Raw genomic sequence first — 128952 nt, forward strand, 5'->3', positions numbered from 1 at the left:
CTACCAGTGTTCAACGACTTTACCGCTCAACCACCAGTAGGCCCTCTTTGATGTCCTAGGCACGTGCTTATTGTATTTCCCTCTAACAAAATAAAACTGAGTTTAATTCTATATTATTACTATACGATTTGATTAGAATTCTCAAATACAAAATAAAATTCTTTTCTCGTAAAATTTTGAGCATTACAAAAAGCAATGTAAAAAAAAAAAAGTAATAAATAAAATATATATATATAGTGATACCAGAAACTGAATTTATTAGATGCAATTATATACAAAAAAAAAAAAAAAAAAATTTAGTGATACCAGAAACTGAATACATTATATGCAACAAGGGTTTCATATTCTAATTTCGTTCCAGATTTATAGTTCTTTCTTTTTTATTTAAAAACCTGTCTTTTGATAACAATCGATATAACTCTTTGCTTTTACTGAGTCAGAGCAGACAAAGAATGCAGTACAGCCTTTAAACAAAAGCCTTTAAACAAAAGGCTCCTTTAACAAAATGCTTCCTTTAAACAAAAGGAATCTTTATTTATTTATTATTCTGATTATTTCGATCATACATTCTTCCCTATAAAAGTTAAGCAAAAAAAAAAAAAAAGCTTTCAGATTTTATATTACTTCCAAAGGGCGGTTTTTTTAACGTTTTGTGTGTTACCTTTAATTTTAAATCTCAATTAATTTCAACAACAATATCGCAATATATTTAAAAATAAAATATCATTAGAATTTGCGATGCTCAGTCTCGCGCGCTGGAGATAAAAATGTGTGTGTGCGTGTGTTTTTCCCGTACAGTGTTGCCATTGCTCGCTTTGAAATCACTGAGTTTGTTAATCAAAAGTTCGTTAAAGTTTTACAAAATATGAAATAGATAATAAAACAAATTTCAAATTTCGGCTTCGAGATACCCATATTGGAGTGGAGGATTACGTTATTCAAAATTTGATAGCTCTAGGTACCGTCGTTGAGAAACATATATACATTTAATGCAGATTCTTCTTTATTTAATTTCTTTAAATATAATACAGGGCGATAGTACTTGGTGGCAACAATCTGAAAAGTGAAATTTTCAGATGTTGGTTCAAACGCTTGTAGTGAACCAACGTAGAATGCCAGAACGAAATTAATAGCACTTCTGGGCAAATTTCTCCTTTGGACTAAAATTTAATAATGTAAAATTAATAAACAGGCAAGATAAGAATTTGAATTGCTGTGGTATAACTTTGGCCTACTGATGACATAATTTTTGCAGCTGGGTATTTCAATTCTGTTTGATCACAAGGATAAGAAATAGCTGAATAAATATTACACTCTAATTGCAATTTCCTTCTTAGGAAATGTCATTCTTTCGAGGAGGATTTTTACTCGTTAAAATAGTAATTAATAAACTGTCTTCATCAAAGTGTTATTTCGAATATAAAAAGACATTTTCCCCTACCGTATAATAGATTTTGAAAATAATACATATTAATCTCTCACTTTTCTAGAGTTTTTGCCATCCGTAAAATCTCTGCCTGTTAAAAATTCTGCTGCCCGCTTATCCAAAGTTTTGATGTCCTTAAATTCCGCTACCGCACGAACTCTGGCGCTGGTTTTGCATATCAAAACAATTTTACCTCAAGGTGTATTTAAAACATTTAGCTATGTTCCTTGCAAAACATTTTCAACATAAAAAATAAGCGAGGCTGTGTTATGTGGAAATCATTTCTTTTCTTTGTAAAAGGCCTTCAAAAATGGAAGCTCGTTCCATATGTAAGGTTATCTGATAATCATACTGATATGGTATTTCTCATTATGTTTTTTTTTAAAAAAAGTAAAAGATCTGAAAGCTTTCAGATTTTAAATGAAGTCCAAAGGGGCGTTTTTTTAACGTTTTGTGTGTTACCTTTATTTATTAAATATGATGTTCTTCGCACTTAAACCATAAAATTCAATTCAACAGCAAGATCGCCAAATAATTTTAAAATGAGCATATCTTTAGAATTTCCGATACAGAGTCTCATGGGCTGGAGATTTTTCTTTTCTTTTTTTTTTTTTTCTTTCTTTTTTCTTTTCTTTTTTTCCCCCCCGTAGAGTGTTGCCATTGCTCGCTTTGAAATCCTTGAATTTGGTCTTCCACATGCCCATATTCGTAGGAGGGTTACGTGATTCAAAATTCGATGGCTCTATGTACCGTTGTTTTATCATAGTGCAAGAAATATACAAACATTTATGTAGATTTTTAATTATTTAATTTCCTCAAATGTAATGCTGGACTCTAACATTTGGTTGCAACAGTTTGAAAAGTGAAACGGACATTTATAGTGATTCAATGCAAAATCGCAAAACGAAAACTATAGTCCTTCAGGGACAAAGCCCCTTTGGACTAAAAAAAATTGACGATAACTTTTTTAAATGAGCTTAATTAGTAGCAGTTACATGCTGCTTGAATTTTATTATTACATTAAAATTGCTAAACGTTAGTAACCGTTTCATAAGCACATAATCAGAATAAAGAACGAAGGCTAAAAACCTATTTAAAATCAAATCAAAAAGAATCTGCAACTATAATTTTGTAATTAACCTTGAGTCCTTGGACGAACGACGTGCTGGTCTGAATGTGGGTCATAATGGAGGAAATTTGCATTAATCATTGAAATCTGACGTCACAAGGCTAATAAAAATGGCATGAACTTGACTTGGTGAATGAGAGGTTTTGTTTTTTAAAAATCATTTTTACATTTCATTTTTCACAAAGCACTCGAAACGGCATTTTGCATCGAAGCACGTAAATGCTGGTACGACTTTTCAAATTGTTGCCACCAAATATTATCGCCCCGTATTATAATTAAAGAAATTAAATTGTGAAGCGTCTGTATGACTATATGCATGTTTCTCGCATTGTGAAGAAACAACTGTACCCAGAGCCTTCTAATTTTGAATAACGTACTCCTCCACACGAACATGGCCACCTGGGAGCCCGAATTTTTAATTTCTTATTTGGTTTATCATCTATTTCATATTTTGTAAAATTAAAAAAAATTTTTGATTAACAAACTGAGCAATTTCAAAGCGAGTAGTGGCGACACTGCACGGAGTAAAACATTTTTAGTTCCAGCGTACGAGGCTTTCCATCGAAAATTCTGAAGATATGCTGTTCTTAAATATTTTGTAATTTTGCTGTTAAATCGAATCTTATGAGGCGTAATCGCCAAAAACGTAATATTTAAAAAAGTAATCACACACAACTTTATTTATAAAAAGACAAAAAAAAAAAAAAAAAAAAAAAAAAAAACTGAAATGTTTCAGATTTTAAATTACGTCCAAAGGGGCGTTTTTTAACATTTTGTGTGTTACCTTTCTTTATTAAATATCATGTTCCTCGCACTTAAACCATAAGATCCAGTGCAACAGCAATATCGCAAAATAGTTTTAAAATGAGCATATCTTTAGAATTTCCGATACAGAGACTCACGCGCTGGAGATAAAAATGTTTTTTCTGCACAACGTTGCCATTGCTCGCTTTGAAATCCTTGAGTTTGTTAATCAAAAATTCGTCAAAGTTTTAAAAAATAGGAAATCGATCATAAAACAAATTTCAAATTTCAAATTTGGTCTTCCACATGCTCATATTCGTTGGAGGATTACGTTATTCAAAATTCGATGACTCTATGTACCGTTATTTTATGACAATGTGAGAAATATACATACATTTACGCAGATTTTCATTATTTAATTTCTTCAAATATAATGCAGGACTCTAACATTTTATGGCAACAGTTTGAAAAGTGAACCGACATTTATCCGTCCGACGCAAAATGCCAAAACGAAACTAATAGTCCTTCGGGATTCAAATCCCTTTGGACTAAAAAATTGTAAATCCATTGTGGTAAAAACTGAACATTGATATGATGAAGAGACACTGAAGAAAACACAAAAATTTATGACAACTTTTTTTTTTTTTTTTTTTTCCCTTAACGCTGCATCAGGAGTTCTAAATGTACACTATGCTCAGGGATAAATAGAGTCTTTTAAGTCGTGCACTATGCTGCTTTTAAATTTTTTTGTAATTTTTCTGTTGAATTGCATATGGCGTAAGTGCGAAGAAAATCATGCTTAAAAATAAGGCTGAAAAGACAAAAAAAAAAAAAGGGGGGGCGTTAGTAGGAGTGAGGGAAACAGCCAAATTGGTAGACTGCGAGCTCAACGAGAGCGGAATAAACCTTAACAAATCCATTTCGGCGATCGTTAAAAACTGAAACCCCCCCTTTTTTTTTAAATTTGTAGCTTTCCGCTTAGGATGCATCAACTATTTAAACGAGATAGATGTAAATGAGAAATGAATATATTTTTTATTAATGGCAATGGAGACACATTTTCAATCAACAGCTGTAAGCATATAATTAAATCTATAACGGAAAATATTTGAATGCTTTCAGACCTATTAGTGGAACAGTTGCTGACCCCATGGAATATTAATTGTTTGAACCTCAGGTTAACTGCACACTGTAGAAACAGGGTGTATAAGGTATTTCTTTCGCCTTCTTAGCGTGCCTTCGTAGTGTAGTAGTCTGCACACTCGGCGCGTATTCGAGAGGTCCGTGGTTCAATTCCCGGCGAGGGCATTGCTTGTTTTTCATCTCTCCTGCTTCGAAATAACATAATGTCAATAATAATTTATTCATTTATAACACCATTACGTATTATATGGCATTTTATCACAATGCGAGAAACATGCGCACATTTATGCAGATTCTTCTTTATTTAATTTTTTTTAAATATGTTACACTCATGATATTTGGTAGCAACAGTTTGAAAAAGGAACCGACATCTTCAATGCAAAATGCCAAAACGCAAAAGGTCATACATAATACATACATAAAACATGCGTATCACCATACATACGTAAAACATAAAATGTTTTCAATGCAAAATGCCGAAAAGACATTAATAACCCTTCTGGGTTAACGCCCTTTGGGCTTAAAAAAAAAAAAAAAAAAAAAAAAGATAATGTTTAGATCTTAGCGATTGTCCAAATGGCCTCTTTTAAAGTTTAATATGGTGTATGAGTAGTGATTACTGATAGAGATGCCCAAGTGGAATAGCAAAACATTTTACAGGATATTAGATGAATATGCACTTAGACTAACCTAAGAATGCTATATACCTTTTATATATTTAAAAAGTGAAACAAATATGGGACGTAATTCTGTAGAAATATCTAATGTTTTTAGTTAGACATATCAGGAATTAAATGTATTTTTATTTAAATCAATCAGATAAAAAAGTAAAAGAATCTATACTATTAAAATCTGTACGCGTATGTTTGTCTGTTTGCTTTTTTATAACATCATCTTATCCGGAATGGTGAGGAGTCGAGTTTCGAGAAAGCTACCCTAGGATTCCAAAAATTCGAGGAAAGTCATTTCGACCATTTTTATCTTCGTACAACTTTAATCAGCCGATGGATTAATTTAAAACTATGAAATCTCTCATTTTCGCACTCATTTCTCCGAGTGGCAACGGTCTCGCGCCCTGGAGATGAAAATGCTTTATTTCGAAAAGTGTTGCCACGGCTTGCTTTCAAATCGTAGAGCTTTGTTAATCAAAGTTAAGTTTTACAAAATTTAAGGGAAAGCGCCCATCCGGGATAGCGATTAGCGACGCTGACTGCCGTGCCGAAGGGTCTAGGTTCGAATCCCGGAAAAGACATAGATGTTTGTAAATGTATTGTGTCTGTCCGGCATGAGGGCACTCCAAATATGGGGCGAGTCGTAAGTCTTCTCGAGAGATTGCTGGTAGGGGCAGAAGGAAGGAAGACCCTCTGACCCGTCCCCTCTGTGGTGCTGTCCATCATAATTGGGGGGGGGACTGACGTAATGTCACCTATATGGTGCTCGACGACAGCAGGCTCAATCTTGAGCTCCTTGCCGAGATGAAATACGTGGATTTGTTTTGATGTTACTGTCAGAGAAGTGACATAAGTCGCAACAACAAACAAAACTTGAAATAAAAGAGAATTTCCATGGAAATAGAAATAGCGTTGCCAAACATTAACCATATTATTATTATTTAAGGTCATATTCTGACGTTGAAGAAAGCTCGCGATTGCATGTGACGTCATTGCATGTCGAAAAGTTTTCGTTAATCTCAGCATTTTAAATAAATAGCTATTGTTGGTACCTTTTTTTTGTTTCAGGTTAGGATAACTGACAGGTTTTTCAGGTTAGGATAATTGATATGTTACTGCCACGTTAATTGTTTTATTGATAGTGAGAAAAAGTTGTTATATTATCTTAAATTTAAATCATGACGTCAAACGCATAATTTAAGTGCCAAAAGATTTTGTTTCCTGGTTTGGCAACAAAAAAAGTTATTTACGAATGTTTGTTGCTTTGAAAGAATGAATAGATTTCATTCATACTGAAATGTTTTTATACATTTTCTTTTCAGGTGTGCATAGCACTCATAAATTTTGCTTTGGCCGTTGCTAGCTTATTTGTCGGGCTTATCCGTTAGTAATATTCTTAAAAAAAATCTGATGTGTACACCACATGACTTCTTTGTACGGAATATTAAATTATACGGACTATTAATTTTTTCTTGCATTTCATTTAAACTTATTGAAATGAATTAAATCTACTTCGCCGACAGCGCATAAAACCACAATAGAATAAATGCATTCTATAAAATTCACTCTAGTATTTGTTTACCATAGCGACACTCTGGCGCTAGATTCACTTAACACTATTATATTTCGTTCATATTATAACCCATAATGCACAAAATTTATATCATTTAAAGAATAGAATTATCTAATCGTTGCCACATGTTCTATTCAAATACTATAATAAAGCTAGAATGATGTACAAAAGAAATTAAGCAAACAAAACAAAAAAGAAACAGTTTTTCACAGACGATTGAATATTTTTCATTCAATTAATTCAGGCAAAAATACATAAAAAAATCAAAATATCTATATTAAAAATTACGAAGTAAATTTTAATATAGATATTTATAAATCTTAATATAGATATTCCAGAAAGAATTAAGCATGATTTAATTGGCAATAATAAATGAAGGCGTTATCTTTGTTGTTGCGAAGCTAAGTTTCTCTAGACTGGCAACAAATCCACTAGTTTGCTGTTTCAAATGTAAACAATCAATGGCCGCCGTCAGAAAAAGGCTTAGCGGCACTTAAACAAGTTTAAAATTGTTGATAATTCTAAAAATATTGCACACAGATTTATTAAAGGCATAAAAAACCTTAAACGGAAGATAAAACAACATAATTCAATCATTTTTAAAGCAAAAAATGTACAATTTACAAACATATAAGAGTAAAGAAACTGAAAAAGATCACTGAAAAGATCACTGGAAAGATCACTGAGCCGGGTAACAGAGTGGCTATATATATACATACGTTTGGTGCGGCCGATTGCAACCAAAATACGAGGTGCACATCTACATGTTATAGCAGTCCTATATACAAAATTTCAACGTTCTGAGGCTACTCGTTTTTGAGTTATGCGAGATACGTACGTACGGACCAGTGGCGTAGCGAAGGGGGGGCAAGGGGGTGTATGATGCCCCGGGCGCCGCTCGCAGAGGGGCGCCAAATGGTCTCCAAACAAGATTTTCCGGAAAATTTCAGTTTTTAGTTTGATTGATTTCTGGAAAATATATTTAAAATTAATAATTTTTAAATTACAATTAATTAGTAATATTATATTCTCAGTAGTATTATATTCTCTTTAGTAATATTATATTCTCATTGTATATAATATTATATTATTAATAAATATATCAACTTATCTATAATACATATAAAACTTTTAATTGTTTAAAATTGTACTTTTTTAAAAACAGTTATATGTAGAATAAATAATAACGTTTAATAATTCTAGATCATCGTATATCTGCTTTTTTCGCCGGCACAGATATATTTGTAGCGGTTTGCTACATCATTGACAAATAGTTGCCTCTCAAAAATACTCCAAAGTCAATAACGATTCATTAAAGACTCAAGTTGTTTAATAAAACACATTTATTAGACGTAAGCACATCGAAACTCAATACGTGCATCGTTAAATATCACAAAAAGATGCATTTTCTTCTTACAACTTAAGAACAGAGCATAAAAAAATTATTCTTAAAATTAAAAAATTGTGATGTGCACACCACATGACTTCCTTGTACGGAATATTAAATTATGCGCATTTTTTCTTGCATTTCATTTAAACTTATTGGATTGAATTAAATCTACTTCGCCTACAGCGCATAAACCGCAATAGAATAAATGCATTCTTTAAAATTCACTCTAGTATTTGTTTACCATAGCGACACTCTGGCGCTAGATTCACATAACAGTATTTTGTTTCATTCATATTTTAACTCATAATGCACAAAATTTATATCATTTAAAAAATTGAATTATCTAATCGTTGCCACATGCTCTATTCAAATACTATAATAAAGCTAGGATGATGTATAAAAGAAATTAAGCAAACAAAACAAAAATGTTTTTCACAGACGATTGAGTATTTCTCATTCAATTAATTCAGTTCTAGCTTCGCGAGAAGGCAAAAATAGATAAAAACTCAAAATATCTATATTAAAAATTACGAAGTAAATCTTAAACAACTATTTCCTCGAAAAAATTTCGGAAAGGATTAAGCAAGATTTAATTTGCAATAATAAATGAAGGCGATATCTTTGTTGTTGCGAAGCTAAGTTTCTATAGATGGGCAACAGTCTGCTGTTTCAAATGTAAATAATCAATGGCCGCTATAAAAAAAAAAAAAAAAAAAAAAAAAGGCTTAGCGGCACTTAAACAACTTTAAAATTGTTGATAATTCTAAAAATATTGCATACAGGTTTACTAAAGGCATAAAAACCTTAACCGGAAGATAAAAACAACATAATTCAATCATTTTTAAAGCAAAAAAAAAAAAAAAAAAAAAAAAAAAAAAGTACAATTTACAAACATATAAGAGTAAAGAAACTGAGATCACTGAGGCGGGTAACAAAGTGGATATATCTATATACGTTTGGTGCGGCCGATTGCAACCAAAATACGAGGTGCACATTTACATGTTATAGCAGTCCTATATACAAAATTTCAACCTTCTGGTGTATGTGTGATTATGGCAAAGCCTCGAGGGCTATCTGCCTAAGGGGAGGGATTCGTGGAGGACTTTCTAAGGGAAACTGCCTCGTATACACGTTACACATGGGGAAAACCACGAAAACGCCCATGCAGCCAGCCCCCGTTCGCGGGATTCGAACCTCGGACCGAACTACCAGTGTTCAGCGACTTTACCGCTCGGCCGCTGGTGGGCTCAACCTTCTGAGGCTACTCGTTTTTGAGTTATGCGAGATACATACGTACATACGTTCGTACAGACGCCACGAAAAATTCTCTTCAGAATTTATTTTAAAGCAGTTTTATAATTTTTTTTGGAGGAAAGGAGTCTTTTATTCTGTCCTTACTTACAGATATCACGCTAAAACATTGTTAAATTGCATTCAATAGCGGTCAAAATGGATATTTTCGTTGAAATATGCTGCCTGAAACTTTTCGCGATTACAATACTTCCTTTTTACTTCGTACAAGGAAGTAAAAAGAATAGGTACTTAGGTATTTTGTTGTTGCCAGAACCTAACTACTAAAAAATCGCGCAGTTACAAACAAGTCACAAAATGAAATTCAGCACGCATTATTCAAAGATAAAAATAAAATATAAACAAAATAATAACTTACGTGGGTAAATATTTGAATGATACAATTTTTCACAAACATAAACATTATTTTTCTGCTTTAAGAATTATTTTACACTACTAATTTTGAAAGAAATACAATTTATTATTCACCTTTTAAAAACGTTCTTTTTTAAACGACATCATTCTACGATTATTTTCGTTTCTTACAGTTGCCACTCACAGTCTGCATAAAGTTGTACGAAAAAACGATTATATATGGTTTGTAGAGGTTACACAATTCCCAATCCAATGCTAATGTAGTTAGGTAATAATTATTCTTAATATGTTTTTTTATCTCAGATTCAGCGTTTTATTTTTATTTGCATTATTTTCTTACTACGAAGATATTCTATACAATATATTACTGTAAGTGTTTTTTTTTTTTTTGAGGGGGCGCGAAAAAGGTATTTTGCCCCGGGCGCCAGTTATGCTCGCTACGCCACTGGTACGGACGTACGTTCGTACGCACGTACGTACATACGTTTGTACAGACGCCACGAAAAATTCTTTTCAGAATTAATTTTAAAGCAGTTTTATAATTTTTTTAGAGAGAGCGAGTCTTTTATTCTGTCCTTACGTACCGATATCACGCAAAAACATCGTTAAATTGCATTCGATAGCGGTCAAAATGGATATTTTCGTTGAAATATGTTGCCTGAAACTTTTCACGATTACAATACTTCCTTTTTACTTTGTAGAAGGAAGTAAAAATTGCATGTATTTCTTTTAAATAGTTTGTTTATTAATAACAACTTAAATATGGAAGAATAATATCTTACGTTTTTCCGAATGGGAATGAAATGTCAAACAACGCAAAATCGTGTTTTGAAACTGGCTTAAAAAAAAAAAAAAAAAAAAAAAAAAAAAAAAGATTAAATGGCAATCTCCTCTCCTCTAAGAGAATAAAAAAGGATCACCCATTGTCATTAGCTCGTCGCAAACTCAATTCCTTATTCAACGGTTATTCCAAGAGGGAAATTTTAATATTCCACTGCAACAATTTCCTAACAATGGCGGCTTTTTTATGCAAGTCGGTGACTACTCCTTAAAAAAAAAACACCTCTTTTTTCCCAAAATGGATTAAAAAATGGATTTAAAATGGATTCAGAAGTAATTTTTGTGATGTCTGTACGAACGTATGTACGTATGTATGTATCTCACATAACTCGAAAACGAGTAGCCTCAGAATGTTCAAATTTTGTATATGGGACTGCTATATCATTTAGTTGTGCACCTCCCTTTTTTGTTGCAATCGGCGGCATCAAGCATATATATAGTAGCGTCCTGTTGTAAATGGCAACTCCATCTAAGAGACGAAGTTCGAATTATACCTTACCTATGGAACGAACCTTAAATTCTGATGAAACCTTTCATTCTAGAGGAAAAAACTATTAGGAATATTTGCACTCATTTAATAAGGGAAAACATTTTTCAAAAGATAACTAACTCGATAACTATGTATTTTTTTTCATTGAAATCGATCGCCTGCACACGATGATTGCAACAAATATCTATTACATATAAAGTGGGCATAATTTCTTTTTCTTCAAAAAATAAAATTCATAGTGGAAGCAATAATATAATTTTTCAGGATAAAGAAAAATATCTCAAATTAATATTTTTTCTAAGTAAAATAATTACAGTTAAGTAAAATAATTAATTTAAAAATAAAATAATTAAAGTAAAATAATTACAGTTACATTAATTTTTTCTCCGTTTAGTGCTGTTCTTTCTTCTTAATTTAAATGAAATAGCATTTAATATGGAATATCAGAATAAAACCTACACACACAACCACACAGAAATAATAATAATAATAAAAATGTGTGTCTGATAAAATGTATTTAACTTTATCTAACTTAAACCCAACTAAATAAACTAAAATTATCTAATTATAAAAATTAAACTTTTTCCGGTGATCGTAGCATAAGCGGTGAACCTAGACTTCTTATATGAACGACATGTCTGATTTCGAATTGATAACTAATGTAAATTTTTTTAATTTAAAGTCGGGAAATATAGTACCAGTTAGTGAATCTGTCATACACAGATTAGATTTCTCCACCAACCATGAGATACTGTATATTGGGATGCATCCCCATTATTTAACGTGGGGGGATATCCAGAAGGCATACACCACGAAAAATGACCAACATAAAAGTAAGGTTTATATATATTTAACTGTTATCATAAGTTTCATGAAAATAAATATTATGTATTATTATCTTCGTTATCAAATTTTTTAATCAATTATACACCGACTACCAATAAGTATTTGGACACCTATGCAAATGACGATATCTGCGGTCCTAAGGTACGTCCCGGACTCCGCCGGTATATATCGTGTAAGAAACAGCATCGGCTTTAGTAACATGCAAGATACCTCGCAGTTCGGAGCTCTTTGATTTCGAGAAAGGTATAATTATTGGGTATCACAAATGTGGCCGATCCTTAAGGGTCATATCTAGCAATCTGAAGTACCCAAAATCGACAGTGGCCTATGTGATTAAGAAGTGGAAGGTGAGCGGTGATTGTCGGAATGTTTCCCGAGTCGGCAGACCAACGAAACTGGGAGATAGAGACCGACGTGTGCTGTCCAGAGAAATTCGGAAGAACCGCACCCAACCGATGGCCCTCATCCGCGAGGAGTTTCAACAGGCATCCGGGAGTATTGTTTCAATGAATACCATCCGTAAGGCAGCACATCTGCTTGGTTTTCATGGTCGTGTTGCTGCCCATAAGCCTTTGATCACAAAGTCCAACCGCGCTGCTCGGTTAATGTGGTGCAAAGCACATCGAAATTGGACCGTAGATCAGTGGAAACGAGTTCTTTGGAGTGACGAATCAAGGTTCACCCTTTACCGTTCGGATGGCAGGGTCTGGGTCTGGCGTCTACCTGGAGAACGTCTCCTGCGAGAATGCATTGTGCCAACAGTCAAGTTCGGCGGAGGTGGAATTATGGTCTGGGGGTGTTTCTCCTGGTATGAGCTGGGACCCTTGGTCCCCATTCATGGTAAGTTCAACTCCGATGCCTACTGCACTATTTTGGATGACAATGTGCTTCCTACATTGTGGCAGTTTTACGGGTTGGACCCCTGTTACTTTCAGGACGACAATGCCAGTTGTCATGTTTCGACGTTAACCAAGGCTTGGTATGGTGCTAATGGAGTTCATCGAATGGACTGGCCTGCCCAGAGTCCAGACCTGAACCCTATCGAGAACCTCCGGGACGAGTTGCATTGCCGAACTCAGGGGTTCACTACCCGTGCGAAATCGGTGAAGGAACTTCTATGTCTTCTCCAAGCCGAGTGGAAGAAAATACCACTAGTTGTCATACAAAGACTTGTGGAAAGTATGCCCCGGAGGGTCCACGCTATAATTACCTCTTGTGGAGGCTCTATCAACTATTGATTTTGAATAAAGTTAGTTTTTCTTTTCTATCACAGGTGTCCAAATACTTATTGGTAGTCAGTGTAATTATTTTTCGTTGATTTTTTAATGTATGGCAATTTTTATAAATAACAACAACATTTTTATTTTTCATCACAATAATTTATTTCTCTTAATAATAACATTTATTTTCATGAAACTTATAATAACAGTTAAATATAAATGTTATTAGACACCTTACCATTTAAATGTTGTTTGTATTCATTGGCTAGATACAAGTTATTTACCAATTTAATAATTTTAAAGGAAAATTCATTCATTGACAACATTGTATTTCATATCTAGTTTTGGCAACAATAAAAGAAAATTCTGCACTTGGATATGAAAACCAAATGTATGAGAAACTTCTATTGTATAACAAAAATACATTTTGGGCAGGATTTAATTAAAATCCGTTCTTAGTGCGCGTCTACATCGTGGAATGAGCAACTATGTAAAATTTCAAGTCAATCGGGTGTATAGTTTCGGAGATCTCGTGATGAGTCAGTGGTATTTCGCTTCTATATATATATAGATTTTAGTAGAATTATAATTAAAACAGTTGTATTTCCCGGTGCAATGTAGCGCGAGACAAATTTTAAGAGAAAGCTATGCCGGAAAAAGTAAGAATACAGGGGTACGTGCATTTAACATTGAGTAAATGGATATCTCGGTAATTTGTATTGAAGTTGAATATACGTAATTGACCACTGTGTTATCTGTAACCGTAATTGCATCCTCTTATTGCTATCCATAAATCTCGAGAATCAGAAATTACTAGGAAATATTTGGCGACTGGTTGAAAGCTATAAAAAGCCAGAGAGAGGGAGATCATCTCAGCTCAGCTGTTCAGTTAGCTGCTGTTGTTACTGTTGCGAGATCAGCGTGAGATAAGGTCAGTTTTCTCTTTGCACCGCATTCTATTTTAACACTTTAAGTAGTCTGAAGTATAACTACTGATTATATAACGTGTTATTGTGAACACTTTTACGAATATCTGTGAGGAAAATTCCAGAGTTCTGTTATATTTCTTTTGATAAGAATAAATTTTATTAATCTTTTCTCGGACTGGTGCATTCAATCTATTACGAAAACGTACGCAACAGTACGTAATATTAATTTATATGGGGTGTAACAAAGTGTCTGAATCTGAATATGGGGAGACGTACCTTCCCATATTCAGATGATTTTGATATACTTTGTGATAATTAAATTATACAACTGTCCTAATGTTCTGTGGGACTAGCTGCAAGAACGGTCTTTGTGGGTGTTAGTACCATGTTCAGTGTGACTGAAAGTAGAATTTAAATAAAGTGAGATATCTGATATCCCATTTTTATCACATTATTAGTCCAAAGGGGCTTTCTCCCTAAGGGACTATTGTTTTCGGTTTGCGAATCACTCTGAATGTCCGTTTCACTTTTCAAACTGTTGCCACCCACTACTATCGCCCTGTATTATAATTGAAGAAATTAAATAATGAAGAATCTGCATAAATGTATGTATGTTTCTCGGATTGTGATAAAACAACGGTACCTAGAGCCATCCAATTTTGAATGACGTAATCCCACTGCGAATATGGGCATCTGGAAGCCGAGATTTGAAATTTGGAATTTGTTTTATGATCGATTTAATATTTTGTAAAACTTTAGCGAATTTTTGATTAGTAACAAACTCAAGGATTTCAAAGCCAGCAATGACAACGTTGTGCAGAAAAAACATTTTTATCTCCAGCGCATGACGCTATGTATCGGAAATTCTAAAGATATGATCAATTTAAAATTATTTTGCGATACTGCTCTTAAACTGAATTTTATGGTCTCAGTGCGAAGAACATGATATTTAATAAATAAAGGTAACACAGAAAACCTTAAAAAAAAACGTCCCTTTGGACGTAATTTAAAATCTGAAATGTTTCAGAATTAAAAATTTTTTTTCAAAAATTTGTTTATTTAATATCTAAAACACCAACAGTAATATATGAAGGGTAGTAATATCCGAAATACGAAATATATTCTCGTGTTATCATATTAAAAATGTCATCAATATCCTATATCTAGAGTTTTAATCCGAGCCTGTTATCTTCTTTAATTAACAAACAAACAGGTTTCCCCCCCCCCCCCCAATTTGCTAAGATAAAATTAAACAGAAATTTTAAATAAAACGAATTTCTCTTTATTCCAATTAAAGTTACATTTGTAAATCCCAAGATATTTTATAAGCTATTTCTCCCGCCTTCTTAGTATGCCTTCGTGGTGTAGTGGTCAGCACACTTGATGCGTATTCGAGAGGTCCGTGGTTCGAGGCCCGGCGAGAGCATTGCTTATTTTTCATCACTCATGCTTTGAAATAACCTAATGTCTCTACAATATATGTTTGGTTTGGTTTATTCGATAATGGCAAAGCACATAAGAGCTATCTGCCTAAGGGAAGGGTTGCTTTAGTGGAGGACTTTTTAAGAGAAACTGGCTAATATCTGGGTTACACAAAGGGAAAACCAGAAAAACGCTCATGCAGTCAGCCCGTTCAGGTGAAATCGAACTACCAGTGTTCAGCAACTTTACCGCTCGGCCTGTGGCGGTAATCTTAAATTTTAGAAGCTTTTCTGAATGTGGTTAGTATGCAAAAGGAAAAATCGTTATATTGAAGATTTGCCGTGTTAAACAATGGTTACCCGAAAAGTTGTTTGAATTAATATTTTGGCCTTTTCCCGAAGTGATGTTTCTAATGGGAAAAAAACCTCCTTGTCGCATAGCGTACTTATATGGCCAGACGAGGGAGAGGCTGAAGCTTCTTTTCACTTCCACAAGTAGTGTTTGACTAAGCTTGCTTTTTCAGCAATAATTGCAATTATTCGTGCAAAGTGTTCAAATCTTCTATGATTCAATGGAATCACTTTAATGCAAAAGTTGCCCATTAAAAGCAATTGCTTCAATTTTTATCATAGTGCAAAAAGCATTTTTTGAGATCTAATTTTTTTTTAATAATCCATTATTTTAAAGAAAGTTATAGTATGTTAACAACGCCAGTAAATGTATCCATTCCATTTTGTCCATTCATCAACTCATTTCTACCTAAATAAAATCTGAAAAATTTAAACACAACCAAACAAGTTTATTCTAACAAAATAATAATGTTTTACAGCTGTTGCCACTCAAAGCAAAACTAAAAGGAAATTAATATTACACTGGTTGAATATAGATGAACAATGCTATACTTTACAGAGTGTTTCTACCAAAACAGAAAAATCAAAGTAAAATAGGTTTTGATGGAAAATATTAAAATTTTATTCAGTAGATCATTTCATTTTAAAAAACTTTTTTCCCTTACTCTCTCCACTGAATTTTAATATTTGGTTATTTTTAAACCGTTTTTTACCTTTTTCTTTCTTGAAAAAACTGATAATTTAATAATACTTAATTTATTGATTATCCCCCCCCCATATACACACGCACACGCATGCACTTTATTGTAAACTAGAAGTATAGTGGCCTGATATGTTTAAATATATAAACTTATACACAGGGTCTTAAATTCAGATGGAAACCACCGGAGGCCAGCTTTTGTACTTCTCAGATTTTGAGTGAAACCATAATACCAGCCACAGCCCTAGATCAGATGAGTTCATGTATTTAAATTTATTATTCAACTATTTATCATTAATTTAACTTAATTTTTAATTCAAAGAGGCAATTTCACCAGAAGAACTATTAATTTCGTTTTTGCATTTTGCGTTGATTCACTATAAACGTTCATTCACTTTTCAGATTGTTGCCAGCAAATGCCAGAGCCCTGTATTATATTTAAAGAAATTGAATAATGAAGAATCTGCATAAATGTATGTACGTTTCTCGTATATAGTGATAAAACAACGGCACCTAGAGCCATCCAGTTTTGAATAACGTACGTTTCCACCCGAATATAGGCATCTGGAAGCCCAAATTTGAAATTTGGAATTTGTTTTATTATCGATTTCATATTTTGTAACACTTTAACGAATTTTTGATTAACAAACTCAACGATTTCAAAGCGAGCAATGGCAACACATACGGGAAAAAAAAAAAAAAAAAAAAAAAAAAAAAAAAAAAGTCTCCTACTCGCGAGACTGTTTATCGAAAATTTTAAAGGTATGCTCATTTTAAAATTATTTTGCGATATTACTGTTCTGAATTTTATGGCTTAAGTGCGAAGAACATGATATTTAATAAAGGCAACACACAAAACGTTAAAAAACGCCCCCTTTGAGCGTAATGTAAAATCTTTCAGCTTTTGTTTATTTATTTATTTTATTTTTTCCTTTACATATTATTTAATTTAAATTTATTTATTTTTGTTAACATCCTTCCATGGCGCGTCTAATTTTGGACATGTTTAGTTAATTATTTGGATGTGTAGTGAGTATAGTTAATTTTCCAAACTTATGCTATCATTCTAAGGATCCTGGGGCTAAATTTAATTTCCGGGAAATGTTACAGAGGTCATGGGAAGAGATGCTCTTGAGAGTTTTGCAGTAATTAAATAAGCAACTTAATGGCGGAAACAAAAACTACGCAGCTGAAGAGCGGACCTGAGTTATCATGTTACAATTAACATCGTGTTATAGAATTTATATCCTTTTAAAGGTAATTTATGCATGATTAAGGAACAGATGAACAATATACTGAAATTTCAACGTGATAGTTCAAAACAGAATTAAGTAAATTAAAATGATTAATTCGTCGAGCTCTTAAAGTTGCCACGAGTTTTATTGTCAACGCGCCAAAGAGAGTGAGTAAATCTATCGGTATCTTGTTTTTCCCCCTCTTCGCGCGATTGGGTATTCCTTTAATTTTAACGCCTTCTAAGCGCATGCGCAAAGAGCATATCAACAGAGAAAAGCATCTGAAATTTTATGGCGACCTTCGATAAACTGGGCAAAGTGTGTGATTAAGTGAGAGATGAGCTTTATCCATGTGCTCGTAATCATTAAATGAGTTTTGTAGTGTTATCACGCATGCTGCTGAGTGTTTCCTCAAGGAAATCGGAATTTTGATATTGTGAAGAGAAAATTATTATTTTAGCCTGATGTTCTTAGCAAATGTACTCATGGGTTTATCAGCTGTAACCAAAACAGTTCTCCTTGCTACTGTGGGATTGCTGCTTGCACTGAGTGGACTGTGTTCTTACCTTTTGTTCCCGCGTATATTGCAGTGGCAAGTTGAGGAGGTAAGATGTCGAGGTTGCGTGTACATTTTAAAATCTGAGTTTATGTATTGAAATTTATCATGAATCATTTTATGTTTCTTTTTTAAGTGAACTGTCTCGTACATGGAACACACACGCATTGCAAATTTAACAAAAGAACAATGTTGCTTTTGCTACGTGAGTGAAAAATTTTACTACAGTAAATAAATATATTACTAAATAAGGCAAACTGTTGAAGGTTTAGGGTACACAGTAATACTTTAGAAGAATAAAAATCCGTGCAGCTTATGAGCTGAGGTTGTGTCAGTTTTAGAATTTTGTAGATTTGAGAATTGGTATAGAATATGTGGTCACAAATAATAATCAGACTAAAAGAAGGAAGCATAAATAATGAATTAAAGTAAAAAAAAGCACATTAAAGCTGTTGATGTCTTTTTGGGTATCTTACAAAGAAATAAATATTACAGAAAAAAAAACAAAAAACAACCAAAAAAAAAAAAAAAAAAAAAAAACTAAGTACTGGTAAAAGGCATATAGAAAATTATTTTTTACATTTTTTTTAAACTTCTATATACATTAAATTTGTTTTAAAACTCTGGAGTATTCTAGTTTGAGTTTTCCTCTCCTCATCTTGCACAAAATATTACTTGATCCATGACATGATTTTTTTCATTCAAGATTCATTTATTTACTATTACTTGCAAGAAATCATAAATTTATTTAGTATGTACCAATTTTGTATAACAAAAAGTCTTTTTTTATTTTAATTCTAAGCTTAGTGAAATTTTAAAAATTCAGTATTTTTCAATGAAGAGGCAGCAGTTGTTGTCATGTTAATGTGGCACAACATTTAGCTTGAAATAATAATTGCAACTCTAACCATACATTCAAGGTACATACCTATTTGAAAATGTAATTGCTGTTATTTGAACAGAGACTTTCATTTCTGACAGTTTTCCCCCCCTGTTATGAATTAAATGGCTGATTTTTCATCAATTAGCAATTGCTAGATCAAAATTTTCAGTACTCTTCTGTTATTAAGGCCGGATTCAGAAACATATGTATGCATGCATGCACAAGTGTTACCTATGCATATATATGTGTACATACATTTCTGAATCTGGTCCCGATAACAGAAGAGTACCAAATTTTCTTTGTCCAAATATTGTATGTGCCTATGTCTAGGTCAAAACATGTTTACAGTGTATGACTTAGTTTGTAGGTTGAAAAAGATTACTAAAAGATTACAGAAAATTGCCAAAATTACAATTACTGTGATCTTGCATTAGTAAAACAATACAGTGCAAGGTACACGTTTAACAACTTTTGGTTAGCAGCAGTTATAAAATTATGGTAGTCTGCTTAAATAATAAAAGAAGAAACCTATTGCTCTTAGATGTCGCCAAAAATTATCTGAATCATCCACGTTGACATTTGAAAGGCACTATGGATTTATGACCAGATTTTTGGTATTGAAGAAAAATGAAAGATTTTTCATTCTTCTTAGGTTCACTGTGTATGATTAGGACTGAGGGAGCAAAGGGAATTAGATGTCTCAAGTTCAAAAGTTAACGGAATAACAAGATGACCGAGACAAGATATTCATGAATTCATGACAGAGAGAACTTAGTTATATCTTTTTACTATCAAATACTATAAAAGTATCATCAAAGCAGAACCAATGTGGCAAATAATTTGAAGTGCTAATCATGATGCATGTAATGTAAATATCAGTAAGAATAGGACTGTGTGTGTATGAGGGGGGTTCCATAACTAATCATTCAGTCTGGCGCTAATAATGATTTTGGAAAATAAAACATATATTTATGAATTGAGTAATATGTCAGAATCTTAACCCTCAATGCAGTCTTGGTGACTCTGAGGCTTTTTTCCAATTTTATCTAATCTATCTGCATTAAAAGTTGTTGAAATAATGTTTTTGAGATATAAAAAAAATACCATGTATGTAGATTTATTTTTTGTGCTCACTATTTTTGGCAAGCATAGCTTGTTGGTAGTACTGGATTCCATTTTCATCTGCTAAGAGTTACTAAGTAACTAATTCAAATGACTTTAATATATCAATCAGTGAATCAAGATCAAATGGAGCACCAGAGACGACACACATGCATGAACTTTTTTCATCTCTTGTTTTAGCCACGGAAGGAAGATGTGACATGATAGACGAACTAAAAAAATGGATGGGGGAAACATAATCAGTGCATATCGGAATTTTCAAACCAAATGAGGTATATGAGCCTCATTCACTCACCGAGAAAGTTATTCAGGAAATGTTTCAAAAAACCAGAGAAGAGACGAAAATTGTGAAAAGTGGATTTGTTGAAAAAAAAAATTGGTACTCTTCTGTTATCAATGTAGCGTCCTCTATGTTTCCTCTTCATCTTATCTTTAATTTCTGTACATTTTAATTTTTGTAAAATGGCTCACAAGAAGACTGTTCGAAAGATAAACATTCATTGCAATTTTGTTTTAAAAAGGTCACTTAATATTTGGCCCAATCCTCTCTTCTTGTTAGTAAAATTGTTTAAAGAAGTTCGTTCTTTATAGTGTATAATAATAATACTTTAGATTTTATGCAATGCACTTCACTGGTGAGTACTGTACGTGTTAATCAAGAATTGAAAATGAAAAACGAAGGCAAGAGTTAAGTGAGTTAAAGAAGTGTTAAATATTTGGAGATATGAGAAATTAAGTAAATTATATGAACATTTTCAAAGTTATAGTACAGTCAAAAGTCGTTAATCCGGACTCGTCGGGACTTCGGCGATTCCGGATTATCGATTTTTCTGGATTATAGATCATCAGTTTAAATCTGGTAAAATGGCATGCAGAAATTATAAAATTAAAAATATAAAACCGTAATTTACGAAATAAAGAACAATTATGATCTAAAGGGTATCAAAATTTACAAAAAAAAGCTTAATATTTATTTGTTTACTTTATTAAACATTTCTTTCAAAGTAAGTTGTTTAAGTTGATTCGTTTTTTATGTGATAATACATTCTCTTTAATTCTATAAACAGACATAATTTCTTGTTCAGTTACAAAGTTCCGCTGTTCACGTCCTATAATTGCTGTGTCGAGAATACCGACTAATTTGTCAATCGAAATTTTTTCGTTTTCAATAACCTCTGTCACTTTCTTCGCTATCGGAAGCGAATTATAATGACGAGGCATTTGATTTAAATCATATCAAAGATGAGTACATCGAGATGAAATACTACATTGAGTAAGGAATTATAAGCCAAATAAAATGAAAACATCTGCCCTTAAGATAAGGATAGTGAATTCATTGCACGCTGCCGCGTTAAAGATAAACAAAGTTTAGATAAACAAGCGTTAAAGTTTAGATAAACAAAATATATGCCTTTATCCATTTTTTGCAGCAATTCCACTTTTTGTGTAATGGGCTCCGAAAGATACTTTCGCTTTGTATATCCTTTACATATTAGTAAATATATATCGAAAATTCTATTTGACATAATTGAAAGTTCAAGCTTACTTTTATAAAATTGCTCTAACAGTCTGCAAAAAATAATAATCCGGATCCAGTTCGAAGATTAAGGAACAACGCAATCTGCAACATTAACTGAAATAGATAATTAGATAATTTTAGCTTAGCTTATCCCGTCCATTATACATTAAATGCGCATTCATAAACGTATTTTGCGCACGCGCACACGCAAATTCGCAGCGGTAAAGGTCTTACGTCAGCGCGACGCATGCGCAGAAAGGTTGTAGCTTTGAGGTCCGGATTATAGATCATTCCGGATTATGGGTGTCTGAATTAACGACTTTTGACTGTAATTATTTCAAACTTAGATAATAATCTTCTTCTGGCATTGTTTAAAGAACAATATCTAACTCACTATGTCAAACAATTTGAGTCATAGACAGATGCTCGGAGTACGTGTGACACATTTTAAATCTAATCTAATGACCAGTGTGTTAATTTCTTCATTCTGATTAATTCCCTGCAATTTTTATAAGTTTGTACTGGTTCTTAAAAAAAAGAAATGAGATATAATATTCATGTTACAGCTATTTTGTTTGTGTTAAAGTAAAAATACTCTCCGAATGTGGCTTTCTTAATTAAAAAGAAAAAATGGCAAACAAAGGTAGAAACAAATGCAACACTTCAACATTGATCGCTAGAGTTAGCATTAAAATTCCAGCGTTTTGGAAACATGACCCAAAGATATGGTTTTCCCATTTGGAAACTCAATTTTGAAATGATGCAATTACGACCGATCAAACGAAACACGATTATGTTGCGAGTTCCATTGATGCTGAAATATAGTCAAAAGTTGTTAATTCGGACACCCATAATCCGGACCTCAAAGCTACAAACTTTCTGCGCATGCGTCGCATTGACGGCCTTTACGGCTGCGAATATGCGTGTGTGCATGCGCATAATATACGCATGCGCGTTTAATGTATAACGGACGGTATAAGCTAAGCTAAAATTATCTAACTAACTCAGTTAATGTTGCAGATTGTGTTGTTCCTTAATCTTCGAATTGGATCCGGCTTATTATTTTTTGCTGACTGTTAGAGCAATTTTATAAAAGTAAGCTTGAACTTTCGATTATGTCAAATAGAATTTCCGATATATATTTACTAATATGTAAAGGATCTACAAAGCAAAAGTATGTTTCGAAGTCCATTAAACAAAAAGTGGAATTGTTGCAAAAAATGGATAAAGGCATATCCTTTGTTTTTCTAACCATTTCGAAATCTGTTTATCAATTTCACGCTGCTCTGCGGGGGAGGGGAACGTTGCGGCGCGCAATGAACTGGAAGTTGATCTGTCAGCACTATCCATATCTTCAGGGCAGATGTTTTTATTTTATTCGGCTTATAGTTCATTACTAAATGTAGTATTTCATCTCGATGTACTCTGTCTTTTATATGATTTAAATCAAATTCATTATAAATATCACGAATACACATCAGATAGTTTTCTGGTTGTAATTTTCTAATTTCGACTATGCGTAATGTATGCTTTACGCATGCGCACGTTGAAAGAAATGTAATTTAATAAAGTAAACAAATAAATATTAAGCTTTTTTTTTTTGTAAATTTTGATACCCTTTAGATCATAACTGTTCTTTATTTCATAAATTACAGTTTCATATTTTTAATTTTATAATTTCTGCATGCCATCTTACCAGATTTAAACTGATGATCTATAATCCAGAAAAATCGATAAACCGGAATCGCCGAAGTCCCGACGAGTCCGGATTAACGACTTTTGATAGTATTATCACAACTGTCAAACATTCTGATAATCTCTCAAGGGATGACAAGTACTTGGCTATGCATTTCCATCTTCACTAAAACGCAAAAGACCCCAAAATTATGAATTGAGGTGGAGTTGGATGATAGAAAAACCTTCACAGTTGTTTTGCGAAATGAAGAATTTAGCATCAGGTAAGGTAGGTGAAGCTTTTCTTACAACTCTCTGGCTTCAAAGATTACCCATGACGAACTTGAGCATTTTATCCATCAGTTGTGATGATTTAACCAAATTGGCTTGCTCTACAGATGGCAATGTTTTAGTTAAATTACAGGAGCAGATTTCAAGTTATCGGTATAAGTTAGCGAACTTAATAAAAAACATTATTCCAGACATCAAAAATCCAGATCCCACTTTAGAAGTAATTCTGTTAATAGGCATAGTAGCAGAAGTGAAAGTTTATGTTATTATTGCTCAAGATTTGGCAATAAGGCTTTCAAATGCCGTGATCCTTGCAGTTGGCCTAACAAAACCAATGTTCATCAGCAGAAAACTAAATCCCTGATTCTCACAGAGGGACAAGGGGTAGAGATGTGTCGTCTTTTTATTCGGGACTAGGAGAGCACCACCTAATTTTTAATCAGTACTGGCACCGAAATTCCCGTGATTCCACCATTATCGAAAGAAAAAAGAGCTGTTGCAAAGCTGGAACTCTTTGTTACAAATGGAACCAAAATTAAGACTTTGGGCAGAAGTTGCTAAAATTGGATGTGGGACTGAAAAGAGCGTTTGATTGGCTTTTTTTAATAGCTGATGTTAATAAGCCAATAATAGGTACAGTCAAAAGTCGTTACTTTGGCGATTCCGGATTATAGATCATTAGTTTAAATCTCGTAAGATGGCATGCAGAAATTCTAAAATTAAAAATATGAAACCATAATTTATGAAATAAAGAACAATTATGATTTAAAGGGTATCAAAATTTACAAAAAAAAAAAAAGCTTAATTTTTATTTGTTTACTTTATTAAACATTTCTTTCAATGTAAGTTGTTTAAGTTGCTTCGTTTTATGTGATAATACTTTCTCTTTAATTCTATAAAGAGACATAATTTCTTGTTCAGTTACAAAGTTCCGCTGTTCAAGTTCCGTAATTGCTGTGCCGAGAATACCGACTAACTTGTCAATCGAAATTTTTTCGTTTTCACTAACCTATCTGTCACCTTCTTCATGTCTTTATCCATTTTTTGCAGCAATTCCACTTTTTGTTTGATGGACATCGAAACATACTTTCGCTTTGTAGATCCTTTACATATTAGCAAATATATATCAGAAATTCTATTTGACATAATAAAAAGTTCAAGCTTACTTTTATAAAATTGCTCTAACAGTCTGCAAAAAATAATAAGCTGGATCCAATTCGAAGATTAAGGAACAACGCAATCTGCAACATTAACTGAATTAGATAATTTTAGCTTAGCTTATACCGTCAGTTATACATTAAACGTGCATGTGTAAACGTATTTTGAGCATGCGCACACGCATATTCGCAGCTGTAAAGGTCTTATGTGCAAGCGTCAACACGATGCATGCGCAGTAAGTTTGTAGCTTTGAGGTCCGGATTGTAGATCATTCCGGATTAAGGGTGTCCGAATTAATGACTTTTGACTGTATTACCCCATAAAACTTGACATATTTGAGAGCTCAAGTCCTTATTAGAACTCTCTAAGAGAAATAATGAGGATCAATCCACATTAGGTCAATGTTTGCAGGACTTTCATGATACTGTTTTAATTATTAAAATATTGTAAATCTGTTAGTTATGTGATTAGAAAATAAATGTGATTACAAATTTAATTGTAAAAATAAATAAATAAAGCAAAACTTAATATTTTTTAGAATTTAATTTTATCACCTGAAGCTGAGCCATATGAGTATTGGAGAGTGATTCCTGTACCTATATATGCAAGATTTTATTTCTTTAATGTGACTAATGCCAAAGATGTTGTTCAAAATAATGCAAAGCCATATCTTCAAGAGCTTGGGCCATATACATTTAGGTATGTATTGTTATATTTCATTTATAAAATTTAATGCAGGTTGATTTTGTACCTTAAATAATGAAATTTATCCAACGAAGATATAACGAAGATAGTGAGAATTTTGTGTTTATTTAAATATCTTTTTTAAAACTGTAACTTCTCTTTGCATTATTAAAGCTGTTGAAACAGATTAATAATCAAATTAGATGTTGAATAGGAATGACGACCATATATCACGGAAGAGGTCATTTAGATATCAAATATAAATGAGGAGTATATAATTGGAGAAGTTGCAAAATATATGTTATTTGTTGACTTGTATTTTTCATTGTGCATATATATATACAAATCCTAGCATAAAATGTATAAAATATTAAATATGTAACTTTATAATAGAAACAAGAAAAGTATGTTAATTTGAAAATTAAAACTATATAAAACTTAGGAGATTGATATTGATCTTATAATAGAAGAACCGTATATACAGGGTTCGTACTGTCTTTAAACTTCCTTAATTTCTGCCAAAATTGGTAAAATGTCCTTAATTTTACTCATCTGCCTTTTTTTTTTTTTTTTTACAACTGCCAGTTTGAGTGAGAATTGACATTTTATAGGAATATTTTGTGGCAATTCATTGACAAGTATTTGAGGGGTTATCTTTTGAATCTTTCCTACTTCTTTTTTTTTTTTTTTTTTTTTAAATAGTTCATAGCATATTACATCTAAAACAAATCTGTTGGGAAATCATCTTTTCTCCTGTTGGGAAGTGAATAAATTTGTTGTGTGACATTAAATTTGGTGACTTATTAACAGTGTAGTGATGTTAAGATGAGTTTGTTTACAAAATTTTCTTTTGCAAATTTTTTGATTATTTTTTACTTTGGTAATTTTTATAACAACAATAAATATCGTTAAAATAATCATATTATATTAAAACTGTATTAAAGAAATAACATTAAAATAAAGCATTTTTATTTCCTCTGTTATATTTTAAAATGACATTGCTTTCCATTCTGGTGATTTAGGAATATTTTAATTCTGAAAAATAAGCAAGATAATAAATGCCTTAAAGCACAGCTTCTGCACCTCATTAAAAAAAAAGTACTTATGTATTATGAGATTGGATATAGTTAAAAATGGGCAAGTGTTGGTGACTAATTTTTCAGCAAGCTAAGATGCAGAAGACAACAGCCATTTTCAAAAATGGTGATGCACTAAGAATTATATGAAAAGCAACCAATGAACAAAATTAAAAATGCAAGAAACTTAAAAATTATAGAAAAGTTATTTTTATTTATTATTTTTTAATGTTCTCTTCTCATGTACATAGCAATCTGTTTTCATGGGAAACAAGTTACAGAATTGCACAAATTTGTCATTGTGCACACAGTTATAGTTGTACACAGTGACCTGTTTTCACTTAAAAAAGATCAGAGAAATTCACAGATTTAGCATCAGTGCACAAATTTGATCCATTAATTTTATCTTTCAGTAAGTGCATTTCATGAAATATAAATGTTTGCATTTTTTACTGTTAGGCAAAACATTATATTTGAAGAAATGCTATGCCTTCTTTTTTAATCAACTGGAAAACTCCGTAGTCCCATTGCAATTCCTTATAAAGGAAAAAAGTGCGGTACTTTTCCGTTTCGCCGGCGCAAATCTCGCCAAGCAGACTTTATTGGCGACAATATACAGTACACACATAAAAAATATTAAAAAAATGTTAGTTCTAAGAATTCTTTTTTTGAGGGCGTAAACATTTTAATATCGCTTAAAATTTTATAAAAAGCCAATAAATAAAGACAATAAATTTGTAAAAAGACATTAATTTAAGAATTTACTACGCTTTCATGGTTCAACATCCTGATTCGCCGGTTTATATCACGTGACCCCAAGCGATCTCATCTCACGTAAACTACTCTACAAAAATCTAATGCTCTCAGTAATTATCTACATTAATTTCAAGTTAAATCTTAATTTAGAACACAAGTTTAAATGCAAGAAATATTTCAATTCGTACGAATAGCTTACTCAGAAATTATTTAAAACTGCAGTGCTTTACTTCGCTAATTCATTCTCGTTAGAATTGATGAATTTAAACCTTGACTTTACCTTTTCTATATTTTTGGCTTCGGGTAAGCGCTGTGATTGCATCCTAATTGACTTAATTACCGAAAATGGCCTTAGACATAAAACTGAACTATTTGATAAAAATTCTATGTAATGATATGCCAGTATTGAAAGAAACAATCAATCTGATAAGAAAAAGCTGCGACTTGTTTTGAAAATGAGGCTTAAAAGGTTACCAGCGAGAATATTCCGTTTGGCATCGGTTGTACCATTATTGGCGACTTTATCGCTTGCGCCGGCAAAACGGAAAAGTACCAAAAGTGCTGTCATTGTAGCAAAAATAAACATTAATAACTGGCACTCATCTGCTACACATATGTGCATATCTGGGCTGTCACATAAATACATTTTGGCAACATAGCTTGTTGTTTTGTGAATACTTTTTAGAGGGGGCCAAATAATCAAGAAGTACCCAGATTTCATAAATCAAATTCATATTGTTTGACTCAGAATTTTCTAGCAATCCTCAGAAGTTGCTATTTATTAGAGAGAAATCAGGATGAATGACAGATTTTTTCATTTTGATATTAACAGCGTTGTCATCCTTCACATACGTAACATCATTTCACAGCATGCTTCCGCAGCACTATTTAGCAAAATCAATAACTTTTAATGAAAAGTTAACTGAAAAAGCAGTCTCTTTTTATACAAGCATCTTTCATTATACAACAAAAATGAAGAATTGTATTGTGCTCATAAAAGCGAGAATGCAAATGAGGAATAAAGATATTTTTATTGTTTGAGAATTATTGCCAATGCTGAGAAATAGAATAATTTTTGCCTGCTAAAGTGCCAAATAATGCATATGCTTAAAAGTTGAAAGAGTTTAAATAGCTAGATTCGTGAGGTAATTTTAAATTGATCTTATCTGCAAGTTTTCAATTTTGTCTGAAATCTTGTGACAAGATTTTACCTCTTCAGTTTAAGTACAGATTGTCTTATATTCAGAAATATATCAAAATTAAAATGCTGGGAATATTATTAAAATGGTGATAATGTAATTAATAAACTGTTCACTTCCAGAGGTGATTGCCTTGAGAGATTTCGCTGAATTTTAAAAAGAGGATTCTTACAAGCTGCTATGTATTCCCAATAACAAGAAGTTATATAAATTTAAAATATTGCCTCATGAATTTCTTATTTATTTCTTACACAGACCTATAAAAAATTAGTTGTTTTGAAAATTTCTTTTAGTACCATCTGTAGGATTAAGAAAATGCTTGTCAGTCTAGCATCCTGCAGATGGTAAGATCACTCAAATAATTGAATCATGCTGGGGGATTTTGATTACTTAAAAAAAGATTATTTAAGATTCTAAATGATATGCACAGTACCACTACACCATAAACACTTCCACCTTATCTCACAAATTATGATGAAGATCCAAATTGATAAAAAGTAATGACTATTTTCTGGGCATGCTGTGTGACATTCATAATGTATATTGTTGAATGACTCATAAAAGAGGCCCTTTTAAGGGCCATCCTTGCTTTGGTTTTGTGAACTTCAAGAATTAAAATGAATTAAAATTTAATGGAATCAAACATTATGTTATTAAAGTAATTAACAAAATAATTTTCATTTACGTATTCTTAATTATCTATAATATTTTAGTGGCACTATGTAAAAAATAAATAACACACAGAAAGCAATAGATACATGTATACTACATGATTACTTAATTTTCTTTTTTGTTCTTAAAATCCTTTAAATTGCTTCTTTTCGTTTTTAGTTAGAATAACTTTTGTTTTCTTTTCTCTAGAGAAACACGAGAAAAAATTAATATCACATGGCATGATAATGGAACTGTTTCTTATTATCAAATAAAAAGATGGTTTTTTGAGCCAAATTTAACTACCGGCTCATTAGATGATTTGGTAACAACAGTCAATGTACCATTAGTGGTAAGTTCAATAAACTTTATGTTTTAAAACTTTCATTCATTTTTGAGAGCAATTACTTGATGTACATAAAAGTCTCATACAGTGGTACCTCGGTATACTTCCACTTTGAAATACATTATGTTTGCTCATGAATATTTTTGTTCGCTGTTTGACATTTGTTTGGAATATGACACGTGTTTAATGAGTCACATTTGCGCAACTCTTTCAAGACAATGCTGTTATCATGCATGAGCATCAGTCTGTCTGTTGCTATTTTATTCAGTAAACAACCCATGCAATAAGTCTGAATTTTCAAGTGATTTTTAAGATTTTCACATAAATATTTGTTAAATTCATTAATAGTGAGTTTTAGTAAAGTTAATGAGAAGAATTAAGCAATGAAGAAAATTGTTAGGATCGCCATGGAGGTAAAAAAAAAAAAGAAGAGATATTTAAAAAGTATGAAGATGGCATGCATATCCAGGACTTGGTTATCGCGTATACCAGTGGGGTCTCTGTGCTTGTGAAAACTAAAGACTGTTTAATCTGCTAACATGGTGAAGAGGCTGAAATTGATTACCAAAGGTAAGAGAACATTACAACATATTGAAAAATTTCTTTTGATCTGGATAGCAGAAAAATATTTATATGGCTCATTTCAAATTTTGTTTACATATGGCACAAAAATTGACACTACACAAAGCCAAAATAACAAGGCAAAGAATTGCACAAACTCTGCAGTTTTTTTTTTGGCTGTACTTAATGTGAAGATTATAATATAGATTTAGAAAATAATTCTTCATAATGATTAGCTTTATGGAATATCTTGATGAATTCTATTTTACTTACAACTAGAAAGCATCGTCATTGTAATGGCAAAAGACTGAGTAGGCTTATGTATAATATAATCACATTAGATTTCTTGAGATATAGCATTTATTTACGAGTTTTTGGTTAAAAAGAAATCTTGTCTAGGTAGTTTATTAGCATATAAGAAGCACTTTTTAAACTCTAAAAAAGTGTGCAAATACCTGTATGCTCAAGACACATATGTGATACCTGCATGTTGGCTGATATCATACGCCTACTTGAAAATATGCCAAAATTAAGATCTTCCACCTATTGAAACCGAGGGTGTAGGTTATCAGAAAATAGTGCCAGGTCTTAATAAACAAATAATTCTTTTCTGTTAAAAAATGGCATTTCAGAGGAATCATTTTTTAATATTTCGTATTAAAATTGTTATTGAAACAGTTTATTATGCGTTGATGCTTCTTCTATAATATTATCTATACAAATATTTCTTTTCAGACTGCTGTAAATCAAGGCCTGCTGTCTGGAGACCCATTTTATTTGGGTGCCATTAACCAAGTCTTGCAGCATACAAAAAGCCCAGTCTTTGTAGAAAAGACTGTTCGAAGTTTGTTATTTGATGGATATGAGGAAGACATATTCATGACTGTGAAAGATATGGGGATTGAGATTCCTTATGAGAAGTTTGGATGGTTCTTTGGTGTAAGTTTGACATTTATGAAGTATCATGTTTCGATTTTATGAAATATCTCTTAGAATAGGTAGAAGATAAAATTGAAGTTAAAAATGGAATTCAATTCTATAAGCCCATCATGAAAACACAGTCAAACCCCACTGTAGCAGCAAATCCAGTTTATAATCAATTCCGGGATATAATGAATGAATATGTTGGTTTTATCTAATTTTCTATGCATTTAATATTGTTTGATATGATGAATCGCCATATATGAATTCATATACAAATCTCTATATACAATATATTGAATGTAATGAATTTTATGGATATCTTTAACTAAAAGCTTTTGTTTTATTTATATTATTATTATTATTAATTTTTCATAATTTTTTTCTAGAATTTGTGCAACTAGCAACTTTTTAGAATTTCTGCATTTTTAACTGAAAAATTATTACCCCATACAATCATCCTTGTTTAGGATATTAAGTTTATAAAAATCAACATTATGGGAATGGGAAATGCCTTTTCATTACTGTTCTTTTATTTTAATCTTCATCTGTGTTCTAAAAATGGTGAGACATTTGTATTACCCAGTTCTTTGAGAGCGGAATGCATAATAAGCATATCTTAGGACATCATACAATATATGTGACAACTGAACATATGAACTTGAATGGGTCTTCTGTACTTTAAATGAATTGTCAGAAATACTATGTTCTGTTTCTTTTCAGTACTTAAGATGCCTTCCATGCTCTGTCTTCTGAATAAGAGTTTTGCATTCTTAAGTTTATAGTCCAAAGGGGCTTTGTTGAAGGACTGTTGTTTTTTCGTTTTGCGATTTTGCGTTGAAAATTTTAAAAAGTTGTATCACTTTTCTAATCGTTGCCACCAAATACTATCGCCCTGTATTATATTTGAAGAAATTAAATAATGAAGAATTTGCATAAATGTATGTATGCTTCTCGCATTGTGATAAAACGATGGTACCATCCAGTTTTGAATGATGTAATATTACTGCAAATATTGACATTTGGAATTTGTTTTATTATCGATTTCATATTTTGTAAAACTTTAATGAATTTTTGATTAACAAACTCAATAATTTAAAAGTGAGCAATGGCAACACTCTGTGGGGGGAAAAAACCTTTTTATCTCCAGCACACGGAACTGTGTATCAGAAATTCTAAATATAGGCTTATTTTAAAACTATTTTGCGACATTGCTTTTGAACTGAATTTTATGGTTTAAGTTCAAAGAACATGATATTTAATAAATAAAGGTAACACAGAAAACGTTAAAAAAAACCCCCTTTGGACGTAATTTAAAATCTGAAACCTTTCAGATTTTTTTAGTTTACCTCCCTTCGCTAAGGTTAATGATATTCTGTATAAAAGCTATTGCTCCTTTGCATTTGAGCTGTTCATACCATGGAGAAAATTAATGCATTCTTACTAATAATTAAGAAATTATCTTTCATATTTCATATTTTCCAGAATGGTAGAATTTCACATATTCTTTGATCTCTTTTTGGCTGTGTATTGGTGAAAATTTTTGAACCAAAAATTGATCTGTATAGCAAGCTGGAAACATAAAGCATTCTGCATTAAAGGCAAATATTTTTATATTATGCAGTTTTTGTTTCTATTGATTTGGCTGTGGAAATACGTGATGTACATCACCCAAAATGGGTTTGTGTGTCATTTATTATGTGCGTGCCATAGGTTTGTCGTCACTGTCGTATAGGTTTAAGTAATAGGCTACAATCAGAAATTTTCTAGAATAAAAATGTGCCAAAATGGCAAAAGACTTTATTGAAGATATATATAAATATGTTTTTAAAAAGCAATCTTCCACTGCATAATTTAGATCACCCAGGTATGTGTGATAATTTAGTCAGATGCTTTACCTGTTTAAAGTATAGTTCCATCTAGAGATATTATGATATATAAGTATAAGCCACTTTATTCATGTTTTGAGAGCAATGAAGGAACACGTAAAAAGTGCTAAATTAAAATGTATAATGACATAAAATATCTGACAAAAAAGAAAAGCGTGTATTTGCAGTTTTATTGAAAAACGATTGATTCAGAGCAGATATGTCTTTCAGCAAATGAGAAATATTTAGATGTTATTTCTTTTTCATGCACTCAAGCAGTAGTTGACACATTGAGGCAGTGTAAAATAGATTACTCCTAAGTAAAAGGTTACCCAAGTAAAAGGTGTTATAATCTTGATGCTGCAAGACTATCTGTTTCAACTTGTTAAGAATATATTTTGTACTACCAGTAATGAGTGCATAAAGTGAAACTTGTTGGTGACATATTTAAGAGAACCTTCTAAGAGAAACAGGCTTGTATTCACATTGTACGTGGAGAAAACTATGAAAATTCATCTTTGCAGTCAGCGTGTTCTCTTGGAGTTGAACTCCCAGTATTCAGCAGTCTTAATCATTTGGATACCCGTAGGGTAGTTTCCTTAAGGAATGTGTGTAAAAAATGGATTTGAATGATTTTCGTTTTTGAATTCTATGCAAAGATTATGAAACTAATTCAGAATTTAGAAAGATCATACTATGGATTATATTACTTTGATACAAAAGTAGTTATACAAGGGTTCTACTGCTTCTGCATTACTTCCCTGTAAACCTGAAAGAAGTCCACAATGGGCATGGTGATGAAAGTACATGAGTGAATCCCATGGAGGGCAGAAAAGATAAAAATTTCCTCAGTAAGCCCTTTGCAACTGGCGAGGGAGTAGAAAATAAAAGTCCAGAAGCGGTTGAGTAGGTGACGCCATCTGGTGTCGAAATCGGAGATTTTCAGGCAAGGCTAACGTTGAGGTTATGTGTGTCTCATCGATGAATCAGGGGCAGGATTGTGGAGCGAATGAATATTTCGGTCCTGGGAGAGGTGCTGTAAATCTCTATGAAGTCCGCCATCTTGAACGTGTTTAGCATTTGAAGTATCTGCGTTAAATGCACATAATCGTTGTCAGCCTATGTACATGATTGAAGAGCAGGGGTGGCCGGAGTGATGCAACCATGACACGTTTCAGTAGATCTTTAAAAATTTATAAAAAAAATATGAGTGGCCGAAAAAATGAAATTAATGTATCATAAATTTAGGGAAAACTGTAAAAATGTTTGCAGGTGATGAAAATTTAAATTCCTTTAATATGTTCATGTTGGCACAGCTGAGTTTTGAACAATTGATCTTCATGTCCGTAGTGTGAGACGATACCGCTGAGCCATCACAGTTGTACTTGAATCAGGGAGAAGTTGAAGTAAACCAAGGTGTAAATTCGGATCTTCTGCAGTTTATGCTTCATTTTATCCAGAGCATTTGGAAAGGTAATTAATTAAGAGTTTAATTCCAACATATTGATTGTGTGAGCAGTGAAAAGCCTATTGTAATAGTCATCTTCTGTGATTTCGTATTTTAAAATATTTAAAAATGTCCGCTATGCAATTTTGATTAGCTTTTCTGTAGAAATTTTCATTTAGCTTGTTGATGTAGGGTTTTACATATTCAACTTTTAAATTGCGGTGCAAGTTTTTATTTCTGATGTAATACGAAGTTCCTGTGATAGTCCTGAGAAACTTGTTTTGGATAATTTGTAGCTTTATAATGTTGTTCAGTTTGGCATTTGCCCAGACTGGAAATGCATACGTAAAAATAGGTCTTACGATCGCTGTGTAAATTCTCTTCCTATTTAGGCTAAGACCTGAGGATTCAGCTAGGAGGTGAAAGAGTTTGCTCATTATTCCGAAGATTTTTCCTCTGGTAATGTTTATGTGTGTTGACCAGGTGAAAGTTTGATTAAAGGTGTTGCGAGATATTTAGCTTGGGTTACGAATGAGATTGGTTTTCCAAATAAAGTCACTGTAGCGGAGATGTTATCCAGTTTCTTGTAGTGCTGGATGAGTAGAATTTGGGATTTGTCTGCATTTATGTTCACTCTCCATTTTTTGCATCATTCTTCCACTTGTTGCATTTTATTTTATAGTTGTGCTATAGCATTGTTAGGCTTCCTAGATTTTTGTATAAATGTGGTGCCATCTGCGTAGCAGGCCAGTTGAAAGTTGTAATCTTCTCGGAAAGTTGGAAAATTATGAACATAAATGATATATAGATTATAGGTCCTAAAATGCTACCCTGGGCGACCCCTCCCAGGATAGGATATGGATCAGTAGAATAATCACCTTGTCTAACTGAGAAGGTATGATTTTCAAGGAATGACTTTAGGATGAGAATGAGTGCTCTTGGTATATGCTGTTGTATGAGCTTATAGATGAGGCCTTCATGCCAGATGCGGTCAAAAGCTTTGGCCACATCCAACATGAGGAGAGCAATACTAAGTTTGTTTCTGAGAGCCGATCCTACGAATTCTGAAGTACGAATCAGTTGATAGGTGGTAGAAAGTCCTTTCCTGAACCCATGTTCTTCTTTCAAGATGAAGTCGAGGTGATTGTGCAGTCTTATAAATAATTCGCTCAAACATTTTCCCCAGCATAGACAAGAAACTTATTGGTCTGTAGCTAGTTATCTATCTATTTATGTTTATCATTATATTTATCTATTTATGTTATGGTTTCTTGGGTTTAGGAATAATGAAGATTGAAGCGTGTTTCCAAACATTCGGAAAATAAGAGTTCGTGAAACAGGCATTGTAAATGGATGTTAACTTGCAGATGACACCATGCGGGAGCTGCTTAAGGAGTTTATTTGAAATTTGATCTGGTCCAGGAGCTTTTCTATTATTTGAATACTTGATGATATTTTTAATTTCACCAGGAGTAGTGAGTTTAATAGTGTTATGTTTCAACGGTGCGTTGAGCCAGTTCGTGACGTGGTCAGTAATGGCGGCAATGGTGGTTTGGTCTGCTGGGAAGTCGTTGGGTGTGAATTGCTGAGTCAGGTGGTCAGCGAAAGCTGTAGCTTTTTCTTCATTGGTGTAGGCTATGTCAGATTGAGTTCTGATTACAGAAGTGTTGATCACTGGGTTGTTTTCTGTTTATGGATGTAACTCCATAATGAGCCATTTTCAAGATTTAAGTTTTCTATTTTCAAATTCCAAGATTCCTTTCGATGCTGCTGAGTGCTAGAATTTATTTTTCTGGTGAGTCTATTAATGGTTTTAAGGTAGGATCGTAGGTATGATTGTAGAGTTTGCGATTTCTGTTCCGGTTCTTGATTAAATCACAAGTATGCATGGGGAGGGCACCATAATGATAGGAATTGATCTTTTCAGTAGTTGCTTGTGCTAGGAAATCTTGAAGAGTGTTCATAAAGATTTTTGCAGCATTCTCAATATCAACTATGATTTTAAGAGAATCCAGACTTACGGGTGATGCAGTTGCGAGGTTATGAAGTAATTTCCAATCCACAATTTTCCTTTTCTTTATATCTTCTGGCTTGCTGTATCCCAACTTTGCCATTGCAGGGACATGATCTGAGGAAAGCTCTTGAATTACTTCTATTGTAAGGGGTATATTAAAATTTGAGGGATAAAAATTGAGAATATCAGGTCGATTGTGGAGAGTATTTGGGCGGCACGTAGGCTCATCGGGGGTGAATAGGAAGATGGGATTATTTTCAACATAGTCTCTGATGGTATGACCATTTGCATTGCTATGATTGTAGCCCCAGTCCACATGTTTTGAATTAGTCTCCACCAATGATTGAGGGAGCGGGTCTTGTAGATAAAAGTCCAGATTAGGTGCTGTGATTCTGTTATCTGGAGGGTTATAAAGTGAACAAATTTTGGTATTTCCGATTTTGGGTAGTACAACATTTACACAGATAACTTCAAATGTTTTTGTATTATCCGCAGATAAAAATCCTGAACAGAGAGTTCTTTTCATGTAAATTGCAACACCTCCACCGTGGTGTCTAATTCTGTCGCATCGATAAGTGTTGTAATTTGCGATATTGATGTTGTGTTTCGATTTAACATGTGTCTCAGTGACAATGCAAATTTCCACTTCATGGCGAATTAAAAAGTCCTGAAATTTAGGTATATTTTGTGTGATGTTCTGTGCATTCCACAGAGGATTGGTGAGCAGAGAAAAACTGTGAAGAGAATTAGTCATGATTTTTTGGGGAGGCATGACTGAATTTTGTGCAGCTGCAGCATTGAGCTGAGTAGGTGTATTTTTCAGAATGGAGATAGCAGCCATAAGGGTTGCTATCAATGATTTGGCTTCTTCTAGCATTGCTGGGAGCTTGGCAATTTCAGGTGAGTGCCTGCTTTGGGGTGGCTGAACACTATTCATGACGACTCTGTCCGGATACAAAATTTTCCCCTGTGAATATTGCTGGGACATGGGGAAGCGGCTACATCCATGAAATGATGCTGTGCGATTTCGCTCAGGTGGCTGGCTCATCTGGTGATTTAGTGCAAGTTTTGGATTTGTGCCCCTGTCTGCACTTTACACACCGTGAGGGAGGTGACACTGTGCTTGAGCATGGTGAAAATTTTGACAACGATAACATTGAGTGGGGCCTCTTCTGCCCCTGTAGATCTCAACTGTGACACGAAGTCTCATCAGGTATTCCAGGTCTTGAATGGTTCTGGCTTTGTCGCTTTTTGACAGCATGACGAGATATAGAGGCATTTTTTGAATTTCTGTACCTCGCCTTTTTGTAAGTTGGATGACCTTATTAATCGTGTATCCAAAGTTTACAAGGCCTTCACCAACCTCTGTTGAAGCAGTGGTTATGGATAACAAACAACCTTTAGCAATTTTTCATCTGCCAGCGTATGCGTGTAATATTTTATTTCTTTTTTATCAAGTAAGGTGGTGATCTGCCTATGCATATCAGTATTGAAGACTTTTATTTCGAAGTCACTTTTGCTTTAAAGTCCATTTTTTCCTTTTCAAGGAGATTATTTAGTTGTTTCTATGTGATGGTAGTGTCCTGAACCATAATCGGAGGGATTTTCGTATTTCTCCTGGGGATACTGGAAACCGGCATTGGCTTTTGAAGGTCCTGCATTTCCATTGGCTGCTGGGGATCTGCATCCTGGTTTCTAATTGGACGAGCAGGATCTGTGTCTGGCAGTTAGGGGATTCTTCCAATGGTTTAGGCACATCTTGGGCTGCATCCTGCGGTTTGGGCTTGGGGAGTAGAGCTGGCTTAGATTTGGGTTTCGTTTTAATTTTTTTCTATGACCAGAGAGGCTCCGATGGTTTCCTTCATTGCAGGGCTGATCGGGATCAACAGAAACTTGTTCCAGGATTGCGTACTTGTTGTACGTGTCCGGTTCCAGAGTTCTCGGTCGTTTCCCACTTACGATTAGAACAGGATTTGGCATGGCAGTCTGCTGCTGGTTTTCGGCTGGAGGATGATTAGCAAAGTCCGGAAAGGTGGTGGAGAAGATTGCTTTAAGCTGTATTAGGTCATTAAAACGTTTTATGTCTGAGTTTGAAAGCTCAGCCTTTTTTGAAGTCTTTTCCAATTCCTTGATGTCATGATTGATGAAATCAAACATCGCCTTCATGATGTTTGCCATCTCAAAATCAGTAAGATTTCAGCTACAAAAAATCACGCTGTAACAAGGTAAAGTAAGAGCAAAAATTCAGACGTTCTACTCTGACTGTGTCTGAGAGTTGAATGGATTATCTTATGAAGTCAGTTAGATCATATAAATTCTTGTCTTAAGGGCCAAAGTGGTGGTTATTTTAAGGATAAAATCAAATGTATTTTGACAAATGAAAAATCTGAAGTTGACTAGGAAAACTAAATGTTGTTGATGATAGTAATAAAAATGAGTTTGAATAGATTTGACTCCACACAGGCAATCCAACTCAACAAATAAATCCTGTAAACATATTTGTGGATTATTTTGTCTGTTTGTAGCCACAAGGTGTAAACCCAGATTTGTAATTGGAAAGCCCCTCTTAAATACCATTTTTTAAGACATTTGAAAGGTCATGCTGGTCAATGGATACAGTTGTTTTCATAAACAGCTTTGTACAGTGGTCAATTGACACATATTGTGTGGTGTGCGATCTACGAAACGGGTACAAATACCCGCTCCCGCTCATAATGTGTTAAAATACTCACCATGATTTACAGATTTTAAATCGAAACTTTCTGTTACAAACTTCACAAAATCAGTTATTCAAAGCCCTCATAATCCCATTAATAGCATGAATACTGAGTGATATTTTTATATGCATAGCATTGTAATTAGTTACATTGGGAGGAGAGTTAACTTTCAATTTTCTTTTCCCAATGCTCTTGCAATAGTTTGTTTATAATAGATTTGAATAACAGTGATCTGTATTTCTTTTTCTTTCCCCTTTTCTATTCCTCTTCCAAATAAATGCTAAGTTTTTATTTTTGACTTTTAATTTTTGTTAAATTTTCATTTTTTAATGCAAAAATTATGTATTTCTGCATATATGTTATGTTAAATGTCAATAAAATTCACATTCCAGTGTTTACTTTTAGTAAGAATGTATAACTTAAATGCATTATTAGATAACAGATTAATTTTGCTTTGATTTATTTCCTGTATTGAATCATTTCATAGATTAAGTACCCAAATACATTTTAATACAAATTCAATTTAAATATGCATAGTTAAAATTTAATGGTAAAATTCAAAATGGTATGCAGTGACAGTTATACATTAGAAAGAAGTTCATAATAAGTTATATTAAATAAATGTTTCCTTTGATAGTGTCTGAATTAAAGAATGAGAGACATATGTGTTTTACAAATGTTATTGAATTTTCAGAAAAATAATAGTCATGATGGTGTTTATACAATATTTACTGGCAAATCTAATGTTGGAAAATATGGATATGTTGATAAGTGGAATGGCAACAGGTAAATACTCATTTGTAATGTTCTTTCTAAATTAAGTCACATTTGATTTTATTTAACATGGCTAATTTTAAGATGTGAGTGTATATTCTTAATATTTTGAAAAAGTAGAAAATTTATTAGTTCGTGCTACATTTCTCTAATTTTTGTCATGTATTAACAAGAGTATAAAAAGTATCAGTTTATCTATGTGTATAGTCCTAACTAAACTAGCAATCTATAAGTCTATAAGTAAGAATAGCAATCTATAAGTCCTAACTAAACTAGTTAGATTAAGAAATTTTAACATGCCACAAATGAATATTGCATATGCACATAACTTCCCTGATGTATGAACTCCGGGTAGCTGAACCAATTGAAATGGAATTTTAGATATTGTTTTTTGAAGGTACTCTATCGAGCTTGTGATGATTTAAGACACTAGAGCTTTCATGGTTACGGTTACAGTGGAAAAAATTTGAAAATTTCAAATGGCAATACCTGCTTTTTTTCCTGTGTAAATTGACCAGAGCATTGAAAAACAAGCATTGGAATCATATATGTTAGAGGAATATTGCCAATGTAAAAATTTGCAAAGAAGACCATTGTAATAAACCAGTAACAACATGTGGCGTTCCGACAGATACTTCAACTTCTATTCATGAGATGGCGCCACGTGTAAAATCCAGTTCTTAATCGGAGCAGCAAAGTGACGTCATTACTCACTCAGACTTCTCGTCGGACAAGTGTACGCGACGCTAGCATGAACTGTGTTCCGAGCTCTGCGTTGATCTCTGCAATGTAATTTGAATTGTAATTTAGTACTTAATATATTCTTTTGTTATAGGAGATTGTCTACTCTTATTTTCTTTAATTATATCATGCATTAAGCACACAACCACCAAAAACATGAGAGGAGAGGGAAAAAAGCTTTTATCAGAATTGCAAGTTTTCAACTTGCTCACCTTTGCTGATGATAATAGAATAGAGAATTAGAATAGACAAAATTTGATGGCACTGTTATCAAATCTGGTGTTGTGATCAAATCTGGAATCTGAAACCTTCTAATCTGTAACCCAGTTCTAGCTGATCTACCATCAAACACGCTTACGCTGAAAAGTATAACCTAAATTATGAAAGCTATACAAGAGTAAATGGGGTGGGGAAAACATGTATTCTGTATAAACATCAGAACATTTCATTCTTCAGCTAGTATGTAGCATTAGGAAATTGTTAGATACTTAATTATACTTGATATCCTTCACCTTGTTTAAATCTGTATTTATTATTTATGGACAACTTTAGCATAGGTAAACTGTAACATAAGTAAATACTTGAATCCTTATGTTTACATTCTTGACATAATTTGAAAACATATAGGTAATTCAAGATGAATAGTACAAAAAGAAATCATATTTGTGATCCTTGTAATAAATTTATTGTAAAAAGCACAAAATTTCTGGCAGTTCATTCTCTTTCCCATATGTAATGTGCATACGAGCCAGTTTTCCTGAGGAAATCCTCCATGAAAGCATTCCTTCCTTTAGGCTGATAGCCCTAGTGTGCTTTGCAATATAATTAATTAAAACCAAACCAAACTCCATTCATTACCCAGCCTTTATTTTCGCAGTCATTGGTTGTTATGCTTCCAACTACAGAAACATTTTAAAAGATGAAAATATTCATGTTTTGGTAAGATATATATATATATTTAAAAGAAAGGAATTTTTTTTTTTTTTTTTTTTTTTTTTTTGTAAAATAATGAAATATGACTTTTAATGGTTCATTTTTGATGATTTTCAACTTGTCTATGTAATTTAAGCTTGAGAGATTGGTTAATTATACTAGAATAATTCGAGGAAATAAGTCTGAATGAAATGCAGCATAAAATTGTATAATTTAATAAGCTATACTACAAGAGATGTATTATATACATCAAAATTTTTTGTTATTCAAAGTAAACATTGGAAGTGTTTATATTGGCAAATTATAACGATTCTACCTTCTTCGTTTTTTGTTTTATTTTATTCTTTCTTCTTCTTTTTTTTTTTATGTGTAATATTTCAATTTACTTCTAGTCATTTATTTTCTGAAGTTAATTTCACTTGTATCACAGCAGAACAGTTTTCAATTATTTTTTTAAAAATTTCTTTTGAGTATTGAAATCTTGTTATTGGAAATGGATTATTAAATTTGTTTATTGAAAATGTCACTGTACTTACTTTATACCTCTCATATATGTGTTACAGTGATCCCATATCTTTTCATAGGGCAATTTTAAATGAATAGGAACCAGGTACACTATTCTGTATAAATCAATAATATACTAGAGGGAGCCGCCTAGACAACGGCTCCCAGCGCATTTCCAAGGTGTGCGCTATGAAATGGTGGATTCGAGTTGCTCGCAGCTCGAACATTCTCTGAACGTAAAAAAGAGCAGGACACATTGAGCACTGATTTTTCGAACGCTCATTGCGGTCTTGGGTGATACCCGGGACCTCGCCTAAAATATACTTTTAATTTGTGAATCCATCTCGTAAAAGATTAACCAAATTGTCATTTATGCACATCAAAAACCACATTTCGTTACCTCTTCATTACTACAGTGGATGGACAAAAATATGGAAACACCTTGTGAAATGCATGTTTGAAAAGAAAGATTGATTTTAATGAAATATGTAGGTGGTGCTGGCGTTTTTGACTACTGACGCCACCTATACAACTTCGTAAATGTGCTAAACAGTTCAGTTGTTGTCGGGAGTACTGTTATGTGAGGTTGTCATTGCATTATGTCAGAGTTAACAGACTTCGAACGTGGGCAAATTGTTGGAGCATGTATGGTAGGTGCTTCCGTAAGCAAGGTAGCCGAAGTGTTTAGTGTTTCAAGAGGTACTGTATCGAAGATTTATTCCGCATATTTGAAAAGCGGAAAAACATCATCTGCTAAATCACAGCGCAGACGAAAGTGTGTCCTGAGTGATCGTGACAGACAATCATTAAGGGCAATTGTGACGAAAAATAAGAAGACCACAGCTGCAAAAGTTACTGCTGAAATGAATGTTGTGTTACCGAACCCTGTGAGTACCAAAACAATTAGAAGGGAGCTTCATAAACAGGGAATTGCTGGCTGTGCTGCAATTGAGAAGCCACTCATCAGTGATGCTAATGCCCGTAACAGGAAAAGGTGGTGTTTAAGTCATAAAGCCTGGACTATAGAGCAGTGGAAGCGAGTAATATGGTCTGACGAGTCTTCTTTCACATTGTTTCCCACTTCTGGCCGAGTTTACGTCTGGAGGACGCCATCTCAAGCCTATAATACAGACTGTTGTTACCAAGAGTGAAACATGGCGGGGGTTCTGTTATGGTTTGGGCAGCCATATCGTGGTTCTCTGCTAGTCCCATGATAACTATGTCAGGGCACATGACTGCCAAGACTTATGTGAACATTTTGGCCGATCAAGTTCATCCCATGGTACAAACTTTGTTCCCCGATGGTGATGGTGGCTTCCAAGACGACAAAGCCTCTGTTCACACAGCTCACATTGTCCAGGATTGGTTTTCTGAGCACGAGGATGAGTTGTCCCATCTTCCCTGGCCACTACAATCACCAGACCTGAATATTATCGAACCTTTGTGGTCTACATTGGAACGGAAAGTGCGTTCTCGTTATCCACCGCCAACATTGTTATCTGAACTTGCCACCGTTTTGCAGAAAGAATGGTATAATATTCCCTTGGCAAACATACAGGAACTGTATTTATCCATTCCGAGAAGACTGCAAGCTGTTTTGGATGCCAACGGGTTTCCTACACCATATTAAGCAAAGAAACATATTTTTTTAAAGGTGTTTCCATATTTTTGTCCAACCCCTGTAAGTATTTAATAGCTTTAAACAGGAAAAATATTGATGTTCAGAGTACCGTAGGCTTTGAAGAATTAGGGTGGTTGTTAGGCTTTGAAGAATTAGGGTGGTTGTTTCTGTCAACAATGTGTATATACTAGACAGTGATTTTTCTTTTTCACAGTAAACAATCCATTATAAGAACAGTTGTAGTGTTTTTGCATAGCATTTGTGTAGTATTTCGTACTATATAATATAATAATAACCTAAGCTGGATATAAAATATATGTGAAATTTTAGGTTATGTGCAGTTTTACAAATGGGTCTTTAACTTAGGTGATATTTGAATAATACAGTGGTTGAGAAACCATTTGACCTCATAAGATCTGAGACATTGTATCACTTATACAGGGTGATTCAGAATTCATCATCAATATTTGGTGGGGAGGTAGGAAATAAAAAAAGAAGGAGATTTCACATAGGAAAGTATGGGCGCAGACAAACACATGGTGGTGTAGACAACTTCCATACGTAAGCACAGCTGTTTTATGTGTGCAGCCAGTCATCATTCGACTAGGTGACTTTGCAGAAGTGACATGAACTGGTATACGTGGAATGAATTTGCAGATATGCATGTAAATGCCAGGCATATTCCAGAAGGTCGGGTTGACCATGCAACGCCGTTGTGAGTCATGCATTCTAACACATAATCAGCAGTTCAAGCACCTCTTGTAAGTCTGTAAAACCGATGCAAAGAAATGTTACATGTAGGATGATAAATGTTTTTCCCCTTACTACTAACTTTTTATGTGTACTTTCCATCATTGAACTGGGGTCATTTTGCCCTACTACATGGCATATGTGACCATGCATTCCTATGTGATATCTCCTTCTTTTCCTATTCCGTACCTCCCCACCAAATATTGATGAATTCTGTATCACCCTGTATAGCCTCTGAAGATTTTATAATTTTGTTTTTCTTTTCAGTTTACTGAAGGGGAGGCATTATCCTTGTGACATTATTGATGGAACAGGTATTGTTACAATAAAATATTTTTTTGCCATTTTAAAATTAACATTAACCTCTTGCTGTACAGTTTAGTTTGGCACCATATGAGCTATAAATGGGAAACTGTAACAAGAAGGTGTCTTATTGCTGAGCACGAAGTAGGGCATATATTCAGTTCTATTCCAGATAGTCGATACTGTCATGGCGAAGTCAGTGGTACTTAATAAAATACTGTTGCAAGTTTAAAAACAAATTATACTATTTATGAGTATATATTTATTTTTATGACTATGCATAATCTTTATAATATATTAAAATAAATAATAAGAAATGAGCACTTTAAATTGTTTATTAATATTTTTGTTTGGCACACTGTAGCAGTTACTTTGACAAAAAGTAAATGGCATATTGAAAATATTTAATTGTATCTAAAAAGATTCCTGCCAAATGGTGAACACACAGAAAAATACTCATAGCTTAAAAATTAATATTTCTACATAGTATGATACTTTTCAAAATCCTATACAAAATTTGAAGCTATTTGAAGTCTTTGTAGTAGTTGAAGATGATAATATCAGTGTCATGAAAAGTTTCGCTATGTGATATATCAATGTACTTTTAATTATATTTGTTTTCAGAGGGATGGCTGTCATTTTCTGTGTTCATCTTCCTTTAAAAACATTTTTTTAAATTAATAAACATTAAAATTTCACAAACTAAAGAATAAAATCATGCTTATTCACAGCAGAGAATGAGGAACTCTTCAAAAGACTGCATTTAATTTAGTATAGACCGAACTGAAGTACCTAGATATCTTGCTCTTATTTTTGAAGATAATCTCTATCAGATATGGAATTCGTATGACCTACAGTCCTTTCTACAAGCTTGATTAATTATTCGTATGTTATATAAATAATTCATTCATCTCTTTCACAATTTTTACGTTTGGTCTGCAGTCCATAATCGCAAATCTGTTTGCTTTTTCTGTGTTTGACTGCAATTTGTATTGCATTTTTCATTTTGTGTTTTCCATGCTTACATATCAGTACTTTAAGTTTTATTCATAATTATATGGCAAGGGGTTAAAAAGATTTGAATTTTTATTTTACTCTAAGCATGAATTGTCTGAAAACTTATCATGATTGCAAATAAAATATATTTATCAAATCTGCTGATTTAACATTTCTATAAGCTTGATTTTAATTAAGTCATTTTTAAAAATATAAATAAAAAATTCTATATTTAATCATTAAGAATTAATGCAGTGAAGTATTAATCCCTAATGCTTAATTGTTTAATTTTTTATATGTAATTTTTATTAATATGAAATTTATAAAATTTAGAAATTGATATGTTGGCCATGCTCTCTCTGTATTTTTAGGTGATTTTTATCTTACATATGATAAAATTTTATACGCACTTACTGATTTTTAATTAAATAATGAAACTATTATTGCATATGTTTTATTTTCATTGTGTCTATGTTTCAGATTGCTTTCTCTAAACTATTATGCAATACTTTACATACTGTAAATTGCCATTCTTAATTAGATTAATTTGGCATCATCACTTGATAAAATTAAATGCAGGAAAATTTAATCAAACTGGACTATTACCTTGCATGCATAGGATTTTCAAAAAGAAGCTGAGTTAGATAATGCGCTATTCTGTTTTACTAATTAGAAAAGGGCGATAAATTTAAATGGTATATTAGTGGATATTCTTTAGAGTAAGGAAGAAATGGGGAGCTTATTATTTTTTGTCTTATTTTGTTAAATATACTATCATAAATTGTAGTTAATGCAGTAGGAAGATCTGTACCTGTTAAATGATTTGCATGGATAATGTGTGTCATACTTTAATCACATATATATGTGTAAAATTGAAGACAATTTTGCAAGTTCGAAATTCGGTGATTAGTAATTAATATTAAAAATTACAACCCATTGTAATTAATATTATTCAAGTAAAGAGAAGCCAATAGTATTTTTGTTTTAGTTTATCATTTATTTTGTATACTACAGCTGGAGATATGTGGCCTCCATTCAGGAATAATAAACATCAGAAGTTACATCTTTTTGTTGCTGATATATGTAGGTAAGTACCATTAAATGCTTTTGTGTATTTTTTTCTCTCTGTGTAGTATAGAACATAATACATATTAAAAATATTTGCTAAACAAAAAAATTATAATTAGCCATATTAGTGAAGCAAATATGATTGAATAGGTACAAGAGATATTTATGGTTGTGCCATATTGTTATTAGGAACCATTGAAAATTATTATCAGGAACCAGTGAAAAATGTAAGAATGATATTTATGAAAAAATCGTAAGCTTTTTTCATTTCATTTGGCACTCTCAAGATGCTGAATTTGAAACATTTAAATGTTTTTAGTCTTTTAAGTTTAACTGCCACAAAATCATTTTAGTCACTTTGTAAAATAAAGTTTAAATATAAACAGGTAGATAAAGAATATTTCGAACCTGTGAAACTCGTTAGGATACAAAATAATACTCTTCCCAGAAAGACCTGCTTACTGTGATTATATAATCTTACATATTTTAAATTCTCTAGACTAATTTTCTTTAATTTTACCAAATTAACATTATTTCTCATGTTACATGATCAAGTTTATTGAAGATTTAAGCTATTTAATTTAAATCAAGCATAATTTTAGTCTACTTATAAGAAATGTATTGGAAGTTTTAAGCATTACCCACTTGTACTAGATAAGTATATAAAATGCCTTGCTTAATTTTGTAGTTTTCATTTTCTTCAATGTACGTAGCCCCATGATCAATTTGACATTAAATTCAAGGAGAAAAAGTGGTTTTTGTCATAGCTGAAAAACTATTCTTGAACAACACTTTTCATGCCATCATCACCATTTAATGTGAAGCTTAAGCAGTGATGATTTCTCTTACAAACTAAATATTTCTGTTTTTTTGTGGAGGGGGGAGGGGAGGAAGAGAAAAAGTCACTTGGAATCAGATCTAGTGGACGGGAGAAAAATCCAGAATTTTTTTTGGAATAATAGTGCATGAAATCTAAGCCTTGCGTATAGGTTAATTATCTTGTAAAAGATAAATTTTTTGCTGGTTTTGCTGTAGCATTTGTCTGTGGCTGGATCAGCAAGTTAGTACAATAACACCTCTTATCATGGGGTTTTAAGCAGTGAACTGTCATCCCTTTCTATTCTGAAAAAGAAATAGCTAAATTCTTTTTAGCCAACTTAGATATTATAAAGAATTGCTTTGTGCTTGTTTAGTTTCTATGCCACAATGACGAATACATATCTCATTTGCTGTTACTAACCATGAATAAAAATATCTGTATTGACATTTAACTTACAGAGGAATTCTTGAAAATAATCAACTTGATCACATTCTTTATAATTGCAGCCATACAATAATAAATATTTATAGGTGTTATGCTTTCTCTCGATAAGATTTCAATCATTGAATAATGTTTGATGTTTTTGAGCATTATTAATTCTTCCAAGCTTGTCAAAAATCAAATGGCAACTAACCAATAATCCTTGCTTTTAGTTTTATGCTTTGAAAGAATGATGCAAATATTTCATTGTATTGTGTCACTCTCCAGATTTATAACTTATTCAACATGCTCCATATTATGATTTTTCCATAATATATTTAAACAACAGACTTCATATGAGGTAAAGATTTAAATGTGTTATTATTCTGATAGTTATAGGTTAGATTTTATATAGAGATTTTATGCATTGAAAATTAAATAAATTAATATTATTATGAAACCAGAGAAAACTGTTTTTGAGTATTTGTTTATTGTATTAATTTTAAATCTTTTCGCTATCTGAATTGCTATATGAAGGAGCTATCTGAATGGTTCTAATATCAGTCTAGTTTAATAGTTTTAGTTTGCTGTGAGTTTTTTCAAATTGCAGCAGGATCTTAATGTTTAAATGTATGTCTTGATTTTTGAATTAATTGTTCAAAATTTGTAACAGAATTTTAATTCTAGCACACTCCATTTGAGTTATCTAAAAGAAGTAGAAGAAAATGAAATTGAGTCGTACAGATACTGGTTAGATGAAACAGCATTTGACAATGGCAAATATGAGAAAGATAATTCATGCCAGTGCAGGGACTTTTGCTTGCCAGCTGGAGCCTTAGATATTCAAGATTGTCAACATGGTTTGTATTTTATTTTGAAGTTTTAGAAATTTGTTATGAATCATTGTTTATGTAAATAACTTCCCAGATGTATGTATAACAACATATACGATTGTCACAAATTACGATATTGAAGTTATATAAGCAATTATCTTTATTTCTATAGATGTTTATCATTGACATACATCCTATTATAATGTGTCATGATAAAACACACAGGATTTTTAGGAGATGATAGACAGGATGAATTAAATGGCACATAAGATTTTGTGAAAACAATACTGACAGTATAATTGAAAATGGAGGGGGGGGAATGAATTATACATTTTTGAAAAATGATTTTTCATTTTAATAATCTGATTGACAATGCATCATGAGACTTTTAGTTTAAAGGAACTAAAACTAAAAATAAGAAAATAAAGAAAATTTTTAAATTTTTTTTGAAAGCTCATAAAATAATTAATGAACTAAAAAGGGAAAAAATTGAATATATTAATGGGAACAAGATATTAAATAATAAAATCAAGCATATGCACCTAAATAACAAAATCTAGTAATCAAATTTCTCTATAAAAATACAAATATATTTTGTGAAGAGAATAATTTAATCTTGTGTCCCCATTGAACTATGTGATTATTTTTTCGGTACTTTTCCATTTCGCCGACGCAAATCTCGCCAAGCAGACTTTGTTGGCGACAGCATGCAGTATACACACAAAAAATGTTAACAAATATTAGTTCTAAGAATTTTTTATTTTGAAGGCATAAACATTTTAATATGGTTTAAAATTTTGTAAAAATACATTAATTTAAGAATTTACTATGCTTTCATGGTTCAACAGTCTGATTCGCCGGTTCGTATCACGTGACCCCAAGTTATCTCACCTCACATAAACTACACTACAAAAATCTAATTCTCAGTAATTATCTACATTAATTTCAAGTTAAATCTTAATTTGGAATACAAGTTTAAATGCAAGAATTATTTCAATTCATACGAATAGCTTACTCAGAAATTATGCAAAACCACAGTGCTTTACTTCGCTAGTGCATTCTCATTAGAATTGATGAATTTAACCCTTTGCCTTTTCTGTATTTTCGCCTTCGAGTAAGCGGTGTGATTGCATCCTAATTGACTTAATTACCGTGAATGGTCTTAGGGCATAAAATTTAATTATCTTGTAAAAATTCTATGTAATTGTATGCCAATATTGAAAGAAACAATCAATCTGATAAGAAACAGCTGCAACTTGTTTTGAAAATGAAACATAAAAGGTTACCAGCGAAGATATTCCGTTTGGCATCAGTTGTACCATCGTTTCACTGGCAAAATGGGAAATGTACTATTTTTTCCTTTTAGTTCATTATTATTTATTATCATTTAGTTCATTATTAGCAATTATTTTTTCCTTTTAGTTCATTAATTATTTTATGAGCTTTGAATAAAAGTTTATGTTTAAATTTTTTCCCCCACTAGAATTATTTTTGAATCCATGATTAAATATGTGCTATTTAGAGGACAGATTGCTGCTTTACCAAATATGGCATTTTGCTGAAGGAAATTTTGTGTTTTTCCTTTTTAAATGCAACATTAATCATTAAAATTTGCATACTTAAGTAACATTATATTTGTTATACTGCAGGGGATATTCATATAATTTCATGTGCTTTGATTTTCATTTTGATTTGATGAGTATTTTTCATATGTTCAGTTACAGTTAAACTTGTACATATCGCATTTTATATTTCCTTATCACAACAGTAATATCTAATTCTTTGTTTAATTGAATCCCTAGGCATTTATTAATATGATAGATTTGCTGACACTCCAGCAAGTGGCCAGTTGCATGTTAGCCATGTTATTTACTAGGATTAAGTAAACTGGGCAGTACAGTATGGGAAATATTCCTCATTTGCCTTACTATTGAGAGGGAAGGAAATTCTCTCTCTAATTCAATAAGCATTTAATGCCACTTCATCATGTGAATGGGACACATTGGAGGAACCAGTTTTCACCTCTAGTCAGATGTTTGAATGAAGCTTTAGTTGCTGTGCAGAAAAGAGACTAGAAAGAAGGAATCCAGAAGAAAATATGTCAGAATTTACTAATATTTACTAATATATTCATAATAAATGAATATGAATAATTATCAATTATAAATTAACAAGTTTTATATATATAAAATTGTGAAACAAAATGAAAAATATTCAAACTTGCATACAGTTTAATAAAAACTATAAAATAATAAAAAAATAATAATAAATAAGCTTTTTCCAAGTTTGAAACCGATCTTTGTAAGGTTACAGACATCTTTATGCCAAGGCAACCATATGAAGGTTTTGTCTTCTTGAATAGTGGGCAACATGCATAAGATGTGGGTATATTGTTATGAAGCAATTCTCATGAAATGCCATCAGTTCTTACTAAGGTAAAATCAACACAGCTTTCTGTTTATTATTCAATATTTATATTAATTTAAAACCTGCATATTCAAACTTATCATTTATGGCATTTAATTGTGGTATTTTTATGTTAAATTAATTGTAGTTCCTACCTTTTCGAATGGGTTTTGTTTAGAATGTGGAAATTCACTTTCTGTTATTTTTAATAAGGAAAATTGATTTGGATAATGATCAGTTCAAAGTTGAAATGGACTTCTGGATTGAATTAAATTTTTTTTTTTAGAGCACAGTGCATTCAAGCTGCAGTTTATTACTTTGAAGAGAATCTAACACGTATTGAACCAATAAATGAGAATCTTTTATTTATTAGAATCATTCATGATACTTTGTTTTATCATAATTGTGTGTGTTCGTGCATGTGGGTATAAAGTAACAGAAATTTAAATTTTGGGAAAAAATTGTTTTGACAAAATATTATTGTTTTGACAGAGGAAGATATAATAATCGTTATATTAAATTACTAATAATGGCAGCAGGTATACATTAATAAGTTTTTAAATTATATCTGCAATTTCCAAAAATACTTCGACTTATTTATTACTTGTGTGGTGTATGTATTTTTTTCCACTGGGTATATGAAAAATTTTGAAGGAAAGAAAATTTCTCACATTTTAACATGTTTCTATCATATTGTAATAAAATTTTAAAGTTGGGTATGATATTATTATCTCATATTTAGGTTCACCAGCTGTTGTATCTTTTCCACACTTCCTTTATTCTGATCACTCTTATCAAGAAAAAGTAGATGGTCTAAAGCCAAATCCGAACCTGCATGCATTTATAATTGATCTAGAACCTGTAAGTAAATTTTTTTTAACCTTCATAATATTGAGAAAAACATTCACATTTCCTGTGTATTCCCTTGCTGATCATTCTTATCAGTAAATATTTCAGCCTGTCATACTGATGGGCTGAAATGTTTCATACTTGCGTTATTACTAGTTTGAATCAGAAAACTCAGATTAGTAATACATTATATTGTTGATATTTAAATCACTTTAAGAGAATTCAAATCATAGCACTATCATTTATGTTGACCAAGTATCAAGAGATTGTCATCAACTAAAAATGTATTTGACTACAAATATGGTTTTCTGGATTATTAAAACAAGTTTGCTATTTATTACATCCATGCTAGTTTTAAATGCTAACAGCTATTCAAATGAGTATTTTAACCCTCTAAGCGGCAAGGCCGTATATATATATATGGCCTAGAATATTTTTTGTGATATCAATACGAGCGTATATATACGTGTATATTAAAATATGTCAATGAAATTAAGGCAATATATCAAAAGTACACAAATCCAGGTGTGAAATACCAGCAGAGTTTTTATACTAAAATCAAAAACATAATATGTTCTTATAATAGTTTTGGGAAATTTGTGCTTTTTTAGCAAAACCCCTGGCCGCTCAGAGGGTTAATGTTAGTATATTGGGGAGGGGGAGAGGAAATGTTTGAACTAACTTCTTATTTTCACATCTTAATTTGATGGAATATTTGAGCACAGACTTTTTTAATGTTTTTTAAAAACATTTTCTGCTTGTTATATTCATATCTGTTGTAGAATTATACCCTGTAAAGCTATTTAGATGGTTATTTTAATCTTAATATATTTGAAAAATACCAAATTTACAAGAAAATATTAAATCCTGATTTTAAAGTCTTTGGGTTTTTATGTTTTGGGATTTTCTATTTTTGAGGCAAATTTTTTAAAACATGAAGAACTAGCAGAAGAAAAACAGATGAACTATGATTCTTTAAACATGAGAGTTCCCCCTCCCATCAAAAGATTCAAGTGAACTACAATCTCTTGTTATAGGAATAACTCCATCATTTAAAAGAAAATATCAGAAAAATATTGAGCAGTTAGGAAATGAAAGTCTCAGACAGCAACATTTAAGATTTTTAGTTCATGCCTCAGCTCCAGTTCCCACAAACTGGCGAAGCTTCATTTTTGCGTTCAGTCGAATTTGACATGTTCCTGCTTGGGAAGCAAATATTTCTCCTTAAAGACAATATGCACAGTCAGATCTAAAGCCTTTTTTATAATGTACCTCTGCCCACACTTGTATAGTCCTACCAGGAATGTGCCTGGTATATAGTGAGTCATAATTTCAAGTTGTTCAGGATCAGTTTAGGAGAGCATTAGATTGACAATCAAAACTTCAAGATTTCGCAGAACACTGAAATAACATTTATTAATGATAAAACTTAAAGATTTAATATATTACTTCCGCCTATAGTGGCTGTGTAAACATAATCAAGCATAAAAAAAAATATAAGACATGTGTCATTCTGTCTGTTCAAGCATCAATTGAAAATTTTCATCGGTGCACAGCAAGAGCGCCACCTATCTACCGAAAGACAGAACATACTCCGCCCCGATGAACATTGGTTCATTACAATGTTATTATAAAAATCTTCAATTTTAGATTTAAACAAGTTTCTCAAACGTTCAACAGTATATCATATAAAATAACAATGCATAATGACAAATTTAAATTGAATAACATTAAATTCAGCACAAAAATTTACAAATAAAACATACTTACAATCTCTAGAGTGAAAACAAAATAATGAAACTGCTAAATTACCATAATCCACAATTGTTAATCCATTCTCTGAATCTGAAACATAATTGAATTAATAATAGTAAAGACATAAATTATAAATATACAATTAATGTTTTTTAAAATTTTTATTAGATATTTTATTAGGTATTTATTAGATATTTTTATTAGATTTTATTATATACAATTAATGTTTTTTTAAATTATTACAGAGTCTTATTCACTCAATGGTTAAGCGGGAAAGTTTATGTATAGGATGCTTCATTTCGCCCAATAAAGTTTTTAGTTTCACAACACGAACTTTTCCATCAGCACCAGGATAGAGTTCAATTACTTGTCCAAGTCGCCACTTTAATGGAGGCAATTTTTCGTCCTTTATTAAAACTAAGTCATTGAGGGCTAAATTTAGTTTATCCCTCAACTATTTGGTACGCCCTTGTAATTGTGAAAGATTATCTCTAGACCAACGTTTCCAAAAGCTCTGCAAAATTTGCTGTATCAATTTCCATCTTTCAGCAGGGGTTAGCTTATTATTTGTAAGATCAGGTTCAGAAATTGCTGTTAATGTAGTCCCAATTAGGAAATGTCCAGGTGTTAAAGGATTAAAACCTTCAGGGTCAGATGAGATGGAAACTACTGGCCTGGAATTCAAACACACTTTGATTTGTGTAATTAAGGTGTGAAATTCTTCGTATGTTAGAACGTATGTCCCAATAGTCCGCTTTAAGTGAATCTTCATTTGCTTCACACCAGCCTCCCAGAGGCATCCAAAGTGAGGTGCAGCAGGAGGGTTGAAGTTCCATTGAATATTTTCACCACTAAGGTAGTTTTGAAATGCTTCCTCAGAAGAAAGTGTAGCTTATCTTCATAATTCTCGATCAGCCATAACAAAGTTGGTTCCTCTATCTGAAAAGATTTTCTTGGGTTTTCCTCTGCGTGACACAAATCTTTTCAGAGATGCTAGGAATGCTTCAGTTGTTAAATCACCAACTACTTCTAAGTGAATGCTTTTGTGGTAAAGCATATGTAAAGGCAAACATAACATTTATATCTCGTTCTCCCTCTTTCTTTCCTAGCTTTAAGAAAGGTCCTGCAAAATCCAGTCCTGTATTCGAGAATGTTCTATCTGGCAGTACGTGAGAAGCTGGTAGGTCGCCCATTATCTGACTGGATGTGCTTGTTCAATTTTTAAAACATTGTATACATTTCCAAATTATTTTTCTTACAATTTCTTGGCCGTTAATGATCCAATATTTCTATCGCAGAGCAGATAATGTGGCTCCTCTGTCTGTGAAGGTTTACTCCGTGAAAGTGTTTGACTGTCAATTTAATAACGTGGTGACTTTTGGGAAGAAAGATTGGATACTTTGTGTTTTCTGAAAGATTCGAATTACAGAGTCTATCACCAACTGTAAGGATTTCTTCTCTATCAAAGAAAGGATTTAATTTCAGGATTTTACTGCTGAGATTCAATTTCTTCCCTGCTTTCCTACGTAGCGTATTCGGAAACTAAGTACCGTTTCATTCTAGCGCTGTGGTAGGCGTCCCCCGCATGCGCACTAGTCTTTCTTGTTCACTGACTTTCAATTGTCGCCATTTTGGTTGCTCTATGTTGTTTTCAGTTTGCTGTGCACATTCAAAATGTTTAAGACAATTAGTTCTCCCGCTCACTGTGAGATTCGTGCCGTGATTAAATTTTTGAACGCGAGGAATGTTAAACCGGCCGAAATTTATCGTCAAGTGACAGAAGTTTACGGTGATTACGCGATAAGTGATGGAATGGTGAGAAAGTGGGTAAGAATGTTTAATGCAGGTCGAACAAATGTCCACGCCGAACCTCGGAGTGGTCAGCCTTCTGTTGTCACCGATGATTTGGTAAGGAAAGTTGATGAAACTGAGGGAGAAAACTTTTTAAACCAAATTGTGACAGGTGATGAAACTTGTGTGTGTCATTTCACACCAGAATCGAAACAGCAATCGATGGAGTGGAGACACACTCATTCTCCGAAAAAACAAAAGTTCAGAGTGACAATGTCATAAAAAAAAAAAAAAAAAAAAATTCATGTGCACTGTCTTCTGGGATAGGAAAGGCGTTTTGCTTACTGAATTTCTTTCCAGAGGTGAAACTATTAATGCGGCACGATATTGTGAGACTTTAACAAAACTAAGGCGTGCCATTCAAAACAAATGAAGAGGAATGCTCAGTAAAGGAATTGTGTTGCTCCATGACAATGCTCGGCCCCATACTGGTGGTGTCACTCAATCTTTAATTCGACAGTTTCATTGGGAGCAGTTCGATCACCCGCCGTACAGCCCGGACTTGGAGCCGTCCGACTATCACTCGTTCCTGCACATGAAGCGCGAGCTTGGTGGCAAGCGCTTTGGATCTGACGATGACACGAAAAACGCTGTGGAGTCGTGGTTATTGAAACTGGCGGGAAGTTTCTTTGACGATGGTATACAAAAACTGGTCACCCGCTATGACAAGTGTTTGATCATTGGCGGAAACTATGTTGAAAAATAGTTTAAGACATGTATTTTTTCTGTAAAAATAAAATTGGATTCAAAAAAATTGTTTTACTATTTTTTTTTTCAAAATGGTACTTAGTTTCCGAATACGCCTCGTATATAACCTGAAGTCTATTTTCTTCTCTAAATTTGTAATTTTGTATGATTTTGAAAATCAAATTGCTTGCCTTATCCAGTTCTTGAATTGTTAAAAAAAAAATCTTGAGTTTTAAATCTTGAGTTTGATGTAGGTTTAATATTGTTGCAGAATCTTAAACACCATGCAGTTATGCGTTTCAGTTTTTTCCAGGATGAAAACCTGGATGTCAATTCAAATTCAGCCTCTCGGCTAATAACAGAACATACAGTAGTTTGACGCTGTTCTACCTGTACCTCTTCTACCATAGGTTCAGTCAAAAGATCAAAAGATGATGAAGGTAGATTTTTTCTCTTTTAACCATACTGGTCCATTGAACCCACTAGATCAGAAGCTCTTAATCCACGTGAAACTATGTCAGCCGGATTTTCATTTCACTTACAGTATTTCCATTGCGAAGGTGATACAAGATCTTGTATTTCACGTACACGATTAGCAACAAAGGGTTTCCATTTATTAGCGGTACCCCTGATCCAGTGAAGAACGATTTTAGAGTCACTAAAACAAAGTACATTATCTTCTTGGATATTAAACAATTTCCTTAAATATTTAACTATTCTTGCAGCAATAATGGTTCGCATAAGCTCTAAATGAGGCAAGGTTAAGTTTTTAAGTGGGGATACACAAAAGACGTACAGCAAGAATCAGGATCACAAAAATATGCAACAGCTCCATATCCCTTGAGGTTGGCGTAAGAAAAGACAAAAAGCTCTATTTTATCAAAATTTACACATTTATCATTTAATATATATTTTCTAGGAATAGACAAGTTGAGAATAACTTCAATTTCAAAATACCAAGTTTTAAATTTTCCACTTAAATTGTTAAATTGCTGGGCAAAATTGTGTCTCTATCAATACCCAATTCCAATAACTCTTGCAATAAGAATTTTATTCTGATAACAAAAGGTTCAGTGAAGCCAACTGGGTCATAAATTTTCGCCACAATCTATAATACCTTTTGCTCTGTAACGTGTTTACAATCAACTGGTTGTAAAAGTACATCTAAGTACATCTAATTTCAATGCGTCCTTATCCAAATCCCAAATTGTTCCCAGCATCTTTAACATTTTCTTAACCAAACTATCTTCCTTATTAATTAAACCAATATCTTGCCAATGATTTTTTAAAGATATGGAATTTGATTCAAATTTTCTTAAGTTCATACCAGCATCTTGAAGAATTTTAACTGCGTCAGTTGATAATGAAAAAACTTTGTCAACGGAGTCTGCTCCATGGATAAGGTCATCAACATATAAGGACTTATTTAACATGTCAACAGCTTTATTATATTTCCTTTTATAACCCTTAATATGATCTTTAATAGTGGTGGATAAAATAAACGGGCTTGTTGTCATCTCAAAGGGCACTCAATACATTCGAAAAACCTTAAAGCCTAAACTATTGTCGGAAGAATAATCAAACCACAAGAACCTTAAAATTTTTTTTTTGTTTGTTTTCTAATTACAAGTCATGCCGTTATTGTTATTTATTTGCTGTCATTGTGTTGCTAAGATTTCTAATCCTGAATGTGAATTAAATTCATCTTAGCATTGGAATCAGTATTATGGAAAACATTATAAAATTGGTTTAATAAAATTTGTTATCTATCAAAATAATTACAAGGATTTTGTTTTCCAAGAGGTATATATGCCATATTTACCTCTTGGGGCAAAGTAATAAATTTGGAAATAAACAACTTTACCTAAAATGAATACCAATGCAAACTGCAGTGAACTTTCCTATTTTTGAAACATTTATGTGCAAACACTTAGCAGATAAAGGTGTGGATTATATGTGCAGAAAAACAAAGTTTGCTTATAAAAGCTTTTTGTAACTGTATAGCAAATGTTGCTAAAAATTTTTCAGTTTAAAAGCTCAAATACAACACAAATATAAAGCCAACCAATATTTTCTATAGTCACTTTGCATGAATTTTAATGCCTGGCCTCTTTTTTTTTTTTTTCACAGATTAAAATAGGTCTTTCTCTTTTAAGGGGGAAAAATTGTTTTTACAATAAGAATTTTGATAAAGGAATCTGAATTTTCTGGTAATACGTTAATTCAGGAAATCGCAAATTCGATTAAAAAAAGGGTTGGAGAGACTAAGTTCGCTACTGTGAGTCTCGTAAGTCAGGTATTTGATGACAGTAGTGTAGAAACTATATTGTGAAACTATATTGTTGTATTGACATGTACAAAATTTTTCTAGCTAGTATAGATTACAAAATGTTTCTAAATCTATTTATTATGGATAAAAATTTATAAACCAAAATTTTGTTATCCAAAAAGGTCCAACGCATAACTTTTTGTAATTTATGTTAAGTTGTTAGGATTCTAAAGTTATTTTTCCATAATTAACCAATCAATTTATTAAATAACTTTACCTTTTATCAAAGTTAACTGAAATGTTCAGTTCAAAGCAGTTATCTGGATTTGTTTGAAAGGAAAATATGTAATAAATTGTGTTGTAATAAAATATGATCTGTATGTTTTATCTAATGTCCAGTGAATTTCTTTTAGAAATTAGGTATTCCTGTGAATGTGAATGCTCAACTTCAGATAAATGTAGCCATTCCAAAATGCGATGAAGTTGAGTGAGTATCTAATGATGATTATTTGTGCATACACACTGAAACTTGTTTATATTTGAAATAGATATTTTTTTTTTTGGGGGGGGGGGTCAAATTCTATTATAGTAGAGATTTTTCATTCTTTCTATAATTGATATAAATATGTTAAATGCATGCTGCATTTGGATTTAATTGTAAAGGACATACAGTTATATAGAGGTAGGTTGTTATGTAATTTTATTGTTAAATGTTATCAAGCAAAATTTCCTAATTTTATTTGGCAAAAGTGCAATTAAAAATAGGCTTAACAATATATAAACATACCCAATTAAATGTATTTTTAGAAGTGTTTAATTTAGCTAGTTTAATATAAATACTTTTTTTTTCCTTTCTCAGTTTTTCATATATATATTTTTGGGTTTTACAGGCAACTTCAGTTTCCTAAAGAAACTATATATTATCCTGTGTTTTGGTTCAGTGAGGTAAGTTCCTTGCAATGTTTTTATTTGTATTCTGAGTTACATATTTCAATATTTGAAGTGGAATGCTATTAGGTACTCTGATAACTGAAGACAATTCACCTGGCAATGTCTCCATTTTCCCCCTTAATGTTTGTTCAATTAGCATTTTATGAATTTTTTTAATTTAATTAATTTACTTATTTATTTTGGAAGGAATCAAGTGAGACTGGCATTTGCTGGCTGATAAAAAGAAAACATTGCATTTCTTCATAAACATAGCATTTTGCATACTAGTAGAGAATGAAAAAATTTGCATTTCACAAAGTTATATTTTGTAGATGATCGAATTTGTGAAATTCTCTGATGCTTTTCTGAGTGAAAGCATTTTGTTGTGTACATTGGAGAACAACAGTATGTGCTGTTCTCTATTTTTTGTTTTTAAAGCTAAAATGGATCACTGTGTACATGAGGCGAAGAGCAGGAAAGAAAAGTTATAGATGTTTCTTATGTTTTTAATTTTGTTTATTGGTTTTTTTTTTAATAGAATTCTGTATTCGCTGCCATTTTTTAAAATGGCTGTTTTTTTTTTTTTTTTTTTTTTTTTTTTTAAATGGTGGCAAAAAAAAAAAAATTAGTTGCTATTGATTGGTGAATTTTGAGGAAAGTTGGGTAGATAAGAAAGTACCTAATACTGTATATATGGTTCATTATTGTATATTTTTATTTTTTTAAATTGAGCTTTGATTCAGAGTGTCATATTTTCCCCACTATGATTATTTACTCTATAATTATTGAACAATTTACATATGGATAATTTAATGTCACATTATTGTAAATGTGTGTATTTATTCTCATTATGTATAAAAGCATTTGTATTGAAATAGGTAAAAATGCGTGTATGAGTTTTGTCAAATCAAAATGTCATATCACTAGGTAAAATTTATTTCAAACGAAGTATGCATATGGCATTTGAAAAAGAGATGATTTAACTGGTAACAATGAAATGAAATACAGAATTCAATTGACTATTTCTAATTTTGTTTATTGTTCATTATCTTTTACATAAATATATATGTACAGGGATATACTGAAGTGTTATAAAAAAGCTGGTATAAACAAGTATTGTGATGAAGATGATGAAAAGAAGATGTAGTAGTACTACTTATGTACTGTTGCGATGTAAAGTTAATGAACTAAAGTAAAGTTAATGATACACATCTTCGTTTTAAACACAAAACTATTATTAAACAATTGCACAATACAAGTATAAACAAGAAAATGACATATAAAACTTAAAATACGAGAACAGAACAAAAATAGTGAAGAATAGACAGCATTCCAGCTGCCTTGCGTATGCGTTCGTCTGCGTCTGACAGTTCAACTGAATTAAGAATGTTCTTTGGCATAGTTCCAAAAGCGAAAGAGTCAGGTTGAGTTGTTCTGTTCCGGTGCACCGGAACATACTCCCACCCTATCAGGCATTAGTCCTGATATATGGGCAAAGGTGCTAATTTATGAATGTTTCTTTTGAAAACAGAGTTTTTAGTTTTAACTGTGGCCACACGAACTAGTCCGTCAATACCATGATGAAGTTCGACCACTTGTCCTAGAGGCCAAGAACCTGGAATATGACCATCATCTAGTAACAGGACGATGTCTCCAGTTTTCATATTCGGCTGAGTGACCTTCCATTTCTTTCTGTTTTGAAGAGAAGATAGATATGCTTTGGTCCATGATTTGCAGAAGTCCTTGCACATCTTTTGAAGGAGATCCCACCTATTCCGTATATTAGCAGGACTAGTAAGAGGTAGTTCAGGAGGGGATAGGATCACGTCTCCTGTAAGAAAATGTGAAGGAGTGGGAATATTAATGCAATCAATGTCAGTATTGTTTACACTACATAACGGACGAGAATTTAAAATGGCTTCTATCTGAGCCAATAGAGTTGTCAATTCTTCGAAAGTAAGTAGCGTTTCACCTATTACTCTTTTACAGTGATATTTGGTTGATTTAATTCCTCCGAAATGAGGAGATGCTGGAGGTATAAAGTGCCATTCTATTGATGCTTGAGTTAAATGATGACCAACGGCTTCGTTCTTAGGAAGTGAGGCCCACAATCGTTGTATTTCGCTGAGTTTTCGATTAGCCCCAACGAAGTTTGTTGCATTGTCGCTGTAAATGTGACTTGGAGCTCCTCGTCTAGCATTGAAGTGACGCAAAGCAGCTAAAAATGCATCAGCGGTTAAATCGCTCACTGCCTCGATGTGTAGTGCCTTAGTAGCGAGACAAATAAATAGAGCAATGTAACCCTTGGTTGATTTTGCTCCACGACCCTTGTTGAATTTGATTGAAATAGGACCGGCATAGTCCACTCCGCAGTTGAAGAAAGGCCTCTCGAGTGTTACACGATGCTTAGGTAGATTACCCATAAGCCGAGATGCGGTGGATGCTTTAAATTTGAAGCATTTAATGCATTTGTGAACACATTTATGAATGGGTATGAATATGATTATGAATATGGGTATGAATATGATTTATGAATGGGTATGAATATTTATGAATGGGTGTATTAAATACAAAGTATTGCCTTCTGTAATGCTTGCTGTCTTAATAATACCTCATTCAAATGCAGCTTGCGAAAGAATTTTTTCTGTTGTAAAAAAAAAAAATCAGACGGAATTTCGACCAAATTTAGGTCTTAAAACTCTTGAAGCAGTTTTGATTGAAAAAATAAATATGCAGGCAAATGAAGAACTGTGTTATAAAAAAACATTCTCAAAATCAGAACTTAAGCTTGCTAAGCATGCTACATATAAATCTTTGCATTCATAAATTATGCGTATTTTGTTTAATACTTATATGTATCATTCTTGGTTATTTAAATTTTATTTCCCTGTAGAAATCATATCCAGAATAAAGATATGATTTATAGCTTCTGATTTTTTCCATGATTAGTAGTGATTTGAAGTACTTTTTATTAGTGAATGCTTGAGGAGTTAAAAGAAAATTTCTAATTAAATGTGCATATAATTTACAAGGTATATTTTTAATTATTCAGTTTTATATGTATATGGATTTTAAATGTAATAAAATTGATTACAATTAATTATTAATTTAAAATTAATGAATGGTTAATTACAACATACGCTATGCGCACATTTTCAAAGTTGTAAAAATGTCGTTCGCGCGTTCACTACTGACAAGGTTTGCTGAAGGTTGGAGTCTATGGAGACACAGCACTATTTTGTGAATAATCTAGTGCAATTTGCTTAATGCACCTAGTGGCTAGGAAAGAAGCTGGAGCTAAACCATATGTTACGGTGTTTAACTTGTATGTGTGTATTTCTTCGTTAGGATTAAACCTCCAAAGAATTTGTTGGTAGTTCCGATCCTCATCGGACACTAAAACTTGACGGTACATTTTCTCTATGTCTGTTGAAAAGACTATTTCCGGAAATCGAAAATTAAGTAAAATTTCGAAAATGTCTCGTTGAAATTTAGGACCAACACCCAAGATAGAATTCGATGATTTACCGTTGGAAGTTTTACATGAAGCGCCGAAAACGACTTTTAATTTGGTAGTTGTACTAGACGGCTTGATCACTGCATGATGGGGAAGGAAATATTGCTCATTCTGAAATCTATTTAAACAGTTTTGTGTGACCAATTCCATATGACCTAAATTTTCATATTCATGCATAAAATCCTTGTATTGGTTTTCAAATTCCGAGTTTTCCTTAAATTTATATTCCATAGCATATAATCGAGAAAGTGCAGATGGTTTTGAATTACCTAATTCAGATTTAGATTTTAAAAATGGCAACTTCACCACAAAACGACCATCTGAATTAATTGAGTAATTTTCCCGAAAATGTGTTTCAACAAATTGTTCTTCAGGTGATAATACAGTGTCAGTTGAATTTGGTACTTCTTCTAACTCCCAAAACCTTTTCAATTCGCTGTCAATATTTATTTCATAAATATGCATGTTTGAAAGTGAATTTGATTTCGTTTGAGATTCTGGTAGTTTTCCGGATATGAGGAAACCAAAAATTGAGTTTTGAGCAATTAAATCACTTTGAGAACAAGTTATTTGTCCAGGAAGTAAAATAGAAAACAAGTAGTCAGATCCTAGAATAATATCTATCTTATCCGGAATGTGAAAATATGGATCAGCTAACTTTACATTTTTCAAATGCGAAAAGTCTTTCTCATTTATTTTTTGGCTTGGAAGCGCAGCAGTTAGTTTATCTAATACAAATGCCTTAATTGGCATTCTCACTGATGCATTATGGATTGACATCAACTCGATTTCAACGCAACCTTTTGTAACTGCGACTTCTGACTCAGCTAAACTCTTGACAGGAAAAGGCGCATTTTCCCTTTTAAATCCCAATAAATTAATACAAGATTCAGATAATAATGTTGATTCGGAACCACTATCACAAAGCATTCTAATATTACGTTTTTGACCCATCGAATCAATTACATTTACATACTCAGTTGGCAATAAGCCAAAAGTTGTTTGAAAGCTATTATTTTGAATTACAGTTCCGTTTTTGTTTTCATTCGTAGACGCAATGTTTGGAATTTCATTCGCGGTTGGATTCTTTCTTTGCTGTTCTGACTGAAAATTGCTCTCAGAAAGAGATGCAGATGTGGAATAACCTTTTAACTGATTTTCACACAGAGTACTATGATGCAATAACTGGCAATAATGACAACGATGTTGAGACATACATTCAGATTTTTTGTGCTGACTAGAAAAACAATTTAAACAAAGATTATTTTTCCTGACAAATTGATTTCTTTCTTTGACAGTTAGTGCTTTAAATTTGGGGCATTTGAAAAGAAAATGATCTGACTTGCACATAATACATTTGATACTTTTGTTCACAGAAAATATTTTAATATTAGGTTGAGTTTTTTCCCTTTCTTTTTCGTGGAAAATTTCTAAAGAGGAACATCTATCATTTATAAATTGAATAAATATTTCAAAAGTAGGAAATTCCACTTTTGCTGAAAACTCAGACCATTGTTTACATGTTTCGTTGTCAACCTTCTGTAATAAAATATAAATTAGCCAAACATCCCTTTCACTAGCTTTTGGATCAATAGATTTTAAACCTCTGATAATTTCATCAGATGTATCGGCAATTTTTCGCAAATTAATTGAGTTTGCATTAATTACACAAGATTGTTCCATGAAAGTTTTTATTAGTGATGTGACAATTTGTTTTTTCTTATCATACCTAGATAATAATTTTCCCCAGGCTTCCATATAACTATTTTCTGAAATGGGAATATGTTTAATAATAGAAGCCGGTTCATCAGTTAATAAACCCTTTAGATATTGAAATTTTTTAATGTTGCTTAAATTCTCATTGTTATGCACTAATGATACATATAAGTCCTTGAAAGACATCCAGTTTCTGTAATTACCGTTAAAAGACTGCATATTTATTCTCGGTAATTTAAAATTATTAACAGTATTTGTAGTACTATAACCTGGCATTTGACGTTCATTAACATAAGTAACTTGCATATTAACATTAACCTTTAATTTCTCAAGTTCTTGTTGTAGTTTGGCTTTGGTTTCATAGTATTTTTTCTCAAATTCTTCCATTTCAGAACTTTCCGGCGGAAGTTCTGCGTCTGCCTTGTCAAAATCAGAATAAATGCTTTCAATTTTTTGAAGTTTATTCATTAAATCATGTTTTTCGAATAACTGCTTACCATCATTAATGAAATTTGAAATTCTGGTAAGAGCAGCTTTCGCTCTACCTTTTGCAATCTTAACCTTGTCTTCCATTACGACGTAACGGTGCAATGAGGAAAACCCAAGTCAAACTTGTAAAAAAAAAAAAAAAAAAAAAAAAAAAAAAAAAAAAACTTAGCTTGCTTGGTCTTTAAATGAAGTTCGATGCTAAACGTATCCAGTAGTATCCATTACTGTACCGAATGCAGCGTTGCAGTGCTGACGAAACCGAAATCAAAAGTCCTTTAATCTCGCCGGTGCCTCCAAGATATTATGTTGCGATGTAAAGTTAATGAACTCGATACACATCTTCGTTTTAAACACAAAACTATTATTAAACAATTGCACAATACAAGTATAAACAAGAAAATGACATATAAAACTTAAAATATGAGAACAGAACAAAAATAGTGAAGAATAGACAGCATTCCAGCTGCCTTGCGTATGCGTTCGTCTGCGTCTGACAGTTCAACTGAATTAAGAATGTTCTTTGGCATAGTTCCAAAAGCGAAAGAGTCAGGTTGAGTTGTTCTGTTCCGGTGCACCGGAACATGTACATCATTGGCTGTGTCAACCAGTTCATAATGCATTATGCTTCTAGTCATCTTCTGCATGTGTTCATTTATTATGCATACAGAAGCTATTTTCATCATGAGAATGACAAACTATAATTTAAGTGATTTTCTGTGCAGTTCATTAGTTGAAATTCATGAGATATAACTAAAACTCATAAAGTGAAACTCACAGGAGCATTTCAAGGATAATGGCAAAGTTTGGATTTTCTTTTATGGTTATTTCAAATGTGTATGAGAATTCGAGAAAATCTCAAACTTATGAGAGCAATGTGGCTATAAAAGGATTTGGATAAACATGACAGGTGCTAGATGAGAGAATCTATTCATGCAATGGGCATGCAACAGTATTATTTCAATAGTGTTTAATGCAATAAGCATGCAACACTGTTACCTCAATAGCGTTTCATGCAATGAGCATGCAACAGTTTGATGCAATAAGCATGCAGCAGTGTTTCTTCAATAGTGTTTCGTGCAATAGGAATGCAACAGTGTGTGCAATAAATATCAGCTTGAGGGCTATGAATATTCCTTCTGCGATTCGCCCTGTGCAACTGATGCCAAACCTAAGTATCTCTAAGGCCCATATCACACAGCATTTGTTTCACACGAACAACTGTTTCGGACAATTTTTCTGCCTGGTTTACTATTGAAAGAAAGACGCACGACTTTTTCCTTCCTTTCCAAAAAAATTGCAGGTTGTTCGTTTTCGACCAATCAGCTATCAGCTTGTTTGTAATGGGGAACCAGTTTCCCCTGCGTTAACTCCAAAGCGATCTGTGTTGATTGGCTGTTGTGACAAAGCAGAAAAATTATTCCAAACAGTTGTTCTTCCGAAACAAACCAACATGTAATAGCAGCCTAACAAATGCTGTGCCTTTGCTTGGGCTGTGAGACAATGTTGCTGGACTCTTAATGACTGGAAATTAATAATGTAGTTTGACTAGTCATGTTTCTGTTTCAGGCAGATGAATTGATATATATGCTGTGAAGAAAAACTGCATGTAGCCATGAATCCTACCTGTCAGTAAAATATGCAGGCTGGTAGTAGTACCATAATGATTGTTTAGCTCGGATTCGGTGGGACTACTGGTGTTTTTGCAGATGTGTCCAATAGATGAATGCTAAGGTTTCATCCTTTCTGAGTTATATCCATTCTAATAGGTTTGTGATCATCTAGCAAGCAATCATTCTGCACTGACACAGAAATCTTGAATTGCCAACTATGGTTAGAGGAATGTTTAACTGTATTGTGGAATATAAAAATTCTTCACCTTGGAATTATAACAGAGTTGTAGATTGCTGTATGAGAAATGCCAACAGATACTTCAGCAGACTTATAGATTTTATGTTTATCATATCTCTGCAGTTCCATACTACCACTAGTGACCTTCCTATATATTATACTAGAGTATACCAACCCTTTTTTTTTTTTTTTTTTTTTTATAAATTAACATATTATGTATTCAAAAGATATATATTTACACATTTTAAACAGTATATTCTTTACTGCTATGTATTTTTCCACACACTTTGAGAAGTAGGAGAAAAGGGAATTTTTTAAATTTTATCATTAGCAGGCTGATAGCAGAAAATTGTAAAAATAATGTTTGTGTTTTATTTGAAATGTTTTAATGATCATACAGCTGTGTCAGGCAAGAAATTACAGACTTTTACTGTATTGATAGTTTTTTATATATGTCATAAAATTAGTTTATTGGAGAATAATATTAAGAAAGCTCAAAAATGGATTGCTGGTGACAAAATTGTGTTTGGATTCTATAACCTTAGTAAAGTTTGTATCTTGAGATAGTATAAGCATAGCAAGGACTTTTGAGGAAAACCTCGATAGTTTTTCAAACTTTATTATTTACAATAAAATTTAATTATAAGAAATAAAAATTCTTTTTTCATAAAAAATATAGAATATTTTTTATTTATCTTTATAATTTAATATAGTAAGGATTTAATTGTGAATGTGTAATAAAATTTGTTCATTTTAATTTTCATAAACAAATCATCTCATTATGTTGTCATTTATTTGGCTTAAGCATAATTTTTGTGGATTTAATTTAATTCATTACTGCCCTGAAATTTATTGCATATTTCCAAATGTAAGTAATTTTCTTTCTTTTTCTTTTTTTTTTTTAGTCTGCATCAATTAATCTAGACACCGCAGAAAAATTAAAATTTGTGACGAAAATGTTGCCACAATATGTGACTATTGGTTGCTTCGTGTCAGTAATATGTGGAGGAATTATTCTTGTTCTTACCCTTCACAGAGCTATTCGTCATCGGCGGCAAAAAGTGAGTGATCTTTGTTGTGATAAAAATGTGTTATTTTCTAAACTAAATGAAATAAAGATTAAGTGTATACATTTGTTTGCCAGTTCTAGTTTGAAACAGACTTTTCCCTGTCCCTAAGAGGTTGCTATGTGTAATTTTTATTTTTGTATTGAATATTATTCTAGAGTTGAAAGATTAAAATGGATTAGCCAAAATAATTCTTTTTGGTAAACTTGCTTCCATAAACAAGTATACTAAGTGAGCTTTGATTTTTCAGGAAAAATCAGAAGTTATGTTATGCCAAATCAAAGTCTGTTGGTATTTGAAATGGATTGATCCTAAGGCTTAATTTTAATTGAACAGAAGTTCATTGTAAATATTATGAATAATGAATGTGTTTTTTATTAACAGTGGTGGTAATAATGTTGAAAAGCATAGAATTTCAAAGGAGTGAAATTGAAATTAATGCAATAAGTTAACTATACTAAAAAATTAAGGCTTTTGTGCTATTAACAGGGAAATTTTCATAAATAATTCTTAGAAACTTATTTGTTACATTACTGATCTTAATTATATTGTCAGCTAAATTTAATATAGCTTTAAAATTTGTTGATAATTTGAAATGAATAAAAGTTCTTTCGAAGAAGATGAACTGCTGAAAACGGATGAACGAGAACTCGGAGATAAGCCTAAATCCTCATTAACTATAAATAATGTTGCTGATTACAGATTTGATCACAGAGCAGTCTAAACAGTAATCTGTGAGTAGCAGCCTCGGCAGTATAAGTTTGTAATGGACTAAATCTACTGGTTCAGAGCCCACTGTTTACTCTATTGCTGAAGGGCACTTCTGAAATCTTCCAGAAAAACCATTCCTAAGACTTTTTCCTTTGTCAAAGAAATTAAGGCAATATATCAAAAGTACACAAATCCAGGTATGAAATACCAGGAGATGTACTCTGGCCGATCAGAGTGTTAAATGCAACACATCACAACACAGAGATAAAGATCTATTATATATTAAGCTGTATATATATATATAACAGATCCTATTATTTACGTATATCTATTATATAATAGATATAATAGACTATTATATAATATATATATATATATATATATTGCCAATATTTTTTATAAGAGGAATTTTTAAAAACTAATGCTAAAAAATGCATCTAATTCATGCTGTCTTGCTACTTTATATTATCAATATTATATATATAATATTGTTATATATATAATAGATCTATTATATATATAACAATAAACAAATCTGTTCTCTAATCCTTTCAATGTAGTTCATTTTGCAATGATGTACTAATTCCAAAACCAAACTTTAAAACTGGCCCTTCAAAGTTGTAAAGACCCTTCCTCATTTACAGTCGTAGCATGCTTTGTCGTCATCATCACACACACAGGATTATGAGATTTTAGTGAATTAGAACACTCAACCATCTTTTCACAGCAGTAATTATTATGATTATAAGTGAAGCCAGAAAGAGAAAAAATTACTTTGAAGTGCCCAAAGGGAACCGATTAAAGCATTATGATTTGGATGTTTTCTCAAAGATTTTAACTGAACACTCTTTATGATTTGGTTCTAAATGTATTCTTTAGACATCACAATTTTATGTCCTCAAGTTGGCAAAAAATTGGCAATCTTGCAAGTCGGAGGTTTTCATTTATTATCTTGGACTGTATTTGAGTTATCAATTTCAGTGCTAATATTTATTAATTCAAACACCAGTTGACTTAATGAATTAAAAATTTCACATAGCACATACAAACATCAAAAGTGGCCATAAATTAAATATATATAAAATATACAATTAACAGAGTCATTAAATAAGCAGTTAAACTAATGTATGATAAAAATATATAAAAACAAACTGCAGATAAATAAACACAAATATTTATACAAATTTACTACAATATATAGAGATGGAGGACAAAATAATGCTATAAAAAAGTATGACTCATTTCACACCTGCAACAGAAGTCTGCCACCTAGTGAGCGTGAAGAGGAAGGTATCAGTCTCTCAACAGCAGTCACCTGCATTGCATGCTTCGATCGAACTGTGTGTGAGAAGTTGAAATGTCAGACCTGTCAGACTTCCAAAGAGGAATGATAGTTGGAGTGTGTTTAAGTGAAGCATCGGTTATGGAAATAACAAACCTTGTGGGCTGTGTAAGGAGTACGGTGTCAGCCATTATGACAGCGTACACGAAAGAGGGTAAGACGACGTCTTCAAAGCATAACAGTGGCCGAAAGTCAAAGCTGGCTGATAGGGGATAGACTCTTGAAGCACATAGTAACCCGAAAGCACAAGCAATCGTTATCTGAGATAACATCCGAAATGAACAGTCGTCTCCAGGACCATATTTCAACAAAAACTGTCAAACGGGAACTTCATGCTGCGAACATTTATGGCAGTTTGGCAATTCGTAAACCCTTGGTGACAGCAACTAATGCTTTCAAACGACGCCAATGTTGCAGAGATCACAAAGGCTGGCCGCGCACAGCAGTGGCAACAGATAATATGATCAGATGAATCGTCATTCACCCTATTTCAGATGACCGGACGCGTTTGTCTGGAGAATGCCCAAAGAAGCGTTTCATCCTGACTGCCTCTTGCTGACTGTGAAGCATGGGGATGGCGCCATTATGGTACGGGGTGCGATATCTTGGTGCGGTCTTGGGCCACTTGTTATTTTGCATGGGAGGATCACATCCAATCACTATCTAAGCATTCTAGGCTTAGATAGTCCATCCGGCTCAGTCTCCGGACTTGAATATTATTAAACATTTACGGGCATATTTGGCGTCCAAACTTTGTTCCCGATTTCCACCTCCATCCTTTATCCATTTTTTGCAGCAATTCCACTTTTTGTTTGATGGACATTGAAACATGCTTTCGCTTTGTAGATCCTTTGGCAGCTCCAGAATCGGAAATTCTTTTTGACATAATCGAAAGTTCAAGCTTACTTTTATAAAATTGCTCTAACGGTCTGCAAAAAATAATAAGCCGGATCTAATTAGAAGATTAAGGAACAAAGCAATCTGCAACATTAACTGAAATAGATAATTAGATAATTTTAGCTTGTCTTATACTGTCCGTTATACATTAAATGCGCATGCGTAAACACATAAATACTTTTACGCATGCGCAGAAAGTTTGTAGCTTTGAGGTCTGGATTATAGATCATTCCAGATTAAAGACTTTTGACTGTATACATTTTGCAGTGATTTTCTCCCCCCTTTATCTTTCTTTCTTTTAATTTACAGCCAAGAATTTCATATAACTTAGCAGTCTTTTTTTCAACTTTTCCTATAAAAATTTATTTATGTGGGTTTGAACTATTTTATAAGAAATGAATGATAATTTCTACCAAAGATTAAATCAGTTTGAATGCATTGGTTTTTGAAAGGTGTCTGGAGTTGAAATAGGTTATAAATTAGCATGGATAAGATGAGGTTATAGATGTTATGACCAGTATATTGTAATTCTTTTTTATGCACATTCTTTAAATTTAATTTGTCACATTTATTATTAGTGTGTGCATGAGATATTTATTGTCAGTCAGTTTGCTGTTTCGTAGGTGTTAATTTGGTTGTTATGTTATGGAAAATTAAAAATATTTAGTTCTGAAATATTCTTTCATTTTTCTCAATAAAACATTAACTGAATGCCAAATTTGTTATTTTGTGTCAGTGATAAGGACACAATGTTATATTAAATTTTAGTAGGTTTTGCAAAATATTGCATCAATAATTATTTCCTGATTGTTCTTAATTTTTTTCTCTTATTTTTTTAGAAATTTAACATTTTTAATATATATTTTCCTCAAAATGTTATTGGAAGATTTTTAAGACATCTGGTTTTTGTTCTTTAATGTATATAAGACAGGGTTAAAAAAGTAGAGAGACTGGGTTCTTTAAGTTAGAATACTGAAATAAATCTTCCTTCAAAATTAGACCTTTTTGTATGTCTTAGAAGAATTTTAGAAACTTATTATTTGAATTGTGCCTCATTTTTATGAGTACTATGTTTTTCCAGTCTTCTGCATTGGAAAAATAATCCTTCCTAATTGATGTGCTTGCTAACTCAGTTAGAAAGTTGAAGCAAATCATATTATATGGCCTCGCAGTAGCTTTCTGAAAAAATAAGGTATATATTTTGAATAAAACTGATCTGTTTTGAGGAACTCTGACATAAATTCATCTTCTTCAAATGCACAAATTTATTGAGAGGAGGCAGATTTTTGGGGGTGGGAGGTGGTGGAGGGAGTAAGGAATAAGTTGTTTCTGTTTGTTAAAATTTTAACGAGGACTAAAAAAGTGCTAAATTAAAAGAATTAAAAGTTTTCCTCCTTTGATAATTCAATCAATTGATATATAAATTTAAAAAAAAAGCAATGCAGTTTTGTTATTTTTTAAACTAATTTTTTTTTAGTTGATTAATTAATTAAAAAAAAAAAAAAAAAAAAAAAAAAAAAAAAAAAAAAAAAACTGCTGTTTTGTTTCTGAAAACTGACTTTATTGTGGTAATGAACTGTTAACTCTGAGAAATAAATTTCATTTTTCTTGTTTGTTTTATTTAATAAGAAGAGAGATTTGATAAAGGAAACTACAGTAATTTGATGAAGTCTATCTGTACTAAAGATAACTCTATTTGTACTTTTAACTTTTATTTAAAGATTGTTCAGATTTCTGTTGCAAATTATTTATACAGTATAGTGTTAATTTACAATTTTTTTTGATTAAAAAATTAATAGGATATAAATTACAGCCTACTCACAGGAAATGCATGTTTTCTAGTTTTAATAATCATAAATGGAAACAAGAATGTATAATAATGTATATTCATAATTGTTTATTTATTTATTATTTTCTTTTGTTTCAGCCAAAGAAAGAAATGGTTTATACAGCTATCAAAGTTGTAAATTCTAAATGATGGCTATGAAAATTAGTGAAACCAAAAGGTTTGTTATGCTTAAACTTGAATGGAAGTGCCATTTGAATTTTGTACATATTTTCTTTTTTATAAAGAGTCCGTGGTGGAAAATTATATTTGTCTGTATATAATGGACATAAAAAAAAGCTGTTTATTTTCGTATAGTTTGTATATCAACTATTGTATGTATGATCTGATACTTGTTTATCAGATCATAAATATTCCAGTTGCATTGTGCTCAACTCCTGTTTGTATTTTGTTTGTTAATATTTTTAAGACAAATATTTTAATTTCCTATGGAAAGACAAATGTTACTTGTCTAACTAGGAAAGAAATCTGCATATATTGACTTTTTTTTAAATGTCAGAGTGTGTTCTGTATACAGATTGGTCATTCATTTTTAGGAGTGTTATTTAATGATGCATTTATAATATGAAAATAGGAAGATTTGTATGAAAGACTTTTTTTAAAAGTTGAATTATTTATAAGGAATATATTAACTCATTTCTCTCTTAAAATACATTAAAAGAACTGCTGAACCATAACAAATTCTCCAGTGTTCCCCTTCCCCCCCCAAAAGTGTTACTTTCATAGTTTTTGTTTGCCTTTCATATTACATCTCTAAACTTTCCTATGTAACTTTTTTATACTTTTGAAGTAACATTTTATCTTAATTTAATGAATTAAATATTTTTATTCCTTATATTTTTCATGGTATGATCATTGTAAAGTGTAATTACAAAATTAGTGCTCCAGAAACTTTGCAATGTATATCAGCTTGCTTTACTTTTAAAACTAATTGTATATATATATATAAAAGTACATTATCATATTGTTGAATTTATTATTTTTTAACACATTCTGAAGATGATAAAAGAAAGGTTTGTAATTAGCTGTATTATTATGTAATAGTAAGTTGTTGCATACAAATTTCATGGAATTTTTACACTTTTTATATATCGAATGGGGCTTTTATGTTATGAAGATCTCATTCCACACATATCCATGCATATATATTGTGAATGTTTAGCTTGTGATTTACATCAACTGCTGTGCAGCATTTTTGTTTTTCTTCGAGAATTTTTATATGGCATTTTCTATTCCTTTAGTTTTTAAAGAGGTGCATTGTAAAGAGATGGTTAGTTAATGATCTTGTTCACTTAGTAGAACATAGAACTGCAGTGTGAGTATAACGTACATCAATAGCAATCAATAATCCATGCCGTGTATCTCGATTTAATAGCCCAATGTATAAAAAATTATACAATTTTAAACTAAGGTCTATTCACAAGTCATGCAGAACATCTCCCTTTTTTCCCTATTTGAGGAAATTCAAATTTGATGTGAATCTTTTTTTTTTAAAGAGCAGAAAGATTAGCAGAAAAGTGAGAATCTGATTTCTTCAATGCAAAGCGTAAGTTCCTACTGCAATTCTTCTGAGTATTTCTAATTCAAAACTATTTATGAAATGCATCATTTGCACTGCTGGTGATATTGCTCTATTAAAATTATTTGCATTAGATACATTATTTTATGTACATTTATTTGTTTAGCTACTCTAAATACGTATGCTAGATATATACATCAAAGATAATACATTTCATGATGTATAAAATAAAGTACATAAGTAAGTTGATTATATTAGCTATCATGAAATAATTAACTTATGTTGAAGTAAATACTATTTAAAATGGATTTTATTTATAATTTTTGCTAAAAAGCAATAAAAAGAATAATTTCTGTCATGTTTACAGTGTCCGTCATAGATTTTTATTTTCCTGTTTCAGATACTTTACCTGAGCAACAGAATAGTATTAATACTTTTAATTATAAAATATTAGGTAAAAAAGAACTATAGTACCTTATGTACAATATAAACACTCTTTTATGTGTAGATAGTCAACTTTTAGTATATTAAAGAAATGAAAACAAAATTGTTTGATTCAGCTGCATATTTTTGTATATTTTGTTAGTTTACTTGATTGTGGGATTCTTAATTTACTTAGGTCATAGATTATTGATTATACTTACATATGTAAGTAATTTGAGTATACTAGTTCATGTTTTACATTGAATGCCAGTTTTTAGTTCAAAATTTAATTTTAATTGTGTTTTATAAATAAAATAAACCAGTATATCCAAATTCTTATTGATATCAAGAGCACTTTTTAAAAATAAATTACAAATTGACAAATTTTTCTCTTTTCTGAAAAGCTATATTAAGCTAGTTTATTTTAAATAAATGTTTGCTTTGTAAATAATGCATGTGATGTTAAACTGTAGTGAAATGTATGGAATTATGAACTTCATTAATTTCATTCCAGTTCAGTGTACAGCGTCTTTAGTAAATAAACACTTTTTATATTGTTAGAATTCTAGATTATTTGCATTTATGTTCTGTTGCTCTTATTTCATGTATCTTTTACTGCTTTACTATTATTGGTTATCACTATAAATTTTAAATGTATTTAATTACGTTCATGTATGCTTGTTTTATGTACATATCTTTTGAAGATTTTGTACAAGAAATCGTTCCTTTCTTAATGCAAAAAATCTCTATTGTTTACTTATCTTCTCATTTTGTATGCATGATATGTGTCCTTTGGTGTGCTTAATCTATAACATGATATACCATCATAAACTGTCGATAGAACAGCAAATATAGATTTTGATATTTTTATTACAGTAGATTTATTTGCTGTCTGCATCCATACTGATAGATATATGCATCTTAGTTATAAATGGTTCATTGTTATTCGGTCATAGAGTTCCTTTACAAGTGACCTTGCATTTTATAGAATATGAATTCTTCATAATGTATATCTGTTAGTTTAAATCTATCTGACATGAAAACAAACTCGCTCCGTCCCTTCCTAGACATTCCGAGATACATACAAATATGAGGAGTTTTTTTAAACTGCAGCTTAAGTGGAAATTTTATACATAATTATAATAAATAAATTGAGAAATTTTAGATAATTATAATAATTATAATAAATTATAATTTTAAATTAAATTATTTAACATTTATAAATTGAGAAATTTTAACATCGTTTGGTTAACTCTTTCTGGAAATTGAATTCAACGAGATGTTCCTGGAAATCAACTCTTATTTTAGTGTCTGCAGTTTTAATTTGAATTTTCAGGTTTTTTTTTTTTTTTTTGTATATTTCTATGTTCTTTTTTTATTGTTTTATTACTTATAACAGAGACTTGATGATTATAAAACAAAATTGTAAAGTAAGAAATTGGTCAGCAAAAAGCCACAAAATCTTCATGAAAACACTTAAAGCGGAATCTGAATCCTATGTTGTAATGAATTCAACCTAATTCTTTTCTGTTTTCGTAGACATTGCTGGTCATTATAATGGTTAGGAGAAGCTGGTTACTATACCCATTGGGTTCTAATATGAATCATGGATAGATTGACATTTATGATTGTAGTGCTTATGCAGAATGAAGTCACTTAAAATCTATCAGTTTGAATCCCACTATGAGAGGTTGGTTATGTTAAGTAAAGATAAGTACAAGACCCTCAGATTCCCGAGTGTGATGATAATCAAAACTGAGGTGGATTTATATTGATAGCACTTTTTTTTTCCATAGCTAAATAATGCAATTTGAGTACTATTCAGAATATTTTACAACCTATGATTGTTTATCTTGCAATATACTTCTTAACCAAAATTATAAAGTTGTTCTAAATATCCTAAGACTTTGTTTATCTTGCAATATACTTCTTAACCAAAATTATAAAGTTGTTTTAAATATCTTAAGACTTTGCTTATCTTCAGATGGAAATTAAGCTTTAAAAATTTATCTAATTAAAATATTTAGCAATTAATGTAGCAAGTTAATTTTAACTAAAAATTAAAGCAATACTTTTTGCAGATAAAAATAATACAGATTTTATTATTATTATAACATCTTTCAATAAGTATTTTGACATTATTGAGATGTTGATAAACTAAAACATTATGCGAGTGCGTTTTTTCATCTGACTGAATTATATTAAGGCAGCAATACACTGTACCTGTAGATGATGCACATGATTAGTATGAGCTCAAAATTTATATGTATTGAATTTCATAGTATTTGTGAATCACTAATTACTTCATGATTGTATGTTTTGTGTTTTTTAAAATGGTACCATATGTATATTTTAATGAAATTAAAAATTGCTTAGAATTTGTTAAAACTTCTTAAGATCCATCCATAACAATGTGATATTCATTTAAACATGTCAAAGTACTCTACTGATGATAAAAGTATGAGATTGTAAAATAAAATTTGTAAAGAAGTTTACTATGTAAAATAGATGTAAATGATAAAGTGTTGATTGAATTGATCAGCATATATAGGAAGATGGTTATATAAATGTATAATGTAATGTGAATGGATATACCCATTCATGACTATAGTGAAATATGAGAAAATTTATAAAGAAGTACATCAATTTCATAAATAAGCCATATATGTGTTGGTATTCAGTTTTAAAATACTGTAAGTAATTTTAAATTTAACGGGCTCATAAAAATACTAAAATTCTTAATGTACTGTTTCTAGTCAGCATGGCAGAATAATAGAGAATTTTGTATTTATATATATATATATATATTGTACTGAAAGCTTTAATTTTGTGAATAAAAACTTTTATATGGCACCACTTAATACTTATTGCAGATCTGTAGCTAAGAATGTAGATCGAAAATTTTCACTTAATAATATACAAGGGTTAAGAATCAAACTTTTACCAATACTATTTTTAACATAACATATATATGCCCTTACAGGATTTAGATAATTTTACAAATATGCAAGTGTTTAAGACCCAAATTAATTTTATCAATTTGAAACAAAAGTAATAACAGGTGTGGCAGTGAAACGGGCTATGCTAAAACGGTGTGGCTGGTGTAAGTGAAACGAGCTGGATTGTATTACAGTTCTTTGTGTAATGTTCACTGTACACTGTGATCCAATATGTCAAGTTGCAGTGCATGCAGAATGCCTGAGACTCTTCACTTCCACTCTTGCAACATTCTTTGGTGTGCACATTTGTTTTGCACTTCCACTCCTCTTTCTCACCATATCACCCATTTCTTCAGATTTGTACCCACAATTTGGTAGTATATGCCGATGGGACTCGGGTCTTACATGCGAGACTGTAATGAGCACAAAATACAATGCTGTGTTGCCATATAGCTCTCATCGGTTTTGTAAACTGCCTTCATGGCAAAAGAGCATTGTTCACCAGTCCACAATGCTGTCTCGTCTGAATACCGACACCAGGGTCAATGGCAAAGGTTTATTGTCTAGATGGCACCACTCCCGTTTTTTAGTTCCTAATGAAATTTACTATTTCCAAGGCTGCTGAATTTCCCGTTTCACTGCCTCACCTGTTATCTAAAGAGCAATTCAACATCATTTGCAGCCAGTAAGTAAGATTTATAGCATAACATACACCATTTTGACAAAAATCTTTATTCTTTATTTTCTCAACTGTTGGTCATCGATATGTACTTCCATTTACAAAAATGCTTTAAATGATGGTGCAAATATTCATATTTTGGCATGTTTAAAGAAATCAATTTTTTTTTTTAAATGAACAAAATCTACCTTTTTACATGTTTTTCCAATCCCTATACTTACATTTAGGAAAATTTTATGCTCATTATATAAAATGAAACAGAAAGTTTTGTTTCTCATATGATAAATAGCAACTGAGATATTTGATATTAAAATTGGAGACCATACACGAATTGAAGAGCAAAATGTTCACATTTGTACATAACTAAAAGTAAAATTTAGAAAAAGTTTTCCGACATCAAGAGCTGAAAAACAATTTCTGATGACATCCACTTTACTGGAAAAATTAAGCAATCAAACTCATATTCCCGGAAAAAAAAATCATTCCAAACAGTTTTATAAGAATATTCTCTTTTGATATCACTAACAGCAATCTAACAATAAAACCTACTTTGATCTAATATAGGATTAGATTGGAATGGATTGCATTATGACTATCTGCCTAAGAAGAAGGATGACTTAATGGAGGACATTTTAAGGGAAATTGATTAGTATTCATTTTACTCATGCAGAAAAATCACCAAAATTCCTGAACAGCCAGCCTATTCACAAAAACGTAAAACAAGGATCCAACTATCAGAGTTCAGAGGCATTTGAAATACCAAACTTTATAAGGTATTTTCTCCCTTCTTACTGCATGCCTCTGTGATGTAACAGTTGCACACTTGGCACATATTTGAAAGGTCCAAGTTAGAGTCCCAGAGAGGGGCATTGCACATTTTTCATGTACTCCTGCTTCAAAAGACCTAATAAATCTACAGTGGCACCTGAACTAAAAGATGGTCGATGATAATTCTTCACCACCGGAATTTGGCAATTGGGTCTCCTGATCCCCAGTCGCCCTTTAACCCTTTCCGGCACGCTACCTTTTAAAGTTGGAATTTCAATAAAAAAATGGTAGGCAGTTTAATTAGGCCTAGAGGAGTACACAAGTAAAATTTTGTAAAGATAGCACTTATCGTTTTAATTATGTGGGTGTGCCCGAAGCGGGCACGCTGATTAAATAGAGCTTCGAAAAGAGTGCCAAAACGAGCATTGCTAGGAAGCACGTAAAAGAATAGAGAGATTTTGCCTATGATTAAAAAACACTAGATCCTGAATACCGTAGCAGATTTAGCATTACCCAGGGTGTGCCACGGGGAAATCTGCTACTCTACACACCCCCTTAAAAAGCTAATTTTGGGTTATATGATGATTACATGCTTATGAATGGAAAAAAGGTAACTTGGGTATATAATATTTACATTTTATATTTACACTTTAGTCTATTTTTTTCATCGTAGTACTTTTCAAAGAAAGTGACACTGCCTTTGAAAAGGCACAATGTGCTGGGATCTGTATCAGATTCACTATCTGAAAGCAATTCGTGTAGCACTTTCAGTGCTTTAGAAATGGTCAGCCCTCTCCGATCCGTTTGAAAAATAATTAAAAATCCGAAAAAATAAACTAATATTATATCTACAATTTGAAATTATAAACTATAAAATAAAAATATAAATGTCTACAACTCAAAACTATTAAATGTAGCACTAAAAAACTTCTTTGAACCAAAGCGAAAGAGAAAAAGAGACCTGCTCAAGTGAAAAACCAAACAGCTAACTGATAAAATTATCCCTGACTTTCAGAAAATCACCCCAACAATTTCCTAGCTGATAACCAAACCTCCCCCCCCCCAAAAAAAAGAGGAAAAGAAGAAAGAGAAAAACAGGAAATGAAACACAGATGTGGACCCACCTTTCAATGTTAAAGAGCTGCAGAGAAACAAAGATACATCTGCCTCTCAGTGACCTAGACTCGCAGTGAGCCCAGTCTGGGAACACCTGGGTTCGCTGTTCGATTTTAGGCAAGACTTCAAGGTAAAAATTTAAAACTAATATAGAATAAGGAGATTAGCATACACCCAAAAAAAAAAAAAATAACATATAAATTTCCTTTCAAACAATTCCTTTTATACCCTTAAAAAAAAACAAAAAAAACTGGAAGATTTCTTTGAAAAATGAGGGTCTTTAAAAAACTAAACATGGCTAAAATATATAGACTGGTTTGTGTTGAGCTGCCATCTACTATAAATAAAGAAGGTTCAGAGCAACGTATAGTAACCATCAAATCCTTTTTCATTCAATTTTTCTGTGCGTACAAAAGGAAAATTTTCATGCCGCAAGGTGGAGTACATAAGGAATTTTCTCCCTCCTTTCTGCATGCCTATGTGGTGTAATGGTTAGCACATTCGATGTGAATTTGAGAGGTCCCATTGGCACTGCTCATTTTTCACGTCTCCTGCTTCATTAAATCCTAATAACTCTACAACCTTAGAAATTGTAATGGCTCACAGCAATATATGAGGAGAATTTCAAGTAATTTCATTACTTACATTTGATAAAACCATTCAGACAATGAAATTCTGATAACAGGAATTTGAACTTTACACCCTTAAAGAAGGTTAGTGACATTCTCATACCTGCCAAATTCAGGAGAGGTAAATTCCAGCTATGAATCAAATGTGTGCCCATAATATACACTTAAAATACAGACTGGTGACAATTCACCAAACTAAAAATATTTTTTTTTGGGGGGGGGGAAGAAAAAAGAAATTTTTTGTGCAAGATCATAAAACTAGAAGAGTTTTCAGAAACAACATGTTAAATTCATAAAAGTTGCAAAATTCATGTCAGCAGAAGACACATGTTAGACTTTATAAATATTCAAGAGGCACAATTAGATAATTACATCACTTTAAAAGTAGTGAAATACTTTCTGAATAAAAAGAAAATTAATTGAAGTAAAATAACACAATTTTCCCTTCCCTTATAATTAATATGGTTATTTATAAACAAAACAAATTAGTCTTGTTGCTGCTGTTTTCTATTTTAAAAAAATTCATTTGCCTTGAACTTTTCTGTGATGTTCTGAGTTATTTTAAATAAATAAATAAAACAAGCATTTTATTCTAACTTCAGTGTATTTCTCCTCTTATAATAAACCCAACTGATTTAAATAGGTGAAAAGCAAACTTAACAATGTTTTGTTAATCTTAGCCCATTCCTTCAGAAAAAATATAATTAAGTATAATTGAACACCACAAACTGTAAATTAATTGCAATTAACATGCAAAATTATTTTAAATCTTACTTAATGTGAGCACCAACCGATCCATCATTTCCGAGCACCATGTCTACCAGGTTTAAAGGCCTTGGTTAGTCCCTTTCCTGTAAATTTCTTAACATCTGGAGATGGGATTACTTTTGGCATGGCATTTTCTTAAGAATTTCAGAATGCCTCCAACTGAATAAGGTCATCATAAGTCAGCAAGCTCTTTTTTGTATCTAAAAAGAGAATAGTTAACGGCATCATTATCCATTTGCAACTACCAACTGCGCACACATCTAGGTGTTTGCTGCAATTCTTGTGTCTACTCAACAAATCAATGTCTTAATTTGCTTCCTTTAAATAAATTTGCACCATTTCTGACCAGTTTTAACACACAGACTTCATTGTTATCTGCTTGACTTCATTCCATCCCACTCAGTGTATCTGAAAGCATCAAAGATATTATAGAACCTGAAATTATGTAGAGTATTGTTCTCCACCGCTATCAATAGCCTTGATTGCTTAAGAAAACAATGCATAGGCTTTGAAAGTCAGCACTTTGATCCATAGGTTGCCACAGTGTAGTAGTTCTAGAAGGCATGTAAATAAATTTTATGTCAAAATTCTTTAAATCATCTGGCTCTTTCAATTGGTTGGGGATATTTTCCATGAAAAGTTAATTTTAAACAATATTCCTTCACATGAGTAATGAAGTTATTATTGAACAAGGTCTGTGAACAATACACATTTAACACAAGCACTTGGTGCTGGATTTCCAGACTAGGACAGCTTACTCAAATCAATGTTCTTAAAAGTTTTATAGTCTATGAGAATGGAACACTATAAGTAGTATAAAGTTTTAAAATCTATTTATGTGTTGCCACCCATTCCATCTTTGTGATCACTGATTCAATCTTTGTGACTTTGTACCTAGGCACTGATATCCCACTTTTGAATTACACATCCAAGTCCAAAAAGGAGCTGTTTCATCCACATTAAATATTTGCTTAAGCAAAACCTGCATTTGCTGCCTCACTTTGTCTAGATCTGTATGCTTGTTGAATCATTCAAACACCTGTCTTTAGTTTTAAATGCACTCTGTGTTCATGATGCAGGCCTTTTCTTGTAAATCGTCATGCAAATACCTAATTTTATCAGGATCATTAAAAAACTCTATAGTATTCATTTTTATGCGAGACCCTCAATTTAGTGAGTGATACAATTTCTTTAACTTAGAATTCAGACGCAGCCTTTTTTTGGTAATGATTGTGCCCTTCATTATAGCACCCTACATGCTTTCAACAATGTGAACTTTCTCCTTCATTATTTTCCCTGACAAAATATGTTGATTTATATTCCTAGCTATTGTTCTTCATACAGGTCAATTATTTAAAATTTTGCTTTTAAAGTAAATGCTGACTTTTGTTTTTCAGATTTATTACCAGAACATTTGGTTTCGTATTTCAAATTCATTTTAAAGGTAAATAAACATTGAATGCTAATTATGATAAACAAATAACTAAACTAACCATGCAAATACTGTTTGGATACAAGAAATGCGGGCCAAGGAAAGGAGAAACTATCTACGAATTCCTTATTTCTAATTGGTAAATTTCAATTTGAATGTTACCACTCCATGCATTCACATCAGATCCAGCATTTCCTTTAATAAATAATAAATAATAATAATAATAATAATAATAAAGGCTAGGATTACTGGATTATAGCAAAACAGGTATAAAATCTTAGGCTACCTACCCAAGGGAAGGCATGCCTTCACAGTGGACTTTTTAATTGGCTCGTTTTGATACATGGGAAAAACCAATGTTTACTCCCATGCCACCCACTCATTTGCCAGGATTTGAATCCAGATAGAATTACTATCATTTACGTTTTACAGCTTGGCCACTAGTAGGCTGAAATAATTTAAAAAAGATTAATTTATTTAAGGATTGGACTATTCCATTCTGACAAAACATGCTAAGAGGTAGCAGATTTTTATGAAGGAGTTTCTACAGGAAATTCGCCTGTATTTGTACTATATACAAGAGGAAAAAAATCATAAAAACCTTACGCTACAAGTCTGTTCAAATATTAGAAACTGAACCTTGAGTGAATTTCCACTGTTTTACAGCTTCAGTCCCATTATGGGACATTGCTGTGGAATTTATGTATTAGTGCAATGACCTTGGTGCAGTTTGGTAATTTTTTACTAAAGGGTGGTTGGTGGTGGGGGAATGACTTATAATTTAAATTTATTACACATATGTGCACTATTACATATATATTTTGCATTTTAATTATGGATTTATCTGTTTTTTGAAAAAAATCATAAAAACCATGTAAATACTGAAATAGAAATTTTGATCAATCAAATTTTCATTACAATTGATTATTGCAAAAAATTGATTATTACAAAAGTGACCATTACAAAAATAGAAATTTTGTAATAATCACTTTAAGAACAGAAACAAACATTGTTCATTCAGCAATTTTGCAGCAAAACACTCTAATCTTTCAGAAATTTTACCACAGTTTCTTCCATTGCAGGCCAGTTCCACAAATGCATAATTTAAAATTGAGTTTTTAACAAAAAATATTGTGATTTGCCTATAAAAATTGTTTGAATACAACACAATGAACGCATGTGAAAATGACAATGTTGCCTGTTAAAAATGAAGAATTGTTACACACACAGTTACCAGAGTTCCATGCACTGAAAAAATTCAGCAACTTCTAATAAGTTAACTATTCATTATGGATCAACATTTACGAAATGCAATATTCAATATCTACACAACATACAATCAACAAACCTGCCTTCTACAGAACAGCAAGCTGTGGATTATTTCAAAATTACAAATCTTACCACCAAAAAAGGGAACATTAATGAACACTGTATGGTCAGCTGAACATGGTCGACAAAACAATAATAGACTGAACACTTACCTATGGAAAATTTGTACCCATAACATTCTAAACAGAGATTTTACTAAAACTGGAAGGCCTAAAAATAGTAGAAATTAGCAGAAGCCATTTTACTAAGCAGGTCAAATACTGATTGCTTATTAAATTAAAATGTGTCAATTCTTTCAGAATTCCACAGAAATGACTGGGGCAACTTTGGTGGGATCTCTGCCAGCTATCACAGTCAACAAGATAATAGTAAGCACCTATAAAAGTTCCAAGTAAATGTAAATAATTTTCAGTTAGTAACCACTAATACTCTAAAAGGCCCAGAACTTCATTATAGTCAGTAACATATAAAGATACAGATAATGCATTCAATGTGCTATAAATACATTGCTTATAAATTTCAACATTATTTTAAGTAAATACAGACAGGAAAAATAAAAAGCATCCTCGCAACTTGAATGCATTATTTACAAGAATCCTAAAGCTTTCACTGTGTTTTGCAAGGCTTAGATTTGTTATATGATTTAAATGAATGGTATTTATTCTAACAAATTGACTATATTAACTATACAAAATTAAAGTTTGAATATTTTCTTCCAAACTTAATTTCCTGAAGTATTTTAAACTGGATAAAAACTTTATTTCCTGGAGCATTTTAACTGAGCCTGAAACTATCACCATGCATTAAGATTTTATGCCAGTTACTGATAATTGTGACTTAATAATACACTAACATTTGCACTTTTGTTTGATGTTACCCTGATTGATTCTCGATATGCCTTGCTTTGTTTTCATGAGCAAGGATATATATAAGATAAAAAAATATATAAATGCAAATTATAATTTTAATTAGCAGTAGCCCCCTTAATGCTTAATTTTAATTTGGGTATTCCCTCTCTATTCAACTAAAATGTATACTTTTGCTGCTATTTACAATCGGCAACTTTTAAGATATTGTGTTGTTAAAAAGTTACTCATTTATTTTAATAAAGTTTTTACCTGGAATTTAAAATAAGTGTTATAGCTGGCTTAAAATCAAGTTGAATATTCACTATCTAGCCTATTTGATATCCATTGCAAAACTACAATACCCTAGAACGCCTGATGGAGTCCTTTTGAAAACGTTAAAACACCCATATCTTTCTTAATTTTTCATTTCAGTTGTTATTCTCTCTGTGACTTTTAATGAATTAGTGATGTCTCTGACTTTCAGAAATGATTAATGTAATTTGTAAAATATTTGTGGGCCTACATCCCTAGAATGCCCAATGGAGTCGCATCTACTCTGGGGGAAGAAAGTCACTGTTTTATTATTCCCTTCGTGTTTAGGAGTCATGATCTTGTACTGTATTTGCTTTTCGAAAGAGTGATATATCAGCTATCATGACATTTCCCTTTCCACCCCCAAGTTTAAAAAATGATCAGTTCTTTGCACCTGCAGACTAAAATGGTTTACTTCCTGGGATGACTCCTTTCACACTTATTTCATTACTATTTGTGTTGTAATTTTCATAAACGTTCATACTATTCAGTTTTGTTGAATATATTGTGAAAAATGGCTCGTAAAAAAGGATTCACCTCAGAGAATATAGAAAATATCATATAATGAATCTAAAGAGGGTGAACTATCAGACATTGAAGATGAGAACTGTAAAAATGACTATTCATCATATTCTGATGGACGTGAGAACAAAAAAATTTCAAAAGATGCATCAGGTAATATGGAAACTTTCACTGCTTCTGATGGCATAGAATGGAAAATATATAAAAATATTAAAAAATCTGGAACGTTTCCAAAATTTCCAAAACAAAATATTATATAGTGTACCAACAAATCATGCCAAAAGAAATGTCAGTGATAATAGTGTGTTGAATGCTTTATTTATAGATAGCACAATTTTAAACAAAATAAAGAAATGAAGTAGAGGCAAGGTGCGTGTTTGAGAATGGCACTTGGTCTCTTTCTACAGAGGAGATACTTGCCTTTATTGGAATACTATAAGCTCATGGTGGGAGTGGTGCAAAAAGAATAGAGCTTCATTCCTGGTGGTCTAAAATCTGCGGCCTGAATTTTTACACAGAAACTATGGAAAGAATCAGGTTTTGTAAAATTTTGTAATTTTTACAATTTAACTTGAAATCCACACATTTTACATGTTTGCAAACAGATAAATTTGAAATTACTTCATTAATAATTATATTTCTTGCTTCAAACCGTGAGGAAATATAACTATAGGTGAACAACTACTTCCAAGCAAGATATGATGTCCTTTTACTCAATTTACAAACCCGATAAATATGGACAAAAGTTTTAGCTTGCTGTGGATGTAAAAACAAAATACCTCCTCAATGCTTTCCCTTATCTAGGAAGAAATGAGGAACGACCATACAATCAAAGATTATCTGAATTCTTCGTTTATGTGACTGATGAAACCTTTTCTAAACAAAGGTCTAAATGTCACAGTTGATAATTATTTTATGTAACTTCATATAGCTGAAGAATTGCACAAAAGAAGGAACAAGCTTAGTATTAACTATCAGCAGGGCAAGAAGAGAAATCCCGAAGTCCAAGAAAGATTCCTGAGAGGCACTGTATGAATCTAAAATTCTGAAACATGCCGAAACAAGTGCTACTCTTACAGTATATCAAGGAAAAGAAAAGAAAAATGCAATGTTTTTAAGTACTCTTCCATCCAACTGTTGGTATAATTAACAATGAAAAGAAAACTACAGAAACAATTAGTTTTCATAACAAACCAAATGTGGTGTCGATGTAATTAATCAGATGGCTAGAAAGTACACTACAAACGCACCTTCTAAAAGATGGTCTGATTTGTGGAGAAAATGTGAAATCAGACTTTGTCATGGTAACTTGACTGGTGATATTTGTATTTCATGCAAGAAAATGGTATGCAGAAAGTGTCATGAATTTTGTGAAAAGCATGCTATTTTCTTAAAATCGTAAATTCAGTTATCTTTTTTTTTTAAAATTCATATTTCAGGGTTGCCCCTCAAACAGGAGAATGAAATTCCCTGACTTTTCCAGGTGCGTTTTAAGAAAATTCCAGTCTATCCACACAGTGTGCTGGTTGTGCTGAGAGGTAAATTAATTATGGTACCACTTAAAAACTAAAAAATTTTTCAACTGCATATGACTTATATATACAATCCCCAAAGCATTACTATTACACAATTATAATAGTTATTGTTTTCACCACTGAAGACTGAGATTAGAATTGGCCCAATCTGGATTAAAAGATGTCTTTTTTTTTGCAGACATTTTGCAGTTAAACGAATAAAAGAAATCTATTTAATGCTATTTTTAAATAAATTCAGGTATTTCATATTTACTTATATACTATTTGCTATATTTACTTAGCAGCATACATAAGCAAAAAATAGAATTTAATTTCGTGATGGTATGTCAACATACTGCTAGAATTAGTTTCAGGAGTATGCCAGCGAAAATTGGCTGAAATTTGAAAGTATTGTTAACTAATAATAAATAAACTTAAAAGCAAAAAGCCACATTAAACGATATGAATAACATTAACCCTTTGTGATGCATTACACTTTAAAGTCGGTATTTCAACAAGAAAAGCTGTATGCAGTCTATCTAGGCCTAAAGGAGTATACAGATAAAATTTTGTAAAACTTGCACTTATCGTTTCAATTTTGTGGGTGTTCCATGAGTTCCATGAGGTGGAACACTGCAGCACCAGAGCTCTTAAATGTGCGACTACGCGAGCATTGCAGTGAAGCACGGAAATTAGTAGAAGCTTATGTATAGTAATGAAGAAACAATGTATTGGCTGTATACATGGTTTTCTGGATATGCACGATATTCTTGAATATATATGGATAAATGAGATAAATATATGTATATACAGAAGTCCTATATAGAAAAATATTTACAAATTTTTTTCTATTTCATAGCTTCAGGAAATTTTCAAAGCATATCACATCTTTTTGATAGAAGTGCAAACCAACTTTGCAGGTTTTGAACAAAAAAAACTTGTTTTGTGCGGGTTCTGTTCCGTGCAACAATATTTCAAGTAAACAGAAAGAAAAAAAAGAAAAAGAAACTCTTTCCTCTTCGGAAAGAGTTTTCCTGCCATTTATGGAAAATTAATAATAAAAGATTAACTGCAATTAATATTAACAATAAAGAAAAATAAGCTATAAGATATACATACACAAAAAATATTTACACAATTATTGTAAATAAACGGGACTGAGACTAAAAAGCGATAGCAAAATAATTCGCGCAGCTTCCCTAAGTAAAGATGACTCAAGCTACTGCTAAAATTTTCGCCTGAAAACTACTCACAAAAATTTCAAGATGCCCATATTAGGGCTTTCATAGCACAAACCACCCCTCACCCCTCAAGACTGCTTTGTTTCAATTCATTCTCCCAAGACAACATAAATAGAAAACATATACAACAGATGTTTTCTCCTAAGACAGATGTTCTGATGCATAACAGCATGAGATCGCTAAAGGCGCAGTGTTCACGCTAATGGAACACCCCATTTTATTTAATGATTCTGCACTTGCTTTTTGTATGAAAAACGTAAAAAAATATATAACAAATAATATAGAGTACAGCCATTAAAATTATATGGAAATTTTTTTTTAAACAAATTTTTTTGTATCACACACACACACACAAAAAAAAAAAAAAAAAAAATATATATATATATATATATATATATATATATATATAGAAATTTACTAGAAAAAATGTGGATTTTAATAACACATCATAAATGAAAATTCTGGGTCTCCCTGTGATATGCTGCCATCTACTATTTAAAAAGAGAAGTTTGAAGCATATTTATAAAGGCATTTTTATCCATTTATGGTTGAATTTAACGGTTTCAGAAGTGATTCAATTTGGGTGTTCTATGTAGTGGAACTCTGAGCAACAAAGGCTTAAAATAAAGTTAATAACTTAAAGATTTAAAACTGAATTACAATAATCAATGATATTTTGGCGAATATAATTATATTAAATAGTTAGACTAGATGACTGGTTAATGTTTTTTTACTTTACTGCAAAATGACAAATAAAACATTTATTAAAAAGAAAAGGTTTAAAAGATTTTGTGGTAAAATCCTAGTACAGGCCTAGTACATCCTAGTAGTATGGCCTTGACACGATTTTGAAAACTGTGGCCAACCCGTTTACTGCTTATCATAAATGTCCGGTTTTATCGCGCACCATAATGCCACCAAGTCCAATGTCTACCGTATACTAGGATTAAACCGATTGTGTTTTATACGAGAATGGAAGGTACAAGGTAACCAAAAATGTTCTTGCCGTTTCTGATATGACATTGAAAGACTGAACCCGAACATAAAAATAGTCGCCAAACCTGCCAATGAAATGGTTATGATGGGAGTTCAGGCATTGACCAAGAATATAAAATCGTGTTGCGTTGGTACTTCAAACATACCTCACACAGCAACTGATTGAGATGGATGCAAAGGCGCCCATTTGGAGTTGTTTGCTGTATGATTTTAAAGTGGGCCTGTCAGCAGCAGAATCAAGTTGCCGAATTTACCAAGCCTTTGGGAGTGATGAAGTTAACAAACGAACCACTAGGCAATGATTCCAGAAGTTCAGGTCAGGGAATATGTCTCTTAGTGATGCACCACGCAGCGGTCGACCACAAGTGCTGGACAATGGGGACCTGAGAGCAGCTATAGAGAGTGACAATAGCCAAACGTGTGGCTAGCTTGTTGCACTTAGTGATGCACCACGCAGCGGTCGACCACAAGTGCTGGACAATGGGGCCCTGAGAGCAGCTATAGAGAGTGACAGAAGCCAAACCTGTGGCTAGCTTGGTGCACACTTCCAGGTATCTGATGAAACAATCAGACTCCATTTGCACCACATAGGAAAGGCATACAAGCTGAGCAAGTGGGTACCCCACTTACTGTCCAATGCAAACAAGCAAAACAGTGTTGCTGCCTGTTTGTCATTGCTTAATGAGCACCACAATGCATCCATATTTGATTGAGTACTCACCAGCGATGAAATGTGGGTCCAGTATGACACACTTAGGCGTGTCACCACGGGATCCTCTGCCTCACACTGTGAAACCCTCTCTCCACCCACACAAGATCAAACTATCTGGTGGACTAGTTGCTAATTTAAATATAGAACTCCCCTCCCTTCCCCCAAACTTCCGCATAAGAAATAATACCTTCCACGTAACACAACTTCCGCATAAATACAACTTTAGAGAATGGTGGATGTGGAGTTAAACCGATTAACCACAATGGTAAAGGAATGGTGCCCATCTCCCTGTCTTTTTCTAGTAAAAACTTCTGTTGCCATCTTTCGCCTTATAACCATGTGTTTATGTTGCATAATAATAAATCCAGATCTAACAAAAATCAAGATTATTCGAAAAATTGTTTTTGCGTTTTACTTTTTTTATCACGATGTTGTAAATCATGAAATACACAAACAGCCCAGAATTTTCTTTCTTCATTGGTAACCAGTATTGTAGCTAGGGTCCAACAGCTCTACTTACACCACTATACTGCAATTTTTAGGTTCTCGAAATATGTCAAAAAAGTAATCTCTTCCCACTGTTACCAAAGGTTTAACAAGTACACTCTTACAGTTTTAAATGAAAATTTAGAAATCAGATTTCATCCTTAAGCTTTCTCGTCTTTTCAGTTATTTTTTCTAGATAATATTCATATTTCAATGTGTAATTTCGAAAATACCACTAATAAAAACAATAGAATTATATTCTTTAGCAACTGATATGCTTTCTGGTATATCCGCTATTTTCAAGTTAGATTGAAGCAAATATAGAAATGAGAAATCTTTTCCAAAGACAGATTTCTACAAATGAATTAGTGTATATGTTGTATCTATACAGAATATTTCTGCAATATATAAACTGGATTTCGGACAAGAACAACCATATATTTATCCTTCGTAAATTCATCAGCGTAGTGCCTTTTTTAGTACCTTCACATCTGTTTTATCAGTCAAAGCATAAAAAGAAAGTATAGGATGGATGTTTTTAAGAAAGTACCCCTATAGGAAAGCAAATTTTCAAAGGAAATGCAAGGTGGCCGTATTGTATGTAAATAACATAATGAAACAGAAAATAAAGCCAACAAAATTCCCTAACTGTGCCAATAAAATTTTCAAACAAAAAGACAGCAGAAAATAATACAATAGAGTTTGTAAATATGACATGAGATATTGGGGGAAAACATTCATTAAGTGAAAATGTCAATATGATGAAAGTAGATGAATGAGAAGAAGCACATTCAGATTTAACAGTAGTATAATAATAGAGATATGTCACATAGGAGCTTACATTGTTTTTTCCAAAAGAAAATTATTAATAGCAATAAATTACATAATAGTATACAGAAACCTTCTCCAGAAAATTAATTTTTAAAGGGAGTAACCTTCGTTTGGGGTAGGGGAGGCTCAAATTTGAACTTGCAGGAGGCCCTGAAATAATTTAAACCAATCTTGATCCCTTGGTTTATGATATGAGTTTAGAAAAGCAGCTGATCCGATTTTTATTCTTTGAACAGTATGCTAACTTAAAAAAACATATAAATATGCTTTGGGTGCACACATGTGGAAGTTTCCATATAGCACGAACCCAAAATGAATTTGCTTAGTGGTGTTCCAGTGCAAAATAGATGCAAGAAGTGGACCATATAATAAAGTCATGTTGAATGATCTTTCAGGAATTGTTTTTAACATTTTTTTATTTCTACTTTTGAGACTATTTTAAGTATGCTGTACATCAAATGCATCCAGCAATATTGACTAAATCAATGAAAAAGTGACTTCTGAATGCTGCAATATTTTACAAGAAATGCTCCAACATGTTCAGAAATCATGCAACTAAAGAAGTGAAGTAGATACTCTTCTGTTATTTTTTTTTTTTTTTTTTTGTGTGCTTATTACGTACTCCGCCCTTAGGCACTAAACGGAAAGGGAGGGATGCCCCGTGGTGGAGGTCTTTTTAAGGGAAACTGGCTCATAGCCATGTTACACATGGGGAAAACTACGAAAATGCCCATGCAGCCAGCCCATTTGCCGGGACTTGAACCCCGGACCGAACTACCAGTGTTCAGCGTCTTTTACCGCTCGGCCGCTGGTGGCCCACTTTTCTGTTATTGGGAAGAGGTTCAGAAATGCATATATGTGTGTTATATGTATCTGTGTATGCATACACATCCATGCAACACATCCATCTATACATACATGGATTTCTGAATCCAGTCCTGATAGAAGAGTACCAAAAATGTTTATAAATTGAAAGTACATTTAAGTACATCTCTTAAGATATATATTAATATAAATAAGTAGATAGATATAAATATATAATAAAATACATAGATATAAATAAAAAGAAATTAAACATGCTTTAAAAATAAAACATTCTTAAGTTTTGCATATTATCTAGAATAATGATTATGTACAACCTCATAATATGTAACTCTTGCCTTGTCCTGTAATGGTCATATAGAAATGATTAACAGTTTCAATTTTACATAATATACACTCAGTACTTTCACTGAAAATAACGCAATGCAATCTGTTAAAATATAATGCTTTGGTCATTGTGATCTGTATTACATCAATTAAAGGTATAAAAATCAGTTTCAACACATATGCTTAAGCACAATAATTACAAATCAATTAAAAAACATAATAGAAAATAAATTATTTAAGAAAAATTAGTTGAATAACTTTCCTCAAAAACTTCATATATGTATGTCTAGCAAATGATATGGAACACCAAAATCATTCACATGCTTTAAATCTAAAAGCAGGCCAGAGATAAGTTCTCGAAGAGATGCTATTCTGTAACATGTATTTATACATGCAAAGAAGTAACTCAAACTTCAACGGTACATATAACTTGAGCACTCGTATGCATAAAATATTCAGTTATGCAGAAAAACCTTGCATTAATGAGATATCTCACATATTTTTACTAAAATAAAAAATTTAATAATGAAAGTTTATCAGGAAAGCCACTACAAAATATTAGTGAATATATGTAATATACATAACTAAATATAATTCTAAGAATATTCCAAAAGAGTACATTAAAATGCATTTAAGATGCTAAGGTAGCAGTTAAGGCACTTACTCATGATCCACACTTCCATTGAAAAATCACAACCCTGTAGCTGACTTTGCAAACTTGAGAGCATTTGCAAACTTGTATGACTAATTTTCTGCAAAGCTAAAGGTAACAACCATTTTCAAAATGGAAGCAAACTAAAAATTCCATACAAGAGCAGTTAATTAATAAAATGAAGAAAGCTAGAAACACTGGTAATAAAACACTTACCTTTTTCTAGAAGTCTTTCTATTTTGTGCTGCTGTTCTCATGTACAGCGCTCAAAAAAAAAGGGGGAAGACAGTTTTATATCTCTCGTTCTCCTGGGCCAATTGACGAAATTCAACTTATGTTTTTCATGTCTCAAAAGTGGACTTAGAATATGTATTAGATTTATACATAGCATTGTTCTAATATAGTATGATCTTAAATTCATTTAGTGCAAAAACAAGTTACTACTACTTGCGCAATTGCTGCAAAGTAAGTTAATAATAATTTATTTACTAAAAAATATTGATGAATTGATTATATTATCTCCTAAGTTTGATTATAGTAGGATTATCTTAAAAGAGTGAATCCATACTAGTAAGTTATATTGTGAAAGATGTTTTGAAGTAACTTGAAAGTAAAATGTTAAAAATGTTTTAACGGGGACTGGAAATAAATCATGAATAACAAATGTTCAATTGTAAAAGGAATAAATTAAAGGCAAGAATTAAATTAAATGCATGTAATCATTGTCATTGATCGGAAATTAGTTGACTTTTCAAGGGGAACAAACCAACTCCTGTTCAATGAACAATAATGAATAAATAAATACGAAGGTGTTTCGTCTTTACTCAAGCAATAAGGCTAAGCCAAACCGGCAATTCAAGTCAGGCCAAATATTTCTGTTTGACACAAAATCGGCCTTTTTCTGAAATGACATGCCAATTTTTTCCATATTTCGAGTCTACGATTCAAATTATGCCAAACTGCAAAGCTTTGCAAAAACCACATGTGTAGTTTTTAAAAAAATTAGCTCCTCAATGTTAATTGATTTTGGTATATACAGGGTGTCCAAATCAAATGTACCTTTTTTGAACAGTCAATTAAAAACAAAGTTTTAGCGCTATGAGGGCGATATTGGCCACAGAAACTGCAACCAAATGATGGACCACAGTGTGCAGCATGTGCTGTGAAGATGTTATCTTGCATCGAAAATGAACACAATTTTCTAAACTGCTTTTTTTTCCGCAGATTTTAACATTTCATGTTAGCAACAATGTTAATAAGCACAACTGCAGAATTTGGGGATCAGAAAATTCCCATTCACTCTACAAATTGGAATGGAGCAACACAAAAATCAATGTCTGGTGTGCTCTATCACATGATACACTCATAGGACCATTTTTCTTTACTGAGACGACAAACATTTACCTGGACATGTTACAAATTTACACAATACCCCAAATGCAGCATTTACAACACACTGTTATCTTTCAATAAGATGGGGCCCCTCCTTACTGGGGCAAGCATGTTTGTGCATTTTTAGATACAACTTTCCCTAATCGATGGATAGGACGTGGTAGCCCAATTGTCTAGCCATCAACATCTCTCGAAGTGACACCTCTCAGTTTCTTCTTTTAGAGCTAAGTGAAAGACAGTCTACTCATGGAACATCTGTGATACTGAAGACCTTCATGCCTCCATAACCGTGGCTATTGCTACTCTGGAAATTCTACACTGGACACAGTTGGAACTGGACTACCGGCTGGACATTCTCAAGGCTACTAAAGGAGCTCACCTTGAATTGTACTGATTGTTAAATAAAAACTTTATTAGTATTGGTATCTAATTTAACAGTTTTCTTATGCTTTTAAACTTTCTTTTAAGTAGAGCGACCTCTTCAAATTAGGCACATTTGATTCGGACACCTTGTACTTCTTAATATTTATTTTTTATTCAACTTATTTGATTCTTCCTTTCATATTTTGAAATTTAGGTTCATTCCAAATAACATTCACCTATTTTTTATGATTCATTTTTAAATAAATTTTATAAATTTTTGGAAAAATTTTTTTACTATCATCAAGTAGATGTATTTTTAAGTATACTTGGAAAAAATTAGTTTTTTCTTTAAAATGTCGTAGGATATATGTGACTTTACATATTGGCACATTTTGAAATTTGGCATACAGTGGAACCTCAAGATACAAGCACTCTATATATGAGAAATTCGAGATACAAGGAAAGCATGAGCGAAAAATTCGTCTCTAAACACGAGCATTGATTTGAGTTATGAGCAACGAGCCAGGCTGTTGGTATGCAAGGTGCATTTCCCGATCAGGCTCGACTCGGGGAATCCTCTCCTCAGATCACTCAGTGTTCTTTGATCTACGTGTCTCTGTGTTTTAAAGTTATTTTTTTTTCATTTAATGTGAAAATAATTATTTCATGATACCTTTCAAGAAAATTGTTGCCTCAGATAGTGCTGTGAAGAAAAAGAGAAACTTGATGGAAGGCTAAGGAGGCCAAGGGAGTAATCATTACATCCAAAACTAATAGAAAATGTTGAGAAGCTGTTGTTGGCATGGATTAACAAGAAGGAATTAAAAGGCACTTTGGTGTCGGAAGCTATCATCTGCGCTAAGGCTCAGAATCCGTACATGGACCTTCTCCGAAAAACACCAGGTATGTCGACTGAAGACGAGATGGTGGGTGACATTTTTGGGGTGCAGAAGAGATTAACTGGATTTTCATTATTTTCAATGGGAAAGTTTGTTTTTAGACACGAGAAATTCGCTATATGAACTAAATGCTGGAACGAATTGAACTCGTATCTCGAGGTTCCACTCTATTTGTTATATGCGATAATAATGCTAAATGTGGTTTATGCAGTTTGTTAAAATTAGTTGAAAGTATGAAAGATGCCTTTTTATGCTTATCTACAATGAGATAAAAGAAAAAAAAATAGGTTGCTATAAATTAAGAAGTTTAGCAAGTCAATTATTCTTGGCATAAACTGAAAGAAAAATTTTTGAATTTTTCCGTAAATTTCGCTTCATATTTTACAAAATTTAATATTTAGGCATAATTTAAATCATACAATCAAATTATGGGAAAAAATTGGCATATCATTTCAGAATAAGGTTCAATTTTGTATCAAAACACCTATATCAAAAGAATGTTATACAGTCAAAAGTCTTTAATCCGGACGTCCATAACCCGGAATGATCTATAATCTGGACCTCAAAGCTACAAACTTTCTGCACATGTGTCAATGCATATATGTGTGTGCGCATAATACGTTTACGCATGCGCGTTTAATGTATAACGGATGGTATAAGCTAAGCTAAAATTATCTAATTATCTATTTTAGTTAATGTTGCAGATTACGTTGTTCCTTAATCTTCTAATTGGATGCGGCTTATTATTTTTTGCAGACTGTTAGAGCAATTTTATAAAAGTAAGCTTGCACTTTCGATTATGTCAAAAAGAATTTCCGATTCTGGAGCTGCCAAAGGATCTACAAAGCAAAAGCATGTTTGATGTCCATTAAACAAAAAGTGGAATTGCTTCAAAAAATGGATAAAGGCATATCCTTTGTTTCTCTAACCATTCCAAAATCTGTTTATCAATTTCACGTTGCTCTGCAGGGGGGGGGGACGTAGCGGCGCGTAATGATCGGGAAGTTGATCTGTCAGCATTATCCTTATCTTCAGAGCAGATGTTTTTATTTTATTCGGCTTATGATTCCTTATTAAATGTGGTATTTCATCTTGATGTACTCCGTCTTTGATATGATTTAAATCAAATGCGCACGTTGAAAAAAATGTTTAATAAAGTAAACAAATAAATATTAAGCTTTTTTTTAAAAATTTTGATACCCTTTAGATCATAATTGCTCTTTATTTCATAAATTACGGTTTCATATTTTTAATTTTATAATTTCTGCATGCCATCTTACCAGATTTAAACTGATGATCTATAATCTGAAATCGCCGAAGTCCCGACGAGTCCGGATTAAAGACTTTTGACTGTATATAAATCTAATATATATCCTAAGTCACGCTTTCGAGACATGAAAAACGCAATATGAATTTCATCAATCGGCCCAGTAGATTGAGAAATATAGAACTGTGCCATTTTTTTTTTGTATGCGTGCGGTGTACTTACTGTTTCCTTTAAAGGAAAAAAATTGGAGAATTTAAAAAACTAAGCACTGTACAACTTTGAAATTGCACATGGACAGTAACAAACTTTTTTTTTTATTTTTTTTTTTTAAAGCTGTTTTTCTTTCCATGTATACAATGATCTGCTTTAATTTGAAAAGAAACCTCACATTGTATCATACATCTTTGGGCATTATGCACTGGCCAAAGCAGGTATGTGCTATGTGCATACTTGGATTGCCACATAAATATACTTTTTAGAAACATTACAACTTGCCATACACCTCATTATGGCAACACACTAATTTGCAACTTTTCGGTGGGGTTGCAGACAATCTGAAAGTATCAAAGTTACTTATAAGGAAGCAGGTTTGTGACTTTTCTCTTAAAAGTCAATGGACTATCAATATTATTAGAATTTGGAAAACATTTTCAATATATTAAAAAATTCTAATTCTTATTTGACGTGTCATACAAAGATTATGCATTAATCATTCTGCAAAATGTATTAAATGACACATTACATTTACTCTCCTCATGTAAAAAGAAATGTTTTCACTTTAAAAAAAAATCTAGAGTTACTGAAATTTAGCAGGGTTTGCAGTAAACATTAAATATACATTACATCATTTATTTCTCCACATGTACACTTTGCAAAAAAAAGGGGGGGGGGCAGTTCTATATTTTTCCTTCTACTGGACTGATTGTCAAAATTTAATTTGCATTTTCCACATCTGGAAAAAAATACATATTAGATTTATATATAGCATTGTTCAAACGTAGGTATGTTGACACAAAATTGGACTTTTTCCCAAACAACATACCAATTTTTTCCATATTTTGATTCTATTATTCAAATTATGCCAAAGTGCCAAGTTTTGTAAAAATTGCACAAGTAGTTTTTAAGCTCTTTCATGTTAACTGAATATGGTATATATTTATTAATATCTCCTTTTAATTAAACTTATTTGATTCTTCCTTTCACATTTCAAAATTTAAGTTCATTTCAAATAAAATTTGGCCATTTTTTCTGTTTTATTTTAAAATAATTTTTTGAAAACAATTTAAGTTCATTTCAAATAAAATTTGGCCATTTTTTCTGTTTTATTTTAAAATAATTTTTTGAAAACAATTTTGAATTATAAGCTATAAAAATATTACCATCATCTTAAAGTAGATGCATTTCTAAAAAAAATTAGTTTTTTATTCAAAATTTCCTGGTATATGTGAATTTACATACTGGCATGTTTTGAAATTTGGCATATTTGTTACAAGCAATGCTATAAGCATATAATGCCGAATGTGGTTTACTTTGTTAAAATTATTTGGAAGTAATGAACAATGACCTTTTTCCCGATCGTGTACAATGAAAAAAAGGAAAACAAAATAGGTTGTTATAAATTAAGAAGCTCAGAAAGTGAGTTATTCTTGTCGCAAACTGAAAAAAATGTGGCAAGATAAATTTTTGGTACTTATCCGTTTCGCTGGCACAAATCTCGCCAAGCAGACTTTATTGGCGACAACAGACAGTATACACATAAAAAATTTTAACAAACTTTAACAAATTTTTATTTTGAAGGCAGAAACATTTTAATATTGTTTAAAATTTTGTAAAAAGCCAATAAATTTGTAAAAAGACATTAATTTAAGAATTTACTGTACTTTCATGATACAACATCAGAATTGATGAATTTAACGCTTGACTTTGCCTTTTCTATATTTTCGCCTTCAGGTGTGATTGCATCCTAACTGACTTAATTACTGCGAATGGCCTTGGGCATAAAATTGAACTATCTGGTAAAAATTCTATGTAATTGTATGCGAGTATTGAAAGAAAGAATTAATCTGATAAAAAATGGCTGCGAACTGTTTTGACAATGAAGCGTAAAAGGTCACCAGCGAAGATATTCCGTTTGGCATCAGTTGTACCATTATTGGCGACTTTATTGTTTGCGCTGGCAAAACGGAAAAGTTTCAAATTTGGCACAGCTTTAGTATTAGTCCTTTTTGGTGAGAAATGTTTTTGGTGCGATAAATGGAAAGATTATGGTAACCTTGTTATTTATGGTAATCCCAAATGCTGTAAAACATGCCGCCATTTCTGTCCACGAAACTTTAACGAATTTGGTAGGTATCAGAGCTTTGATGGCAGGAAGGATAAATTGCATGTTTTTAAACATTTAACAACATTTAAAATATTTTTAAAAAAGCCAAAATTTGATAGTTAAAACTGATGCTTTTAATCACATAAGTCTTGACATTTTTTCATATATCAACCCTGAATATTATAAACTCCATCCCTCCCAAAAAAAAAAAAAAAACATTTTTAGTAGCATGAGAACTTTTGGTGTTTCCTTTGCTAAGGAACCACATGCAAATTTAGACTTTAGATGTTTCTTAAAATGGGCAATGATCAAAATTACCATGGTCTAAAACAACTTTTTGCCTCATTTCTTAAATTAGAACTATAGGAATGTGTAATTGCATGAATTCATAGACCAAAATTAGGTTTCATTATTGCTTTTATAACATTTTTATAGTTTGTCTGACTATAAAAAATATAATGTTGCTTAGATTATGGAATATATTGCTTATAATTTACAGTTCTCAAATTTTATAAATCTCCCACTGTATATGAATAACCTTCACTGAGTATTATTACTTTTATTAAATAGTACGTTGACATAGCAGTCGACTTTTTATTTTAAATTTTATGCAAATTTTCTACATTACTTAAACATTTAATCTAACAGAGATCTGAAATTTTTTTAATAAAAATTCTATTCTAAAAGTAAGAGCACAATTTATATATAATAATTTGACTATATGGCAAGCACTTAGATACTGATTTCAATGTCTTTAAATGTAATTACAGTCAAAAGTCGGTAATCAGGACTCGTCGGGACTTCGGCGATTCCGGATTATAGATCATCAGTTTAAATCTCGTAAGATGGCATGCACAAATTCTAAAATTAAAAATATGAAACCGTATTTTAGGAAATAAAGAACAATTACGATCTAAAGGGTATTAAAATTTACAAAAAAAGAACCTTAATATTTATTTGTTTACTTTATTAAACATTTCTTTCAATGTAAGTTGTTTCGTTTTATGTGATAATATTTTCTCTTTAATTCTATAAAGACATAATTTCTTGTTCAGTATAAAAGCTCCGCTGTTCAAGTCCCGTAATTGCTGTGCCGAGAATACCAACTAACTTCTCAATCGAAATTTTTTCGTTTTCACTAACCTCTCTGTCACCTTCTTCATGTCTTTATCCATTTTTTGCAGCAATTCCACTTTTTGTTTGACGGACGTTGAGACATACTTTCGTTTTATAGATCCTTTGGGAGCTCCAGAATCGGAAATTGACATAATCGAAAGACTTTTATAAAATTGCTCTTACAGTCTGCAAAAAATAATAAGCTGCATCCAATTCGAAGATTAAGGAATAACGCAAGCATCAACATTAACTGAAATAGATAATTGTATAATTTTAGCTCATACCGCCCGTTATACGTTATACGTCTGTTAAACGCGCACGCGAAAACGTATTCTGCACTTGCGCACACGCATATGCGCGTGCACGTAAAGGTCTTACGCGCACGCGTAAACGCCTATGCGCATGTGTCAACGTGGCGCATGCGCAGAAAGTTTTTAGCTTTGAGGTCCGGATTATAGATCATTCCGGATTATGGGTGTCCGAATTAACGACTTTGTACTGTATTATAAAGTTTAGATATATTTTTACTAAGTTAAGATATACTCTTATTCTATTAAAAACTTTAAATGTACTGAACAGAAGGCACTTGTGCGTACGGCTCAGTCAACCACTTGTGGCAAGATAACTTATGATAACAATTAAGTTCAAATGTAAAATTTAAATTCAAATAAATTTGTAGCCAAAGGCTACACAAATCAATTTAATGCGAAGCTGGTTCAAAACTTAACCGACATGGAATTCAACTATCAGCAATTATAATGCAGGACTGAAGACTACAAATCTTATCTTATCTAGCAACCTAGTAACATGACCTCTAATGGCAAAACACGGTTTGTTCTACAAACTCATTTGGATTTTGGTGGGAAAATAGATGGGGAAATTGACAGTAAAGATCCCAAACATAAAAAAACTCTGGTTACAAAATAAAAGAACGTTACATTATACTTTGTTTCCTGATTAATTATTCACTACATGAAATAGTGTAATGCATTTTTGTTTGCATCATATACAAATTATTTATTTTATTTAAATGCTGTCCAAAACTGAACAGGATTTTGCAAGCATATTGACCATATTTTTCGACCTATAGATGCAACACTTCTTCACTTCAGAAGTAAGATTTAGAATTAAGAAATAAGAAGCGAGAACAATATTTATGAATAGAAAATAAAGGCTAGCAAAAGGATGCCTTCATAAAGGACATTTCAAGAGCAACTGTCTCAGATTCACATTGCATTTAAGGAAAATCTGTTCGAATCTTTCACAGAAATCATCAGTTATGATGATTGTTGTTGTGTATGATTACCATTGGTACAAAATTTACTCATGATAATTTAATTTTAGCTTTTAAATTATAATCATAAATTACTTGTAATACATTGAGTGATTAAAAAATACATACTTAATATTTTTACCATTTACAAAATTTAATCATAAAGTATTTCTAACACTGGTAAAAAATTTACTCGTTATAATTCAATTTGATTTCCTTCACTTTGAAATATTTTTTTTCATTTTCTTTTACTAATAGAATCTAAGAAACTAAAGTAATATATACTAGTTTGAAATGCATTTATTAACTTTTTGTAAATTTCATTATTCGAAACATAAAAATTAACCTTTTGTAAATTTAAAATATTAGCTAAATACTAATATAATATAAATATTAACTAATTACTTAAAAATTAATATTTAATATATTAATATTATATTTTGTAGTTTAAAATATTAACCTTTTGTAAATTTCATTACTCATAACATAATCACTGCCATAAATTCATTTACGGTAGTGCTTCAAGAATTTATCATAGCAGTACTAGAAATGTTGAAAATTAGAGAAAGACTATTTATTCTAATCAAGAGCTTATTTTTTAAGATTGTTATTTAGTCTAGATCGGGTTTTGTTGACAATCTGCCATTTTTTTCCGATTTTCAAAGCCGGGTCCACCTTGGCCACCGAAGTTTGTCGCCAAATAGACCAATACTAAAGCTGTTCCTCAAATTTTTAAATTTCTTACCGAAAATTGCAAAATTTAATAGCTAGGCATAATTCGAGTCGTAGAATCGAAATATGAAAAAAAAAAAAGGTATGTTACTTCAGAAAAAATCTGATTTTGTATCAAAATACCTATGTTAGAATAATGCTATATATAAATCTAATATATATCCTAAGTCGCAAATTTCAACAGTCAGTCCAGTAGATTGGGAGATACAGAACAGTCCCTTTCTTTTTGTGCCAGGTGTACAGAATGAGTCGTTTTCTTTTAAAAAACATACTGCACAAATTTTGAATTGCATGCAAAACATATCTTTCTGCCATGATGCATACAAACAACAGGCATGTCAAACTAGCATTCTGTTTTGGCCACTTAAAAACTGATAACACATGACTGAGAGGGAAGTACCTACTCCATTAATTCCAAGGCCCACCAGCGGCCGAGCGGTAAAGTCGCTGAACAGTGGTAGTTCGGTCCGAGATTCGAATCCTGCGAACAGACTGGGCTGGATGGGTGTTTTTCCCATGTGTAACGTATATATGAGCCAGTTTCCCTTAGAAAGTCCTCCACAAAGGCATTCCTTCCCTTAGGCAGATAGCCCTTGAGGCTTTGCTGTAATTAAATAACCTAACCTAACAATTAACTCCAGGTATCAAATAATGTTTTCAAAATAAAATCATTACAAAATAACAAAAAATATTAGAATGAGATAAATAAATCTGGGAACTACTCTGATATGCGCCCTCAAGTCGCCAAATTGCTATCTAAATTTTTTGTCTACATTTTGAACTTTTAGCCTGAAATGTCTCCAAAAACGCGGTTTTCGCACATGCAAAAACTACGTTTTGAACACACAATTTAGCTAAAGATCCAAAACAAAAACAAAAAATTTAGATAGCAAAATGTGAAGTTTCTAGCCAAAAATATTTGACAAGAATCCATGTACACAGCGACATGTTTTAACTTAAAAAAACATCTATGAATTGCACAATGTAGGCAACGAACGAATCTACAAACTACGCACACCTCGCTTTAATAAAATAACATAACAACAATAAATTTCAAAGAATACCATGTACACAGCATCCTGTTTAAACTTTAAAAAAATTCTACGAATTGCACAATTTAGGCAAGGAAGGAATCTACGATCTATGCACTCCTCGCTTTAATAAAATAACATAACAACAATAAATTTAAAATAATACTATGTACACAACATTCTGTTTCAACTTTAAAAAACATCTACGAATTGTACAGTCTAGACACTAAACGACAAAATAAACTAAAATAAATTTCAAACAATTTAAAAAAACAACAATAACGACAGAAATTCATACTAAAGAACCAATGAACATAACATTCTACAAAATAAGAACAAGGATAAAATAAAATGCACTTACATGAATTAATGCATTTTTGAATAGCAGAAATATAAATTTCATACCGCCACGTAATCACTATCGTATTTACATGACAGCCAGACACACCATCCAGAAAATTTATGCTATGGTTCACAAATAAATAAAATCACAAATCCCTACTTCTATCATGCACTGCCATTAAACATAATCTTCCAGACCCTCTTTCCACACTTCCAAATACCCACTACCCCTCAACAGGATAGCCACAATCGTATTTCCTTTTGCCTAACTTCAATTCAACAACTACGATTTTATCTTTCCCTTCCATCTTCTCAGACACAGAGGTGGACCAACGAGCTCCAGCGAAAGATTTTTCAACGTCAACAGGGTTGCCATAGAACACACAATCGCGCCAAAACCCAGCGCAGAACACATATCGCCACATTTGGTGAAATTAGGGCGTATATTAGAGTTGTACCTAAATCTTATGTGCCCCCTTAGTTTTTAGCCCTAAAAGAAATTTTATCAAAATTTTGAAAATTTTCCAAATAATAATTCATACGTATCAGTCTTTGGTACTCTTCCGATATTGGGATCAAATTCACAGAAATATGTATGTATGCACATATATGAGTGTGTGTATGTATACATACACATGTATGTACATCCATACAATAAACACACCCATACATATATACCTACATTTTCTGAATCTGGTCGCAATAACTGAAGAGTACCCAATCTTTTTCTACGTAAATTTGAGATATTCTGATTGAAAATTTATTATTGATATTAGAAAGTTATACAAATAAAAATGATACACTTATCAAAAATAATGAAATAAATAAATAAAATTAGTCCGTATGAATGAATCTTAATTTATAATTAGCAAATTGTTAAGAAAGAAATCTGATAACAAAAAAATAAAAAATATTACTTTAATAACATTCCTACTTAACAAGCAAATTTTCAGCTCACTTCAGATTTATTATCTGTTTTTAATAGTATATTAGAAGTCTCGTGTTTTGAACCTTTCTTCTTTTTCTTTGATTTTTCATCAGATTTTTTACGATCTTTCTTTTTTTCTTTCTTATGTTTTGGTTTTTTAGCTTTGGACTCAGATAATTTTTTCTTCTCTTTCTCAAGTTTATCTTTGCAAGACTTTTTCTTATCCTTTTTAGAATCTTTTTTATCTTTCTTCTTTTTATTTTTGTCTGAAAGTTTTAATTTCTTTTTAGGTGGCTGTTCACTTTCAGGCTGAATATCATTCAACAAATCTGACAATGAATTAGTCACTTTTTTCCTCTTTTTGGATGAAGAAAGAGTTTTTGCAGATGATTCAGAATTTGCTTCAGACAATTTCTCTTTTTTCGCACGTTTTAATTTCTTTTTAGGATGTTCACTTTTACTTGTCGAGTTATCACTTGATACATTCCGCTTTGTAGACAGGCTATTTGCCCTTTTCCCCTTTTGTGAAGACGATTCTGAATTCACTTCATCAGAACCTATTTCTTTTTTTAGGAACCGCATAAAATCATCTGCTGACGGAAATAACTGATCAGTGTTGGAGTCTACAGTACCACTGAAAGTACTTGCATTAAGAGATGATACTGACTGCTCAACTTTTTTACTTTTTGAAGATGGTATTTCTGAATTTTTAACTGATGAAAAATTAACAAAATGATTGTCACTAGATGTTATTTCAGGTAAAACATCAAAAGCATCCAATTTCATGCGCTTGGATTTTTTATTCTTTTTTGACTGAAAATTATGGTTATTAGAAGTACCTAATTCTTGCTGATTATCAAGATATTTCAATGAACTTTTATTACTATTTTGAACAGATTCAGGATACATTGTTTCCATCAAGCGAATGCATTCTGGTGTTATCTCACCTTCAACACGTATAATTTTACGTGCGAAATCGTAGTGAGTAATTTGAAACAAAATTGTGCTATTCAGATACATGAATCTGCTAATGTCCTCATAACTTTCATCTGAAAGATGTATCGTAACATTGATGGTATCATGGATGAGGCAGCCGATATGATCTCGACTGATTCGATTAATAGTACCTTTAACGATAGTACCTATGTTTGGGCAAAATAGGTAAAATACTGCTGTAACATAACAGTGTTCAGCAGGCTGATCAACAACAAAGACGTTTGCGCGTGAAGCTAGAGACACATTTCTGTAACCAACAACAACTCCCTGAAGCTGCTTCACGTACTGGCGTTTCCAGCTATCAAGTATTTCAGTTATCCCAGATACTTCATTAGAGATAAAAGCTGAAGGGACTGATATATGAACAGATTTATGAACCTGTTTGATACATGAAAATTTATCATCATCCATACTTAATTCCTCACTTACACATGTTGTCGTAATACCAGGTAAACACGGCGCGCTTACTAACATAACGTTGCCAAACCAAAGTTGCCAAGTTCCTTGGCCAAACCTCATTATGGAAAAGTGAAACGAAAAAGAAAGGTAACCTTCTTACTTTGGAAAGAAAAAAAAAAAAAAAAAAAAAGAAGCTTAAAATGAGGCAGAATTTAATATTAATTTGGCATTAAATCTACATCAAAGAAACTCACTGGTTCACTCAGCCAGGTGGATGTGCAACTTGAACACGAGGCAGTTTTCCTTAGAAACTCCTGTAATGCCTGCCATTCAAACCAGTCGAACGGCCTTACTAAGGCTCCTCTAAACCAGGCTGAATCACCAACTTTTCTCTCTTGGCGAGGGAGGGAACGCGCTACCAATTTTGGCGCGTTTATCGCACACGCTGGCTGAATGTCTGCTGTTTTTTTTTTAAAGATTTATTTTATAGACGCGCGGCATTCAGCGCACATAAACTTTTCGGATAATTAATTAATTCTCGAATAGTATATAGACGTTTTCACTTAAATAAAAATTTCGCGTATATTTTGTAAGCATATTCAAAATAACTTATTCTTTAGATGTTTCAGTTTCGTTAGCAGACTAAAATAAATAAGATATGAATAAAAACTTTCAATAGTGTCAAATGGGGAAATAGTTAAAGCGTAGAGTGTGCAAATAAATTTATCTTAATGACATTTTAACAAAAATTTCCATAAAAACACTGTAAATTCATACTAAAAAAATAACTTAAGAATATGTTGTCATTTTAGTCTGAGGTATATGGAAATAATTGTGCAAGACTCTGAAGAAACACTTTCTTTTAAATGTGTGAAATATTTCATAACATATATGGAAGAAGAAAGTACAGCATTCTGTGTTTTGGATGACTTTCACCAAATGTAATATAAATACGAACTAGAAACCGTAATAAAAAGTCCTTCCTCTCCAATCAGATCACCTTTGTGTTGCATTGTATTTGTAATACTTCTAAAAATCCAATTTTTACCTAAATTAAAAAACAGTTATTCCATAAAAGATAATAAATTTGAACGTATATAGAATGAATTTTGTAATTTGAGTTATGTTACAAAATAATTCATAGTTTATATATTTTATACTAATAATTTAGATAAAACCTGTCCAATTTAAGAATGTGTGTTAACCACATTCTTAAATTGTAAAAGGACGACTTAACCACATGTAATTCATTTCAAAGCATAAAAGAAAGCTTATTTTTTATTTTACACAGCAACAGCATTTTCATGCAGTCAAGTTTTTTTAATTGTTAGTTATTATACATAATACTTAATTTTTAACACATTCTTATTAGAAAGCATAACTAAGAAACTTCTTTTTAAAGCCCCACAGTAATTGCAAAGAATGTCGTTAAATTTACAAAAGTATTGAAGATATATTGAACAGCATTATAACAAGAAACTACTGTACAAAATATGTAAATTTAACATAACTTCTTTTTTAGTATTTACATAGTTTCCTCCAAATGAACCTTAATGGGAAGTTATCTTGCAAAAATTTAAAAGTATTAAAATGGCCTCTATTTAAGATGTAACTGCATTTATAATTATTTTGTAATTGTGAATAGATTATATTATTGGAATTAGATTATGCACTTAACACATAATTGCATAAAGTAATGAAATTAAGAGTTCACAGATACAATGTAATATAATTACAATGCAATTACCTAAATTGTAATTATAATCACTTATTTCATACCACAATATTATTACAATCACAATGTAATTTAAATTGGGTACTATATTTGCATACCCTCCACTCAAAAGGAGGTACTGATAAGCCTGGAAGTTATTATCAACAAAAAGCCTGTTCAGGACAGTTTGATGACAATTTCCACCGGGCGAAAAGTACATTCTTAAGCCCAGGCAAATCATGACAATAAAAATCATTTAGTCTCATGATTCACTATATTTCAAACCCTAAATTTGAATTCTGCACCAAATTATTTACCTATATTTTAATATACTTTATGAATTATTAGAAGTGATATGGCAAATATCTTCTAAAAATAACTGTAAAATATTTGTATCCATTAATTGATTCAGATACACACTTTTATTATTTAAGTATATCAAAATAACAGTTTCATGTTCCTGAAATACAAAAGTTATGAAAAAAGTTAAAGTAATATTCTTAGAAGCATATGATATTAGTCACCAGCTGCAAAACAGTTAATTTTTTGCCCTAAATACAAGTTTATTACACAGTAGTCATACGTGTAACTTAATAACATGGTATATAAAAAATTAATGATAATAAGTTTATCAGAAATGAATTAATTCTGCAAATAAACTTTCTGCATTTGAAAATTTTCTACACCTGAGGGGAGGGAGAGATCTAGTAAAATTAGATTTATTATAACTTCAGTTGGACCAAATACCTTCTCTCTCTATATATATATGCATCACTAAAGAAATAAATAAAATTATCATGCTTAAAAAACAGATGTACCATACCAGTTTTTTTCCCCTTGTTACCCTTTACATTGAGAAATAACAAACAGTACAATGCTGAAAAATACTATCTTTGAAATTTTATTTAAATGAAGAAACACGCACCATCTTTTTATTTAAGCATTACACTTCAAAAACAGATACACATACCAATTTATTTTCACTAGCCTTTATACTAATAACATGCCATATAAAAATGAAAAGAATTATCCTTGAAATTTAGATAAAATGAAGTACCACAATGAAAAATTTATGCACACGGACATCTTTTTTCTATTGCATGTTGTCTGACATGATCCACAAGTGCCTAAAAATGTACCCAAGGAAACACATTTCAATATTAACAAAAAATTGTTTACAGATTAAAATTCATTCATTTCATACCAGTATCATAAAGATCATGCATGAAACAAATCTGCTTTCCCATACTTTTAAGTAAAACTGAACTGAAATTTTATACTGGAAAATATGCTATATTTCTATATATTAGAAACAAGAAAATAATACCATAATAATATACTCATAGCCTAGCAGAAAGTAACATATATAACATCAAACACAGAAATTTATATACTCGTAGCCTAGGAAAAAGTAATACATATTACATAAAACACATAAATTATTTAATATAAAACATACATACCTTCTAAAATTATTTTACTTTTTGTTTCTTATTGGCCGATGCTGATGAATATGAAACGTTATGGGCTCTTTTGTTGATAAGATGCTGTGTAAGGCCTTTGCATCTAGTAATAAAATTAATTATCAATAATTACTTTCTTAAGATTACAGCATTCTGGCATGGCCACATGTGTACATTTATCAATTATTCTTTCAACTAATTCTTTTGTGATGGCTGATTGTAAACGAAGGAGTACATCTTTACATTTTTGAAATTCTCGTTCAGCTTCCCTACATATTTGATACATTCCTGAAGAGATGACCTTCAGTCCACCTTTATTGCTATGTTTTGTAAGAATTGTGCGATGCTCGGGTATGTCAGGTTCCAGCATGTCCTCTGAAATGGTCATAGCTGTTTTACAATTTTCACATATGCTTTTTTTTTTTCAACAACTTATTATATATGGCTCCTGCGATGTAATGTATATCATTTTCTTCCACAGCTGGGGGCAAGCGACGTTTCACTGCCACTGCAGAAGAGGTAGATGGCACTACAGAATTGGAGATAGGATGCAAGACCTCCTTTCTGATAGCAACCTCTAATTCAGAAGCATCAAAGAGGCTGTGGTCACTTTCAGAACAATAATTTGGATTATTGATATCTGAAATGAACTGTGATAGGCACACTAATTTCAGTGCTCTCTTGGCTTGCAAAGCAGTAGGCTTTGCACCCAACTTTCGTCTAATCTGTGAAAAGGCATTTTCCAGCGCATCTTGTGTCAACCTGCCTGGTAAGAAAAATGTAAACCCCTCGGAAAATAATTCTTTTGAGAGTTTCACAACACTCAATGTGCTCATAATAATGCCAGTTTGAAATGGCTTCCATGCTTTCCCAAACTGAACAGTTTCAGTCACATGAATGAATTTCAATAAAATATTAAATTTCTCATCTTGATTTTTGATAGTGATGCCTTTTTTTGGATGCCTTGTAGTCATAATTGTAAACCATTCTACTACAAGTCTCAGCCACCATGCAGAAGTTAATGCTTCTTTTGCAACTTGGTGTAAAATACCTGCTTTTTCAATAGCAGCAGCTGTTTTTACAGAAAACAATTGCACAGCTGATGCCCCATTCATCGAGGAAAAGTGTGTTGGGAAGAGATGAACTCTGTTCAAGTGATGTAGAGATCTCAGGGCAGCATCTGCTTCTATCTCACTTGACCAGAGTCGTTTCACATACACTGAAGATACTATCCTCGATGGCAAGGCATGCTGGTGGCGAAATTCCTCTGGTAATATTATAATACTTGAAAGAAATGTATTTCTCATATTTTTAATGAGATGTGGTACATCTGCAATACTGTGAATGAAAACATCAGGTCCTCCAATGTTGTAATTTGTCTTCCTATCTCTCCTACAGACAGACACATCCAATGACGACCACATTGCTCTGTTATTGCTTCCCATATCTGAAACAGAGGCTCTTACAGTTAAACCTATTTCTGTAGCTGCTACTACAGTTCTATGAATTAGATCTTTCATGTCAGAACCTGATGTTGAAGGCCCTGTTAATTCATTGGCAACAATCTGTTTCCATGATGTTTTAAGGCCTCTAAGCATTACAATAGTGTAATGCTTAGCTTCCTAACGTAACATTTCCAATGAATGACTTAGACGATGTATCAAAATCTTGATATGAAGCTATTTCCATTTCGTCAACTAAAAGGCAGCAGTTCCTATCAAGAGCATCCAATGAATGAACTTTTGTCTTGAGGAAAAAAAACAAATTTTCTAAAATGCCGAAATTAATTTTTATGTCCCTAATCCTCCTGTTCAAGGTACTGTACGATGGTGCTGGATATCCAGTACTTCTGAGGTAATTATATCCATGTTTGCTCAAAGCAAATCGCATCTTCAGTCCTTTTATAATGGACTTTTCTGACCAGTTCCTTTTTGACTGCACAGCAAGGGTTCCTACTTGCTCATCGGACAAAAATGATGTCAATTTTGCATCTTTTTCTTGAAGCTGTTGCTCAAGGAATTCTATTTTTTTTTTAACAACTCTTCATTTGAAGCAGGTAGAGTTTCCTAAATTCAAAAAGAAATAGTAAACATGTTATGCTGTGATTATTTTTTTAAACAATGGTTGACTGAATTAATATATTTGTAATAACAATGATTTTTTCAACAATTTTTTTGGAGAATATTAAATAATTTACCACTTCAGTATTTGGCTTAGGACATCTTACTTCTCTTATCCTCTTGTCAGTTACAGATGGTGGTGGATTTGGAATGCTAAAGAGTGTTGGTACTGCAGTTTTTCTTAGTTTTTAACTATCTTTGCATAGTGACTCAAATTGAGATTCCTCAAAATGATCCTGTAAATACATAAAGTAATAAAAAAAGTATACAAAATAAATAAAAGTACAAAAAACAAACCACACGAAAGAAATGTGAGAAAAGTGTTTCACACAGTGAGGTTGTGCCAAAGGCAGCAAGCATGAACTGTAAGTAAGTATAGGCAATAAATAAATATGCAGGTAATTAAATTAGGCCCAGTATTATAAAAATCTGAAACAATAAACCATGTCTAACATATCAGCAGCAGCATCTTGTAAGCTTGGGCAGAATTTAATTATCCAATATTTATTTTTTGCCTATAATTTAAAGTGTTCTTTAGAACATTATCCAAAAATTAAATGAAGTAGTGTTTTGCTATAAAATTAAAAACAACTAAAATAAAACTTTATATTTCTTGCTATAGTGCTCTTACAATAGATAAGAAAATATGAGTTCACTTCACCCAACTTTTAAGATACTAGGCCGATAAATACATTTATAATTAGAGCAGACTATGATTCTTATTATAATTGTAGTAATGTTTATTGCTTTAATTGAAATATTTAATTTTTAATTCTCTAATCATTCAAAACATAGGCCTAATTTCGAAGCACAGTGCCAACATGCATTTTAAAAAGCATCAAGGCCAGTTTAAACGACAATTTTTTAAATTACATCCCCACAGACATATCCAATTAAAGTTATTAAAAACTCTAGAACGTAGTTCAGTAGCTTTCTGAATTTGTAGGCAATTTCTTATTTAGAGATGACAACACAAAATAACGCTTCAGAAAATATTATTTATCATGTATAAAAATCTGCTTTGTAACACATATCAGTAATAACTGTTTATCAATGTCATGAGGATTTAATTTGACGAGATCACATTCTTTAGAAGTATCAAATTCATGAAAGGATTTTGGCTTGGCCTTTGAAATTCATCATTATAGGCAGATTTATTTGATTGTTATGCATGCATTAAACACTACACATGCATTAAAAACACTACAATTATTTTTGAAAAATACACATGCAGTTTCACAAGTTTTCTGTGCTTATTTGAATGTTCTGCATTCATTTCTAAATCTTTACTCCATTGCCAAATTGTATAATACTGTGATTATAAATATATGGTACTTGCAATTATTGAAGTCAGATTATATATATTTTGTCTCATACTATTCAATTTATTCTATTGACTTCAGATGTCAATGTCAAAATTCTGGAAGTTATTTTAACCAAGAAACATTAGTGGGCACCGTGCATAAAAAACTCATCTAACTTTTTAACAATAGTGATTATAAAATAAAGAAAAAAATTATACATCATTCCAACGATATTGCAACTATAGTATAATGTTACATATATCTTTAGCAAACATTCAGATTTTATCTTGACTTTCCAAATTATGATTTGTTTTTTAATAAATTTCAATATGCTAATGATTTTCATGTTACATTAGTATAATTTCCACAATTAGCACAGGAAAACAAAATTTGCGCTTTATATTAGAAGAGAAATTTCTTTTCCACATTCAAAACATCCACATTGGCGATGTTTGGCGACGGGTACATTAACCCTAGACTAATTTAATTATAGCTATTATTACAGAAATTAGCAGATACTTAGGTTATTGTACACAAGAATTTCACTTTACTTACACATTATAAACATCAGAGAAGATATAAACTCTAAATCAAGGCGTAATTAACATTATACTTACTAAGCAAATTTCAGCGCTTGGACCAGGTTTCCAATTGTCTCTTCGGCAATTATTTACCCATATTTTTCTTCTTTCTTCATTTTTAGGAAATTTTACCAATGTAAGACCTTTCCGTGAATGATTTGAACAATTAATAGCTGCACATCCGCCCATTTTACACAAAAAAAAAAAAAAAAAAAAAACACAAAAAATTGTTGCACCGTAACTACACAGCCGCCATTTAATCTCCCACTTGGGATAGCGAATGCCTGATGATTCAGCCTGGTATATAGGAGCCTTAGGCCTTACCCTCTCCTTCCCAGATGCTCCCATCACACACACACACACACAGATCGTATTTTATTCTCGAGTGTCAAGATGTAAAAACATCTTTTTACTCGACTTCTGATAAGGATGTGAAGAAAGCGAAAGCACTGCTTTCGGATGCTTCAATTTAAATGACGATTTTCGACGACAGTGGTGCGATTAGCCTCTTCAGGATATTCGCACCAACATTAACCACGCATGCGCGTTGAGTTGTCGGATCCGTCATTTGAACCGAATCGAAAAGAAAGAACCCTAAGTACGCCAATTTTTTTTTTTTTTTTTTTTTTTTTTTTTTTTTAAAGCCGGGGTACTACGTTGGAGTAGTTTATAATTTTTTAAGCTTTGGTGACTTTCAAAAGATTAGAAAGGGAAATGTTTTCCTTTATATCTATCTATCTATCTGGAACACATTTCCTTTACTTACGTATATATAAAAAAAAGAGCAGATTTTTATGTTCGCGATGTTTATCGTTTTCCTAAAAGGTTGGAATAGTTTAAATGATTGATTTGAGGTTGGGGAGAGGGGTTAAAATCCCCTTTACGTTTTTTGTACTTCTTAGAATACATTTAGATTCAAAGATGTGTTTTGCACAATCAAGATTAATTCCTCTCTGAAATTTTTCATCTGAGAAAAGATAATAAAAATTAGATAGAGTATTTCTGCGTGGAACATTTAGACATGAAACAAGTTAAAAGCGATAAAATGAACTATTAAATTAACAATTAATCATATTAACAATTTTGTACGCCTGTTTAATTTTCTATGGAAATACTGGTCATTTTCAGGACACAAAAAATATTTCAAAGACCTTTGAAATATTAGTACAAACACATAAATTAAATTTTAATAAATAATGGGATGTAATTTAAAAGACAAAAATAACTTAGCTAAGAGATTTAGATTGAAAAATTTGCACACGCAAATGAATTATCAGATTTTATAAAGTTTCATTTCATAAATAACTTTGCTTTTGAAATATGACATTTGAAATTATAAACATGTGTGGTCCCTGAAAAAGTAATGCATAATAAGAACATTATAATTTTCAAAAATTTTTATTATTGAATAATAAATTCTCTCAGTTCTATGCTATAAGACTAGGGTATAAGTTACTAGGTATTATTTACTTCCGTTGGCATAATGAAATGTCGCTCATATCCTTAAAGGAGCCAAGTTGGCGCAACCAAGGCTGTTCTCCGAACATTATCCGTTTGCATAAAAGTTCCTATGTTAAAAAATAGAATTTAACTCTTTATGAATATGAATATAACTTTTTGTGATGATTGTTTATGAACGTGTCCTTTCTTACATTTAAAAGTAACATATTTGCACAATAACGTCTGATGAAATTCTGCGATCTCCTTTTAATCAACACAGCGAAATTTTGATTTTCATACAGTTCTTTTGCCTTTTCAAATTCAAAATATGTAGAAAACTTGCTTCCACACTCAAAAGGCAAGAAATTTGTTTTTGTCACATCCATCGTCCTCAAGTTATATCAAACAAATAACACGTAAATTTCAGTGACAATAACTAAAAATTAATTAACAAAGAAACCGCATACAAGGGAGATAAGCAGACACTGTTAACAACCCTCGCTCACGCCTGCCTTATGGGAAATCGGCGTGTAAAGTGCATGTACCTGGGCTGAATGTGCGCATGCGCTACATGGATGGGGGCGAATAGCTTACAAGCTATTCAAACCGTCGGTGTGATTAGCCACTGCGGCTCTATACAAGACGCACCTATTTACAGAACTTGCGCTAATATCTGTTTAAACCAAGGAGCTATACTTATAAACCAGTGGTATTTTAAGCCAAAGATATTTGTATTATAACTGGTTTATTTAGATATTCTTGTTTTGAATTATTACACCTTGAAGTGAGAAGTTTGGTTTTATTTTTGTCCTGTTCCATTATCCAGAGCCCCCACAAAAATTCGTTAACTTTGTAAATTGGTGCAAAACGTTTGTTTGGCTATCTTGTAAGGTACTATTCTGTTCATAAATAATAATAAAAAGAATCATTTCATATTAAACGAAACATTGAATATCTTCATACCATTTTCCGACCACCGTTTTAGCACTTTGTTTGCAGTTTTCAGTACTGCATTTCTCCGAAATTTCGTATCCAAGCATGCGTAGAAGAGCTAATTTTGCAAGTACCGAAAGAACAGGGCTTTGGCCAAGGCTAGAGCTACTAGGGATACCCTTTATAGTACCCTTGCCTTGGCACTGGAATCGTGACGTCACTAGTAGAGGGTAAAAGCAGAGTCGGTGTTGGTAAAAGAAAGAACGCTCTCGCACCTTGCTAATGTTATATAAATTAAAAATGAGACTGTTCCTTTCAGACTGCTTCCTCTTAACCCTCCTACGAGGATCGCATCGGCAAGGAGTCGCACAAAAGAATGAACTAGGCCTTCTTTTTAACCGTGCGCGAGCTATTTGAGCAGACGATATATGCGGTGGCGGGAAACTTTCATTAAAAACCAGATATTTTTAAACAACTTTACAAACTTAGTTATTTATTCTTAATTTGGCTCAATTTTCATACAAAAATTAAGATTTTTCAGAAATTTGCTTTCTTAAAGTTCCTTAATGTGTAATAAAAATTGCTCAATATTTGTAACTTTCATTAAGCCTTATTCATTGCGATTTTAATGTTCAACCATTTCCATCCATGATAATGAAATTTCAATTATCATCAGTTAAAAGTTTCGGAAGAAAGTATTACATTGTTGTTGGCTATCTGTTCTCTGATATCTGTCTAGAGGATCACTCGTATAGAGAGGAAGAATTAATAATTTATCATAAAATAAATCACAAGACCAACATAAATAACTTCAAACAGCTTAAGCAAACCACAGATATAAACAATTCTCTTTAGTGCGTGAGAAATATCAGCGATTGCAAAAATCACTTGCAAAGTAAAACTCGAAATTCAACTGAATCTCGTAGAAGAATAACTAAAACTGCAACAACTACCGTTTTTTCAGGATCAGGATCTTTATTCTGATAACGGCTTACAACTTTTGAAGTTTTAACCGGAATCTTAGTAGATATCCCTTGGGTTATTCACAAAATATAATACAGATTAAATGGCTTCACCCTGTTCGTCGATGATATGATAAAAGTGCAGAGGTGATTAAAGTCAGAACGTAAAGCTGAACTTCAGAACTTCATGTGTTTATGCCGCAGTCTTTGTGAGGGAGGAGTTAAAGTGTAAAAATTTGGGGCCTGAACCAATACCTTCTAACTGAAGATCTCTCTGTTAGGAGATCTGTCCATTGTAATTCTTCTTCTGTTAGGAAGTGTTGGCCGAACCCGCATGGAGATGGTTCGAAGTAAAGTCTTGTGTCGTTATCCAGTGGACTGTTCGGAAAGTTGACAGAAGTGTTTAAATGAATCTTGAAATTATACATGTTAGAAATCATACATAAAGTTTTCATGTTAGTAGTATTGGATGACATTTTTCAATATGGAGATCTTGGTTAAATAGCAATATATATATATAAAACTCACCATAATTCGCCAGATCTCTCTTGTCTCATTTATATAGATTAAAAAATGGGTCTTGTGTAATAGAAACTTCTAGAAATTTCTGGAAAGATCTGTCGCAAAAATCCGGAAGAGGTGTATCTCACATTTCACTTAAGGCCAGTTTACACCTGTCCAAGTAACCCGCAGCGAGCCTCTCGTTACGACTACTTTGACAATGCAAACGCTCACTTCGTCCGAATAGAAACGTAGGGGAGATGAGTCAGCGATTCCGTTTCTACTTTGAACCAGTTGAAAATCTATCCGGGAAGCAACTGCGAGCAGTGTTCGCAGAGACGCCGTGCCCAATTTTTTCGTCATATCGAAAATGCCGAGATGGAGCAATAATCTAATTATGGCCTTCTTTAATATATATGCATCTTGTGAAGTATTATGGAATACTTCACTACCTGAATATTAGGTTTGAATTTGTGTTTTCGATATTGTAGGGAAAAACATAGAAGAAAATTAAATTAGATTATCGCATTCAATAGATTTATTTTAAACATATGTATTTCTGAAATTTCTTTAATAAAAAAACAATTCAATTATGTGTTATTCAACTACCCAATAAAATACAGTTTTCAAAAAAAAAAAAAAAAAAAAAAAAAAAAAAAAATTGGAAGAGCAAATATTTATTTTATTTTGTTGATATAAATATCGAAAAACCAGTTTCTACTCATGGCCAATTATATCTAATAAAATATAATCTAAAATTTTGAAATGTTGTTTATAGACTTTCTTTTTCATTTGAACCACAAATTATATTTAATTTACAAATGATCAGTCGAAAGTATTAAAATAAAAATCGCCGACAGAAGGCGTATGAGACAATTATTAACATATTAAAATTTGACGGTCTTGGAGAGTTCAAGCAAAAGATTAATAATTTTCGCTCAACCTCCTACACAGAAAATGACCTCAAACACTTCTAGAATAAATATGCTGATTGTGCATTTTGGCACTCGAAATAAATATTGCAGAGAATTGCAGGAGTCACCCGTCCCTGGAAACCGAAGCATTATCTGTGTTTTAACTAACAAGAGCATCTCGAAAGAACGTATTTTTTCCCCTCAACAAGTGGAGTGACCATTTCCAATAAAGCTTCAAATTATCTTTCACCCATTCTGATGAAGTTTTTGTAACTTTGCTGATGCTGCTAAATATATAACAAGTATATATAACTTGGATATCCTCGACCCGAAGTCCATTTAAAAATTGATTTAATGCAGTTCATCACGGCGAGCTACCCAGTAACGTTTTGATTTCCTTCTCTTCTTCCCTTTTCTTTTTTCCCCTATAACAGAAATTAATTCGTTGGAAAATGCTTCTCAAACTTCAAGCACAGCAACTTGCTCATCGGTATCCATTTTGCTAACAAACGGAGGCGAAGTGTCAGTCCGTCTGTGATTAGTGTAAACAATGTTTCGGATTACAGGTCCGTTCACTCGGTTCGAGACGCTCGGACGAGGGGCTCGCTGAAAGTCACTCGGAGAAGTGGTAACCGGCCCTTAAGCTATTTGTACATTCTGAACGTTGCCACTCTCAAAACAACAAAATCAAAAACTACATAAAAAATCTAATGTGGCCAGCACATGATCTCCAGTCAGTTTCATATTTTAAATAGCAAAGAATTTTTAATAGTAGCATTTCGCAAAATCGAGTAAATACAATCCTATCTGGGCTAGCGAAACCAAGTAACATGACATGCAAATGCAGAAACCTGTTCTATTTTAAAATCTTTAAACCTAAGCTTAAATACTCTCAAACTAATTTGCATTCTGTATGGAAATGGAAAAATAAGTGATAGTAAAGGCTGAAATTATAAATAATTGGTTAATTTAAATAATAAAGCTTTAAGTAAAGTATTTCTTCAGTTGATTGTGTGTAAACAAAATCTAATTTGCTATTCAATAATTAGAAAAGTTTCTAATAGGATATTTTGAATTATATTTTGTTAGATATAACTGTGTGAAAACTAGTTTTCCTAAACTCATACTCCATAATTAACTGTTTGCAACTTTTGAGGGGGTATTAAAAATTGCATTTTATTGAGCAACTGAATAACAGTCATGTCACTGTCTTTTAATTAAAGAAAATTAAGTGGTTATCATGCATTTAAAATAAACACTTTAAAACGAATACCATAATTTAATTCTTCCTGCGTTATTTCTACAATATCAACAAATCTAAATTCATTTTGATATCCAAGTATGTCCCCACAATATTTAGGTACCAGTAAATAACGCTTGTTAGGTTTTAGAATTACACCTGAATAGTGACTACCGAGCATTTCGGGATAAAAAAAAGCAAAAAAATCGGTGTTTTCTAACTTGCTACTTTTCGTTTGTGCTTCATCCTCTAAAGTGCAATTGCATTGATAATAAGTCTGTAAATGAGATGCTATTACAAAAGTAATCTTCTTTTACGGGTTGATACGAAAAATAATTATGTTTAGATATAATAGAAATAGCTACATTATTTTAGATTAAACTCTTATTAAAGTGATTCTATGTTTTCACGAAAATGTCTTAACAGTTCCAAGCGAAGTACCACTTTCGGCTTATCATTTATAGTCAAAATCTATATCATGATGTTCTCAGCCATGACTGTCTATGCACACAAGCGTTAAATAGCAAGTTGGAGAAGTTTTGGATTATATCATAATATATATTTACATGGAAACTTCTTCAGAGCTTGAAGTAAAGTATCACTTGTAGTTTACGAGTTTTAGCCAAAATTTGGAGTGCCATAGTCGTCAATTTGCAGAACAATCTGCTTTTAACTGATGACCTTTACTCCCATAAAATTCTTGTTATTCCTATAGCCATCAAAAATAGTTCTTGAAATCCAGAAAATTGGAAAGATGTTATGCAAAGACCATATAATCCCTAAACTAGAAGTGCTTCTATCTGTTGACAGATAAAAAAGTGAAAAGAAGAATACTGAATATGTGCTTGTGAAGACAAAATTACTTCCATAAAACATTCTAAAAAAATTACAATTAAAATTCTGCTGTACAGGAGAAAATTCTTGAAGTCGAAAAAATTCTTCTTCTCGAACCTTCAATTTCTCTGAGTTCAAGATCATCGCTCTATCCCCTCAGCTATCCTTTTGTCAGACACATATACGTTGCAGAAAGAAATATTGTAAGTAACTTAATTAAATACAAAATATACACAAAATGTTACATCATATTTTTTCCTGCTATTTTTCTAATGGCATAGTTAGGGATTTCATCACATTTCTGATAAAATTTATGTATCATAACTAAGGATTTCTACATCAAGTGGCTTAAAAAAAAAAAAAAAAAAGTAACAGTTCTCCAGCTCGACACAAAATCGGATTTTGTCTAAAATGACATGCCAACCCTTTTCCATATTTTCGATTCTACGACTCAAATTATGCCAAACTGCAAAGTTTTGTAAAAATTGCACGAACAATTTTTAAAAAATTAGCTCTCAAAATTTAGCTTCTCAATGTTAATTGAATTTTATATATATTTATTAGTATGTCTTTTTTTTATTAAGCTTACTTGATTCCTTCTTCCAGAATTCAAAATTTAAGCTTAATTTAAATATAATTCGCACATTTTTTATGATTTACTTTTAAAATTTGTATTTTTAAACATTTTTTATAAATTTCTAAAAACAGTTTTTGTATTATAACCTATAAAATTTTTTACGTCGTCTAAAGTAGATGTATTTCTAGGCGCACCTGCAGAAAATTAGTTTTTCATTCAAAAGTTTCAAAGATGTACATGGATTTACATATTGCAGCATTTTGAAATTTGACATTTTTTTTTTTTTTTGAGCGATAATAGTGCCAAATGTCGTATACGCACTTTGTTAAAACTATTTGAAAGTATAAACGATGACCTTTTTTCCCCGCTCGTCTGCAATGAAAAAAAAGAAAGGAAAATAGGTTGTTATAAATTAAGAAGTTCGCCAAGTAAATCACTTTTGGCGAAAACTGAAAAAATACGACAAGATAAATTTTTGAATTTCTCCGTAAATTTCGCCCCAAATTTTAGAAAATTTAAGATCTAAGCATAATTTGAGTCATAGAATTGAAATATGGAAAAAAATTGGCATGTCATTTCAGAAAAAATCCGATTTTCTGTCAAAATACCCACATTAGAAAAATGCTATATATAAATCTAATATATATCCTAAATGGCGCTTTCGACACATGGAAAACGAATTTGAATTTCGTCGATTGGCCCAGTAGAACGGGAGATATCGAACTGTCCCCCCTTTTTTTTACGCAGTGTACGTACCATGGTACATTAAGATAATTCTTAAAGCTTTATTCTGGAAACGCTGTAAAATTTGTCACTTTGATCTTGCAGTCGCAGCGCAGGCAGGTACTGCGCATAGTAAGCATAGGCCTGATCATCTGTAGATATTATATTCTCTTAATACTTATTGGTGGCGAGCTGTGAATTTTTGCGATGATAGGGTAAATGTCTATAAGTGCTTTACGGTCATTGTCTCGTGTATTGGTGATATGATTTCGGAAGGAAAAATTTTCGCCCATACAAAAAACACTTAGATCAGCGTTTCCTAACCTTTCCTTATAGAAATTTGCTAACCTTCAATTTCCAGGGAACCCCAGCGTCCATACAGCAATATGTTTTCATAACAGTTTTGCTAGCGATCATTAATGGAAGAAAAAAAAAAAAAAAAAAAAAAGACTGTCATCTTAGTCATTCATTAAAAAAAAAAAAAAACCATGCAATTGGTGTAATTCTAAATAAAGTTATATAGATAAATTATAGATGTTTTTAGTCTAAATTGATTAACAGTAGATAAAGCATAAATGTCTACAATTTTTAACAAATATTAATGAGATATCCGCGCCTGTTTTTTTTGGAACATTGTTAGAATGAATTTGTGTAACTTTTACATAATGAAACTTGGCAACGTCAAAAACAAACGAGCGCCAAGCGATATATATATTGGCCAGAGAGGAATCTACTTAAGTTCTGATGCAGAAGTCTTAAAGATTTTCTACTTTCATTATATATGTGCTTCATTCTTTTCTGCATGTTACTCCTAATAATATTGGAATATACTCCTAATAATATTGCCCAATAGATAAGCGTGAAGATATTGAAAATTTATAAATGAGTATCTGGTAATTTCTTTATTTCATCGCTTCGATTAAATGTTTGTGAAGATTATTAACTTTGATTTGTATCTATTTATGTTCTATTTGAGTTAAGCAAATTCTGTAATTTTTTAAAGGAAAATTTCATAGTTATTCTAACTTCTGATTTTTTAATAAAACTGTACTAAATAAGGGATAGTGTAATCAAACACCTTAACTGTGTTAAATGCACGACATATCAAACATAAATGGTCGTAGTATGATTTTCGAGATTTCGTCTTGGAGAAGAAAGACTGGTAAGATTTGGCAGTTTTTTTCTTTGGTGATGAAGAGGGACTTCTATCTTATCAATAGTCTTGACTAAAATATACGCCAAACACAAGGTTGTAGCTCTGCCTAATTTTATGCTTTTCTTTTTCTAATTTTATGCTTCTTTTTATGCTTTATCTCTATTTGTAAATGTTGAGTATTATTTAGTCAAAGAGGGATGTCATCTTTCAAACACATAATGAATCTAATTAAAGTAAGAAATTGCAGTGAACCATCTTTAAGTCATCACCCAGGCTTACAGATGATTTGGGTCATCTGTAGAAGTGGTCATCTTAGAGAGGTGACCTTTAACACTAGATTGGCTAAGGAAGTCATTCTGACTGTTTTCTAATTTCAATTAGAAAAACAGTTATGTATATCATGATACAATTTCTTAGAATTTTGTGACTTTTTGTACAAGGTATAAATGCGTTTATTAATAATTGTATTTACCTCCCCCTCTTTAATTTTCGGTACATATATATGTGTTATGCCCCAAAGCAATATACCTATATTGCCCCAAAGCAGTCATTTTGACTGTTTGGGAAATTTTAAAAAATTAAATGACTCTTATTATTGAATTGAGTAAATTTCTTATATGACCATTTCGACTCTGTATTGAAATAACAGTTTTAATTTTTTTTCGATTACCGTCACGTACAAGTACATGTTAAATTATCGATTTTGGCGTATACTTGATAAGTTACAGTTTCTCAATTAGCTAAAGTAGTACCTGTTATTCGAATCTTTACGCAGTGATACTTGTTCTAACAAGTTGTTCATTTTACTTCTTTTGCGCCCTAAATTCCTGAAAGAAATATCGAATAGAATTGAGTTATTGGAAAAGCTAGCGAACATAAGTGAAGAGTGCTCCGATATAGAATCAGATGCAACAAATTCTGAACTATCATTTGAAGATGAAATCAAAGTTCTTATACGAGGGCTATCCAGAAAGTAGATTACGTTTTGGAATAAAAAAATAAACAAAGTATAGGAAACAAATTTTATTATATACAGATGAAAGCCACACTCAAATACTACTTTTCTACATAGTCACCATACAAATTAAGGCATTTATCGTAGCGATGTACGAGCTTGGAAATTCCTTCGTCGAAAAATTCGGCCGCCTGCGCCTTCAACCACTTCGTTACCTCTTCTTGCAGCTGTGCGTCGTCATCAAAACGCTGCATAGCCAGCCACTTCTTCATTGCTGGGAATAGGTGGAAGTCGCTCGGTGCCAGGTCGGGACTGTACGGCGGATGAGGAAACAACTCCCACTTAAAAGATTCAAGAACTTTACGAGTGACATTTGCCGTGTGGGGCCGGGCGTTGTCGTGAATCAACAAGATCTTAGAGCTCAACATTCCTCTGCGCTTGTTTTGAATTGCTCTTCTGAGTTTTTGGAGAGTTTGGCAATACCTTTGAGAGTTTATTGTAGTGCCTCTTTCCAGGAAGTCCACCAAAATTACACCTTTTCTGTCCCAAAAAACAGTCGCCATCATCTTCCTTGCCGACATTGTTTGCATGCATTTCTTGGGTTTTTGGGGAGAACTTGTGTGCCCCCACTGCATTGATTGCAATTTCGTTTCACAGTTCACATGTTTCACCCATGTTTCGTCACCAGTAACGATGCGATCGAGTAAAGAGTCACCATCCTTATGGTAAGCGTCCAAAAAGTTCAACGCTGCAGCCATTCGCTGATTTTTGTGGTCCTCTGTCAAGATTTTTGGAATCCATCTTGCACAAAACTTGTGGTAACCAAGCTTTTCGCTGATGATTTCGTGCAACAAACTTCGCGAAATTTGTGGAAAACTCAAAGAAAGTTCCGTTATTGTGAAATTTCGATTTTCACGGACTTTAGCATCGACTTTTTCGAGAAGTTCGGCGGTCACTATGCTGGGTCTTCCACTTCGATCTTCGTATTCAAAGCGAATTATCTGACACTGAAGATAGCGATGAAGAGCTGATCACCACTGATGAAAATGAAAGTGTCATCAATATGCCCAGGAGAAGGTGTACTGTGTTAAGTAGTTCAGAAACTGAAAACACCTTTCAGGAGACCGACACATCTGCCGATGGTACTGTGTGATCAAAATTTGACGAAGGTGGTATTTCTGGAAGCTTACCATCTGCTTGTATTTTCAAGGTTGTGAAAGGGCCAACAGGCCAAAGAATAAGACATTCTTTGAACAGGCTACGCAAATTTGTCAAGTACGACTTTGCCACAACAACAAAACAAATAACATATGTGAAAAATGTCAAAAGTATGTTTGCGGAAGATGTACACATAAAAAGATTTCGTAAAAGTTTACAATTAGGTGCCCCTTGTTTTTTGGCGTTTCTTTTTTGACGCCAAGATCGGCGCCAGGAAGACACAATTTCAAGATGGCCGCTACACAAAACCAAAATAAAAAGTCAAAGAATTGCATAAACTCTGTGTCCATGTACACATCGATCAGTTTTCACTTAAAAAAACATCCCAGAATTGCATAAACTAGGCATTGCGCACTTTTTAAATTTGTCCATGTACACATCAATCTATTTTTATTTAAAAAAAAAATCAGGAGGATAAAGCAAAGTTACACTCTCATGGTAACCAGAAATAAGATTTCATCGCCAAAATTTTACAAAAAATAGTCGCTAATCGAAGGGGCACCCAATTCTACACTAGAGCCAAAGATTTCCCCTTTCATTCGCAAAAAATGTACAAATAATAATGCATAAATTACTTTCCCCAAGCGAAGTAAATTTTTTATTGTTAATATTTATTAATAACTTGTTATATAACTGCAAATAATATAAAAATATTAAAAATTAATTTTAAACAAATTTCTTTACACATTAGTTATTCTTTCACAATGCAGTCATTTTGACTGCTTTTGGGCAATATAGGTATGCACTAAGTTTCGGTCTTTCTAGTATTAATATCGTTGTTTATAGACATAGTAACCATTTTCAGAGGATGCCATCACAAATAAAAATATTCCAAAAATAAAATAGTACCTTCTAAAGCAAGATAAAATCAATACCTAGATGGGAAAGTTACATAAAAGGAAGTAACTCTAAAGGCGACCTTTCCGACTGTAGGTAACTTATTCTTCTACGAAGACGGTCGCCTTAGAAAGATGAGATTCAGTACCACTCTTTGCAACTGTTCAGTGTACAACTAAGCATTTTAAAGAGGTTGCTTCTTAGATAGGTGATTGTACCGAGGTTAGTTCAACATATAAATAACGGTGAATATATAAACATATATATAACGGTTATAAACATATTACAACATATAAATAACGGTCATAAACGGTCAAGCAATAACTAAAAAAAATTCGAATAGACATATAAAAAAATTAAATAATATTTTTAAAGCACTTATAAGAAATATCTAACTGCAAAGTTGAATTCCCTTTAAACTGACCATTCACGATTCCATGTCTTTCAATCTTCTGTGGATATTGTCATTTCAGAAAGGTAATGTTAAACATCGATGTTTATTTATCTTCTCAGAAACACTGGTTGTCATAGGTCCACAGTCACCAAGAGAGTCCATTTTAATTACAGATTATTTCTGAAAATACTCTGCGATTAAATTTTCTGAGTACAATTTCAAATTTGAGTCGTCCCAATGACTGATGTAAAAACGAACTAGTTTCCGTTAATACTGTAGAAACATTACATTATTTCGAAGCAAGAGAGATGAAAAGTGAGCAACGCCGCGAACCATTGACCTCTCAAATACACGTCGAACTACTGCTGACCCCTACACCCCGAAGGCGTACTAAGAAAGCGGGAGAAATACCTTATAATACTAGTTTCCAAGCGGTTAAAATCGCCGGACACTGGTAATTAGATTTAGCGAATGAGCTGGCTGCATGAGATTTTTTTGTAGTTTTCCTAATGTATAACATGTATACGAGACAGTTCCTGAGAACGTGTGCTCCATAGATGCATCCCTACCCTTTCACAGACAGCCCTAGTGTGCTTTGCCACAATTCAATGAATCTAAATCTCCTACTGAAATATTACATAGCTACCCTCCTCACATATTTCGCCATAACTAGCGAATCAGCACCTAAAGGATTGCAATTTTTAATGACCTTTAAAAAAACAAATAAACTGAAAAAATAAATAAATCTGAAAACTTTCAGATATTACATTACGCCCAAAGGGGTGTTTTTTTCATTTATACGTACCACACGTTTCGAGAGCATTTGAGATAACGCCCTTTTGGGCTAAAAATATTTAAAAACCGAATACCTTTAGAATATCCGACAGACTGTCTAAAGCACTGGAGATAATATTTTATTCCGCTCAGTATGTTGCGGCTACTGGCTTTGACATCGTTGAGTTGTCAATAAAAGATTCGTTAAAGCTTAAAAAATATGAAACAGATAATAAAACAAATTCGAAGTTCAAGATTCGGGCTTCCAGGTGCCCATATTCGGGTGGAGGACTACGTTATTCAAAATCTGATGACTCTAGGTATCGTTGTTTTTTCAGAGTACGAGAAACATACATACATTAATTCAGGCAGATTCCCCATTATTTAATTGCTTTAAATATAATGCAAGGCGATAATATTTGATTTCAACAATTTGGAAAGTTATACAGCTGTTTATAGTGATTCGAAACAAAACGTCGTTTCGAGACTGATATTTTTCCTAGATTAACGAACCTTCGGACTAAGAAAAAGAGATTTAATTTTTTTTATACAAGAATAATATCCGAATAACAAATTGAAAGAAAATAATTTTACAGTTTGATAATTAAACAATTTTAATTAATACGTAACCACATGCAATTATTTGTCTTCCCTTTCGGATCTTTTTAGATTATATTTTTCATGAAAAACTGCCAGTATAACTTTATAAAAGATATTAATTAAAAATAATATTCAATAGTTAAGTACATAAATTTAAATTTCTATTACATACTTAGTAATACTTAAACATACATAATTTTCTACTAATTTTCATTTTTTCCTGTTTTCCTTCCTGCTTTTTCAACAAAAAAAGTATTAAGTCAAAAACATGAAATATAGAGGTAAAAATATTCCTTATTCCTACTTTCGTTCAGAAATCATTACGCGAATATACATTTACAGTTTTTTAAAATATGCGATTATTATAGTTGTTTTAAGTTTTACCACAATATTTTCGAAGAAAGACAATGTTTTAAAACTGCTATGTTTTCGACCCGCTTTACTTTCGTCGAAGATGTTTTATACCACGATGTTTCAGAACTGCGAAGTTTTCTCCTTGCTTTCTTTTCTCCTACGATGTTTACTACGACGACGTCTTCTCTGCGATGTTTTCGTCTGTAAACCAGTGAACTGTGTTTCAGTATAAAAACAAATAGGAAATTTTAATACTTCTGAATGAATATTTTT

At 32.0% G+C, this 128952-nt stretch overlaps 2 protein-coding genes across 3 annotated transcripts; one reads left to right on the top strand and one right to left on the bottom strand.

Annotated features, from left to right (window-relative positions):
• Positions 1–18038: 18038 nt before the first annotated feature.
• Positions 18039–77954, top strand: LOC118198074 (protein croquemort-like). The gene is made up of 13 exons (XM_085813008.1): positions 18039–18378; positions 25515–25675; positions 29553–29694; positions 30985–31188; positions 39911–40002; positions 44807–44853; positions 46853–46925; positions 48834–49006; positions 52128–52246; positions 59210–59283; positions 59687–59741; positions 68202–68357; positions 73241–77954. Exons 1-13 carry the CDS (start codon positions 18238–18240, stop codon positions 73289–73291), a joined length of 1488 nt encoding a protein of 495 aa, XP_085669134.1. The 5' UTR covers positions 18039–18237; the 3' UTR covers positions 73292–77954.
• LOC118204420 (uncharacterized) lies at positions 61418–107185 on the bottom strand. Of its 2 annotated transcripts, none has more exons than XM_035376747.2 (3): positions 105721–107185; positions 82007–82200; positions 61418–61557 (listed from the first exon to the last, which is right to left on the bottom strand). In XM_035376747.2, exons 1-2 carry the CDS (start codon positions 107158–107160, stop codon positions 82180–82182), a joined length of 1461 nt encoding a protein of 486 aa, XP_035232638.2. In that variant the 5' UTR covers positions 107161–107185; the 3' UTR covers positions 61418–61557; positions 82007–82179. The 2 variants fall into 2 exon arrangements, with proteins under 2 accessions (XP_035232638.2, XP_085669126.1); XM_085813000.1 differs by lacking the exon at positions 61418–61557 and adding an exon at positions 70043–71345.
• Between the last annotated feature and the right edge of the window lie 21767 nt (positions 107186–128952).

The sequence above is a fragment of the Stegodyphus dumicola genome, chromosome 1 (genome assembly GCF_044657685.1).
Source record: "Stegodyphus dumicola isolate Sdum_Otavi_A_Nest chromosome 1, ASM4465768v1".
NCBI classification, from domain to species: domain Eukaryota; kingdom Metazoa; phylum Arthropoda; class Arachnida; order Araneae; family Eresidae; genus Stegodyphus; species Stegodyphus dumicola.

Bases quoted from the DNA above. Each gene is read 5' to 3' on its own strand.
- LOC118198074 (XM_085813008.1), top strand. From the start codon at position 18,238: ATGTTCTTAGCAAATGTACTCATGGGTTTATCAGCTGTAACCAAAACA. The intron at 40,003-44,806 runs GTAAATACTCAT...TTTTCTTTTCAG, and splicing joins GATAAGTGGAATGGCAACAG to TTTACTGAAGGGGAGGCATT. The intron at 52,247-59,209 runs GTAAGTAAATTT...AATTTCTTTTAG, and splicing joins TTATAATTGATCTAGAACCT to AAATTAGGTATTCCTGTGAA.
- LOC118204420 (XM_035376747.2), bottom strand. From the start codon at position 107,160: ATGTTAGTAAGCGCGCCGTGTTTACCTGGTATTACGACAACATGTGTA. The intron at 82,201-105,720 runs GTGAGCTGAAAA...TTCTCTTTTTAG, and splicing joins AAACAGATAATAAATCTGAA to ATACAAAAAAGAGCTTGCTG.